At 42.7% G+C, this 118,306-nt stretch overlaps 1 protein-coding gene across 4 annotated transcripts; it reads right to left on the bottom strand.

Annotated features, from left to right (window-relative positions):
* Positions 1 to 43,450: 43,450 nt before the first annotated feature.
* Positions 43,451 to 117,938, bottom strand: LOC110500282 (GRAM domain-containing protein 4). 4 transcript variants are annotated; one of them, XM_021577574.3, is made up of 20 exons: positions 117,533 to 117,938; positions 113,720 to 113,936; positions 96,427 to 96,547; positions 64,724 to 64,844; positions 63,864 to 63,937; positions 59,241 to 59,385; positions 58,060 to 58,085; positions 57,850 to 57,941; positions 57,211 to 57,302; positions 52,213 to 52,261; positions 52,048 to 52,119; positions 51,898 to 51,941; positions 51,660 to 51,769; positions 51,103 to 51,257; positions 50,535 to 50,552; positions 47,361 to 47,505; positions 47,169 to 47,262; positions 46,831 to 46,921; positions 46,601 to 46,669; positions 43,451 to 46,509 (listed from the first exon to the last, which is right to left on the bottom strand). In XM_021577574.3, exons 1-20 carry the CDS (start codon positions 117,634 to 117,636, stop codon positions 46,396 to 46,398), a joined length of 1,953 nt encoding a protein of 650 aa, XP_021433249.2. In that variant the 5' UTR covers positions 117,637 to 117,938; the 3' UTR covers positions 43,451 to 46,395. The 4 variants fall into 4 exon arrangements, with proteins under 4 accessions (XP_021433249.2, XP_021433250.2, XP_021433252.1 ...); XM_021577575.3 differs by lacking the exon at positions 50,535 to 50,552; XM_021577577.3 differs by lacking the exons at positions 113,720 to 113,936; positions 117,533 to 117,938 and adding an exon at positions 96,839 to 97,590.
* Positions 117,939 to 118,306: the final 368 nt, after the last annotated feature.

Genomic DNA, 118,306 nt, shown 5'->3' with positions numbered 1-118,306 from the left:
GAACTTGATGAGCGCCGAAGTCGGGACAGACTCTCGACCAGATACAATTGACCATTTTGGAGGCTGAAAGAAAGAGATGGTGAGATGTCTTTACACGTTTAATACGTATCACCCAGTCTCTGGCTGAAAGAAGCCTAGCATTCAGGGGTTCATCAGACAAACTCTTCCAATCAGATAATGGAAACTTCCTAAAAGAGGTTGAATTGCTAGCAAATTTGACCCCATTATGGAAAATCTTCTCAGCAAAATTAAAGATGGAGAGACACATGCTCATTACCTTGGGAAGCGCACACAGAATGAGCTGATATAGATTGTGAGTGACAAGATTCTGGAAGCAATAGTGACTCAAGTAAGAGACTCAAAGTACTTCTTCATCATCTTGGACTGTACACCTGACATTGGTCACCAGGAGAAAATGTAAATTATTCTGAGAAGTGTGGCTTTAAAGGGAAAGCCAGAGATCAAGGAGCACTTCCTCGGCTTTGTGAATGTTGAGGTTTACAACAGGCTTGAACCTGTCCACTGTCATCTTAGATAAGCTGAACGAGCTGAAGATTCCATTTGAAGATTGCAGAGGGCAAGCTTATGATAATGGGGCCAAACATGAAGGGCAAGCACCAAGGAGTACAAGCCAGACTGCTCAAAGAAATCGTCCCATGTGGAGCACATACTCTAAACCTTATCATTACAGATGCTGCCAAATCTTCAAAAGATGCAGAAGCCTAGCATTCAGAGATTCACACTTAAGAGTGTTTTTAAGGAACACGTGAACATCACTGTGAAGTCATGGAGTGACACAAGATGGGAGAGTAGGCTACAAAGTGTTCATGCAATCAGGTATCAGGCTTCTGAGGTTCGGGAGGCATTACTGGAAGCCAGACAGATGATCAACGATCCTGTGGCCAAAGTGGAAGCACAAGCACTTGCAGAGGAAGTTGGGTCCTACCGCTTATTGATTTGCTGTGTCGTATGGTGTGAGATACTGACAATGACAAACAAGGTGAACAAGCTCCTCCAATATGTCTCAATTCAGTAAATTCGCAGTGAATTTAATCTCAAATGCAAAGGCCTCCCCCAATACATACCGGGAAACTAGATTCACTGTGACCCAGACAACAGCCAAAAGCATTTTTGAAGAAATGAATGTGGAGGATGTTCTGAAACAGAAGAGACTGAGAAACAGCAAGAGGCATTTCATCTATGAGGTCGCTGATGAACCAGTGACTGATGCACTGAAAAACCTTCAAGTCAACTACTTCATGTCACTGCTGTGATATTCATGGATGAGAGTTTTGAAACACTCAACCAGGTGAAAACCAAATATGGAGTGCTGCTGAACTTCCGCACTGCCTCTCAGATGTCCAGTGAATCTTTAAAGGTTCACTGCATGGAAGCTGAAAACACTCTAACCTTCAGAGACAACTGTGACATCAGTGGAATGGATCTGGCACACGAGATTCAGAATTTACCTGATCTTCCATCAGATAAGATGACTGCCTTGAGCTGCTTTCCTTTCTCTGTGAGAAAAACCTGGAGGAACTCTAGTCTAACCTTTGGATAGCCCTAAGAATTGCAGTCACCCTACCAGTAACAGTTGCATCAGCAGAGAGGAGCATTTCAAAATTAAAGCTCATCAAAAGCTACCTGTGACACGTCTGTTCCCGTCGGGCCTCAGCCGGATTGTCAGTTCTTGTTCGCCCGGCCGGTCCAGGAGTCTTTTTTGTTTTGTTGGTGACGTCGGGGTGGATTCCGCAGTCGATGGACCCGGGGGTGCCTAAGCCGGCACGTCGGGCTTTCACGCCCTGGCTGGCTCGAGCGGTTTCCTTGCCTCGGTTGGCTCAGCGGCTTCCCATCAAACTTCACACTCCACCGGATCTTCGGGCTCCCCCTCTGCAGCGGGGTTGACAGGCGTCTTGCTTTAGCCGGATTATCGGGCTTCCATGCCTCACACGGCTCGCCAGACTCTCACGCTTCCAAGCCCCAACTGTCTTGCCCAGCGCCCATGCTTCGGCCGGTTCGCCCAGGTGGGACACCGGGTGGCGCCCTTAGAGGGGGGGATACTGTCACGTCTGCTCCCGCTCCCCCCTCTTTTCCCCGCTTCTGCATTAATTGTTTTTTTTGTCTGTATTATTAGTTTGCTGACGCTGTTACTGTCTCGTTCCATGTCCATTCTTTATTAAAAGTTTTACTCCCCATACATGCTTCGTCTCTCCAGCGTCATTCAATGTGACAACCTGAGGTATTCCATGTCACAGGAACGTTTGAGTGGTCTGGCCATCATGAGCATAAACCACGACGTGGGGAAACACATGTCCTATGATGACATCATTGATGATTTTTCTCAAAGTGCAGAAGAGGAATATTTTAATGGTAAGATTTTAATTCAAACATTGAAATGTTTACATTCTTCGTGACATTTAAGATTGTATGGCAGAAGTGCATTTGTGTAAATGACTGCTTAACTAACTATGTGACATACTTTCTCAATTTCTTCCAGACAGTCCAGATAGACTGGTGCTGAGGCTGGAAATGCCCAGACTGCAGAGGGAACCAAAGTTAATCACACAGCTGTATAGGTTTTATTTTACTATTTTAAGACATACAGATGCAGCCAGAGCCTATAGGCTTATGTTTACATTGTATAGACAAAGCTAATTGTATAATACTGTGAGGACTGGACTAATTACCAGGCAGCAGAGCCAAAGCTCAGTGTTATATTTGATTATTTTCTACGTTTGATATTTTCTACAATTTCTTATTTATGTTCACGTTAACATTCACTTATCTTAAGATTCTATAGAAAATATTCTATTCATTAAAATGGTTTGTTTATACCTTTGTCTGTATAGGTCTACTTATTCTTAGATTGACAGGTGGAAACTATTTTAAAGGAGGGGGGATTGTAGTGGGAGCACTGGGGGGGGGGGGGGGGGGGGGGGGGGGTCAGGTGTGACTGTGTGGCAATGGCAAATGGTTGACATGGCTCACGGTTCAGGTAGGAGGGCCCTTTAGCAGAATTTTTGTTTAAGGCCCAAGGGAGGCCAGGACCGGCTCTGCCTGTTGCCCTGCACCACGGACCTCATCCTCTGCACCACGGACCTCATCCTAGTACGCGAGGCTTCCCGCCTCGACTTCCTCCGACACCTTATACGACACACCAACAAGGATGACCATGTAGGGAACTCTTTGAGTTGTTAATGATAATTATTTTGCTATTATTTATTGATTTTGACATAGGCAATCATAAAATATAATTAGATGTAAGATGATTCAATCAGAGGGGGATATCACCCCCCCCCCCCCCCCCCCAAAAGTTAGAAGATTTAGCAAAGTTACTTGCTAAGTAAGTACACATTTTTTCCAAACCATATTAATCTCAGGTAATGTATTATGGATCAAGCCAGTAAAACTTTTGAAAGTCACAAGGAGTTCAGGAGGAGATGGAGAATGCCTCAGTCACTTACTCACTCAGTCACTCCCATGTACTGCATGTCATGGGTTACTCAGCTTTCACAGAGAGATGGAGATTGAGTGGGAGAGAGTTTCCCTGTACTTTGCTTGCACACCTCATGGTTTAGTTTGCTGACACAGCTCCTTCTAAATCGGGGTATACCTCAAATCAGACATGCTCTTGCTTCCCACTCTTGCGCTCTCACTTTTCGTAAATATCCCAATTCTACTAAGTGATATCCCAATTCTACAAAGTGCTCTGGATAGCTTGCATCATCCTCCTACACGCACACGCACACGCGGGATGGTAGGATGTTCATTGCATAATACCTCTGTAATATCTGCATAGCCCATCCACCAAGGAGAGAAACAAGGAGTGAGAGGCCACTAAGTGTGTTCATCGTTTTGACAGAAAACTTTTTAGGGGAAACTTGGTAGAAATACTAACCAGGTCCAGTCATAAAGTAAGTCTGATGGAGAATAAATCGCTCCTCTCCTCTCAGACAGTCTGTGGAGTAGAACTGAGTAGTGATGGGGGGGATAAAGAGATTGTTTTCTGGGGCAGTGAAAGATTGAGATCTTTGGTACTGTTGATTGACCCCTTCTTTTCTGCCTCTTTTCCCTACTCTCTATCCATCCCCTCTTGTCTTTACTCCCTTCTCCTTATTCCTACCTCTATCCATCCCTCCCTCTCTCCATTCCTCCCTGCCCTAACTTCCCTCCATCCCTCCCTCTCTGCCTCCACAGTTTGTCCTTCATGTAGGTGCACCGTGTGCGGGAGTTCTGGTTTGTTCCGAAGCACAGCCATGTGATCTCAGAAGTGGACCCGAGTGAGACCAGCGGGAAGAAGATCTGTAACCAGGTCTGTATGGCCCATCCCAGCTACGACACAGGCCATAACAACTGGAACTCTGATGGAGAGATCATGCCTCATGCGGCTATACATGTCAGGTACGCTATTCGTAATTTGAATCTGTTGGTTTTGTTAAGAGATTTAGGAGTTTGAGGTTTACCCACGCGCAAACACACACACACACAGTGGTCCCATATCTTCCACCACAACATCAGTAGAGATATTTTTTTATAGCATGATGGTGGCCCTCCCTCCACCACCACAACATCAGTAGAGATCTTTTTATAGCATGATGGTGGCTCTCCCTCCACCACCACAACATCAGTAGAGATCTCTTTATAGCATGATGGTGGCTCTCCCTCCACCACCACCATTTCAGTAGAGGTCTTTATATAGTACAACAGTGGCTTTCCTCCTGAACACATCATTTACTTTATGCTCCATTATACTTTGCCAATGAGGCATGGCTGTGTAATTCTAGTTTATCTAATTTAATATCCCTTCCACTGTTAAGAGCCTACTCCCTTTTAATTAAAATACAAGTCCATTCATTTATTGCTTTTTCCTCTCTAGTAATTGTTATTGGAATGAGTCAGCAAATGAGCGGCTGAGATAATTGATGGTGATAACCCCGATCTCCCCCCAAAAAACGAAGAAAAAAAGAAGACGGAGAGAAGTTGGCTGCTTTCTTTCACTGCTAGACACAATATTAGTAGGTGACTTCAATAGTATATTTGTTTAAGTAAATATGGTTAAGTGTTTGGTTGCGTCTGTCTGGATTGCCTGATGGGCAGTGCATGCACAGTTGGGCCTGTTCAAATATTATTTGAATCAACAGTGTGACTGACTGGAAACTAAAATCTGTATGGTCCTTGCAGCATCATCTGAGTTTAGTTTTTATTAAAGTCGGGGTCTCCATACTGCATTAACAACTGTCTCACTACTAACGGACCATTCCAAGTCCCATCACCAGTGTTTCTGTCACCAAACCACGTGAAATCTAAATACCAATCTCCATTTTTACTCTAAAATGGGCAATAAAGTTTCTGAACTTAGAACTTGATCTGCATTCCATTAGTTTTACATCTGTGATATGGACCGTAAAGACAGACTGGAAACGAACACTCATTATGTTGATAAATGTGTAGCTGTCCTTTTGTGTGTCTCTCCACAGTGTTCACTGCCTGCTGATCAGACTATTTGCCCGAGGTGTTGAAAGAGGGACCATAATAGGATCAAATCTCTCGTGGCAAGCAACTGTCCCGAATTGTGCTAGATAGTCCTGCATTTGGGCCCTTTAGCCCTCATCCTTTAACCACACATGCATGTCCTGCATTTAATTCATTTTTTTAAGTATAACATAAAAAAAATTAAAGTCAATTTGTCACGTATTTGACTTCCCATTTATTTGATGAGAATTAGCATCAGGTTGCGGTTTTGACAAGATATATAGGCTATCACATGGTGCTTTCCCTTCTCAGTCAAGTATCTTGCTTGATGCATCTCCCCCCAGAACTTACTGTTTGCGAGTATCTGATTTCTGACACAATTATGCAATATTTTAGTTCAGGTTTCCGAGATTATGGAGACCCATACCCACAATGAGATGAAAGAAAAGAAGGAATCTGTTCTATATTTCTCAATCAAGTACGTGACTGATATTCTGTGTGGACATCCGAAGACAATGTGAGGAAGTAGAAATCACCTAGCTAGACTGTCAGTATTGCATTACTGTTTCCGCATATCACTGTGATACGATGTGAGGGCAGAGAGACTCATGGGCAATCAGAGGTTGAGTGATTTTGCTTCCCCAGGAAGTGTCACACCTGTGGCACAAAGCAACAGTTTGTCTATTTAGAAGTTATTTAGTTAAGACTAGTAGCCCCCCTCACTAGCGGGGTGGGATGCTGCCAGTGGGTTGTCCTTTGTGTGTAGGGTAATGTCTTTGTGAGAGTGCCATCATAATGAGTTAGCTCCGTTACAATTATGCACCAGACTGCCATCAGACAGATGCTGCTTCCTACAGCCAAAACATCAGCCAACTCTAGGACACACACACAATCCATGCACACACACACACACACACACACACACACACACACACACACACACACACACACACACACACACTCACTCATCCATCATCTGCCACTGTGAAACCACACACACACCTAAACTCTCAACACCGTGGGAGGCTCTGCCTTTTCTTTTAGAAACCTCTCCAAGATCATTAGTGGTTGCTGTGAATGGCCATGATTATATTTCAACTCTGAGCTGTGAGTGAATCAGGTAGTGCTATAATGTTCCCTGTGGGTGTAAGGTGTCTGTGGCTGTCAGATTCTGATGAACTGGCTGAGGTTAGTCTCTTTGCTGTATAATACATATATCTGTGTGGAACCAAAAGGTGCTATGTCAGTACCACCCTGACTCACTAAGCCAGCTGACTAGGGGGAACGTTTTGACTAGCACATGGGTCTTGTATGGATATGAGTTTATAATGACTGAATATTATGTAATCCATTTCAGGTCTCAAGATGTGTGTAACTAACCTGTGATGTGGATTAGGAATTGATAAACATTGAATATGTATGAATGTTTGGATATAGTGGTTTTAAACTAATATTAGCTTGTTAGCATGATTTCTTTTTTCTAGAAATGGGGGGAGGGCATTTTGAAGATTGTGATTTTGGTGTCAAGTGCAAGTGAGATATTTTATAGTAGTCTTTGAGACTTTGAAGAAACGTAAAGCCTTCATCAACCCTGTGAAGGTTTTGGAGTGGGTTTATGTATGTTGCTTGTTCATTTATTCTCAATGTGTCTTCTCTTGTTATTCCTTTAACAGGGAAGGACATTTTCCACACACAAAAGCACAGTCCGAAAAAACAGGCCCCAGACTCAGCCCTGTCTGTGGCAGGCAACCCTATCCTCTCTTGGCATTGTTTACAGGATGTAATTACAAATATACCACATGAAACCAATACATGTTTCCCTGTTTTCTCTAAGGGTATTCCATAATGCCGGATGCGCCGCAAAGCCCATTCCGCTGACAAATGTGCGTCACTGGGGCAAGGGACGAATGAGACGCCCACAGCATTTAATAGGCTTATTACATAAAAATGACTGCAGGTGAGATAAAAAAAAATTGTCTCTGGCTCCTCTCTTCTCCCCTGGCATCCGATGGAGAGATATTTTGCCTCGACCACATTTGTTCATCCACCCAGTCTCGCTCACTGTTTTGATATGGCCCATACATTATGGTGCTATCTGGACCGGCATGGCAATGAAGCAAGGTAATTGTCCGATTTTCCAACCCGCAGAGTACGTTCGGTTTCCTCCCTTCTCTCCCGTTTTTCAGGCTTAACTGTGTCTTCATTGAAGGCGGTTGCGGGTCGCCTTCCGTGGGGACCCACTGTCCCATTCTCCTTATTAAGAACCTGTTCTGAGACACCACAATAAACACACACACAGCCAGCTCCTGTCCTCGGCTCACACCTAAACTGGATGGAGATTGGTGACAACTCTTTGTGAGTGTGATTACACTTGCATTTTTTATCAAGTCGATGAGCTACTTTTCCCATCCACCTTGAGACCGCTCCGCTCTGTCAGATCCCAGGATAGTACCTGTCTACACTGATCCCTGGTCTCGGGTCTTAAAGAGCCACAGCTGGGATCAGGTAATGCATTCTAATGGGCAAGAGAAACAGCCACTCTGGGTAAGGAGCCAATGCAGCGATGTGGAAGGAATCATAAGGCCATGTGACGCAGAACTGGGTAAGCAAACCTGCATTCAACCAAAATGAGTCTTCCACATTTAACCCAGTCCCTCTGAATCAGAGAGGTGCGGCTGCCTTAATCAACATCATCAGCACCAGGGGAGTACTTGTTGGGGGTTAACAGCCTTGCTCTGCACGTGGATTTGAACCAGCAACCTTTCAGTTACAGGGCCAACTGCCACCGCCTCTGAGTGGGAGAGATGGAGAAAGAGTGTTTTGTATTTCCTGAGGTGGTGGCTGTGAGCAGAGGAGAGAGAACCGGGATCAGAAGAGTGAACCCAAACTGTTGCTGGCTGCCACAGGGCTCTATCTGTCTATTGATTGTAGCAGTCCTCCCGTTTCCATGTCTCAGCAATGAACTCCTGTGAGACTGCCACAGATCAATGAGTCTATAACACTCTCACTTCAAACACCATGATACCTTGCCCCCATCACAGCAGACCATGAGAGGACTGACCACACATACAAGACACACACGCACAAACAAAAACGCATCCACACACACAGACGGACACACAAGTACATACACACACAAAAACCACTGTGCCAGTCTAGGCAGCCTGCTATGAGAGCCGTGTAAACCCAATTACCCCAACCCCTAGCTCTCAGTGCCTGCTGGGCCTACACCGGCCCTCACAGTGTAACCCTTCATAGCCTCTCAGTGGGACACTAATAAAAGCTTCACAGGACTGGCTGGGGAGAATGTTACCTACTGGGAGGTCACAGACAGGAGTGAACACTGTAGAGAGTGTGGTGAGTAAATGACTGTATTGGTAAAGAACCGGTCTCTGTCTACGATTGGAGCCATGCTTCATTGCAGTCGAATGATTTGTCATCCACAATAATCAGCTGTCAGATGTAATTCCCAAAACACTGATATTTGCTGCTGTCATTTACTTCCTATTTAGTTCGAAACAGAAGATGATGCATGACATGGCAAGGTGAGCAGAGACCTTTCTGCCTGTAGCAATTTACCCTCAGGTGTAGTAACAGGCTACTGCAGGTACCAGGGTTTAGGTAAATGTTTTATTGAAAGCAGTCAATTCAGGAAGTAAACTGAAGACAGTTAGTCAGTTGATTAGGACTGTGTGTATACTGAAACAACGTAGCTTTTTCTCCGTCCAATTCAGACCAGCCTAGCTGAACTTGTAGCGAGACACTCCAAGTTATTGCATTCCTAATGGTGCTTAAAGTAATTACACTTCGTAATGTTCCTCCTTTTTCCCCTTCACCGAGCCCCATCAGATCAGCCCAATCCAATGGGAACAATGTATACATCCCAAATGGCACGCTATTCCCTACCTAGTGCACTACTTTTGACCAGGGCCCATAAGGCTCTGGTCAAAAGTTGAATAGGGTGCCATTTGAGACACACTCAATGTCTTCCATTCCCCTCTAAATGACGCTATTAACCATGTTGCATTTGCTGACTCTCAGGCAACTGAACTCAAATGAGGCTCGGTTCACTGAGAGTTTAATTGACCGGATACAAGGTTTATCTAAAAGATTCCATGGTTGGATAGAAAACAACTACAGCATAACAATTGGTTAGAAGGGATTTATGTCATTAGGCAGTTGATATAAGATCTGTTGTGCATTGTTATACATTCATCACCACAACCTTAGAGGCTACCTTGGAGGAAATAGAGACATTTTCAGCCCCAGACCATTATTCCTCTTCCACCAAACTTTACAGTTGGCACTATGTATTCGGGCAGGTAGCGTTGTCCTGGTGTATGCCAAATACAGATTCGTCCACCAGACTGCCAGATGGTGAAGCGTGAGAACGTGTTTCTACTACTCCAGAGTCCATTTGGCGGCGAGCTTTACGCCACTCAAGCCGACACTTGGCATTGCGTATGGTGATCTTAGGCTTGTGTGCGACTGCTCGGCCATGCAAAACCCATTTCATGAAGCTCTCGATGAACAGTTGAGCTGATGTTGCTTCTAGAGGCAGTTTGGTAGTGAGTGTTGCAACCGAGGACAGACGATTTTTATGTGCTGCGCCCTTCAGCACTAGGCACTCCCGTTCTGTGAGCTTGTGTGGCTTACCACTTTGAGGTTGAGCCATTGTTGCACCTAGACGTTTCCACTTCACAATAACAGCACTTACAGTTGACCGGGGCAGCTCCAGCAAGGCAAACATTTTACGAATTGACTTGTTCGAAGGGTGGCATGGTATGACGGTGCCACATTGAAAGTCACTGAGCTCTTCAGTAAGGACACTCTACTGCCAATGTGTGTGTATGGAGATTGCATGTGTGTGTATGGTGTGCTTGATTGAAATACCCGAATCCAATCATTTGAAGGGGTGTCCACATCAAATCAAAATCATATCTAATCGAATTTATTTATATAGCCCTTTGTACATCAGCTGATATCTCAAAGTGCTGTACAGAAACCCAGCCTAAAACCCCAAACAGCAAGCAATGCAGGTGTTGAAGCACGTTGGCTAGGAAAAACTACCTAGAAAGGCCAAAACCTAGGAAGAAACCTAGAGAGGAACCAGGCTATGAGGGGTGGCGGGTGGAGATTATAACAGAACATGGCCAAGATGTTCAAATGTTCATAAATGACCAACCAGCATGGTCAAATAATAGATCTGGGACAGGTACCACGTCCGATGAACAGGTCAGGATTCCATAGCCGCAGGCAGGACAGTTGAAACTGGAGCAGCAGCACGGCCAGGTGGACTGGGGACAGCAAGGAGTCATCATGCCAGGTAGTCCTGAGGCATGGTCCAAGGGCTCAGGTCCTCCGAGAGAGAGAAAGAAAGAGAGAATTAGAGAGAGCACACTTAAATTCACACAGGACACCGGATAAGACAGGAGAAGTACTCCAGATATAACAAACTGACCCTAGCCCCCCGACACATAAACTACTGCAGCATAAATACTGGAGGCTGAGTCAGGAGTCAGGAGACACTGTGGCCCCATCCGATGATACCCCCGGACAGGGCCAAACAGGAAGGATATAACCCCACCCACTTTGCCAAAGCACAGCCCCCACACCACTAGAGGGATATCTTCAACCACCAACTTACCATCCTGAGACAAGGCCGAGTATAGCCCACAAAGATCTCCGCCACGGCAAAACCAAAGGGGGGGGGGGGGGGGGGCGCCAACCCAGACAGGAAGATCACATCAGTGATTCAACCCACTCAAGTGACGCACCCCTCCTAGGGACGGCATGAAAGAGCACCAGTAAGCCAGTGACTCAGCCCCTGTAATAGGGTTAGAGGCAGAGAATCCACATCCTTTTGTATGTATAGTGTACTTCTTCCCCTGCCTCAATTTCTGTCTCTCCATTGGTCTCATAGAGCTTGGGGATGTTTGACTAGAAGTTTACAATACATTAGTTTCTTCCCCCCTCCTGTGTCACTTTATTTCACATGACTCTCTTCCTGTTTGTCATTGATGGGGATCATGGGCCATTGCGTCAGTGGAAAGGTCCCTGTTGGAAGCACAGCATGACAATGACAAACAAATATTGTCATTATCTGATGGGGTTAAACTGACGTTACCTCCAGGACGGAGACATTTTTATCTGTGTCGGGGAGGAAAACACACACACACAAGCACGCACACACACACAAGCAAGGGCACACACACTCAAACACACACATTGTCTGTGGGAAGGGAAGAAGCGTTGTTGTGAGAGAGCAGCCACATCCTATTCCTCTTTACGGCACAATAAATCATCCCAACCTGGCTCTCCAAGAGATGGAGAGAGAGAGAGAGAGAGAGAGAGAGAGAGGACATGTCCCTGAGTCTGCCGTCCCCATTTGTTAAACTGTCTGTGCAAAGAAGAGGAGAGAGGAGGAGAGAAGAGGAAAGAGGATAGATGGTCCTACAGTGCCCCCCTCAGGTTGTCCTGTCACTTTCTCTTTTCTCTCTTCTCTCTCGACACTCGTCTCTCTCTCTCTCTCTCTCTCTCTCTCGTGTATCTCCCCCTTCTACTCTCTACCCTCTCTCAATCCCGTTCTTTTCTCATTCTTTCTTACCCTGCCTATTTCCCTCTCATTCTCCTACGTCTCACTCCCTCCTTCCCTGTCTCTCTACAGTCTTTCCCCCTTTATCATGCACCTGGAGCCGTGCCTTTGAACCCATTAAAATGAGCAAAGAGAACATCCAGATCCACAAATACTGTGCGGCTGTTGGAGTGTGAACACACAGAATGGAATGATAACACTAGCTAGGTGTGTTGGAGTGTGAACACAGCACGGAATGATAACACTAGCTAGGTTTCCAATCCAATTGGCGACAGACTTTCATGTGAATATTCTAAAATCTGCACATTTTCCTGCCAGTGTTGTGTTTTTCACCGAACAGACTTGTTGCGGATGAAAATCAGTGCATGATGATGTAGTGCACACAAATGTACTTTTTTCACTTAAGATTCCGTGTACCGAATAAAAAAATCTAAAGTTCAATGTGTTTCCATCGCATTTTCAACTAGTTTGGTCACAAAAACGGTTGCGTTAAATAGCTAAATGTACCTATACAGTGCAGGTAGGGTGCGCGCTCAGGCAAGTCTACATAATCATATTATTATGGATAAGAATGTTTCAATTCGTCAAACATAGTGCTGAACGAGTAACTGACCTTTTTTTTTTGTTGTTAAACAACTAATTGACCAATGTCAGTTCAATGATTTAAATTCCATTTCTTTAGGGTTTTTTCTGTGAGCTAGATGTGGAGTTTCTGTAGAGATAAATCAGATGAAGCCTGAACTGTGTGATGTAGTAGGGAGTTGTAGTTTGCAACAGGTTCAACATTCAATATAGTTTAGCGCAAAACACGTCAAGAATCGACCATCATGTCACCAGGAAAAGACCCTCAATATTTATTGGAAAATAAGAGGGAAAGGAGCATCAAGATCACACTGCACTTTCGAAGTTCACCATAAGTTGTTTCGTCTGTAGCATAAACTGCATGGTTTCCTGAGTCGTAGTGGGAGGACCACACACCATATCATTGCGTGACTCCAAGTTTACTTCAATATGATGGTTAATATTAGCCATTTCTCACATAATTCAATTTACCACACAAAAAGATCCCACCATGTCGAACTAACAAATGATCTGTTGGCATTTCTAAAATTGTACCGAAACTTCCTGTTTCCATCACAGCCGTTGTGTTTTTTTTTTAAATACGGTATGACTTTACTCGCATAAAAACTGTGAATGGATACGTGGTTAGTGACACACACACACACACAGTGTTGGAATGATAACACTTCTGTCAGGTCACTGCGTACCATCTGGGACGGTAAACAGGTAGGTTTGTTGGAACAGTAGACTATTTCTACACCTGCTGGGGTGCTAATATTTGACCTTACTCCTGCATGCATGTCTGTAATGATGTCTACAGGGAATCATAGTGCCATTCTCTGTTGGATTCCCTTTGTAAAATAGTAAATCTCTCTCTCTCCCTCTCTCCCTCCCTCCCTCCCTCCCTCCCTCCCTCCCTCCGTGTGTTCAGATGTCAACACCTTCTGCAGCCTGGTTAATGGATGAGATCCCGGTTGGCATATACTATATCATACAGCACTGACCTACTTATTTCATAGACCATTGACCACACTCATGTATTCCCTAAGTGTGTGTGGGGGGGTTGAGATGGACTAGAGGTGTACTGGTCCGGAGAGGCTGCTGAGGACAGGTAATGGCATCATTGATCACAGTGGTCCCCAAAGGGTGGTCGCTCTGACCGTCGTCAAGGCCCAGTCAATCAATCAAATGTATTAATAAAGCCCTTTTTACGTCCGCAGATGTCAAAAAGTGCTATACAACCCCAAACAGCAGCAAGAAAGTACACCTGCACTTCGCTGATCCTCAACACTAGGGCCTCACAAAGATACATAATTGAGAGCATCCTGTCAGGCTATATCACCGCCTGGTACGGGAACTGCACTGCTCGCAACAGCAGGGGCTCTCCAGAGGGTGGCGCGGTCTGCCTAACGTTAGGGGCATGCCCTCCAGGACACCTACAGCACCCAATGTCACAGGAAGGCCAAAAAGATCATCAAGGACAACAACCACCCGAGCCACTGCCTGCTCACCCCGCTATTATCCAGAAGCAATAATACTGGGACCAAGTGACTGAAAAGGCCACCAGACTGTTAAATACCCATCACTAGCACATTAGAGGCTGCTGCCCTATACATAGAATTGAAATCACAATCAAGCCTGTCCACGACCATTCTCTTGCCTATTCCCTTTGGATTTATTAAACATCGTAAACTCCAACCATCTGCCTCCTGTGTCTGCATTTGTGTCTCGCCTAGTGTCATGACAAACACGTGTATGTGACAAATAACATTTGATTTGATTTGAATGCAGATGACTCTGTGTGCCACCTCCTTCACTGCAGATACCCTCATACCTTGGGTGCATTCATGTGGTTGAAATGTTAAAGACCACTGCAGACAGAAACAGTTTGTGCAGAACAGACATAATTCTCTAACCTGCTCTTATTTCAGTTACAGCCAGCAAGATGGTTCCCCCTGTAACTCATCCACCTATGAAACACATCCATTCTCCACCATCTAACCCCAGCCCATAGATATGGAAAGAGGTCTAAACTTGTATCTGTGCCATTATGGCGTCTGTGATGGCATGGGCAGTGCCATTGAGGCTTTCTCCATTTAAAGTAGTATATTTTCTTCTTCTGTGTTTGAAAAAAAGTGTAAAGCTAATATTGGTGATATACTGCCATCTGCAGTGCTGGAGTTCTGTACCAAATCATTATTCATTCATTTATTGTGGCCACTAGACGGCGGTGATATATCTTAAAGCCATTTACAAACCATAGCATCCAATTTGAAGAAGACAATGCTCTACTCATTGACTGATTGCTTCCAACCCATAGGAATCCCCACCCAGTCGACTACTTTAAAATGGTGGAAGCCCTCAATGGTAAGGTCCATTAAAAAAACGGGTTATATCCACATTGAGTCCTATAACTATCTCTTTAAGCCCCAGCCCAACCTCAAGTCCTCCTTTCATTTAGGCCCTAACTTAACAGAATCATTGAAATGAACAAAGCAATAAATATTCAACAGGTCCAGCCTTCCATTAAGATTCTCTTAAATATATGATTGAACCTAAACAGCAAAAACATTTTGGCCCACAGAAGCAGAGCAATCATTCACCTCACTTCTCCAACATGGCATGCTAAAAAAAAAACTCCTTCCGAGTGTCGGCCGTGTGTGTGTGGTGTATGTTGCGTGTGTGTGGTGTATGTTGTGTGTGAGTGTGTGGCGCATGTTGCGTGTGTGCGTCTGTGTTCAGGGCAGTGTCTGCGGTGAAGCAAGCATGGCTGTGCTGATGATTTCTCGCTGCTGACAGTTGGATTCTCACATTCCCGGGCTGTGAAGTCAAATATGGCCCGCTGTGTCAGGATCCATCATCTCAAAGGTTACATTGTGCGTCAGGCAAACAGGAGGCTGCAATGTGTCCCAAATGCCATCCTATTCCCTATTTAGTGCACCACTTTTGACCAGGGTATACTACACTAAAAATGGTGCCATTTGGGACGCAAGCCTGCCTGTTACAGTCTGGTTACACCCACTCCTCATGAGGGCAAACCACCAGTCAATCTAGGCAGCACTGGCCCAGGAGACACATGCATATGTATGATCACGCAAACACATAAACAGCTGCCATCTACAGCAGCATTTGTTTGAGTAAGCACTATATTTGCCATGTGACATTCAGATAGATTGGATGCTAATGATTTCCCCCCCTGTCACCGACAGCATAGGTTGCGGATTGCTGAAAGGATGGAAAATGGCAGCACTGACCATGAGAAGGAAGAGAGTACACAAGGCCATCGTCTCTAACTATAACCCTACCTAGCCCTTAGCCCTGACCCTAGCTTTATGTCCACATCTCAGTTCAGCTGCTACCCTAGCCTCAAACATAACCCTAATCCTATTTTCTTTTCATATCTTTTGTTGACGTTTTTCTTGTTTTGTTTGTGTAAGACCATTCCACCTGGTGGGGGACAAACAACAGATTCATGCAATAAAAGACAAAACAACATGAACAAACAATTGACAATAGCGCAAAGAGTAAAAACAGTGGCATAGTTTGGGTCCTTTAAGACACTAACGAAGTTGTGATGTGAGCTTGGAACCCTAACCCTTACCCTAGCTTCATGTCCACATCCTGGCCCCACCCCTGTACGCTCTGAACACACGAGCACACACAAATGGCTAGGCCGTTGTCTATTCCAGTGTTTCAGTCCGAAACTCGATCCGGCTTCAAACTTATTCTTGACTGTTGTAATGGTAAAATGCACAAGCTGCAATTTCGAAATTGGGTAGTTATCCTCTTTTCATGTCAGTCATTGCATACCGTAGAGAGCTATTTATAACTTGTCAGAAATGTCTAGCTCAACTAGCCCATGTCAGCTAACGTTTCATTATTTTGTTTTTGTTGTAATTTGTTTGTCACTCAAATCACATGAATACACATTAGACATGTAAAATCGTATAGAATTGCAAGAAACTTTGCTTTAAACTGCAACATTTTCTTTGCACCCGATGAACACAAATGTGTAGAATTGCAGGAAACAAGCTTAAACCTGCAAAATTCTCTCCACCAACAAGAGGGGTGTGAACAGTTTGTGTCATGAGCGGTGCTTGTGCCCAAGGAAATAGACGTTGTGCATGTGTGCGCACGCCGGTGGGGGCGCGGGATGTTCCCCATTGCTGGAAGTTGGGCCCTAAGTGAAAAAGTTTGGGAACCCTTAGTCTATACCTGCGATTTTCTGACAGGCACTCCAATGGTCAACCAGGTAATGAGGTCAATTTGTTAAGGTCCAGTCAGAGTGGAGGAGGAGAAACCCGTCGCTACCGTCAAGATCTGTCCTCGATAAGCAGACCGTCTGCCTTTGCACCTTAGGGACAACGAAAGGCAGTGAAAAGAAAGTAAATGTCAGCCTCAAATAACATTTTTTTAATCGAGGTTAGGGAGACAGGAACGTTGATTTGAATATGAGTGGATGTTGATTTCTGTATCGAGGTTAGGGAGACAGGAATGTTGATTTGAATATGAGTAGATGTTGATTTTTGTATCGAGGTTAGGGAGACATGAATGTTGATTTTAATATGACTGGATGTTGATTTCTGTATCGAGGTTAGGGAGACAGAAATGTTGATTTGAATATGAGTAGATGTTGATTTCTATATCGAGGTTAGGGAGACAGAAATGTTGATTTGAATATGAGTAGATGTTGATTTCTGTATCGAGGTTAGGGACACAGGAATGTTGATTTGAACATGACTAGATGTTGATTTTTGAGAGTAATGTAAGGGGCTCTATTCAACCCGTACGGGGGAAGTTCAACGTTACAGCGTGATTGACATTTAAAAGGAATGTTCCTGCGTTTAGCGGAGACTCTCACGGCAAATGCTGCCTACGCAGGCTCAATTGGAAATGACCTTAACGTTTCTATCACACAATCTGTAATGCTTCAGCGATTAAATAGAGCTCTAAGACAAAGTTTCATCCACACTGCTGTTCCGCTCTGCGGGGAATACCCAGGGTATGAAAAGCACACACAATAAATACCCTGTTATTAAAACACAGAGGAACAAAACTGAAAATCCATTGTTCAATTATACTTAATTGAATTGAGCGTAATAAAAGAAGCTAAAGAAAACTGGGAATATAATATAAAGCCACTCAGCTCTCTAAGAGATTTGACATATTCTACAGCCTTACACAAACATACTATGAAGGTTGCTTGTAAATTCAGAATGTATCAAAACCGTTATGGCTAATGGATTAGGTCCCCATTTTTCAGTTGGAGTGCAGAGTAATGAACTGACTCAGAGAGATTTGCACCTTTTTGATTTTTATTATGGAATCCCGCTAAGGCAGACAAAAGACTCTCCGTATCAGCACAGTACAGTCTGTCTACTGGAGTCCCCTAATGGGCTCTGGACACATTGCGAAGCACGCATACACACACACACACACACTCGCACAAGCAGTCACACGTGTACGCAGGCATGCACACACACACAAAACAATGTGGGAATGAATGTGGCTCACACAAAGGCATGGTAATGAGAGCAAGGATCTATTCAGACAAGGGTCGTCAACAGAGACCTACTGTGTGTGTGTGTGTGTGTATGCTTCCGTGCAAGTGTGTGTGTGTTTGAGTGTGTCTGTGTATGTGTATGTATGTATGTATGTATGTATTATGTATGTGTGCGTGCGTGCGTGTATGCATGCATGTATGCTTCCATGCAAGTGTGTATGCTTGTGCGCTCAGGGCTGTGCATGCGTGCGTTCCTGAATGTGTGTGTGCGTGCATGTGTGAGACTATCAGTAGGGATCTGCGTCTCTCTCTGCCCCACTGACATGGTACAGGGTCCAGGACCAGCAAGATTAGAACATAACAGTGGTGGAAAAAGTACCCAATTGTCATACTTGAGTAAAAGTAAAGATACCTTAACAGAAAATGAGTAAAAGTAAAAGTGAAAGTCACCCAGTAAAGTATTGGTTTTTAAATACAGTTAAGTATCAAAAGTAAATGTAATTGTTAATTGTTAAAAGTAGAAGTTTAAATCATTTCAAATACCTTATATTTAAGCAAACCAGATGTCACAATTATTATTTATTGACGGATAGCCAGGGTCACACTCCAGCACTCAGACATAATTTACAAATGAAGCACTTGTGTTTAGTGAGTCCACCTGATGACCAGGGATGTTCTCTTGATAAGTGTGTGAATGGACCATTTTCCTGTCCTGCTATGCATTCAAAATGTAACGAGTACTTTTGGGTGTCAGGGGAAATGTATGGAGTAAAACGTACAGTATTTTGTGTGGGGGGAGAGAGGGGAGAGAGTACATTATGCGTGTGTGTGCATTTGAGGCGCATGTGTGCGTGTTTTCGTATGTGTGTGTGCCTATTTATTTCTATTGTATGTATGCATCTTCAGAAACCTTGAGCACTAGCTAAAGAGGCTCAGAAACCTTGAGCACTAGCTAAAGAGGCTCAGAAACCTTGAGCACTAGCTAAAGAGGCTCAGAAACCTTGAGCACTAGCTAAAGAGGCTCAGAAACCTTGAGCACTAGCTAAAGAGGCTCAGAAACCTTGAGCACTAGCTAAATAGGCTCAGAAACCTTGGGCACTAGCTAAATAGGCTCAGAAACCTTGAGCACTAGCTAAATAGGCTCAGAAACCTTGAGCACTAGCTAAGAGGCTCAGAAACCTTGAGCACTAGCTAAAGAGGCTCAGAAACCTTGAGCACTAGCTAAATAGACTCAGAAACCTTGAGCACTAGCTAAATAGGCTCAGAAACCTTGGGCACTAGCTAAAGAGGCTCAGAAACCTTGAGCACTAGCTAAAGAGGCTCAGAAACCTTGAGCACTAGCTAAGAGGCTCAGAAACATTGAGCACTAGCTAAAGAGACTCAGAAACCTTGAGCACTAGCTAAATAGACTCAGAAACCTTGAGCACTAGCTAAATAGGCTCAGAAACCTTGGGCACTAGCTAAAGAGGCTCAGATGTACACAATGCCCTGAAGTCATGTTTCATTACACAGGTCTGTTATAACCAGACAGACATTTCCCTTTGTCTCCTTGGCTGAGATGAGAATATAAGTTGAGTCTATTCAATAGACTGGCCATGGCTTTGAGAACAGAGAGGGAGGTCTGTACAGCACTCCGACAGCAGCACCTTGGGTTGTTAACACCGCTATCAGACTTTTTTTTCCCAACAATGTAAAAAATCTGCAGAGCTGGGATTCTTGTATCCCCCATATATATATATATATATAACATTATATTGGTTGCAAGAATTTTGTCAAATCATTTAAATTGAAAAACTTTAAGTTCATAAACCAAGTGCCATGGAATTGGTACATCGAAAACCTCTTTCCAACTATTTAGCAATCTACATGGCACAGCTGTCAATTTTATGGTCCTTAAATGGAAGTGGTATACTTTTCAATTTTTCACAATTGTCTTTAACCAATTCTGGTCTTTAATGCAGGGTCGACAGACAAGTTCCTCTTGCCTCTTCCATTTTTGCTGTAATACTGCAATCAGTTAGTTGTCATTTTGAGTAGAGCAGACATTTCCATATATTTTCGCTAGCATCATGTGTGACATACCTACCTAGTCCTATGTATGTTAGAATTTACAAAGATTATACAGTCACATTTTTTTTCTAAAAATATCTATTACTATATTTTAGTTGAACCATTTGTTTAAATAGTTGTTCTGTCTTTTCTGGTGGATTAAACTGACATTGCAACAACCTTTCTACGGCTTTTTTTTTAAATAGCAATATTTTTAAGAATATTTCATTTTCAAATAACCAAAAGTGAGAGGTTGTAATCTTAATAAAGGCAAAAAGGCCATTCTTGAACATGGGGTGAGTCATTCTTAATAATCTGCTAGAGAACCCGTTTGGATTTAAGTATAACTTGTGTATGACTGAAGCCTTTAGTCAGAGGTCTAATGCTTTAATATTTCATCATTTCTACCTTCTGAATTCATATTCATTATATAAATAGGCCCATTTAATTTTGTCTGGCTTGCCATTCCAAATAAAATGTAATATTTTCTGCTCATGTAAAAAAAAACAAGTCGAAAGGTATAGGCAAGAAGATGAGCAAACAGGTAAACTGGGATTTGACTAAAGAGTTAATCAGGGTGATTTCTTTCCCACAAATAGACAGGTATTATCCTTTTCATAGTAGCAAAATTGTATCTATTTTTGCTAACTTTCTATTCAAATGTATTGTAGTGAGAGCATTTTTTTTTTTTTTTCGGGATATGAATACATAGTATGTTCACTTCAGATGATGTTATTGGTCAACTACACGGTAATGTAAAAGCTGTATTTTTTTGTGATCCAATACGTAATATAGTACAATTATCATGATTTGGTTGTAATCCAGAGAGGTTAGGAAGTATCTAGATCCTCTATGAGGTTGTGGAGGGATCCAAATTGTGGATTTAAAAGAAAACATGATTCCTCAGAGTACAATGACACCTTCGTTTTTAAACCCCACATTTCTAGGCCCTTGATATTATTGTTGATTTAGATAGATATGCTCATAGTGGACAACCTTGTTTTACATCTCTTGACAGTTTAATACTTTTGATGAGTAGCCATTATTTCATATTTTACACCTAGGGTTAATATACATAACTTTAAACCATTGTATAAGAGATTCTCCAAAATTGAAATATTCCCGGCATTTATATATAAACTCCAGTCGTACTTTATTAAAGACCTTTTCAAAGTCAGCTATGAATACCAGGCCTGGCGTCTCAGATTTTTCATAGTGTTCTATTGTTTCCAATACTTGTCTTATCTCCAATGTATCATCCATGTAAAAACAAACCTGTCTGATTAGGATGAATAACATCCAACAATATCTTTTTAATACTGTGCGCTATGCATTTTGGTAGAATTTTTGCGTCACAACACTGAACTGTAACTTTTTTTGATGGACTGGATCTTTATATTTACCACTTCGGTCCTAATTATGAAATTATTGTTGCGTATCTGATAATCTACCATTTTTGTAGGAGTGGTTAAAACATGCTAATAACGGTCCTCTGAGCACATCAAAACATGTTTGGTATACCTCAACTGGTATGTCATCCAGCCCTGGAGTTTTCCCGGACTTAAAGGCTTTAATTGCAGCAAGAAATTCCTCCTCTGTAATTTGGCCTTCAAATTACAGAGGAGTCTTTCTGTTCAGCTGTTGGCACCCTATTCCCGATGTAGATTTTGTCAAAAGTTGTGCACTATACAAGGAATAGGGTCCCACATATACCTGCACCCTCCACTATCACAGCCAGAAGGCCACCAGATGTCTTCTTTCAAATCAAATCAAACTACTCATGTGGTCTGTGTGTCACTAAAGTACTGGGGCAGCCCGGAGCGAAAATAAATATGGAATGGCATATCTGGGAGCTGGGAGACTCGTTTGCTGGGTAGATCTGAGTGACCTCTGTCTGTCTGTCTGCGTGCGTGCGTGTGTGTGTGTGTGGGGGGGGGGAGGCCTAAAATTGAGTGGTACATTGCAGTGAGATGCAACTGCCATGATAATCTTCTTTTTTATTCAATTCCATTTATTGACCTACGATTACACAATACAACAGCAGTAGTGTTGTACCTGCATACATGATTATATGTACTGTTATTATTACTGCTATTATCCTCATTGCATTCTACTGTATTTATGCTGTACCACTATACTGCTTTGGCAATATCCACAAATTGCATTTCATGCCAATAAAGCAATCTGAATTTGAATTTGAGAGAGATAGAGAGATAGAGACGGGGAGCGGGAGACAGAAAGAGGGTTTAATAGGTAAAACCACAGGAGGTTGGAGCACAATGTAGGACTCATACGGAGTCAGCTAATAACCCGTGACCACAGCGTAATTATAAACAATTTTGTAATAATGAATTGCTTTCGTAGCGGTGTTATGACCGCGACACGCTAAGCTGCTCTTAGCTGCCTGCGGCGAAGATAACGAACAACAACGGAGAGCAAGCGAGAGCCTTGGTGTTGAGCTTTACTATTTTACAAAGGAAATCCAAAAGAGAAAGTCACTGTGATTCCCTGTAGACAAAATCATTACACTCTTAGCCCTAAATCCTGTCTCATTTGGGGGCTCTGGGTGTAACAAACAATATCTAGTGTAAAGAAGAAATGGTGGATGGCTGGTGGTGGGTGGTGGAGAAGGAGGCCTACTGAGTGTGTCCCAGTCGAAGTGCCTGAATCTGGGCTTAGAGCAGAGCGGTGGCAGCCTCTCCCTGGCTCTGGTGGAATGAGATCTGACTGGGGCTGGATGGTTATTAATGTGCCGCTGAGTTTGGGGGTGCGGGGCGCATGCACGTGTGCGTTTTAGGCTAGCAAGAGAAGATAAATCCAGAGGCAGACTGCGGGAGACAATCTGATTACAGTTCCCCTCAAGCTTTTCATCTTCATACTGCTCAGAGCTCACCATGGCAACCGGGAGAAAGACCTAACTGCCACCAACAGTTAGACAGTCACCCTATAGCCGCATGTCCTTGCAGGATCCAAAGGAGGGTGACAACACAACCACACAACCTACAGTACACCTAGCATCTAACTAGCCTCTATCTTTTGCTCATCCTTTTCAGAATTTGGCCAAATATTTGTCTCTTCTTATACCATTGTGTGGTGATTACAGGGGACAGAGGGGAGTATTACAACCAAAGACATAGACATAAAAAGGACCATCCTGACAATCCTGGACTATGGCGATATACAGTACCAGTCAAAAGTTTGGACACACCTACTCATTCAATGGGTTTTCATTCTTTTTTTAAAACTATTTTCTACATTGTAGAATAATAGTGAAGACATCAAAACTATGAAAAACACATATGGAATCGTGTAGTATTTTGATTTGTTTAACATTTTTTTGACTACTACATGATCCCATATGTGTTATTTAATAGTTTCGATGTCTTCACTATTACTCTACAATGTAGAAATTAGTAGAAATAAAGAAAAACCCTTGAATGAGTAGCTGTGTCCAGACTTTTGACTGGTACTGTAGTTTACAGGCTTGCCCCGTAAACCTCCCTCAATAAACTCAATGTAATTTATCACACAGCTATCCTCCTTGTTACCAGTGCCCCCTGCAACATTCATCACTGGGACCTTTACACCCTGGTCAACTGGCCCTTGTTACATACACAACGTCAGACCCACTGGTACCAATTTACTTACAAGTCCCTCATAAGCAAGTCTCCCCTCTACCTCAGCTCACTCTTCAACATCTCCACTACCGATAGCAACCTGCGCTCGGGTAAATGTATCACACTGGTCATTCCCAAAGCCTGCACTTCCTTTGGCCATCATTCATTCCAGTTTTCCACCACCAACGACTGCACCAACGCTGCAAAAGACCCTCAAACTTGACACATTCATCCCACTAGACTCCTTCAAAAACATTAACTGAGCTGCTACCTGATCAATGTATCTGCTGATCATTAAGTCTGTTGTGTTGCCTTGGACTTTTCTGCTCTAACCAACCCACTGTGAATATTTCTTATTGTTGTATATTTGATACATTTGTCCTCTGTATATTGTGTTTTATTTATTTTTAGTGGTATCGTGTGTTGTCCTGTTCACTGTTGCAATGTTATTTAAATGAGTATTGGTTCTCAATGGACTTATCTGGGTCAATAAAGGTGAAATAAAACCAATAAATAAACATAGCAAGGTGGAGCCAAGTCTAGACACCAACCATACTCCATTCCTTACTCGTGAGAAAAGTTGGCTGGGGTTCAGGGATTTAGTTGTGTGTGGGAGTTATCAAATCAAATTTGATTTGTCACATGCTCCGAATACAACAGGTGAAATGCTTACTTACTACAAGCCCTTAACCAACAATGCAGTTTTAAGAAAAATACGTGTTAAGTAAAAAATAAGAAATAAAAGTAACAAATAATTACAGAGCAGCAGTAAAATAACAATAGCGAGGCTATATACAGGGGGCACCGGTACAGGGTCAATGTGCTGGGGCACCGATTATTTGAGGAAATTGAGGTAATATGTACATGTAGGTAAAGTTAAAGTGACTATGCATAGATAATAAATAGAGAATAGCAGCAGCATAAAAGCGGGGGTGGGGGGGGGGGGGGGCAATGCAAATAGTCTAGGTAGCCATTTGATTAGCTGTTCAGGAGTGTTATGGCTTGGGGGTAGAAGCTGTTGAGAAGCCTTTTGGATCTATACTTGGCGCTCCGGTACTGCTTGCCATGCAGTAGCAGAGAGACCAGTCTATGACAAGGGTGGCTGGAGTCTTTGGCAATTTTTAGGGCCTTCCTCTGACACCGCCTGGTATAGAAGTCCTGGATGGCAGGAAGCTTGGCCCCAGTGATATACTGGGCCATACGCATTACCCTCTGTAGTGCCTTTTGGTTGGAGGCCGAGCAGTTGCCATACCAGGCAGTGATGCAACCAGTCAGGATGCTCTCGATGGTGCAGCTGTACAACTTTTTGAGGATCTGAGGACCAATGCCAAATCTTTTTCAGTCTCCTGAGGGGGAATAGGTTTTGTTGTGCCCTCTTCACGACTGTCTTGGTGTGCTTGGACCATGATAGTTTGTTTGTGATGTGGACACCAAGGAATTTAAAGCTCTCATCATTGTCGGTGATCAGGCCTACCACTGTTGTGTCATCAGCAAACTTAATGATTGTGTTGGAGTTGAGTCTGGCTATGCAGTCATGAGTGAACAGGGAGTACAGGAGGGGACTGAGCACGCACCACTGAGGGGTCCCTGTGTTGAGGATCAGCGTGCGGATGTGTAGTTACCTACCCTTACCACCTGGGGGGCGGCCCGTCAGGAAGTCCAGGATCCAGTTGCAGAGGGACGTGTTTAGTCCCAGGGTCCTTAGCTGAGTGATAAGCTTTGGGGGCACTATGGTGTTGAACTCTGAGCATTCTCACATAGGTGTTCCTTTTTTCCAGTTGTGAAAGGGCAGTGTGGAGTGCAATAGAGATTGCACCATCTGTGGATCTGTTGGAGCAGTATGCAAATTGGAGTGGATCTAGGGTTTCTGGAATAATGGTGTTGATGTTGGCCATGGCCAGCCTTTCGAAGTACTTCATGGCTACAGGTGTAAGTGCTACGTGTTGGTAGTCATTTAGGCAGGTTACCTTAGTGTTCTTGGGCACAGGGACTATGGTGGTCTGCTTGAAACATGTTGGTATTACACTCAGACAGGGAGAGGTTGAAAATGTCAGTGAAGACACTTGTCGGTTGGTCAGCGCATGCTCAGAGTACACATCCTGGTAATCCATCTGGCCCTGCGGTCTTGTGAATGTCGACCTGTTTAAAGGTCTTACCCACATCGGCTACGGAGAGCGTGATCACATAGTCATCCGGAACAGCAGATGCTCTCATGCATGTTTCAGTGTTACGAAGCAAGCATAGAAGTAATTTAGCTTGTCTGGTAGGCTCACTGGGCAGCTCGCGGCTGTGCTGCCATTTGTAGTCTGTAATAGTTTGCAAGCCCTGCCACATCCGACAAGCATCGGAGCCGGTGTAGTACGATTCGATCTTAGTCCTGTATCGATGCTTTGCCTGTTTGATGGTTCATAAGAGGGCATAGCGAGATTTCTTATAATCTTCCGGGTTAGAGTCCTGCTCCTTGAAAGCGGCAGCTCTACCCTTTAGCTCTGTGCGGATGTTGCCTGTAACCTATGGCTTCTGGTTGGGGTATGTACGTACAGTCCCCTGTGGAGACAATGTCATCGATGCACTTATTGATAAATCCAGTGACTGATGTGGTGTACTTCTCAATGCCATCGGAAAAATCCCGGAACATATTTCAGTCTGTGCTAGCAAAACTGTCCTGTAGCTTAGCATCTGCTTCATGTGACCACTTTTTTATTGACCAAGTAACGGCTGCTTCCTGCTTTAATTGTTGCTTGTAAGAAGGAATCAGGAGGATAGAATTATGGTCAGATTTGCCAAATGGAGGGCGAGGGAGAGCTTTGTATGCGTCTCTGTGTGTGGAGTAAAGGTGGTCTAGAGTTTTTTCCCTCTGGTTGCACATTTAACATGCTGGTAGAAATGAGGTAAAATGGATTTAAGTCCCCGGCTACTAGGAGCGTCGCATCTGGATGAGCATTTTCCAGTTTGCTTATGGCCGTACACAGCTCATTGAGTGCGGTCTTAGTGCCAGCATTGGTTTGTGGTGGTAAATAGACAGCTACGACGAATATAGATAAACTCTCTTGGTAAATAGTGTGGACAACAGCTTATCATGAGATACTCTACCACAGGCGAACAAAACCTTGAGACTTAGATATCGTGCATCAGCTGTTGTTTACAAATATACATAGACCGCCACCCCTTGTCTTAACAGAGTTTACTGTTCTATCCTGCCGATACAGTGTATAACCCGCCAGCTATATGTTATTCATGTCGTCGTTTAGTCACGAAACATAAGATATCACAATTTTTAATGTCCCGTTGTATGATATACATGCTTGGAGTTAGTCTATTTTATTATCCAATTATTGTAGCTTGGCTAATAGGACCGATGGTAATGTCAAATGACCCACTCTCCTCAGGAACCTCACAAGGTACCCCGACCTTCATCCTCAATATCTCTGTCTCTTTCTCCTGCGAATGATGGGGATGAGGGCCTTGTCGGGTGTCTGGACTAAATCCCTCTCGTCCGACACGTTAAAAAGTAATTGCTGTCCTGATTTCTAGAAGCTCCCTTCGGTCATAAGAGACCGTGGCAGAAACATTATGTACAAAATAAGTTACAAATAACACGAAAAAACACCCACAATAGCCCTATTGGTTAGGAGACTGTATAAGGGCAGCCATTCTCTCCAGTGCCATTCACTGTAGTTAGTGGACAGACCAGAGAGAAGATGGTAGGAGGTAGGTAGGAGAGTGGGATGAGAAGAATATCACTTGTCTTTTTTAGTGAACAATTATAGATGACAGGACTGAAATGTTGGTCTTTTAATAGCTTAGCCCAACAAAGGGACCAGTTCTTAATTGAAGATAATTCGTTATGCTTCTTTGATACTTTAAACCACGTTGTAAGTGTTTGAAAGCTCTGACTGTAGACCTCCAAAGCTGATTTGCCTTTATAACATACTGTCAGGTTGTTAATTGCTTCTAAAATGAGAACATTAAGCATTTTGTGAACTTGTCTTGAGGAGAGAGGAGAGATTTGGTAGAATTAACACACTTACCACCACACATAACTAATCACTGTGTTTTGATTGGTCTATTTTCAAACCATTTAAAGAACCATGCCCAGAGAACATAGCAGAACCAAACCTTTCAGACCTAGAAACCACCAAAGGTGAGGGAACATGTGAGTAGCAGGTACACACTTAGGTACATAATCACACACAGGTACACACAGCAGGTAGACATTCACTTATGGACCAGCCAAAGCACTGAACAGAGCGGGGTGTCGACCACAGTAAACTAAATCACCAGTGTTGTTTGCTTCTCTCACTTGTTGAAGACGAAAGCTTTTGCTTGACAGAGCAATAAAGAGAGAGAGAGAGAGAGAGAGAGAGAGAGAGAGAGAGGTACACTCATGTAGTCACTCAGCAGTTTATTAAGTCTGGTACAGCGCAGTGAGATACAACTGCCATTAGACGGAAAGCGTTTTAGAAGGGTAACCTTGGTAACTGCAACTGCTCTCAGGATAACAAGAACCTTTACAGTGTTAGCGCTCCCATGAGCCTCAGTATGGGTGTGAGACCAGACAAACAGGCATCCATTGACAGTCCTTACACACATGCACACACACTCATAAGAGCACACACACACACACACACGCTCTCTCTCTCGCACACACACTCTTGTAGTGCAACATGAGAGCGCTGCACTAACACAGGATGCTTTTCGTCCTCTGTTACTATGTGGACAGCAGTCAAGGATCAGGGACCTCCCTGTTTTTACTGGCCTCAGTACAGTACTCACTACCATGTTCAGAGACTGCCACACAGTGGTCACCTGGGGTATTACAGATAGTACAGCACCCACAGAGTTCGAGCTAAACAGCATGCACTTACAAACATATTAACATACAGATATAACACCATATCTATTACATAGGTAAATTGTGTGAAATCACACCGCAAAGCATAATTGTGAGCACAAAGAGTTGTTGTTATTGATATCATCATCACATCATACTTTCTCACCTAAATCAGGTCTCACTGGGCACACACTGGTTGAACCCAATGTTATTTCAACTAAATTACGTGGAATAGATGTTGAATTGATGTTTGTGCCCAGTAGGGTGTGATAGAGTAAGACTCTTCAACACCAGTGTGATTTATACATTTAATTACTTGTGAATCAAGTACATAGAAAAATATTGTAAAATATGATTTAGTCTTATATTCAAGTAAACCCATACACAGTTCACCATTTTCAACAGTTTCTTCTAAATCAAAAGGAGATGATGGTAATTGCACAGGACGTCAGACTTATTGTCGTTATTATCACACATCAAATGTCTAGACTTTGTTGTTTCCACCATCTTAGCTTCACAGCAAGCACCAGTCTGTCCAACTAAACAGACCACTTAAAGTGCTGTTAGAGGCTTCAAAATACCTCATAACCACTTTCTCCTTTCCATCCTAGTGTTTCCTCTGCTCCCTGCAGGATGTACAGTATCCTACATCCCAAATTGCACCCTATTCCTTTCAAAAAGTGTGCTACTTTTGAGCAGGGCCCATAGCGTAGTGCACTTTGTAGCCAGGGAATAGGGTGCTATTTGGGCCGTTACTTTAGCCTCAGCCCCCTTCGGCTCTCTACAGCTCCAGTCAGCAGCCTAAGTAAAGTAAAGGGCCTGATCTTCCATCACCTGCTGTTCAGAACATCTCCTTCTCTCCTCTCTCTCCTCCTCCAGCACAGTGTCTGCCTGTCTGCTACAACCCTCTGAATGGGGTAAAAAAAGAATCCTTTTAAAGCCAGTAAACAAAGTGACCTTAACACAACTCTTTTTGAAATGGCCATAACCAGTGGTGTAAAGTACTTAAGTAAAATACTACTGTACTTTACTATTTATATATATTTTTAAAACTTTTACTTCCCTACATTCCTAAAGAAAATGATGTACTTTTTGCTCCATACAATTTTCCCTGACACCCAAAAGTACTCGTTACATTTTGAATGCTTAACAGGACAGAAAATGGTCCAATCCGCACACAAGAGAACTGGTCATCCCTACTGCCTCTGATCTGTCAGACTCACTAAAAACAAATGCTTTGATTTTAAATGATGTCTGAGTGTTGGAGTGTGACCCTGGCTATCCGTAAATAAAAAAGGAAAAAAGGAAATTGTGTCGTCTGGTTTATTTAACATAAGGAATTTTTAATTATTCGTATTTTCACTTTTACTTTTGATACTTAAGTATATTTTAGCAACTAAATTTACTTTGATATTTAAGTATATTTAAAAACAAATACTTTTAGACTTTTACTCAAGTAGTTTTTAATGTGTGACTTTCACTTTCACTTGAGTCATTTTTATTAAGGTAACTTTACTTTTACTCAAGTATGAGAATTGAGTACTTTTTCCTACCATTGGCCATAACTAAACGCAGTGGTCCACAAATGGTGGGTCGAGAATCAACATGGGTTGGTGAAAATAGAAAGGTCTTGGTGGGCCACTGCACAAAAAGGTTTGGTAACCATTGGAGGATAAGGAGAGAATATTTGACATGGGGAAGGGGAGAGTGGAGAAAGTAGAGAAGTGAAGAGAGGCTTGAGGTTTTAGAGAGAACATCAGCTCAGTGTCACACCTTGATCTGTTTCACCTGTCTTGTGATTGTATCCATCCCCCACCAGGTGTCTCCCATTATCTTTTGTATTTATACCTGCGTTTTCTGTTTGTCTGTTGCCAGTTCGTCTTGTCTCACTCATCAAGTCCTACCAGCATGTTCCTGTATTTCCTGTGCTCTAGTTTTTGCTTTTCCTCGTCTTCCCAGTTCTGACCTTTCTGCCTGTCCTGATCCTGCTTGCCGTCCTGTACCTGCCTGACTCTGATTACGACTCTTTGCCTGCCTTGACCTACCGATTGCCTGCCCCTTGTACTGTAATACACTCATATCTCTCCAGACTTGGAAGTGCCTTGGCTACAGCTCTCTACCACCTCCATACAGCATTAAAATATCCCTAATTAGCATAACCTAACTGGGGAGCATGTCCACATTTACAGCAAATACATTCCTTTAGTATCTTAGCTACCGCTACCGTCCGAATCACCACGTATGATTAGCCAGCGCTGTGTGCATCACACAGAAGCGTATGCCACAAAGGTAATTTAATCTGCCAGTGTAGTGTGGACAGTGGTTACATCCCAAATGGCACCCTAGTCACTACACAGTAGTGTACTATGTAGGGGATCAGGTGCCATTTGGGACCTGGATGAGAAGGAAATTAAAGAGTGATTGTAGGAAGGCAACGTCATCAGGCTTTATTATGATAAGAGAGGGGTATTAAAGGAGAGTTAGATTGGATTTACCGCTCACAGTTTGGTGAACCACGCTTACACGATAAGGAACCTTGCCTGAGACCTGACGTCTTGTGTTAGGCCTATATAAATCACTAGGCGCTATGGTAAAATCTACATCTGCATGGTCTGCATGTTTGCAGGCCATTGAGCAGCAGACCCGTGGTGGGGAAATGCACTGAAGTGCTTAATACCAAACTATCTGTCCATTATTAGTCAGTGTTATGCAGGGAGGGGATGGGTGGGAAGCTGGGAATCTCACATAGTTTAGTTCATGTTGGTAGGCTAAGGCCTACATTCAATCAGATCAAGCATTAACAGGTGAAAGCCGATACCTGCATAGCTGATGTTTTGGTGGTGTGGGAGGAATAAGTGCATTGGAGCTGTCAAATCGGTGAGCAGCTGCTCTTGTGATCATTGTCAAGCCGCACCTGTCCCGACAAGTTAGAAGTTCAGAACGGGAAAGTGTAGGCTATATCGAAATAATCACACTCAAATTGAAAATCATTGAACTAAATAATGAGGATTTCTATCAGCCTAATCGAGGTGTAGATAACATCTCACATGTCAGTGTTCCAAATTGTAAAATCAAATCAAATTGTATTTGTCACATGCCTCATCAAAAACAGGTGTAGACTAACAGTGAATTGTTTACTTACAGGCCCTTCCCTACAATGCAGAGGGAAAGAAAATAGAGAAATAATAGAAAAGGAATAACAAAAGGAATAATAAATACACAATGAGTAACTAACTTAGTTGTATATACGGGGTACCAGTATATAAGTCGATGTGCAGGGGTACAAGGTAGTTGAGGCAGACATGTATTGTACATATAACTACAGTGACTTGGAAACAGGATAGATAATTAACAGTAGCAGCAGCATATGTTATGAATCAGAAAAGTTAGTGTAAAAGGCTCAATGCAGAGAGTCCAGGTAGCTATTTGGTTAACTATTTAACAAACTACTTAGCAGTCTTGCACTTGAGTTGGAAGCTGTTCAGGGTCCTGCTGGTTCCATAGTTGGTGCATAGGTACCACTTGCTGTGCGGTAGCAGAGAGAACAGTCATTTTGAGGACAGACCTTTTGAGGATCTGAGGGCCCATGCAAAATCTTTTCAGCATCCTAGGCGGGAGGAGGCGTTGTCGTGCCGTCTTCACGACTGCATTGGTGTGTGGACCATGATAGATCCTTAGTGATGTGGACACCGAGGAACTTGAAGATCTCGACCTGCTCCACCACAATGTAGAAAATAGTACACATTTTTGACTGGTACTGTGTGTGTATGTATATATATATATATATATATATATATATATATATATATATATATATATATATATATATATATATATATATATATATATATATATATATATATGGTGTCTACATCACTAAGGATCACCACATCACTAAGGATGTATCATGGTCCACACACACCAATATACTGTAAACATACAGTTGAAGTCAGAAGTCTACATACACTTAGGTTGGAGTCATTAAAATTTGTTTTCAACCACTCCACAATTTCTCGTTAACAAACTATAGTCTGGCAAGTCAGTTAGGACATCTACTTTGTTCATGCACAAGTAATTTGTCCAACAATTGTTTAAAGACAGATTATTTAACTTATAAATCACTGTATCACAATTCCAGTGGGTCAGAAGTTTACATACAGTAAGTTGACTGTGCCTTTAAACAGATTGAAAAATTCCAGAAAATGATGTCATAGAAGCTTCTGATAGGCTAATTGACATAATTTGAGTCAATTGGAGGTGTACCTGTGGATGTATTTCAAGGCCTACCTTCAAACTCAGTGCCTATTTAATTGACATCATGGGAAAATCAAAAGAAACCAGCCAAAAATTGTAGACCTCCACAAGTCTGGTTCATCCTTGGGTCCAATTTCCAAATGCCTGAAGGTACCATGTTCATCTGTACAAACAATAGTATGCAAATATAAACACCAGGGGACCACGAAGCCGTCATACCGCTCAGGAAGGAGACGCTTTCTGTCTCCTCAAGATGAACCTTCTTTGGAGCGAAAAGTGCAAATGAATCCCAGAACAACAGCAAAGGACTGTGTGAAAATGCTGGAGGAAACAGGTACAAAAGTAACTAAATCCACAGTAAAACGAGTCCTATAATCGACATAACCTGAAAGGCCGCTCAGCAAGAAAGAAGCCACTGCTCCAAAATCGCCATAAAAAAAGCCAGACTACTGTTTGCAACTGCACATGGGGACAAAGGTTGTACTTTTTGGAGAAATGTCGTCATGTTTGATGAAACAATAATAGAACTGTTTGGCCATAATGACCATCGTTATGTTTGGAGAAAAAAGGGGGAGGCTTGTAAGCCGAAGAACACCATCCCAACCTTAAAGTACAGGGGTGGCAGCATCATGTTGTGGGGATGCTTTGCTGCAGGAGTGACTGGTGCACTTCACAAAATAGATGGCATCATGAGGCAGGACAATTATGTGGATATATTGAAGCAACATCTCAAGACATCAGTCAGGAAGTTAAAGCTTGTGGGCAGAACTGAAAAAGCGTGTGCGAGCAAGGAGAACGACAAACCTGACTCCAGCTCTGTCAGGAGGAATGGGCCAAAATTCAGCCAACATATTGTGGGAAGCTTATGGAAGGCTACCCGAAACGTTTGACCCAAGTTAAACAATTTAAAGGCAATGCCACCAAATACTTATTGAGTGTATGTAAACCAAATACTAATTGAGTGTATGTAAATGTGATGAAAGAAATAAAAGCTTAAATAATTCTCTATAGTATTATTGTGACATTTCACATTCTTAAAATAAAGTGGTGATCCTAACTGATCCTAATCTTTACTAGGATTAAATGTCAGGAATTGTGAAAAACTGAGTTTAAATGTATTTGGCTAAGGTGTATGTAAACATCCGACTTCAACTGTATGTATGTATGTATGCATTAATATACAGTGGGGCAAAAAAGTATTTAGTCAGCCACCAATTGTGCAAGTTCTCCCACTTAAAAAGATGAGGCCTGTAATTTTCATGATAGGTACACTTCAGCTATGACAGACAAAATGAGGAAAACAAATCCAGAAAATCACATTGTAGGATTTTTTATTAATTTATTTGCAAATTATGGTGGAAAATAAGTGTTTGGTCAATAACAAAAGTTTCTCAATACTTTGTTATATACCCTTTGTTGGCAAACGTTTTCTGTAAGTCTTCACAAGGTTTTCACACACTGTTGCTGGTATTTTGGCCCATTCCTCCATGCAGATCTCCTCTAGAGCAGTGATGTTTTGGGGCTGTGCTGGGCAACACAGACTTCCAACTCCCTCCAAAGATTTTCTATGGGGTTGAGATCTGGAGACTGGCTAGGCCACTCCAGGACCTTGAAATGCTTCTTACGAAGCCACTCCTTCGTTGCCCGGGCGGTGTGTTTGGGATCATTGTCATGCTGAAAGACCCAGCCACGTTTCATCTTCAATGCCCTTGCTGATGGAAGGAGGTTTTCACTCAAAATCTCACGATACATGGCCCCATTCATTCTTTCCTTTACACGGATCAGTCGTCCTGGTCCCTTTGCAGAAAAACAGCCCCAAGCATGATGTTTCCACCCACATGCTTCACAGTAGGTATGGTGTTCTTTGGATGCAACTCAGCATTCTTTGTCCTCCAAACACGACGAGTTGAGTTTTTACCAAAAAGTTATATTTTGGTTTCATCTGACCATAGGACATTTTCCCAATCTTCTTCTGGATCATCCAAATGCTCTCTAGCAAACTTCAGACGGGCCTGGACATGAACTGGCTTAAGCAGGGGGACACGTCTGGCACTGCAGGATTTGAGTCCCTGGCGGCGTAGTGTGTTACTGATGGTAGGCTTTGTTACTTTGGTCCCAGCTCTCTGCAGGTCATTCACTAGGTCCCCCCGTGTGCTTCTGGGATTTTTGCTCACCGTTCTTGTAATCATTTTGACCCCACGGGATCAAGGGAGATTATCAGTGGTCTTGTATGTCTTCCATTTCCTAATAATTGCTCCCACAGTTGATTTCTTCAAACCAAGCTGCTTACCTATTGCAGATTCAGTCTTCCCAGCCTGGTGCAGGTCTACAATTTTGTTTCTGGTGTCCTTTGACAGCTCTTTGGTCTTGGCCATAGTGGAGTTTGGAGTGTGACTGTTTGAGGTTGTGGACAAGTGTCTTTTATACTGATAACAAGTTCAAACAGGTGCCATTAAGAGGAAAGTAATCTCAAAGTAACAGAATGTAATCAGATTATATTACTAAATTTGGGTAATCCAAAAGTTACATTACTGATAACCATTTTGGACAGGTAACTAGTAACTGTAACAGATTACATTTAGAAAGTAACATACCCAACCCTAGTCATCAGTGATCAGGCCTACCACCGTCGTGTCGTCAGCAAACTTAATGATGGTGTTTGAGTCATGCGCGGCCACGCGGTTGTGGGTGAACAGGGAGTACAGTAAGGGACTGAGCATGCACCCCTGAGGGCCCCCCATGTTGAGTATCATCGTAGTAGATGTGTCGGTGCCTACCCTCACCACCTGGGAAAGGCGCGTCAGGATGTCCAGAATCCAGTTGCAGAGGGAGGTGTTCAGTCCCAGGGTCCTTAGTTAGTGATGAATTTGGTCAATTTGGTCAATTAACAGCATTCTCACATAGGTGTTCCTCTTGTCCAAGTTGGAGAGGCCAGCGTGGAGTGCAATAGACATTGTGTCATCTGTGGATCTGTAGGGGTGGTATGCAAATTTGAGTGGGTCCTGGGTGTCTGGGATGAGGGTGTTGATGTGATCCATGACCAGCCTTTAAATAATTGAATGGCTAATTAGGAAGATTGTTATGGGGCGATAGTAATTTAGACAGGTTACCTTGGCGTTCTTGGGCACAGGGACTATGGTGGTCCACTTGAAACATGAAGTTATTACAGACTGGGTCAGGGAAAGGTTGAAAATGTCAGTGAAAACTCTTGCCAGCTGGTCACCGCATGCTCTGATTACACATCCTGGTAATCCGTCTGGCCCTGTGGCCTTGTGAATGTTAACCTGTTTAAAAGGTCTTACTTACATCGGCTATGGAGAGTGGGATCACACAGTCATCCGGAACAGCTAGTGCTATAATGCATGGTTCAGTGTTGCTTGCCTCAAACTGAGCATAGAAGGAATTTAGCTTGTCTGGTAGGCTCACGTCACTGGGCATTTAGCGGCTGGGTTTCCCTTTGTAATCGCTTCTAATTTGCAAGCCCTGCCACATCCGTTGAACGTCAAAGCCGGCGTAGTAGGATTTGATTTTAGTCCTGTTGCCTGTTTGAAGGCTCGTCAGAGGTCGTAGTGGGAGCTACCGGATTAGTCTCCCACTCCTTGAAAGCCGCAGCTCTAGCTTTGTCGCAGTGCGGATGTTGCCTGTAATCAATGGCTTCTGGTTGGGATATGTACCATGTACAGTGACTGTGGGGATGACATTATCAAACTTATTAATGAAGCCGGTGACTGATGTGGTAAACTCCTCAATGCCATCGGATGGGTCCCAAAACATATTCCAGTCTTTGTTAGCGAAACAGTCCTGTGATTTAGCATCCGCTACATCGGACCACTTCCATATTAAGCGCTTCACTGGTACTTCCTGTTTGAGGTTTTACCTGTAAGCAATAATCAGGAGGATAGAGTTATGGTCAGATTTTCAAAAAGGAGAGTGAGGGAGAGCTTTGTATGTGTTTCTGTGTGTGGAGTAAAGGTGATCTAGAGTCGTCTCCACTAGCTGCACAGGTGAGATGTTTGCGTATGGCACTACATAGCTTTGTGAGTGCGTCCTTAGTGCCAGCATCTGTTTCTGGGGGTAAATAGACAACTACAAAAAATATAGAGGAAAATTCTCTTGGTAAATAGTATGGTCTACAGCTTATCATTAAGTATTTTAACTCAGGCGAGCAGAACCTCAAGCCTTCTTTAATATTAGAGATAGCACTGCAGCTGTTGATAACAAAGAGACACACACCTCCCCCGTCAGCTTACCAAATGCTGCCGTTCAATCCTGCCGATGCATAGAAAAACCAGCTAGATGTACACTAAGTAGACCAAACATTAGGAACACCTTCCGGGAAACTGTTGAGCTTGAAAAACCCAGCAGCGTTGTAGTTCTTGACACAAACTGGTGCACCTGGCACCTCTACTACCATACCCCGCTCAAAGGCACTTCAATCTGTTGTCTTGCCCATTCACCCTCTGCATGGCACACATACACAAGTCTTAAAAATAATTATTTAACCTGTCTTCCTCCCCTTACTCTACATTGATTGAAGTGGATTTAACAAGTGACATCAATAAGGGATCATAGGTTTCACCTGGATTGACCTGGTCAGCCTATGTCATGGAAAGAGCAGGTGTTATTAATGTTCTGTATAATCAGTGTATATTGTCCATGTCCTTGTTCATCCACAACTCAGAGAAACATAGGGTATTATAGTTCTTCAGGTCCCTTAGGTAGGATAGTCTCGAACGGAGCCTGTCCCGTTTGTTTCCCACTGATTGTATGTTCGCCAATAGAACGGAGGGTTGAGGCGGATTATACATTCACCAACATAGTTTCATTAGGGTGCCCGCGCTGCTGACTCTATGAAGTAGAAATCTTCCTCCAAGTTGAGGTTTGTGATCGCTGTTCTGATGTTTGGAAGCGCTTTTCGGTCATAGGAAACGATGGCGGAAACATTATGTACAAAAAAAGTTATGACCAGAGCAAAAAAACACAAAATAGCATAATTGGTCATGAGCCCGTAAAATGGCGCAAAGCAACCAACAAGGCTGCATGGGACTACTTTTAATGCAACTCCGGGCAGCCAATGGCAATGTCCTCTTTAGGTATAAATTGCCGGGAGCCGCTTGTAGATCTGACAGCTCTAATGCCTCATTCACATCACATATGAGCAGTCCGTTGCATTGCATTGCGGCAGATGTCATTCATTTCAGTGGAGACCGTTCGCAACGAACTGGTATCGCAGCAACCCCTTGCCTGTTGAAGGCGCCATTGCGAAATGGATACCGCACACTTAAAATATTCCCAAATGTTGCAATGTCTATATGGACTGAGGTTACTACATGCCGCGCCCACTACACGTCAATACAAGCAGTGCCCACTGCCATTGATGTTGCTAGTGCTGTCTCTGGCCCACACTCCAGCACAGTAGGTGGCGGTAATGCACCAATAACATTGACAATTGCCAAAATCCCCCACTGTTTTTTGAATGATAGCACAGTGAAACTAAAAAAGATTGGTAGCTAGCTGGAGTAAGTTATTTATTTATTTCCAAATTAATTTGGTGATCAAGCTAAAGCTGGTAGTTCAGTCGGTGCTCTGCTTATTCAGGCGGTACGAGCTAGCTAAACAGAAGGATTTGAGGAGCATCTGTGTGACGTCGCGCACCCAAGACGGGTCAACCAATCACCCGACGGGACTCGTGAATATTTATGACGCCGTCCCCAGTCATCCTTTGCCAGGGAATTTTGCGTCCAGGTGCGGAACGAGATTCTGTGAAGGTGACGTAGGTCATAATAAATATGTCACAATGTGTATGGGCATAACAGGGTTCCACTTCTGACACCGCCAAAACAAACACAATGCGGATGTCAGCAAGCAGAGATCTGATAATGTAGCCGTAAACTCCCTAATACTTCATCACCAAAGCCTCCTCACCCAAATCTCCGTTGTCAAAGTTATCTGACTTCTTATGAATATTTAATATTTGAATATGAAGTTTCCTATCAGAGGATTTAGTGGTTCTCCCTGCATGAAAACCCTTCATTAATTAAGGGGATAATCTCCTGTTGTTTCTCTTTCTCTCGCTCTCTCTCATCCTTAATGTTGGCGTAGAGCCCAAACTGTTAGATGATTGTGGATGGTAATGAGCTGGTGCAGTGTTTACCCGAGACGCATGGTCTGCGACACGCGGGGGAGGTGGGAAGAATTGTTTTAATGATGTTGATTTGCCTTATATTTGAGGAGAGGGAGCGTTTTGACTGATCAGCAGATGCTTAAGTTTAAGGGGGCACACCACAGATGTTTGCTCAACGTTGCACAGAGAAACACCGCTATTTCCCCCACACATATTTGAAAGGGTCTTGGCCTCTCAGATAAATTCAACAAGTGTACCGGAGAGATAACATTTCTTGGGTTTGTTTTAGTTGTCTCTTCATCAGTAAATTTTCAAGCAACATGTTTTGTGTTTTCTTATTTTTCCCTCCTGAACAACAGTAAACAAAAACGTGCTCACTGGTTGCCAGAGGCAAAGTCCATAGACTATCCATTACGTTACTGCAGACCTTGTGCCCTATTCAATCTGTACCATGGAAGTTCAGCATTACAGCATGATTGTTTAAATTTCAATGTTCCCAAGTCAGTGGAGACTGCATACACGTTGGCTCAGTCGAAAAAAATCCTTTAAATTTCAATTGTGGAATCTGGAACACTTCGTCGACACAGATCGAATAGAGCCCCTCGTCTCAAATCACTCTAATGACAGAGGATCAATAGCCCTGCCTTTCATAACAGTAAACAACAGTAACGGTAATTGCTTTCTCTGAGGCTCTGAGCATATAATCTGTGTATTGTGGGCAAACACTAGCCAAAATGGAAAACACCGCGAATGAGTCTTGACGGTGGCTTGACCCCAACTAGCCTCCCCTCATTCCGCAGAGTTTGGCAGCTTAGTATGAGCAAGGGGAGGATGGATAATAAAAAGTGACACTGTCACTTGCTGTCACCACATTGCCTTAATTTCTGCTTTTCACCAAGAGAGAGAGAACATTGTGTGTGCGTGTACGGTCCATGACAGTGGAGGGATGTGATTGGTCTAGAGCTCTTTAATACATATACCTTTTCTATACAGATAGATAGATAGATAGATAGATAGATAGATAGATAGATAGATAGATAGATAGATAGATAGATAGATAGATAGATAGATAGATAGATAGATAGATAGATAGATAGATAGATAGATAGATAGATAGATAGATAGATAGATAGATAGATAGATAGATAGATAGATAGATAGATAGATAGATAGATAGATAGATAGATAGATAGATAGATAGATAGATAGATAGATAGATAGATAGATAGATAGATAGATAGATAGATAGATAGATAGATAGATAGATAGATAGATAGATAGATAGATAGATAGATAGATAGATAGATAGATAGATAGATAGATAGATAGATAGATAGATAGATAGATAGATAGATAGATAGATAGATAGATAGATAGATAGATAGATAGATAGATAGATAGATAGATAGATAGATAGATAGATAGATAGATAGATAGATAGATAGATAGATAGATAGATAGATAGATAGATAGATAGATAGATAGATAGATAGATAGATAGATAGATAGATAGATAGATAGATAGATAGATAGATAGATAGATAGATAGATAGATAGATAGATAGATAGATAGATAGATAGATAGATAGATAGATAGATAGATAGATAGATAGATAGATAGATAGATAGATAGATAGATAGATAGATAGATAGATAGATAGATAGATAGATAGATAGATAGATAGATAGATAGATAGATAGATAGATAGATAGATAGATAGATAGATAGATAGATAGATAGATAGATAGATAGATAGATAGATAGATAGATAGATAGATAGATAGATAGATAGATAGATAGATAGATAGATAGATAGATAGATAGATAGATAGATAGATAGATAGATAGATAGATAGATAGATAGATAGATAGATAGATAGATAGATAGATAGATAGATAGATAGATAGATAGATAGATAGATAGATAGATAGATAGATAGATAGATAGATAGATAGATAGATAGATAGATAGATAGATAGATAGATAGATAGATAGATAGATAGATAGATAGATAGATAGATAGATAGATAGATAGATAGATAGATAGATAGATAGATAGATAGATAGATAGATAGATAGATAGATAGATAGATAGATAGATAGATAGATAGATAGATAGATAGATAGATAGATAGATAGATAGATAGATAGATAGATAGATAGATAGATAGATAGATAGATAGATAGATAGATAGATAGATAGATAGATAGATAGATAGATAGATAGATAGATAGATAGATAGATAGATAGATAGATAGATAGATAGATAGATAGATAGATAGATAGATAGATAGATAGATAGATAGATAGATAGATAGATAGATAGATAGATAGATAGATAGATAGATATATCACACACACACAGTTGAAGTCGGAAGTTTACATACACTTAGGTTGGAGTCATTAAAACTCGTTTTTCAACCACTCCACAAATTTCTTGTTCACAAACTATAGTTTTGGCAAGTCAGTTAGGACATCTACTTTGTGCATGACAAGTAATTTTTCCAACAATTTTTTACAGACAGATTATTTCACTTATAATTCACTGTATCCAAAATCCAGTGGGTCAGAAGTTTACATACACTAAGTTGACTGTGCCTTTAAACAGCTTGGAAAATAATGTCATTGCTTTAGAAGCTTCTGATAGGCTAATTGACATCATTGGGGTCAATTGGAGGTGTACCTGTAGATGTATTTCAAGGCCTACCTTCAAACTCAGTGGCACTTTGCTTGACATCATGGGAAAGTCAAAAGAAATCAGCCAAGACCTCAAAAATAAATTGTAGACCACAAGTCAGGTTCATCCTTGGGAGCAATTTCCAAAACGCCTGAAGGTACCACGTTCATCTGTACAAACAATAGTACGCCAGTATAAACACCGTGAGACCACGCAGCCGTCATACCGCTCAGGAAGGAGACGTGTTCTGTCTCCTAGAGATGAACGTACTATGGTGCAAAAAGTGCAAATCAATCCCGGAACATCAGCAAAGGACCTTGTGAAGATGCTGGAGGAAACAGGTCCAAAAGTATCTTTATCCACAGTAAAATGATTCCTATAATCGACATAACCTGAAAGGCCACTCAGCAAGGAAGAAGCCACTGCTCAAAAACCACCATAAAAAAGCCACAGTTTGCAACTGCACATGGGTACAAAGATCAAACTTTTGGGAGAAATGTCCTCCGGGCTGATGAAACAAAAATACAACTGTTTGGCCATAATGACCACCGTTATGTTAGGAGGGAAAAGGGGGAGGCTTGCAAGCCGAAGAACACCATCCCAACCGTGAAGGACGTGGGTGGCAGCATCATGTTGTGGGGGTGCTTTGCTGCAGGAGGGACTGCTGCACTTCACAAAATAGACGCCATCATAAGGATGGAAAAGTATGTGGATATATTGAAGCAACATCAAGACATCAGTCAGGAAGTAAAGCTTGGTCACAAATGGGTCTTCCAAATGGACAATGACCCCAAGCAGACTTCCAAAGTTGTGGCAAAATGCCTTAAGGACATCAAAGTCAAGGTATTGCAGTGGCCATCCCAAAGCCCTGACCTCAATCCTATAGAAAATTTGTGGGCAGAACTGAAAAAGCGTGTGCGAGCAAGGAGGCCGACAAACCTGACTCAGTAACACCAGCTCTGTCAGGAGGAATGGGCCAAAATTCACAATTGGTACCTTCAGGCGTTTGGAAATTGCTCCCAAGGATGAACCTGACTTGTGGAGGTCTACAATTTTTTTCCTGATGTCTTTTGATTTTCCCATGTCAAGCATAGAGGCACTGAGTCTGATGGTAGGCCTTGAAATACATCCACAGGTACAACTACATCCACAGGTACAACTCCGATTGACTCCAATTGACTTCTAAAGCCATGACATTTTCTGGAATTTTTCAAGCTGTTTAAAGTCAACTTAGTGTATGTAAACTTCTGACCCACTGGAATTGGGATAGTGAGTTATAAGTGAAATAAGTAATTTGTTCAGCAATTGTTTGTGTCATGCACTAAGTAGATATCCTAACCGACTTGCCAAAACTATAGTTTGTTATCAAGATATTTGTGGAGTGGTTGAAAAATTAGTTTTAAATGACTCCAACCTAAAGTGTACGTAAACTTCCGACTTCAACGGTGTGTGTGTGTGTGTGTATATAAATATATTTATATAAAACACACACGCTGAATTGTGTATACAACCAGGCAGGCTCTAAAAGGTTTTGGGAGTTCTTCACCTTATGCCACTGCCCCTCTAGTGTCTAAAGGGTCATTATCAGCCTCCATCCATCTGTCCTGCAGTGACATCAAGTTGCCGAATGTGGGAATTGCAGTCAGCACTCGACCACACCATCTCCTACTACAGTACCTTCGTGTTAATTTGGAATGTCTAACATTATTCTTATAATTATCTATAGGTGTACTACAAATGATAACAATACAGAGAAGGGCAAATACTTAATTCATTTTATTTAAATAAAAAAAATGGACACCACATATTTTACAATGGACATTGTTCTCTTTAAAAATCAATAGATTACGTTATTGTATATAAATTCCTTTTTTGTCATTTTAGTCCTCGGACCCACAGATGACAAATAATTACCCACAACTGACAGATGATTACAGTATATTGAACTTTGCAGTGATATACTGTATGGGAATATCATGAAAGTAATTGACTAATGTTTACATTTGCGTTACAACTAATACTTGGTTAACACAACGAGAGCCACAGAAGTGGAAACCAATAGAAACCAGTGGACAGAAGCTCTCGGAGTCGCCATGACGACCTCTGCCTGTCTGTAAGGAAGGCCTGTGAGTGATCCAAAAAGCTAAAAGATGATGATTGAAGCATGTACTGCACGCCACTACCATTAGAACGATCACTGACAGTTGTTTTTGCAGCGTGATTGACGTACAATATAATCTGACTAGAATGTTCTCTGATGTCACCATCTATCTACTTTTAGCCTGATCCCAGATCTGTTACTATATGCTTGATCCAACTCCTGACTTTCATTACCACGCTATGCAGTACATGTATAGTATTTGCCATGACAACAAACTCAACAGAAGAGCTAAACTTTAGCTTTAGCTATTAAAGCATTATAAAACAGATCAAAGATCAGGCTTACGTTTGCTGTTGGGATGAAGGTGCGCAGCAGAGGTTGTCCTGAGACCAGTCCGAGCAGATTTAAAAGCTGACACAGTGATTCAAACGCAAAAGGAAGATATCTGTCCAGTCTTCATGACTCCACCTGTGGCTAGGAGCTCAAACCGACATTCCAAACAAAAGAAAAACAAATCAATTAAGGTTTTTAACCCAACCTTCAGTAAACATCAGTGTAGGCAGAGTATGGCGGGCAGTAAAAGAAAGAAAGAAAAATTACATTTTGGCAGCAAAAAAAAATGTAACTAAGCGTTTACAGCAGTAACACAATACATTCAGTGTGCTTCTTTTAGGACAGACCCTGATTGCAGATTTCAAAGTTAGTTGTTACTAATCGACTAAGAAAGGTTCCAGGTAAGCATTAAGACTACAGTAAAGTACAGTCAGACAATCATTCAAAATCAACACACCAACAGCATGAGTTCCTTAGACAATAGACCATCTCCAGAAATGAAATTTCATATCCAGCTGTCACACAACTGGAGATTGGGTTTTGTAAGACAATAACTGACTAAGTCTATATGGGCTTGTTAACAGTGTGGGAAGATGAATGCGTTTTAGGGGACTAGCTTGTTGTGCGGAGGCAAAAAAAGATCTGAGAGCATGGTATAACCTCCCCTCTCATTTGCAGTAAACGATAAACGAGAAATATGTACCCACAATAACTCTTCCAGCCATCTTACAAAACTACAGAAAGTGTGCACATCCACTTGGTTTGGCATTCGTTACAATTCTACATATCAAACCTATCTGAGAAATAAAAGACCAGCTTTTAATCTAGAATGGTGACAATAAAGTGACATTAAAATATTCCTTTCAAACTTCTACTTCCTCCTGCTGTCAATGAATACTACAGAACTAGACCAGTTGACTGACTCGATTTTGCATTGAAATACTGAGATAAGTCATCCAGGAGTTAACTAGTTACTGGTCAAGTTAACCAAGTTAAGAAGTAATTTAACAGGACAGCACATTGTACACATCTGACCACTCCAGTGTTAATACTACAGGTTGGTATTACCGTAGGACTACTATAGTACTACTATACCATAACATGTCACTAAAGACTGAAGTAAACACAGGTTTTGGGCCTTAGTATGTTTATGTGACCTACAGTATGCACCTTAAGAATGTGTTAGCCTACGAGGCTAAAGCCAAGGCATTAACTCATCTTTAGGTCTTAGGCCTCGGGGTTACTCAGCACACAGGTTTAGTTCACTGAACCAGTTATGTTACATTTAAACCATGTACCTTCAGTTTAGACACAGTATTCAGGGTTTAGGTCTGTTATGACTCTCTCTAACAGCGAGTGTGCTTTAGTTTTATAACACAATCCACAGATCCAGGACATACTTTAACAAAGTCCAGATCCTCATCATTCCATTGGTTATTACAAAAATAAGCAGAATTCAAAAAGAAAGGCATTTGAAAACATTTCACAATGAACATCATCGCCAAGGTCCCCACTACTGTACGTGACACAGTACAGTTCAGTAGTGAGTGTTGAAAGTATAACACATACCACACGTCATATGCAAAAAGACACCTGAAAGCAAACGGTTTGTTGCTGAAACGTGCTTGTCTCCACAGAAAATCCACAGCAACGATGTAAACTAATGGAAAAAGGCTTCGTGTCATGTTGAACGTTGTTCAGATGTTGGCTCGACTTTCTCACAGCTTTCTGTTTTCTACACAAACATCTAGCTACCGTACGGCATACTGTCTGTACGGTTCCGTGCAAGACCAGCAGTAACAGTTACACTGACTCAGACTTTGCGAGAAAGACAGAAAGAAGACAGGTGAGTAGAGACGCACGCTGTCTGGGCAGGCACACACACACACACACACACACACACCTCTGAAGCGAATTAAAGCTGTCAGTCAGGCAAGCAGGCAGGAGAGCCAGCTCCTTCTCCTATGATGAGATGTGTGTTAAAAATGTCTCCCCCCCATCCCCTCTTCTTCATCCCCCTCATCCACGGTCCGACATAGAAAGAGTGCAGGAATGTGTGCACCATCCCTATTGGACTACAAGTCCCACCTCCAGACAGACGCGCGCACAGACACCTCTCAGTCATAAAAGAGAAGATTGTCCAGTCACTGTAAATAAGAGAGGGAGGAGAAGAGGTGTGTGTCCTGTCACTTTCCTCCAGCCAGGGAGGGTTCAGGGGAAGGTGGCCCAGCCCTGACCCCAGCCTAGCCCTCTGTCCATGGGGATGGCAGGGCTACAGCTCAGGGCTGCCCGAGGGTGGCCTGGAGGTGGTAATGATCTTCATGTACTGGGTGAAGATCGCCTCGAAGGCCTCGTCTCGATGGATCATGGCACCAAACACCAGAGGCTGAGGAGGAGACAAAGAAATCCACAAATTAATTGCATTTGTTTGCAAATCTGTGAAGGATAAATGGTCAAAGGAGTCTTTATTTCCAAACCTTCTGTGTGGAGGGAGTGGCTATGGAGATTCCCATTCCAGATCCAGGTAAGACAGACAGCACTTTGTACTGGGAACAGAGAAGAGATGGTATCAGATGCATACAACTATGATAGCTTCATTTCAAAATAACCTATCAGTTGTTGGAAGATGCATTTCAGGATGTGATATCACAGAAAACATAGAAACGATATGATAAAAATATTGAATTAGCTGAGTGTAGATAGACACCTTCTGGATATCTGTGATGTCCACCAGCTTAATAACCTTATTCTTCTTGGAGGAGGCCGATTTGGAACTGGAGCTCTCGAAGCACAGATAACTGAGAGACAAAGAGACAGATGGCGAGAGAGGAGAGATGGAAAGACGAGTCAGCACAAAGCAGCCGCTCTTGGATTTAGCTCTGAGAATCTGCAACATAATGGCACTATTTCGTGGCATTGTTGTACACACCCACATTAGAGAGTAAAGATAGCACACCAAAAGGGAATAGCAGACCACGAGGTGAAAAGCTATTGTGATTAAGTACTTGAAGAGACAAGCTAGTGTGATGAGGTAGGTCTACTTACTTCTCTGTAACGTAGAGCATGCCGTTTCGAATGTAGTCGGTTGGCATCTTCCGGTCTCTGTTGATGAGGCAGCACCTCCACCCATTCTCACACACTGTAGAAACACACAACAATAGTTATTACAAGCGTCTGGACAGCAGAGGGAAATGTTTTTTTGAATAAAAATATTTTAGGTGCAGTAAGTACTCTGACCTGGTAGAGGGCGCTCATTCTCTGAGACATTGAATATCTCATGAAAGGCTCCCTTCTTGGTGCTATGAATCCTGGCGCTGTCACCATCCAGGTTTACACCGCATGGGACGGTTGCTAAGCTACCTCTTGCCACCACAGGCTGAATCTAGACGGGAGGAGGAGGGGAAGTGGGAGGAGGGGGGACGAGGAGAAGGAGGATTTGGGGAGCGGGTGGAGGAGGAGGAAGAGGAAGAATTATACTACAGAGCACTACTGTAGCCATCTTCCACTATGGATTCTCTCGGAGACTAAACTGGTAGACAGCCTCTCACATAGAGGAAACATAAGATGGAGGCCATTCATCTGTACACAGGAGGAGTACGTGCTCCTCGTAACATAGCCTTGCAAACAACTTGCGGCTTATCTAACATCAGCCTCAGGGTGAGGGTCTCGTGCAAAGCGCAGAGCAGTTCCGACCCCCCCCCCAGTACACTTACAGTACATGTAGGTAGTCAGTCATCTCCGTTAGTTTCATTTCTAAGTGAGGACATTTTTATTTCACTTAATTTATTTAATTGTCTGTGTTCTAAGGGTATCCTCTACCCTTCTGCCCTGAAGTGTTCACTGGTTCACTACCCCTCACTAGTGTATATAATTATGGTGGAACATTGCCCACCTGTCTTTTGCCTATGCATCCTTACACCCACCAATCCAATGTTTTAGTGAAGACTAAATCCCTGAAGGGGGGTGAGCGAGTGCACACTTCAGGCAGAGGGGTGGGGGGTGGGGGGGGGGGTCAGATGTCAGTGTACAGTATAGACAGGATGGTATAGTAGTGGATTAGTTAGTGTTTGTAATGCTGGGAGTGAGAGTAGGGAGCTCTGCAGATAAATGGCCATGCCATTTACAGCTACAGTACAATATACTCCCTCATGCTGCAGGCAGGCAGGCCCCTAGCTATACCAGCAGGTAGACGGGATTATTTGTAATGTTACGTAGAAGTAGAATAGAGTAGAAGTCTTCGAATAGCTGTAGAATAAGTCTTAGTTACATGGTTGGGAAATTCAGACACTAGTTGGCTCTGTTTTTCAAGGGTTACCTGGTAAATTATTCTAATTGAGTGATTGTTATACAAAGCCTACTACTAATTGGAATCACAAGAAAGTTTTTACCTTACCTGATTGTCTTACCATCGATATGAAGGAATAAACATTTTAGTGTTCTAGATGTAAACTATGGGGGAAATAAAAGTGCTACTGAAAACCAGACAATAGTGTATCCTACTCTAGTCACACTAAAGTTGCTTTTGACAGTGCTGGTTTGGAGTTGTGTCATTACACTGAACACCTGGTTACTACAGAGTATGTCTGTGAAAATGGATAAAAAAAAAGAAAAAAAAAGTCAAATGAATTCATAATTGTATCAATTAAGACGGGTTCAATTAAAAGCTTAGAAAGTGTCTCTTTTGGACTGAGTTTAACGTTATGTCATTATGGCCCACTAAAAATGGATACATGCATTGATATTTTTGATCCATTTATTCACAAACACTCAGTTAATGTTGGGAGGTTTGTCGTGAACCACACGCACACACTCAGTGCGCACACACACATACAGACAGACTAACCGGTCAAAAGTTTTAGAACACATACTCATTCGAGGGTTTTTCTTTATTTGTACTATTTTCTACATTGTAGAATAATAGTAAAGACATCAAAACTATGAAATACCACATAAGGAGATATGTAGTAACCCCCCCCCCCCCAAAAAAAGTGTTAAATAAAAAATATATTTTATATTTGAGATTCTTCAAATAGCCACCCTTTGCCTTGATGACAGCTTTGCACACTCTTGACATTCTCTCAACCAGCTTCACCTGGAATGCTTTTCCAACAGTCTTCTTGAAGGAGTTCCCACATATGCTGAGCACCTGTTGGCTGCTTTTCCTTCACTCTGAGGCCCAACTCGTCCCAAACCATCTCAATTGGGTTGAGGTCGAGGGATCACTCTCCATCTTGGTCAAATAGCCCTTACACAGCCTGGAGGTGTGTTGGGTCATTGTCCTGTTGAAAAACAGATGATAGTCCAACTAAGCACAAACCAGATGGGATGGCGTATCGCAGCAGAATGCTGTGGTAGCCATACCGGTTAAGTGTGCCTTGAATTCTAAATAAAATCACAGACAGTGTCACCAGCAAAGCACCTCCACACCATAACACCTCCTGGGGAAATACACATGCGGAGATCATCCGTTCACCCAGACAGACCACGTCTCACAAAGACACGGCGGTTGGAACCAAAAATCTCAGTTGGACTCATCAGACCAAAGGTCAAATTTCCACCAGTCTAATACCCATTGTTTGTGTTTCTTGGTCCAAGCAAGTCTCTTCTTCTTATTGGGATCCTTTAGTAATGGTTCCTTTGCAGCAATTTGACCATTAAGGGCCTGATTCACACAGTCTCCTCTGAACAGTTGATGTTGAGATGTGTCTGTTACTTGAACCGTGAAGCATTTATTTGCACTGCAATTTATGAGGCTGGTAACTCCACTGAACTTGTCCTCTGCAGCAGAGGTAACTCTGGGTCTTCCATTCCTGTAGCGGTCCTCATGAGAGTTTCATCATAGCGCTTGATGGTTTTTGCAACTGCACTTGAAGAAACTTTCAAACTTCTTGAAATTTTCCATATTGACTGACCTTCATGTCTTAAAGTAACGGACCGTCGTTTTGCTTTTCTAATTTGAGCTGTTCTTGCCATAATAATGCTTTGGTCTTTGACCAAATAGGGCTATCTTCTGTATACCCCCCTACCTTGTCACAACACAACTGATTGGCTTAAGGAGGAAAGAAATTCCACAAATTAACATTTAAGAAGGCACACCTTTTATTTTAAATGCATTTCAGGTGACTACTTCATGAAGTTGGTTGAGAGAACACCAAGTGTGCAAAGCTGTCACCAAGGCAAAGGGTGATTAAGACTTTTTTGGGTTACTACATGATTCCATATGTGGTATTTCATAGTTTTGATGTCGTCACTATTATTCTACAATGTTGAAAATAGTAAAAACAAAATAAAAACCCTTGAATGAGTAGATGTTCTAAAACTTTGGACCGGTAGTGTATATACATGTTTTAGCTGGTGGCACACACAGGCACTACATAACGTAAGGGGACAGAGGCACACCAGAGTCCCTACCTTCTCAGACCCAGACAGCTGAGAGAGAGAAACAAAACACAACGTATAGTGACAGTCACTAAAGCAAAGCCCATCTGCCAATTGGCTGAGGAAACAAACCAAGATAGCCATTGCAAAACACTCAACAGTCTCGCGCACACACACACACACCACACCCACACACACACCACACCCACACACACGACAGATCATGACATTCAGGTGACAGTGTCGAGGTAAATTAAGTAAGGGCTCAACATAAAAAAAGGGTTAAGGCTCCTCATAAGATAAAATAATTACAATGTTTGTTTGACAGTAGTTACGACAATTATAAAAAAATATATATATATATATATATATATCCTTCAGTTGTAATAGAAACTTTGGGGTTTAGTTATTTAGCATTTGGATATAGGCCAGTGTTAGGGAAGTTTGGGTTGGATAAAGAATTGGTTCCTTTCTCTATGGGGCCAAGTTATTTTTTTAAGTTGTCAGATGACAGCCTGTGTGTTATTGTATACCGTATATGCTGTGTACGTGTGTGTGGATATGTATACATATGTATGCATTCATAAGTGCGTGTCCTCACCCGTCGGGACATTGTAGCGTTGGTCCTCTCCTTCAGCTGTGGATCAGTTGGTAGGTTGTTCCAGTCGATGTGAGGTGTGTCATATTTGTCCCTCAGCTTGGGACAGCTCTTAAACAAGAAGTCTATGATGAAGAATTTGATCCCTGCATACAGTCCTGAGAGCGAGAGAAAAAAAAAGTAAAATTATTCTAAAACAAAAAAAAGTTGACAGTAATTTTGTAAAGTACAATGATTGTACCAAAACATATATGTTGGTATACTTTTTTAATTACACGTTTTATGTATTTCTAAAAACATGTGTCTGCTGTCAACTAAATGGCTCAGTCAGTCTCCTTCCTCTTAAAGCCTCCACAGCCACCAACAGGGAACACACAGGAGAAGACCATTTGCTTTAGAGAGGAACAAAAATTGTGCCAAGAGACAATGCCCCCGAGCAGCAAAGAGAATAAAATGGTGTTTTTATATTGAATGTTACGTAACCATAGCATTTCACTCAGTGTGTGTGTGTGTGTGAGGGCTACAGCAGCGTGTGTATGATTGTGTGTGCGTGTACTCACCAATCATGAAGCCCACAAGTTTAAAGGGCAGTATGCAGGAGGAGAGAAAGGCAACCCACAGGCTTATGTAGAGCTTCTGAGTGATCTCAGGCTGCACCCACATGAACAGGCTGAACACACACACACAGAGAGAGAGAGAGGGCGATAGTGAGAGGGAAACCGTTTGATCAACTATTCAGACCAACTTAGAGAAGAAGTACAGAACGGTAAGACAGTGAAACAGCCATTTCTTACTTACTTCTTTATTTTCTCCAAAACATCCGCCATCTTACCAAAAAGGTTCTGTGAAGAAAGGCAAAAAAAATGACTTTTCCGAAACATACAATGTCTGAATGTGGTGTGTTTGCGTGTATGTACGCATGCTTGTGTATGTTCACTACTACTGTACCTGGGCTTTTTGTGCAACGTCAAGCACTAACTGGAACTTTTCAGACACAGTCAAGTCATCCTTTGACGGTTCCTACATGAAACAAACCCAAAAATTTAAAAATCAGCTCATTCCATTTCAAAAAGGTAGGAAATACGACACATGTGAAAATGGGAGGTCTCTTACTATAGGATCCGTAATATCCGGCACAATGCTCCACTGAATCCTCCAACCTCTGAAAAGGGAAAAAAAAAGGGAAGAGATCAAAATAACTGTAAAGACGTCAAAACTCTGAAGCAGGGATGGACAACTGGTGGCCCGCACCTGCGGATCAATTTCAATTCCTTTTTTTAGAACTCAGTCGGGGTCTCAACTTACTGTTGAGAGTTAGAATAATAGAATACACAACATTTGGTTGTGCATCAGAAGTTTCTCTTATGTCAGTCACTCAATTAGCCCATGTCAGCTAAATTTCTTTAGATTGGTAAGTTAGTCTAGCGGCCAGCTATCTACACTTGTAGTAATCGTTGTTGAATTACTGACCCATTGATTTTATAAGTCACTCAGAATTCATGCAATTCTCTCTCTCCAGCCAATGGCAAAATGAGTAGAATTGCAGGAAATTAAATCTGCAACTTCAAATTTTCACTCTGCTGTCAAGAGGGCCGCTAAAAATGTTTTGTTCGCAAGGCGGGGTGGGTTACAAGGTTTTGCTTAGGGTCCCCTTAAAGAGATGGCTCTGACTGCATGTGTGGGTATGGATGAGGGTACAGAGACCTGCGAGCCACTGCAGTGAGTTCAGATTTTGTGGCCCCCACCCCCATCAAAGTTGCCCATCCCTGCTCTAAAGGACTCAGTGAAAATGAGTTGCCCCACATTAAAATAGGTAGGTTCAGTGTAATTACATGTAATTGAGAGCAGAGTATGGATTTATTGATCCCAGCTTGGTAAATATGATCAAAAATAATGAACATAAATAAATGTAAGTGTTGGTCCCTTGTTTCATGAGCTGAAATAATGTCCCCGAAATGGTCCTTATGCAAAAAAAAAAATCTAATTTCTTTAAAATTTTGTACATCCTTGTTAGTGAGCACTTCTCCTTTGCCAAGATAATCTATATACCTGACAGGTCGGCATATCAAGACACAGATTAAACAGTATGATAATTACACAGGTGCACCTTGTGCTGGTGACAATAAAAAAGCCACTCTAATATGTGCAGTTTTGTCACAACACAATGCCACAGATGTCTCAAGTTGAGCGAGCATGCAATTGGCAAACTGACTGCAGGAATGTCCAAGCTGTTGCCAGAGAATTTCATCTTAATTCATTTCTCTACCATAAGCCGCCCCCAACGTCATTTTGGAGAATTTGGTAGTACGTCTAACCGGCCTTACAACCGCAGATCACGTGTAACCACACCAGACCAGGACCTCCACATCACCTGCAGGATCGTCTGAGACCAGCCACCTGGACAGCTGATGAAAGAATTACTGCAAACTGTCAGACACCTTCTCAGGGAAGCTCATCTGCGTGCTCGTCGTCCTCACCAGGGTCTTGACCTGGCTACAGTTCTGCGTCGTAACAGACTCAAATGCTCACCTTCGATGGCCACTGGAGAAGTGTGCTCTTCGCGGACGAATCCTGATTTCAACTGTACCGGGCAGACAGCGTGTATGGCGTTGTGTTGACGAGCGGTTTGCTGATGTCAACATTGTGGACTGAGTGCGCCAGGGTGGCGGTGGGGTTATGGTAGGGGCAGGCATAAGCTACGGACAACGAACACAACTGCATTTTTTCGTTAGCAATTTGAATGCACAGAGATAACGTGACGAGTTCCCGAGGCCCATTGTTGAGCCATTCAACTGCCACCATCACCTAATTTCAGCATGATAATGCACTGGAAGCTGAAAATATCCCGGTTTCTTCCATGGCCTGCATACTCAGACATGTAACCCATTGAGCATGTTTGGGATGTTCGTGAAATTGTTGCATGTTGCGTTTATATTTTGTTCAGTGCAGAGCATGTGAGCCAAGTTGAGCGGTTGGAAATCCTGCTCTGTCCTTTCCTATCGCTCTGCTAAAAAACGCTCCAAATAAGCTCCATTCATTAAAATAAGTTTAACCAACACCCACCCATTTTTGTGACTACCTGGACCTACCAATTGGTTGTACAGTATTGAAACCAGCGGAGAATATTCTCTCCACACTTGCAGAGCCACTGGGGATTCTAAACACCCTTTTGGCCACTCGCCAGGCTGGGCAGAGATGCAGAGTTGTTTTTTTATTTTACTTTCTATATGTAGGCCTAAAGGTTTTTAGGCTAAATAACCCAATCAAAACAAAAAGCTGCTTGAATGTGGGAATATTCCAGGCCTATTGGGTGTCACTACAGTCCCTGGTTCGAATCCAGGCTGTATCACATTCGGCCGTGATTGGGAGCCACATAGGGCGGCGCACAATTGGCCCAGCATCGTCCGGGTTTGGCCACCATTGTAAATAAGAATTTACAATGAAGAACTGACTTGCCTAGTTAAATAAATGTTAAATAAAATAAAAATAATATTGGGCCATAATCAATGATGGCCTATTGTATAGATAATAGAGGTCGACCGATTAATCGGAATGGTAATTAGGGCCGATTTCAAGTTTTCATAACAATTGGAAATCGGTATTTTTTGGACACTGATTTGGCCAATTATTATTTTTTTTACACCTTTATTTAACTAGGCAAGTCAGTTAAGAACACATTCTTATTTTCAATGACGGCCTAGGAACGGTGGGTTAACTGCCTCGTTCAGGGGCAGAATGACAGATTTTTACCTTGTCAGCTCAGGGATTCAATCTTGCAACCTTACAGTTAAACTAGTCCAACGCTCTAACCACCTGATTACATTGCACTCCACGAGGAGACTGCCTGTTACGCGAATGCAGTAAGAAGCCAAGGTAAGTTGCAAGCTAGCATTAAACTTGTAATAAACAATCAATCATAATCACTAGTTAACTACACATGGTTGATGATATTACTAGTTAATCCAGCGTGTCCTGCGTTGCATATAATCGATGTGATGCGCATTTGCGAATAAGGACTGCCGTTGCTCCAACGTGTACCTAACCATAAACATCAATGCCTTTCTTAAAATCAATACACAGAAGTATATATTTTTAAACCTGCATATTTAGTTAAAAGAAATCCAGGTTAGCAGGCAATATTAACCAGGTGAAATTGTGTCACTTCTCTTGCGTTCATTGCACGCAGAGTCAGGGTATATGCAACAGTTTTGCCCGCCTGGCTCGTTGCAAAATAATTTGCCAGAATTTTACGTAATTATGACATAACATAGAAGGTTGTGCAATGTAACAGGAATATTTAGACTTATGGATGCCACCTGTTAGATAAAATACGGAATGGTTTCGTGTTTCACTGAAAGAATAAACATTTTGTTTTCGAGATGATAGTTTCCGGATTCGACCATGTTAATGACCTAAGGCTCGTATTTCTCTGTGTGTTATGTTATAATTAAGTCAATGATTTGATAGAGCAGTCTGACTGAGCGATGGTAGGCACCAGCAGGCTCGTAAGCATTCGTTCAAACAGCACTTTTGTGCGTTTTGCCAGCAGCTCTTCGCTGTGCTTTTTATGACTTCAAGCCTATCGACTCCCGAGATTAGGCTGGTGTAACCGATGTGAAATGGCTAGCTAGTTAGCGGGGTGCGCACTAATAGCGTTTCAAACGTCACTTGCTCTGAGACTTGGAGTAGTTGTTCCCCTTGCTCTGCATGGGTAACGCTGCTTCGAGGGTGGCTGTTGTCGATGTGTTCCTGGTTCGAGCCCAGGGAGGAGCGAGGAGAGGGACGGAAGCTATACTCTTACACTGGCAATACTAAAGTGCCTATAAGAACATCCAATAGTCAAAGGTATATGAACACAAATGGTATAGAGAGAAATAGTCCCATAATTCCTATAATAACTACAACCTAAAACTTCTTACCTGGGAATATTAAAGACTCATGTTTAAAAGGAACCACCAGCTTTCATTTGTTCTCATGTTCTGAGAAAGGAACTTAAACGTTAGCTTTCTTACAAGGCACATATTGCACTTGTGCTTTCTTCTCCAACACTTTGTTTTTGCATTATTTAAACCAAACTGAACATGTTTAATAATTTATTTGAGGCTAAATTGATTTTATTGATGTATTATATTAAGTGTTCATTCAGTATTGTTGTAATTGTCATTATTACAAATACATTAAATCGGCTGATTATTCGGTATCAGCTTTTTTTGGTCCTCCAATAATCGGTATCGGCGTTGAAAAATCATAATCGGTCAACCTCTAATAGATAATAGAATGAAAATGAACGAAAGTTTAACAGCTCAAATGTTTTGTTTATAAATACTTTGCTACAATGACACACGATGTTTAACACACACACACACAGTAACGGATGTGAAACGGCTAGCTTAGTTAGCGGTGGTGCGCGCTAAATAGCGTTTCAAATCGGTGACGTCACTTGCTCCGAGACCTTGAAGTAGTGGATCCCCGCGGCTTTTGTGGAGCGATGGGTAACGATGTTTCGTGGGTGTCAGTTGTTGATGTGTGCAGAGGGTCCCTGGTTCGCGCCCGGGTATGGGCGAGGGGACGGTCTAAAGTTATACTGTTACACACACACACACACACACACACCACTCCCTTCTTTTAGCATGTGCACGTTGTAAGTACACCATCATGCTTTTTGGATACATGTCTTTTCAGACTCCACAATGATTCTTTAGTTGTGGACACTATCACCGCACTCCCTCTCTCGGTCCTCATCTTTGTAAGTCACCTTGATTTAGCACCTGTGTGTTTTATCAGTTTCTTTATGAAAATATTTAGGGAACACCATTTCAGTAGCTAAAGCAAGGGGCTATATCAGCACACAAGTAAACTACAAATGCATGCTAGGGTGGGCATGCTCGGAGCTCGTGAAGTGAACGTTGCTGGAGCAAAATTGGAGCGGGTGAGGAGGCCGACGCTCCAGCCTTTGGGAATTTCGCTCCACGCTCCCGTCAAATTGGGCACGCTCCGCTACTCGCTCCAGCTCCGCTCATATACTCTGGTTCAGTGTAGCTGCATCACTCATTATCATCAATAAATGTAATATATATAAATGTGTGTGTGTGTGTGGTATGCTTGTCTTACTTAGCAATGAGGTAATTCAAGGAGAGCCTCAGGATGGCCAAGAAGAGGAACATGGGGATGGCCCAGCCATGCCACGCAGCATTCATGTAGATCTGAGCCCGGAGGAAACACAAACGACATTCATAATTTATATACAGTACTTAGCCTACATCCTATTTCTCACAATCAGATTTAATATATAAGTCTTCCAAATGACAAGCACTACTGAATAGAGTGGGAAATTTGGGATATTGAATGAGAGGAACTTGAAGAGACAAGCATTATAGCATGTGTCAAAGCCGTGAGATAATGTTTACAGTAGTAAAAAAAAAACTTTATTTAACTGGTCAAACTTATACAGGACAGCTCACTAAAGGGATAGTTCTCCCAAGTTATATATTAGTTTCCTTACCCAGTAAGCAGTCTATGGACACGGTATGACAGAAATCCATGCTTTGGTTTTGTTTGCCTGGCCATGTTTCCAAATGCTAACTTATTATTATTACATCCAAGGCAAGTCAATGGTACCGATATTAGCATTTTTCACACTTCATGTCCAAATCATCCTAAAGTTCCTCAAATGAATTGTGTAGCTCAGATGGATTTGGACATGACTCGCATATCCCTTTAAAAAAGACAGATAGGAGAAGTTGTACTCACTATGAAGGAAATAGCTGAGGTGTATACTGAGTGCCAGTTGGATAAGGCTGAGAGGTTCCTCATGAAGTTAGTTACCGGTCTGGCTCCTCGCTCTGAAAAAAAATTATAATAATCAGTCGTCGTCAACCCATTGTCACACTACAACAATATCTGACAACAGTAGCTCAATGGCAGAAAGTTCTGAGTGGGTATTAATCTATAAACACTCACTGAGTCGCCTCATGTTTTCTGTTAGCCTGGAGAGAGAGAGAGGGGGGACATACAATGGTAGATGAAACAACATGAACTTTAGCAAGCACTTCACACACAGACACCACACCGTGGGGGAACAGAATTCTCAAACATCTACTACAAAGAGCGAAATGTTTCCTGCTAGCGGAGGTGGCTACACCTCAACCCACTGATCATTCTGTTTATGAGTCACGCAGAGGCGAGGAGGAGGAGGAAAGAATGAAGAGCTCAATCTATTTCTCTGTCCTCTCCATTCTCCCCTCTCCACAAGGTCAGCTACAATACAGCACATCCTTTATTCCTAGAGCTTTCTACCTGCACTGACAACTTTAATCCAATCCGTGGGCGCTTCAAACTGTGTATGTATTTGTGTGTTTACAGTAGCTTCCTGCCTAAGGTCACAATCGGATGTGTGCTTAGCAGGAAAATGAGCCAAGTCCTAGACTGAACCCAGCCAGCTTAAAGTGGAGTAAAGAGGAGCATGACATATGAGTTGCATCTCATATGTCACCATTAGGAGTTTACCCCCTAATGGTAAAGGTTAGAATTTCGGGATAGTGAAGCTGATCCTAAATCAGTACGCCGAGGGCAATGTCTATAGCCTCAGTCAATGGCTGCAGGGAGTCGTAGTGTGGTCAAGCCACCACCAGAGGGCACAGACATTGTATTCACTCCCTGTGGCCAATATGCCTTACATGACCTCATATTAAACCCAGACAGGAAGGGCCTACCAGCCAATCAAATGTCTGAACAAACACTAATGTTTCTGTGAGTGTTACATGGTTTCACACCGTTTTAAAATAGCTTACTTCCTACTGAAAACCACCCTGGTCATGTTGCTCATGCAGTGATGTGCAACATATTCAGAATGTCCAGAGGTCTTCTGTCTGTATAGAATTCACATCACTACCATTAAGGTTAGGGTAGAAGACTACTACTGTTTCTGTGAGTGGTAGCGTACTGGCCATGAGGGGTGCAACAAATACACAACGTTCAGATAATGACTACTACAACACAGCCTCTCAATGTGACTGCTGTTTTCACCACCTAGTCCAGTACATAGAAATAAGATTACAAGAATAGACATTGCCATTCAAAACAAATATTCCATGATGGGTGGACCCATTCATTCAGCACATCGTAGGAACACAACAATGTACCTTTTAGCACTTAGCGGTTCCTCAGCCTCCACAGTGTTCTCCTCCGGGACGAAGCGGAAGTCTTCTATGTAGACCCCCACCCTGTCGTAGAGCCATCTCCACGCCCGCAAGTACAGGGTCTCCCCCTGTGGCGGCTTCTCTTTGTCTGGAGGGGCCGAGTTGAAGATCATGTTGTCATTAGGCTTCTTTTTTTGTGTGTGGGTGTTTTATGTTATTGTATACTTGGAAGAGGACTCATGTATGCTCTTTCGTCTTTTATCTTGTTACTGAATATAAATAAACATACATTCAAAAGACAGAAAGAGGGAGAGCGAGAACAAGAGAGAGACAGGAAGAGAGGTTACAGGCAGCACAGGTTTATAATTAGTACAATGAAGTTGCCTCCCTGTCGGTTTGGCATTTCTGTTCCTAGATCTGTGCCTAGGGGCAACTTCTATAACTACCTGGAGCTGTTTATTGAAATGAAGACAGGTACAGAAGGAGATACAGGTCTGTAGATCTCCCAGTTCAGAAGCTGCTTTAATTTAGAAGTTAAGACCCATTAACCTAAATTACACACTGAGCTCCTTGTGTCTCTCTTACAGAAACAAATTCATGTACGCACACATACACACACTCTACATTTGGTGAGGCTGCTCTAACACTGTGGGCCTGTCTGGCCTAGATTAAAAACTTAGCCCATTTCCTAAAATAAAAAAACACCCTTGCCAGTGTCACCAGCACCTGAAGCTACAAGACGAACAACTGGTTCTGGAACCCTAAAATAATTTATTTTCAAGAGATACTTCTACAGCGCCTCTCCCCCAACCCACGCACACAAACAGTGTATTATTCCAGCCTGCTGACGGATAGGCTGCCTGGCACGCACACTAAAATATCTCTGCTAATGAGGATGTTCAGCACCCAGAAAGTGTTTTGCACTAAACACTGCTATTAAAGCTGCCTGTCCTTACTGCTGGGTTATAGTTTTAAAGTTAATGTGTGTGTGTGTGTGTGTGTGTGTGTGTGTGTGTGTGTGTGTGTGTGTGTGTGTGTGTGTGTGTGTGTGTGTGTGTGTGTGTGTGTGTGTGTGTGTGTGTGTGTGAGAATATGTGATCCGTTTCAGGAATCTATGCGTATGTCACAAGTCACAACTTAACATGAGAGCCATTCATTTTTCTTGTTGGCAGAAAAAAATGCCTTCTGGAACATGTGATCTTTCATGTGCCTTAAAGTTGTATGTTTAATCTGTAAATACCAATAAAATTGTTAAAATTACAAGCCTTGATTGGCTGAGATAATGAGTGGGCTAGACATGCAGAGAGAGGAGTTCAGATTGATCTGCCATATAGAACGCTGTCTATTTGGGCTGGTCAGTCTGTTGGTAATCCTGTCGAATACGGCTTTAAAGAAATATATGTATTGTGTAGTGGAGCTACATAAGTGTTGCTCTCCACTTTCTGGAGGATCGAGTTTTAAAATCGGTGGAATTAGAGTATGATAGAGAAAACACCTATTTCCAGATTACATCTTCAAACTTAGGGCAACAGTGGCATGGCATCCGTGACAGGGAGACGCCTCCATCATGCACGATAGTGTGACCTTACACGTTTACCTAGCTAGCTAGCTAGCTACATGTCTTAAGCTAAAGTGTAATGTTAGCTAGCTAACGTTAGCTGGCTGGCTCCCTAGCTGACGTTATTATTCATATCCCAGAGCTATTTGCTTTGCTAGTTAGAGCCTAATGTTAGCTAGCCAACATTGAACCTGGTTGGTTAGTGCCCAGCAGATTCATGCAGGGTAACATTAATACAGTGGTTCTTCCGTAAAAAATTTGAGCTTATGCTGCGGTCATTCGTGATAGATGGTGGCATATTGTGGTAAATTGCATCATTCTGGCAACAATGGCTGAGACTTAAATAACATGCCATAGAATTCTGCAGCACCCTGCAAGCTGTGCTGCAGTACACAGCAACTTTTAAAGGAAGAACCACTATGTTCATTGCTGTTTAACTAGCGTTAGCTGGCTGGGTCGTTCGTAGTGTGATCTTACACATTGTTGACCTAGCTAGGTTCATTGTTTACCTACCTAACTAGCTAGCTAAGTCGGAAGTTTACATACACTTAGGTTGGAGTCATTGAAATTCGTTTTTTCAACCACTCCACAAATTTCTTGTTAACAAACTATAGTTTTGGCAAGTCGGTTAGGATATCTACTTCGTGCATGACACAAGTAACCTTTTCCAACAATTGTTTACAGACAGATTATTTCACTTATAACTCACTGTATCACAATTCCAGTGGGTCAGAAGTTTACATACACTAAGTTGACTGTGCCTTTAAACAGCTTGGAAAATTCCATAAAACGATGTCATGACTTTAGAAGCATCTGATAGGCTAATTGACACCATTTGGGTCAATTGGAGGTGTACCTGTGGATGTATTTCAAGGCTTACCTTCAAACTCAAGGCCTCTTTGCTTGATGGGAAAATCATGGGAAAATAAAAATAAATCAGCCAAGACCTCAGAAAACAAATTGTAGACCTCCACAATTCTGGTACATCCTTGGGAGCAATTTCCAAATGCCTGAAGGTAGCACGTTCAACTGGACAAACAATAGTATGCAAGTATAAACACCATTTGACCACACAGCCGTCATACCGCTCAAGAAGGAGACGCGTTCTGTCTCCTAGAGATGAACGTACTATGGTGCGAAAAGTGTAAATCAATCCCAGAAGAACAGCAAAGGACCTTGTGAAAATGCTGGAGGAAATAGGTACAAAAGTATCTATATCCACAGTAAAACGAGTCCTATAACCTGAAAGGCCGCTCAGCAAGGAAGAAGCCACTGCTCCAAAACCACACTACAGTTTGCAACTGCACATGGGGACAAAGATCATATTTTTTTGGAGAAATGTCCTCTGGTCTGATGAAACAAAAATAGAACTGTATGGCCATAATGATCATTGTTATGTTTGGAGGAAAAAGGGGGAGGCTTGCAAGCCAAAGAACACCATCCCGACCGTGAAGCACAGGGGTGGCAGCATCATGTTGTGGGGGTGCTTTGCTGCAGGAGGGACTGGTGCACTTCACAAAATAGATGGCTTCATGAGGGAGGAAAATGATGTGGATATATTGAAGCAACATCTCAACACATCAGTCAAGAAGTTAAAGCTTGATTGCAAATGGGTCATGACCCCAAGCATACTTCCAAAGTTGTAGCAAAATGGCTTAAGGACAAAGTCAAGGTATTGGAGTGGCCATCACAAAGCCCTGACCTCAATCCTATAGAAAATGTGTGGGCAGAACTGAAGAAGCACGTGTGAGCAAGGAGGCCTACAAACCTGACTCCGTTACACCAGCTCTGTCAGGAGGAATGGGTCAAAATTCACCCAATTTATTGTGGGAGGCTACCCAAAACGTTTCACCCAAGTTAAACAATTTAAGTTAAACAATTTAAAGGCAATGCTACCAAATACTAATTGAGTGTAAAATATTCTGTAATATTATTCTGACATTTCACATTCTTAAAATAAAGTGGTGATCCTAACTGACCTAAAACAGGGATTTTTTACTAGGATTAAATGTCAGGAATTGTGAAAAACTGAGTTTAATTGTATTTGGCTAAGGCGTATGTAAACTTCCGACTTCAACTGTACATGTCTTATTAAGCTAAAGTGTACAACACCCATTGAACATGGCCGGTGTCAGTAAACAAATCATTGGACAGAGTGTCAATTGTACGCTCAGAAAGCAAAACGAGATGGGCGGGGACAAAGCTTAAGAGGGTGTGAACAATGCTGAATGGGCGTAGACAAAGAAGAGCTCTTCAAATCGATACGAAAACATTCATCGGACATTTTCTCAAAAGTGAGTTTACAAGTTTATTAACTTTCAACGCAGAATTACTTTCTCATTGTTCCTCAAAAATGCAGTGTATGACATACCGTTTTGTAGTGCTGAGTCTCTACTTTTATTCAATGTAAAAAACACCATTTCAAATTTTGCTACATAAGATCGAATCCTGGTGGTGAGTCACATATGTGAAATCCCCCATGGAGAAAATAGATACCCCACCATCCTAACCCCCCCCCCCCCCCACACACAGGGTTATTACAGTCTTCCAAGAATAGTCATCACTACACACTCCCAATGTAAAACACACACATCCACATATCCCAGTCCCTAAAGTGTCAGAGCAAACGTCGGTTCCTCCCCCTGTTCTGTCTCCTGTCCTTTTCCCTTCAGCTCTACAGTCCCACCAGACTCCCACTGGCTTCAACCTAACTCCTGAATGCCTTCCCACAGTCTCTCAGTCCCTAGCTGCCCTGTGGCCCTACAAACCCTTTTATTTCAGTGATCTATGAGAGTTACTGCAATTTCTAACAAAGGTTTCTTCTGACCCAAAGCTTGAAAGCTTAGCTCGTTAAAATACCGAAACTAGCATCTGATTTAAGTGACTTTTCTACATGATGATTCCCTTATCCTTTTCAGTCTTTGCAGATCTGAAGGACTGGGATAGGTGTGAGCAGTATCAATCCGGTCTCTTCAATTCCATAAACAGTAAAGGTAGGGGCAGTTTTTGGTGTATACTAATCAGCAGTCATAGGTGTTACGCCACAGTCCACTTTCTGCCTTGCTTACCTGTGTCTTTGCCATTGGCAGCAGGCGTTGGAGACGGGGGTTTACGGGCAGGCTGTGGCGGCGAGTCTTCCAAACTGATAGAAGTATAGAAAAAGAGGAGAGGAGAAAGAGTGAGTCTTTGCAACACTATGTAAACAAACATTCATGGGCTTTATGCACCCCAAGATTTTGGTTATTTGATGTGTAATGTGTCTTCATGCCCCCACTATGGCCTTGTGGACCTTACTGTACGGCCAAGGAGACATTCCACATGGTGTCCTTTTGGCAGGAGCTAAAATGCCACTGAAATCCATTCTGAGTAGACAGGGTGAACCCGAAGCTTTACTTAAAAGGAAAATTCCACCCCAAAAAAACAGCTATTTTGGTATTTGCAGCATTTCTGTATTTTGAAAGTTATACGTGTTAAACTTGATTGTTGACATGCAAAACATGTTTGGGACTAAATCAACAATGGACTAATGAAACAAATACCAAAAGATAGTTTTGGGACACAGAAGTGAACGTCCCAAGACTAACATAACTGCTGCGTCATGCTCTGTGCTCTGATATAGAAGCGCGTGATTTGATTATGACACATACAAACACTACAGTGAGCACACACACACACGGTCCTTGAGGACTTCCCTGCCATGTGCCAACCAAGCTGCAGCTATTTATACCCGCTGCAGCCCAGGGTGATCCACCCCACCAAAGGACCCCTCACTGGGATAGGCAGGATGGTAGGCAGGGAGTAGAGTGTTGCAGCACTGAAGGCAGCACAGACAGACAGAGTGAAGTGACTAACTAAGTTTTCTCTAAGCAAGCAACACTTTGAGAATGAGACGACACACATTGTTCCCCTCACTCTCTCCATCACACACCTGGATTTTAGCACCTCGTTCATCCTCAGTTCAAGGTCGAGCCTCTTCCCTCGCTCTCTCTCCAGCTCTTCCTTCATCTTCTCCACATTGGTTTCCTCTCGTAGCTTCCTCAACTCCTCTTCTGAAAAACACACATACACACACACGACTGGTATCATCGCAATTCAACGGCTCAAGCACGAGACGCATGTGGCAGGGTCTACAGTCAATCACGGATTACAAAAAGAAAACCAGCCCAGTCGTGGACATTGACGTCTTGCTCCCAGACAAATTAAACAACTTCTTTGCTCGCGTTGAGGACAATACAGTGCCACGGCCCGCTACCAAAGCCTGTGGGCTCTCCTTCTCCATGGCCAACGTGAGTAAAACATTTAAACGTGTTAACCTTCGCAAGGCTGCCGGCCCAGAAGGCATGCCTAGCCGTGTCCTCAGAGCATGTGCAGACCAGCTGGCTCGTGTGTTCACAGACAAAATCAACCAATCCCTATCCCAGTCTGTTGTCCCCACATGCTTCAAGATGGCCACCATTGTTCCTGTTCCCAAGAAAGCGAAGGTAACTGAACTAAATGACTATCGCCCCGTACCACTCACTTGTCATCATGAAGTGCTTTGAGAGACTATTCAAGGATCATATCACCTCCACCGCACCTGACACCCTAGACCCACTCAAATTTGCTTACCGCCCCAATAGGTCCACTAACGATTCAATCGCCATCACACTGCACTATCCCATCTGGACAAGAAGAATACCTATGTAAGAATGCTGTTCACTGACTACAGCTCAGTTTAACACCATAATACCCTCCAAACTCGTCCTTAAGCTCGAGACCCTGGGTCTGAGGGGCCACCCCCAGGTGGTGAAGGTAGGAAACAACATCTCCAACCTGCTGAACCGCAACACTGGGGCCCCACAGGGGTGCATTCTCAGCCCTCTCCTGTAATCCCTGTTCACCCATGACTGCATGGCCATGCACGCCTCCAACTCAATCATAAAGTTTTGCAGACGACAAAACAGTGGTAGGCCTGATTACCAACAATGACGAGACCACCTACAGGGAGGAGGTGAGGGCCCTCGGAGTGTGATTTCAGGAAAATAACCTCTCACTCAACATCAACAAAAAGGAGATGATCGTGGACTACAGGAAACAGCAGGGTGAGCACCCCCCAATCCACGGGACAGTAATGGAAAAGGTGTCAAGTTAAAGTTCCTCGGCGTACACATCACGGACAAACTGAAATGGTCCACCCACACCGTTACACAGATATCACCAACATAGAGAGACTGCTGCGAACCCAGACTCAAATCTCTGGCCACTTAAATAAATTAACTTAATAAAAGATATCACCAGTCACTTTAAATAACACCACTTAAATAATGTTTACATATCCTACATTACTCATCTCATATGTACATACTGTATTCTACACCATCTACTGCATCTTGCCTATAGGGCACGCCATCACTCATCCATACATTTATATGTACATATTCTATTCATCCCTTTACGTGTGTGTATAAGGTAGTCGTGAATTTTTTTGATTATTTGTTAGATATTACTGCATAGTCGGAACTAGAAGCACAAGCATTTCGCTCCACTCGCATTAACATCTGCTAACCATGTGACCAATAAAATTTGATGATTATCATCATCAGATTTCTTTAACCCCTTTGTTAATGCACATAGATTCCAGAAGACACATCAGTCTGTGTGTCTTTGTTCAAGATCTGGTAAAAAAAAAAAAACGAAAACCCAAAACCTTTGAGATGTTCCAGATCACATTGTAACATCTTTACAAGGGGCCGTTTCAGAATAATAACTGTGTTATTCTGGTAGCTTCTGTGCTGTGATACAATTTCAACCCCTGCAGACTGCAGTACAGAATGATAATCACAGGATGAGATCGTGATCCTCTTACATTGTCCCACTTGGCTCCTTTCACTGCTCTGCCCTGTACAGAGCCACAAAGGTTACAGAGTGATCGAGGTGCTAAGAGGCTGGTCACTAGTCGATACACACCTGACAGACGAGAGGAGACACTGGTAATTGTTTCACTAAACGTCTCGTTTCTTTCTCGTTTCCTCACTTCTCTCGCTCATCCTCTTCTTTTCTTACTGACCACTTTCCCCTCCTTCCCCCTCTCCTCGCCTGGCTGACTCCAGTAGTGTCAGGTGTCATCGGGTGACTGGGCAGACCATGCCTCCTCTTAGCCACACACCGGAGCTCAACACAGTGTTCCTGCTCACCTTTTGTCCCTGCACACACAACCACAGAGTCTCATGAATACTGGAAGAGAGAGAGGGCAGCTCCTCTCACAACCTCACACAGACTGGAGGCACATGGTAAATGAACAGCTACACAAAACGACGCCGGATTCAAATCATAAGAGTTTATCAATTTCAATTATACAAAATTACACTGGACAGAGGAAGATGGGGGGGGGGGGGGGGGGGGGAGAGTGTTATGGACAGACAAATCTAAGTTTGAGGTGTTCGGATCACAAAGAAGAACATTTTGTGAGACGCAGAAAAAATGCTGGAGGAGTGCGTGACGCCCTCTGTCAAGCATGGTGGAGGCAATGTGATAGTTTGGGGGTGCTTTGGTGGTGGTAAAATGGGAGATTTGTACAGGGTAAAAGGGATATTGAAGAAGGAAGGCTATCACTCCATTTTGCAACGCCCTGTGGACGGTGCTTAATTGGACCCAATTTCCTGACCCAAAGCACAGCTCCAAACTCTGCAATAACTATTTAGGGAAGAAGCAGTCAGCTGGTATTCTGTCTATAATGGTGGCCAGCACAATCACTGGATCTCAATACTATCGAGCTGTTGTGGGAGCAGCTTGACTGTATGGTACGTAAGAAGTGCCCATCAAGCCAATCCAACTTGTGGGAGGTGCTTCAGGAAGCATAGGGTGAATCTCTTCAGATTACCTCAACAAATTGACAACTAGAATGCCAAAGGTCTGCAAGGCTGTAATTGCTGCAAATGGATGATTCTTTGACAAAAGCAAAGTTCGAATGACACAATTCTTTCAATTAAAAATCATTATAACCTTGTCAATGTCTTGACTATATTTCCTATTCATTTTGCAACTCATTTCATGTATGTTTTCACGGAAAACAAGGACATTTCTAAGTGACCCCAAACTTTTGAACGGTAGTGTGTGTGCATATATATATATATATATATATATATATATATATATATATATATATATATATATATATATATATATATATATCTCAATTTGCAATATAAAAAATAAAAATAAATAAAAAAGGACTGGAGGAGAGGACGAGATGAGCAAGATCCAGTCCATCTGGGAATCAGAGTTGTCAGTTGAAAACAATAGAAGCCATACTCTTTGTTCGGGAGCAACAGAGCTAAGTGAGGGGATCCACAGCCCTTATACAAATGGTAAGGAATGGTAGGGTAAACACTGCCATACTGTAGATCAATGCTGAGGTGACTGTTGTCAAAATGAATATCAGTGATAAAAATAGGTGGCCAAACGCTGATCGGCATTCGCGGTGAGTCAAGTAACGCTCCCCATATTTTCAATGCAATTTTATTTTTCGGCAAAAAAAGGTGTAGAAACAGTGTTTACCCCTCACTACACCACTGTGTTGTCGTGCGTAGGCTCACCCCTCATGGTACTTATTGTCTATGGGAATGTCAATTACAGTAAAGAAACACAGCTCAACAGCCTGTGGAACTAACATCCAATATAAATGACTATTCCCCCCCCCCCCCCGATATAGATATTGGTATTACTTTACTCCACAGCCTTTGATCAGTCTTTCTCTTAATAGTGCTGCGCCAAAAAAAACATGCCGATACTAACGTACCATCTTATTCTGAGTCGACTATGTACTGAAGCAACCTTCCATGGCAATCATGCTAGCCTGTACAGTGTGATTAGACACCGTCACCAGGATCACTCTCAGATCCCAAAACAGCACTGCGACACTAGGGGTCAAAAATCAAACAGAACAAAATCAGAGGATGAGAAGAAAAAAAAAAGAAGTAGTAAGTACACCAATCAGTAGATGTCCACCCGGTGAGTGCATGTTGAGAGAAGAGAAGGGGGGTGGGGGGGGTGGAGAAAGGTTGACAAAGAACAAAAGAGAGCAGCTACTCCCACCTGTAGGGCTACATGTATAATTCAGTTCTCTACCACCATCTCCTTAATTATCTACCATAGGAGATTTATACTACCGCAGTGTCACTCTTCTCTCTCTCCATCACTCTCATTTCTACCTGTTACCCCTCAAACATAATAACCTTTGTTTAGAGCAAAGATTTTGCTCCAAACAAACAATTGGAAACATGATTGTCATCTTACAAAAATATGTTTTTTAAAGGCACAATTTCGAAGATTTTACAGAGTTACAGTTCATGTAAGAAAAATAAATTGAAATGACTAGGAATACAGATACTACGGATCTGTTGGTCATAGATATCTTAAAAACAAAACGTAGAGGCATGGATCAGAAAACAAGAGAGCATCTGTTGTGACCACCATTTGCCTAACGCAGCGCGACAGCTCTCCTTCGCATAGAGTTGATCAGGCTGTTGATTGTAGCTTGTGGAATGTTGTCCCACTCCTCTTCAATGGCCATGCGAAGTTGCTGAACATTGGTGGGAACTGGAGCACGCTGTTGCACATGTCGACCCAGAGCATCCCAAACATGCTCAACGGGTGACATGTCTGGCCATGGAATAACTAGGAAATGTTCCGTTTCAGGAATTGTGTACAGATCCTTGTGACACGGGGCCGTGCATTATCATGCTGAAACATGAGGTGATGGCGGCGGATGAATGGCACAACAATGGGCCTCAGAATCTCATCACGACATTCAAATTGCGGGTTACGACATCTATTGCAGTCAGGTCAATTCCCTGGTGAGGATGACGAGCATGCAGATGAGCTTCCCTGAGACGATTGACAGTTTGTGCATAAATTCTTCGGTTGTGCAAAACCACAGTTTCATCAGCTGCCCGGGTGGCTGGTCTCAGACGACCCCACAGGTCCTGGGCTGGCATAGTTACACAAGGTCTGCGGTTGTAAGGCAGGTTGGACATACTGCCAAATTCTCTAAAACAGTATTGGACCCAGTTTATGGTAAAGAAATTAACATTACATTCTCTGACAACAGCTCCGATGGACATTCCTGCAGTCAGCATGCCAATTGCACGCTCCCTCAAAACTTAAGACATCTGTGGCATTGTGCTGTGTGACAAAAATGCACATTTTAGAGTGGCCTTTTAATGTCCCCAGCACATGCTGTTTAATCAGCTTCTTGATATGCCACACCGGTCAGGTGTATGGATTATCTTGGCAAAAAGGATAAATGCTCAATAACAGGGACGTAAACACATTAGTGCACCAAATTTGAGAGAAATAACCTTTTCGTGCATTTGGAACATTTCTGGGATCTTTCATTTCAGCTCATGAAACAAGGGACCAACACTTTACATGTCACGTTTATATTTTTGTTCAGTGTAAGTATGTGTGGATGGAGGGTAGGTCACGATAGGGTCGGCAGGTAGCGTACCGGTTAAGCATGTTGGGACATTAACAGAAAAGTTGCTGGATAGTAACCCAGAGCCGACGTTAAGGGACACCGGTCCGGTAAAAATTACTGCAACCAAATCATGTGATGTGGTCATCAACTGAAAGTTAGTTGCACCAGTGCCACCCGTGGAAAAAGTTAGTCTCGACTAGAGCCCTGTGTGGTATAAGTAGCTTAGTTGTGACCTCGTGCTAAGTGCCAGAGAATGCCTGTAACCCTATTAGACACCAGCTGACAGGACAGAGAGACAGGCTAGGTAATAAGAGAGAAGCATGCTAGGTAATGTAACAGAAAGGCCTCCGTCCCTCTCCCCATGCTTGTGTAATGGGTATTGAATGATTGGAGTAATCAGGCAGAGCCAGTTACACTGTCACTCTTCATCCCGTCATCGAGGTGGACCCGACACTGGGCCTGCCTGCCCTAAGCCCCCACCCACTCTACCCCCCTAAACATCTAAGGTTGCTCATCAACCGAGGATGCTTTTACATCCACTCTCCCCATTCCACCCCTTCCTTGTGGGCCGGAAACAAGTTAAAAAATAAAATGTAAAAATATGTTGGGCTTTATTGTCTATTTGTATAGGTTGGACTTTAAGATTCTTTACAGAGTCAAGTATATTTGGGGGGCTCGGGGGGTGCCCGAGTGGCGCAGCGGTCTAAGGCACTGCATCTCAGTGCAAGCGCCGTCACTGTAGTCCCTGGTTTGAATCCAAGCTGCATCACATCCGGACGTGATTGGGAGCACAATTGGCCCAGCATCTTCCAGGTTTGGCCGGGGTGGGCCGTCACACTAAATAAGAATTTGTTCTTAACTGACTTGCCAAGTTAAATAAAAAGGTTACATTTTGGTTTTTTTTATATCTATATATAAAAAAAATCACAACTGTCCAGGCCTCAATTGCTACTTGACTAGCATCATTCGCTCTCACTGTCAATAATTCTAAATGTTCTAACAGTGACTGGGGCGATTGCCATCTACAGTGGGGCAAAAAAGTATTTAGTCAGCCACCAATTGTGCAAGTTCTCCAACTTAAAAAGATGAGAGGCCTGGCGAATTTTCATCATAGGTACACTTCAACTATGACAGACAAAATGAGAAAAAAAATCCAGAAAATCACATTGTAGGATTTTTTATGAATTTATTTGCAAATTATGGTGGAAAATAAGTATTTGGTCACCTACAAACAAGCAAGATTTCTGGCTCTCACAGACCTGTAACTTCTTCTTTAAGAGGCTCCTCTGTCCTCCACTCGTTACCTGTATTAATGGCACCTGTTTGAACTTGTTATCAGTATAAAAGACACCTGTCAACAACCTCAAACAGTCACACTCCAAACTCCACTATGGCCAAGACCAAAGAGCTGTCAAAGGACATCAGAAACAAAATTGTAGACCTGCACCAGACTGGGAAGACTGAATCTGCAATAGGTAAGCAGCTTGGTTTGAAGAAATCAACTGTGGGAGCAATTGTCATAGTTGAAGTGTACCTATGATGAAAATTACAGGCCTCTCTCATCTTTTTAAGTGGGAGAACTTGCACAATTGGTGGCTGACTAAATATTTTTTTGCCCCACTAAGTGCCAAAAAAATTTGAGGCAGTGCTGCCTGCCAGTAGTAAGTCTGATTGATTGAGAGATTCATGGAGCTACTGAAGTGTAGTAACATAGTAGATGCAACGCATTGAATATTTATGTTCATGCACCTCAATGAATTTTGTAACTTTGTCCCAGAAGCATTTAACTGCAGGGCACTCCCACATTATATGAAGGAATGTGCCTACCTGATCTAGGGGGGGGGGACAGTAAACAGTTGGGTCAAATTAAAATGTTTAAATTGATGGTTTGGATTACGGGATGTCAAGACTATAATTTTTCCATATTCTGTTCCAGTTAAAGTGTTGTTCAGATTCACTTAGATCTGTGGACCATACTTTAAAAAAAATGGCTAGCTCAGAATATAAGCTTTCCAGAAGTTGTTTATATATTAGAGATCAATCCTTTCGGGAGGACCGAGAATTTATTTATAAATCCCATCATTGGATGGTTCTGTAGTTGGGTTTCCCCAAGGGATTCTATAGGCCAGCATAGCTGCCCTAAATTGTAAAAATAGGAGAGAGAGAAAAAAAAAAAGAGTTGCCCGTTAACGTACACTGAGAAACATTAACACCTGCTCTTTCCATGACAGACTGACCAGGTAAAACCTATGATCCCTTACTGAGCTCACTAGTTAAATCCACTTCAATCAGTGTAGATGAAGGGGAGGAGACCGATTAAAGTCTCAAGACAATTGAGACATGGATTGTGCATGTGTGCCATTCAGAGGGTGAATGGACAAGACAAAATATTTAACTGCCCTTGAACGGGGTATGGTAAGTGCCAGGCTCACCGGCTTGTCAAGAACTGCAACAATGCTTGGTTTTTCACACTCAACACAGTTGCCCGTGTGTATCAAAAAATGGTCCACCACCCAAAGGACATCCAGCCAACTTGACAACTGTAGGAAGCACTGGAGTCAACATGGGCCAGCATCCCTGTGGAACACTTTTGACACATTTTCCATGCACGAAGTGAGGCCTTTGAGGGCAAAAGGAGAGGAGGTACAATGCAATATTAGGAAAGTGTTCCTAATGTTTGGTATACTCCGTGTATATGGGTCTTTAAAATATTGGAATGTTTTCAAATCATTATGTCCATGATTTCGGCATGGGTACAGATTCCAACTGGAGGCTTCCCTCCAGTTCGCAAGGCATTATTGTGAAATATTGGAGCATAGCATGCCATTTTGATTCCCAGTTACATAATTTTTCAATTTTACGCCAAATAGAAATTGTGAGAGCAATAATTGGACCAAGGCGTAGTTTACATTGTTTAAGGGATATACAGTGGGGAGAACAAGTATTTGATAACCTGCAAAATCGGCAGTGTTTCCTACTTACAGAGCATGTAGAGGTCTGTAATTTTTATCATCCAGAAAATCACATTATATGATTTTTAAGTAATTAATTAGCATTTTATTGCATGACATAAGTATTTGATCACCTACCAACCAGTAAGAATTCCAGCTCTCAGACCTGTTAGTTTTTCTTTAAGAAGCACTCCTGTTCTCCACTCATCACCTGTATTAACTGCACCTGTTTAAACTCGTTATCTGTATAAAAGACACCTGTCCACACACTCAATCAAACAGACTCCAACCTCTCCACAATGGCCAAGACCAGAGAGCTGTGTAAGGACATCAGGGATAAAATTGTAGACCTGCACAAGGCTGGGATGGGCTACAGGACAATAGGCAAGCAGCTTGGTGAGAAGGCAACAACCTTTGGAGCAATTATTTGAAAATGGAAGAAGTTCAAGATGACGGTCAATCACCCTCGGTCTGGGGCTCCATGCAAGATCTCACCTCGTGGGGCATCAATGATCATGAGGGAGGTGAGGGATCAGCCCAGAACTACACGGCAGGACCTGGTCAATGACCTGAAGAGAGCTGGGACCACAGTCTCAAAGAAAACCATTAGTAACACACTACGCCGTCATGGATTAAAATCCTGCAGCGCACGCAAGGTCCCCCTGCTCAAGCCAGCGCATATCCAGGCCCGTCTGAAGTTTGCCAATGACCATCTGGATGATCCAGAGGAGGAATGGGAGAAGGTCATGTGGTTTGATGAGACAAAAATAGAGCTTTTTGGTCTAAACTCCACTCGCCGTGTTTGGAGGAAGAAGGATGAGTACAACCCCAAGAACACCATCCCAACCGTGAAGCATGGAGGTGGAAACATAATTCTTTGGGGATGCTTTTCTGCAAAGGGGGACAGGACGACTGCACCGTATTGAGGGGAGGATGGATGGGGCCATGTATCGCGAGATCTTGGCCAACAACCTCCTTCCCTCAGTAAGAGCATTGAAGATGGGTCGTGGCTGGGTCTTCCAGCATGACAATGACCCGAAACACACAGCCATGGCAACTAAGGAGTGGCTCCATAAGAAGCATCTCAAGGTCCTGGAGTGGCCTAGCCAGTCTCCAGACCTGAACCCAATAGAAAATATTTGGAGGGAGCTGAAAGTCCGTATTGCCCAGCGACAGCCCCGAAACCTGAAGGATCTGGAGAAGGTCTGTATGGAGGAGTGGGCCAAAATCCCTGCTGCAGTGTGTGCAAACCTGGTCAAGAACTACAGGAAACATGATCTCTGTAATTGCAAACAAAGGTTTCTGTACCAAATATTAAGTTCTGCTTTATCAAATACTTATGTCATGCAATAAAATGCAAATTAATTACTCAAAAATCATGTGATTTTCTGGATTTTTGTTTTAGATTCTGTCTCTCACAGTTGAAGTGTACCTATGATAAAAAATTACAGACCTCTACATGTTTTGTAAGTAGGAAAACCTGCAAAATCGGCAGTGTATCAAATACTTGTTCTCCTCACTGTATCAGTAAAGACCACCTCTTCCAGGGTAATAGGAGACACCATATTTCTTTATACCCAGCCAGGGAGCGGAAGAATCATGTCTAAAACAATTTAGGATGGGACAAAATGCTAGTGCCTGGAAATACTCATTAAAATAGCATTTATACAGAAGTGATAATTAAATAGAACTATGAAAACAATGGAAAGCACACCTGTGCTCCCAAGCAGAGAGAACAGATGCACTAGTGTGCTTCACAAACACGTAAGCTTTAAAATCACGAGTGCAGTTTACCCTGGGTCACCAAGGCACAGTAACAGAGCGTGTCTTTCACTTCCTTCTCTGGCCACAATGAACCCCAGTACAATGACTCTGTCCCTGGGTTTAAGGCATGCACAAATGTCATGTTTGTGGTTCAAGTGTCCTTAAATAGGTAAGACAATCTGTCACATGCCAGAGTGTCTCTCCTGTTCTCTTCACTAACCAGCTGAGAATAAACTGATTTGCTGTTCGAGTGCAATCTCCTATGAATCCATATCCCATTTATCCACACACAGTGGGGAGGCTGAGCCCTCCAGTTAGAGTGCTGTGCCTCACAACCCAGAGCTGCTGGTCTAACCAATGAACTGACATCTAGAGGTACAGAGACAGGTCAGATAGCTAGGAGACGGTTACCCAGAAAAGACAGGTCAAATATTCTGGGGCTATCGAGACAGACAGACAAATGGGTCATATGAACCTACTGACGTTGAGGGAGACAGAGGTCTTATAAACAGATAGGTCATGTTAACTTACTTAGGTTGCGCTTGCAAGATTTAATCTAGGCCACTGCAGTCCTCCATCTCCTCTGAACCCCCCCCCACCAGACCCACTGAACCAACCCACTCACCTCACATACATAGCCAGCACCCTGCTGTGTTCGGATATTGACTGACACCACAGGATCCCACTCTCCAACCGGACAATGGTATTGACCAAAACCAGAAGCAACCCAACTCGCCACACCTCAGAAAATACCCGCCAGCACTCTGATTCTAGAGGTCGACCGATTAATTAGGGCTGATTTCAAGTTCTCTTAACAAATCTGAAATCAGTATTTTTGGGGCGCCGATTTAAAAAAAAATGGTATACAGAGGGGCAAAAAAGTATTTAGTCAGCCACCAATTGTGCAAGTTCTCCCACTTAGAAAGATGAGGCCTGTAATTTTCATCATAGGTACACTTCAACTATGACAGACAAAATGAGAAAAAAAATCCAGAAAAATCACATTGTAGGATTTTTAATGAATTTATTTGCAAATTATGGTGGAAAATAGGTATTTGGTCAATAACAAAAGTTTCTCAATACTTTGTTATATACCCTTTGTTGGCAATGACAGAGGTCAAACGTTTTCTGTAAGTCTTCACAAGGTTTTCACACACTGTTGCTGGTATTTTGGCCCATTCCTCCATGCAGATCTCCTCTAGAGCAGTGATGTTTTGGGGCTGTTGCTAGGCAACACGGACTTTCAACTCCCTCCAAAGATTTTCTATGGGGTTGAGATCTGGAGACTGGCTAGGCCACTCCAGGACCTTGAAATGCTTCTTACGAAGCCACTCCTTCGTTGCCCGGGCTGTGTGTTTGGGATCATTGTCATGCTGAAAGACCCAGCCACATTTCATCTTCAATGCCCTTGCTGATGGAAGGAGGTTCACTCAAAATCTCACAATACATGGCCCCATTCATTCTTTCCTTTACACGGATCAGTCGTCCTGGTCCCTTTGCAGAAAAACAGCCCCAAAGCATGATGTTTCCACCCCCATGCTTCACAGTAGGTATGGTGTTCTTTGGATGCAACTCAGCATTCTTTGTCCTCCAAACACGACGAGTTGAGTTTTTACCAAAAAGTTATATTTTGGTTTCATCTGACCATATGACATTCTCCCAATCTTCTTCTGGATCATCCAAATGCTCTCTAGCAAACTTCAGACGGGCCTGGACATGTACTAGCTTAAGCAGGGGGACACGTCTGGCACTGCAGGATTTGAGTCCCTGGCGGCATAGTGTGTTACTGATGGTAGGCTTTGTTACTTTGGTCCCAGCTCTCTGCAGGTAATTCACTAGGTCCCCCCGTGTGGTTCTGGGATTTTTGCTCACCGTTCTTCTGATCATTTTGACCCCACGGGGTGAGATCTTGCGTGGAGCCCCAGATCGAGGGAGATTATCAGTGGTCTTGTATGTCTTCCATTTCCTAATAATTGCTCCCACAGTTGATTTCTTCAAACCAAGCTGCTTACCTATTGCATATTCAGTCTTCCCAGCCTGTTGCAGGTCTACAATTTTGTTTCTGGTGTCCTTTGACAGCTCTTTGGTGTTGGCCATAGTGGAGTTTGGAGTGTGACTGTTTGAGGTTGTGGACAGGTGTCTTTTATACTGATAAGTTCAAACAGGTGCCATTAATACAGGTAACGAGTGGAGGACAGAGAGCGGCAGGTCGTTATTGAGTTGGACTAGTTAACTGTAAGGTTGCAAGAAGTTACAGGTCTGTGAGAGCCAGAAATCTTGCTTGTTTGTAGGTGACCAAATACTTATTTTCCACCATAATTTGCAATTGGTGGCTGACTAAATACTTTCTTGCCCCACTGTATATATTTTTTTGATATTATACACCTTTATTTATTTATTCATTTTATTTTTAATTTTTACCCCTTTTTCTCCACAATTTCGTGGTATCCAATTGTTGTAGTAGCTACTATCTTGTCTCATCGCTACAATTCCCGTACGGGTTCGGGAGAGACGAAGGTTGAAAGACATGCGTTCTCCGATACACAACCCAACCAAGCCGCACTGCTTCTTAACACAGCGCACATCCAACCCGGAAGCCAGCCGCACCAATGCGCCGGAGGAAACACCGTGCACCCGGCCACCTTGGTTAGCGTACACTTGCGCCCAGCCCGCCACAGGAGTCGCTGGTGCGCGATGAGACAAGGACACCCCTACCGACCAAGCCCTCTCTAACCCGGGCGACGCTAGGCCAATTGTGCGTCGCCCCACGGACCTCCCGGTCGCGGCCGGTAACCACATAGCCTGGGCGCGAACCCAGGGACTCTGATGGCACAGCTGGCGCTGCAGTACAGCGCCCTTAACCACTGCACCACCCGGGAGGCCCTTATACACCTTTATTTAACTAGGCAAGACAGTTAAGAACACATTCTTATTTTCAATGACAGCCTAGGAACGAGTGGGTTAACTGCTTTGTTCAGGGGCAGAACGACAGATTTTCACCTTGTCAGCTCGGGGGATCCAATCTTGCAACCTTACAGTTAACTAGTCCAACGCAATAACGACCTGCCTCTCTCTCGTTGCACTCCACAAGGAGACTGCCTGTTACGCAAATGCAGTAAGCCAAGTTAAGTTGCTAGCTAGCATTAAACATATCTTATAAAAAAAACAATCATAATCACTAGTTAACTACACATGGTTGATGATATTACTAGATATTATCTAGCGTGTCCTGCGTAGCATATAATCTGACTGAGCATACAAGTATCTGAGCGGTGGTAGGCAGAAGCAGGCGCGTAAACATTCATTCAAACAGCACTTTCATGCGCTTTGCCAGCAGCTCTTCGTTGTGTGTCAAGCATTGCGCTGTTTATGACTTCAAGCCTATCAACTCCCGAGATGAGGCTGGAGTAACCGAAGTGAAATGGCTAGCTAGTTAGTGCGCGCTAACTAGAGGGACGGAAGCTATACTGTTACACTGGCAATACTAAAGTGTATATAAGAACATCCAATAGTCAAAGGTTAATGAAATACAAATGGTAAAGGAGGGAAAGTGTCCTATAATTCCTATAATAACTACAACCTAAAACTTCTTACCTGGGAATATTGAAGACTCATGTTAAAAGGACCCACCAGCTTTCATACGTTCTCATGTTCTGACCAAGGAACTGAAACGTTAGCTTTCTTACATAGCACATATTGCACTTTTACTTTCTTCTCCAACACTTTGTTTTTGCATTATTTCATTATTTACATGAGGTTAAATAGATTTTATTGATGTATTATATAAAAGTTAAAATAAGTGTTCATTCAGTATTGTTGTAATTGTCGTTATCACAAATAAAATAAAAATTGGCCGATTAAATCGGTATCGGCTTTTTTGGTCCTCCAATAAATCCGTATCGGCGTTGAAAAATCATAAAATCGGTCGACCTATCTGATACAGGCCCAAACTTCGCTGAAGCCGGGATTCAGTGGAAGTTTACTGCCTAACGGGCCTGACCCCAATCAACTCCGAATCTCCCTGCACTCAAATACAGCTCCCAGTCAGCCCGTCTAGGTGTCAAGTTTATAGCCTAGCTTCACACAGCGACATGGTGTACCAAACAAACAAACAAACCTCACAGCTGATCAAAACTCCAGAGGAGAGAATGAGGGAATGTGGGTCTGGTCTGCTTTGAACTGGTCACAGTTGGATCCTACAGCATAAATACAAGAGGCTTTGCAGTCTGCAGAGTTAGAGATGGAGCCTTGTAGAGTCCCTAAAAAAGCCTGGAATCTACCAACCAAGTACGTTGAAGCCATACACCACTCCCCTCCCATGGTGTCTTTCCCTACAGAACCCCAGGACCCCTGTCCTAGTCCCGAGGCAGTGTCCAGTGTGTATGCAAGCAGATAAATACATTCCCTCTCATCGAGGCTTAAAGAGCCGGGAGAAGGAAAAGTAATGCATGAGATTATACCAGCAGAACAATGGGTCCATTCACACACAGAGACCTGTTGCTGGTGTACGGCTGTTTATTGTTCACATTCTGTACAGTACTTAACACGCCGACGACTGACTGACGAGGATCAGTAGTTAGTGCAAGACGGCGCTATGCAATGCATACATGTTCACATCATTAAAAATAAAACACATGGTAGCGTTACGTACTGTATAGTATGTAGTCTTCGGTTTAAAACACACAAGAAAAGCTGATTTGACCATCGGTAGGTGAGGACATTCAGAGATTGTGATTGGCTGATCTATTAACCCCGGCAGACATGGAAAGCCCATGTACTCATATATACACACACACCTGTTTAACATCAACACCGACCCTACAGGTCACAGGGACACTGCACTATTGACCCCAACTCTACCCTACTGTGACCCTGATGTCACCATGCCTCATGCTACTGTTGATTTCCCTGCTGTCCTGACACAACCCAAATGCATTCCATACAGAGCCAGAGGGGGGAAGATTACAGTTTATTCTGTTTTTTACTGTATGCATTCAGGTTGTGGAACAGTTAGTTCTGTTTGTGACTGATCAATATTCTCCTCTAGCTGCCCTACTTCCCACTGGGTTAGATCGACACACACACACACAGTTTAGAACTAAACAAGGTTATGACAGGAACATTATGGCAGGAAATGGTGATAATAAAGGAAACATTGTTCAGAAGTAAACACATTCTCCAAGCGTTGTGGACTAATGGATGTGAGCATGTACTGACAGGCTGGTAAGTCAACATCTCGTTTCGACGGGGCCTCCCGAGTGGCGCAGCAGTCTAAGCCAGTGCTAGCCATGTCACTACAGATCCTGGTTCGAATCCAGGCTGTGTCACAGCCGGCCGTGACCGGGAGATCCATGAGGCGGCGCACAATTGGTCTAGCATGGTCCGGGTTAGGGGAGGGCTTGGCCAGCTGGGAAGTCCTTGTCCCATCGAGTGACTCCTGTGGCGGGCCAGGCGCATGCACGCTGACACGGTAGCCAGGTGTACGGTGTTTCCTCCGACACATTGGTGCGGATGGCTTCCGGGTTAAGTGGGCATTATGTCATGCAGCAGTGCGGCTTGGTAGGGTCATGTTTGGAGGATGCGCGGCTCTCGAACCTTCACCTCTCCCGAGTCCGTACGGGAGTTGCAGCGATGGGACAAGACTAACTTCCAATTGGATACTACGAAATTGGCGAGGTAAAAAAAAGTATTTTTTAAAGACGAAAGCAAATGGAATAATCGTGGGGATAGCTAGCTACTCAACACCCTGCTACTACAACGCAAAGTTGTGAGAGACACAGGGTAACATGCGCTTGAGCCAGGTAAGCAGAAACAGACAGCTTTATTTACGAGTGGTGGGAAATAAATGCAGTCTTTATACTTTCAGTGTAGTGAAAGTAGAGCTAACAAGGATGCTAGCTAGCCATCGCGTCAAATACAGAGTAGTGACTCGGTTTGTAAACCAAGAACGAGGTAGAAACACACAGCTAGGTCATCTTTAACAGGATAATTTAAAAAGGGATGGTGCTTCAATGGTGGTGTAACGCTAGGAAAAAAACAGCACCGCTCGTGTTAACCAAACAAACTGAATGGGGGTTGACAGCTAAAACCCCTGTGGTGCCGTTAGTCCACTAGCTAGCGAAGACATGGGAATGTTCAGCGAACTCTGAACGATGGGAACCGATGGGGAGATAGAGACCACAGGTAAAAGTAGCTAAAACTATTGGAAACCTGCGGGATGCTAAAGCAGTGGCTAGCGAGCTATCAATGCTAATTGCTTGTAGGCCAGGCAACAGGTGAACTGTAGCTAGCCGACTACAAAAAGCGCTCTTAACAAGCTCACTTCAAAATCGGTAAAGTGATGCTGAAGTTAACAGAATTCCTGAAAATGGAAAAGAAGCCACTCAAAGCTCCGTGGTGGGTGGAATCCCCCAGGAAGGGTAGCTGGTGCTTTCACAACAGCGAATGGTGATCCTAGTGAAATATCAAATCCACACCAAAATGAACAGTTAAGAGCTAGTTTTCTGAAGGAAGCTACTTAACGAGCCAGTAACCAAACAGACTTGTGAAGAGGCAAAGAATGTAGAAACCAGGGCATTATATAGATTGGCCTGTTAGAAGTGCTTGAATAAGGCTTAACCAATGACACATAGTGAGATCTGAGTTGACTGAAAGAACTACAATTATATTCTATATAAATTAAACTACTTGATGGTATATGCCCATGTTGTCATCATATAACTCATTCATATAACTCATTGAATATAGTTTAACTGCTGTGTGTCCTTAGCAGCATTATTACAGTATTAGCCTGCTGACAACCAGGGAGATGCTGGAGGAGGATGCTGCTAGTTTGCTGCTGCTTACTGTTTTATATATTGAGCTAAACTCCTTATATAATTTAAGCATCCATTGTGCAATGTCGTGATATCTGCAGTACTTTATGCTAAAAGGAGGCATCTGCCTGCAGAACGCAGGCTGCAGAGTCAAGAAGTACAGACACACCCCCGACAACCACACATAACAGGCTGCAGCAATAGAAACCAAACCAATGACTGTGCAGAAGCGGAATATGCAGAACAGGGAGGTAGAACAATTAAGCAACCCACCTACCTGCTATGATCGTCTTTAAAAAAAAATCGACTAGTAAGCACAAAACACAGTTTGTGCCTCCAACAATGACTCAGGCCCTATCAGATAAAACCCTGATAAAAGGCAGCATAGCTATCAAAACGATACCTGGAATCTATTACATGTATTGCAACTGAGCCCCGGAGTGTTCCAGTTCTCATTTCTACATTTTCCTATTTACCAAAAAGATCAAGCGGCCTAGTAGACATCTGATGTCTGATCCTATTCACATAGTTACCTCACACGTATTTTTTAATGACTTATCAGCTACAGTGCTTATCAACCATTAGCACACAGGGCTAATACTGTTAATAGACTCAATAGACACCCTCTGGGCCAGTTCCATAATAGGGTCTTGAACCTTCCTGTAGTCTAGCTGTGGTCTGGTAGGGGCTTTGGCCTAGCTATGGTCTGTTATTTTTAAGAGTCTCTTACGGACTTATAAACACAAGGCTAATACTGTTCCATGTTCAATAGCCACACCGAAGCCATTTGGGCTCTCCTGTGATAGAGGCAGAGGCGCTGGTAGGACAGGGTGCCAGGTAGCCAGGTACCCTAGCGGTTGGGACAGTAACCAAAATATTGCTTGTTTGACTAGGTGAGAAATCTGTCGATGTGCCCTTGAGCAAGGCACTTAACCCTAATGGCTCCTGTAACTCGGTCTGTATAAGAGCGTCTGATAAATTACTAAAATGTAAATATAGTTTGTGTATGGTATGGGCTTTAGCCTAAGTATGCTATGATATAGGCTTTAGTTAAGCCTAGCAATGGTATGGACTTTGAGTTCCTTCACACAACCAAGTGTTAACCCGCCAACTGGATCCCAGTGTTTTTTCTGCGATGCAGTCTGGCTTCAAACTGAAGGTTCTAAATCATATCTGCTTTTGACAACAAGGAGTGTTTTGCGTCTTTTTATTGATCTGGCTAAAGCCTTGGAATCAGTTAGGCACTGCATCCTGCTCAATAGACTCGTCGATCTAGGGTTCTCAGAAAATTGTCTAGCCTGGTTTGAAAACTATTACAACGTGTCAAATCCAATGTTGCGCATGCTGCTGGAAACTCCCTCATCCACCTTTATGCCGACGACAACACTATCCTGTACACAACTGGCCCCTCCCTGAACACTGTGCTGACCATCCCACAACATAGCTTTAACATCCAGCGTGCCTTCTCTGACCTTCACCTACTCTTCAATAACACAAAAAAAAGTATGCTCTTCAACCAGAATCTACCTCAACCTGCATGCCATCTTAACATTCTCACCACGAATGGGTCAGAGCTAGAGTATGTCGACACATACCTTGGTATATGGCTGGACTGCTCACTCCCAATCCACACACACGTCACCCACCTTCAGTTGAAAGTTAGAACCAATTCTGGATTTGTACTGTGACAAAACATCCTTTACCCACTTTGCCAAGCACACCATCCAGCCAATTGGCGATGTGGTTTTACAGGCTTGCCCCCTAAACCTCCCTCAAACTAGATGTAATTTATCACACTGCTATCCGCTTTGTTACCAGTGGTCCCTGCAACACACATCACTGGCCCTCGTTACATATACACGTCAGACCCACTGGTACCAATTTATTAAAGTCCCTCATAGGCAAGTCTCCCCTATACCTCAGCTCACTCCTCAACATCTCCGCTACCAATAGCAACCTAAATCAAATTTTATTTGTCACATACACATGGTTAGCAGATGTTAATGTGAGTGTAGCGAAATGCTTGTGCTTCTAGTTCCGACAATGCAGTAATAACCAACAAGTAATCTAGCTAACAATTCCAAAACTACTACCTTATAGACAAGTGTAAGGGGATAAAGAATATGTACATAGAGATATATGAATGAGTGATGGTACAGAGCGGCATAGGCAAGATACAGTAGATGGTATTGAGTACAGTATATACATATGAGATGAGTATGTAAACAAAGTGGCATAGTTAAAGTGGCTAGTGATACATGTATTACATAAAGATGCAGTAGATGATATAGAGTACAGTATATACGTATACATATGAGATGAATAATGTAGGGTATGTAAACATTATATTAGGTAGCATTGTTTAAAGTGGCTAGTGATATATTTTACATCATTTCCCATCAATTCCAATTATTAAAGTGGCTGGAGTTGAGTCAGTGTGTTGGCAGCAGCCACTCAATGTTAGTGGTGGCTGTTTAACAGTCTGATGGCCTTGAGAAAGAAGCTGTTTTTCAGTCTCTCGGTCCCAGCTTTGATGCACCTGTACTGACCTCGCCTTCTGGATGATAGCGGGGTGAACAGGCAGTGGCTCGGGAGGTTGTTGTCCTTGATCTTTATGGCCTTCCTGTGACATCGGGTGGTGTAGGTGTCCTGGAGGGCAGGTAGTTTGCCCCCGGTGACGCGTTGTGCAGACCTCACTACCCTCTGGAGAGCCTTACGGTTGAGGGCGGAGCAGTTGCCGTACCAGGCGGTGATACAGCCCGACATGATGCTCTCGATTGTGCATCTGTAGAAGTTTGTGAGTGCTTTTGGTGACAAGCCGAATTTCTTCAGCCTCCTGAGGTTGAAGAGGCGCTGCTGCACCTTCTTCACGATGCTGTCTGTGTGGGTGGACCAATTCAGTTTGTCTGTGATGTGTACGCCGAGGAACTTAAAACTTACTACCCTCTCCACTACGGTTCCATCGATGTGGATAGGGGGGTGTTCCCTCTGCTGTTTCCTGAAGTCCACAATCATCTCCTTAGTTTTGTTGACGTTGAGTGTGAGGTTATTTTCCTGACACCACACTCCGAGGGCCCTCACCTCCTCCCTGTAGGCCGTCTCGTCGTTGTTGGTAATCAAGCCTACCACTGTTGTGTCGTCCGCAAACTTGATGATTGAGTTGGAGGCGTGCGTGGCCACGCAGTCGTGGGTGAACAGGGAGTACAGGAGAGGGCTCAGAACGCACCCTTGTGGGGCCCCAGTGTTGAGGATCAGCGGGGTGGAGATGTTGTTTCCTACCCTCACCACCTGGGGGCGGCCCGTCAGGAAGTCCAGTACCCAGTTGCACAGGGCGGGGTCGAGACCCAGGGTCTCGAGCTTGATGACGAGCTTGGAGGGCACTATGATGTTAAATGCCGAGCTGTAGTCGATGAACAGCATTCTCACATAGGTATTCTTCTTGTCCAGATGGGTTAGGGCAGTGTGCAGTGTGATTGAGATTGCATCGTCTGTGGACCTATTTGGGCGGTAAGCAAATTGGAGTGGGTCTAGGGTGTCAGGTAGGGTGGAGGTGATATGGTCATTGACTAGTCTCTCAAAGCACTTCATGATGACGGGAGTGAGTGCTACGGGGCGGTAGTCGTTTAGCTCAGTTACCTTAGCTTTCTTGGGAACAGGAACAATGGTGGCCCTCTTGAAGCATGTGGGAACAACAGACTGGGATAAGGATTGATTGTATATGTCCGTAAACACACCAGCCAGCTGGTCTGCGCACGCTCTGAGGGCGCGGTTGGGGATGCCGTCTGGGCCTGCAGCCTTGCTTGTTTGATTGCCTTGCGGAGGGAATAGCTACACTGTTTGTATTCGGTCATGTTTCCGGTCACCTTGCCCTGATTAAAAGCAGTGGTTCGCGCTTTCTGTTTCACACAAATGCTGCCATCAATCCACGGTTTCTGGTTTGGGAATGTTTTAATCGTGGCTATGGGAACGACATCTTCAACGCACGTTCTAATGAACTCGCTCACCGAATCAGCGTATTCGTCAATGTTGTTGTTTGATGCAATACGAAACATATCCCAGTCCACGTGATGGAAGCAGTCTTGGAGTGTGGAATCAGATTGGTTGGACCAGCGTTGAACAGACCTCAGCGCGGGAGCTTCTTGTTTTAGTTTCTGTCTGTAGGCAGGGATCAACAAAATGGAGTCGTGGTCAGCTTTTCCGAAAGGAGAGCGGGGCAGGGCCTTATATGCATCGCGGAAGTTAGAATAGCAATGATCCTGCGCTCTGGTAAATGTATCACACTGGTCATTCCCAAAGCCTGCACTTCCTTTGGCCATCATTCATTACAGTTTTCCTCCGCCAATGACTGGAACGAGCTGCAAAAGACCCTCAAAACTTGACACACTCATCCCACTACACTCCTTCAAAAACATTAACTGAACTGCAATCTGATCAAGATTCCTGCTGATCATTAAGTATTTTATTTAACTAAGCAAGTCAGTTAAGAACACATTCTTATTTACAATGACGGCCTACCCCGGCCAAACCCTCCCCTAACCCGGACTAGGCTGGGTCAATTGTGCGGTGCCATATGGGACACCCGGTCAAGGACGGTTGTGATATAGCCCGGAATCGAACCAGGGTCTGTAGTGACGCCTTTAGCACAGATGCAGTGCCTTAGGCCACTGCGCCACCCAGGAGCCCTGCTGTGTTGCCTTGTACCCACTGTACATTTCTTATTGTTGTATATTTGATGTATATATATTTTTCCTCTGTAAAGCATTTTATGTATTTTTAGTGGCATTGTGAGTTGCCCTGTTCACTGGTTTTGGTTCTCAATTGACTTACCTGGTTAAATAAGGTGAAATAAAATCTTGAATGAACTCCGCTGTTCCTCTATTTTGTCACATACTTACTTAATTGTCCCCATGGGGAGATTTTGTTGCAGTGTCATGTACACATTTAAAGTGGCGTTTAAATACAAAACAAAATTTACAATACAGCTTTCATAACAGTTACGCACCAATAAAAATAATAGTAAGAAATAAAACATTAAATAAAAAAAGAAAAAGACTAGCCTGCTGGCCTTACGGAGTCAATAGGAACAGTCGCCCGAGCTATTTAGGAGGGATATCACACCTGGCACAAATGATTGTCTCGTTCTGTTTTTCCTGCTGAGGGGTGCCCTATACCTGCGCCCAGAGGGGAGTAATTCAAACTCCAGGTACAGGTGGTGACTTGGGTCTAAAATCATTTTGAGAGCCTTATGGAGGGCCCTGACCTTAAAGATCTCATCCAGAACTATCTACATACATGGTTAGCAGATGTTAATGCGAATGTAGCGAAATGCTTGTGCTTCTAGTTCCGAAAATGCAGTAATAACCAACGAGTAATCTAACCTAACAATTCCACAACTACTACCTTATACACACACAAGTGTAAAGGGATAAATAATATGTACATAAAGATATGAGTGATGGTACAGAACGGCATAGGCAAGATGCAGTAGATGGTATAGAGTACAATATATACATATGAGATGAATAATGTAGGGTATGTAAACATTATATTAAGTGGCATTGTTTAAAGTGGCTAGTGATACATTTTTACATCCATTTCCATTATTAAAGTGGCTGGAGTTGAGTCAGTGTGTTGGCAGCAGCCACTCAATGTTAGTGGTGGCTGTTTAACAGTCTGATGGCCTTGAGATAGAAACTGTTTTTCAGTCTCTCGGTCCCCGCGTTGATGCACCTGTGTCCTTGATGATCTTTATGGCCTTCCTGTGACATCGGGTGTAGGTGTCCTGGAGGGCAGGTAGTTTGCCCCCTGTGATGCGTTGTGCAGACCTCACTACCCTCTGGAGAGCCTTGCGGTTATGGGCGGAGCAGTTGCCGTACCAGGTGGTGATACAGCCCGACAGGATGCTCTCGATTGTGCATCTGTAGAAGTTTGTGAGTGCTTTTGGTGACAAGCAGAATTTCTTCAGCCTCCTGAGGTAAGTGGCCAGAGATTTGAGTCTAGGTTGGCAGCAGTCTCTATGTTAGTGATGTCTGTGTAACAGTGTGGGTGGACCAATTCAGTTTGTCCGTGATGTGTACACCGAGGAACTTAAAACTTACTACCCTTTCATTGTCGAAACAAAAAGCGCTAAATACATTGAGAATCGGTGAACCGTTCACACACAGTACATGCCTCTGCTCAATGGTGTCTAAGTAGTAGCATAGTGCGCCTTAGTCAACAGCATCCAAGTTCTGCACTGTACAAACCTACACTGTGTCAATGACTCTGGTTAGTCCGACAACGGCACTTGCTAAAATGGTCCCTGTAGAACTGAATTGAAAGTAGTGATTGAGTATTGATATTGTCAACTAATGTGATAAAGGTGATCAGGCAACACAAGAACAAACAGGATCCCCACAACACAGACAATCCAGTTGTTCCCTCACTGGCTCGCCATCTCACATAGCAACACTGTATGCATTCCAAATGGCACCCTATTCCCTACATAGCGCACAACTTTTGGGCCCTGGCCTAAACAAACAAAGTGGGCTTGGATTATCATCCAGGTACTGGTGAAGACCACAATGCCTTCCTGCAACCTCCAGAGACTGCTCTACTCTGCCATATCTGCATCCTCTGCTGCAGAGGTCACCAGAGAAAGAGATGGGTGATGAGAGACCATGGGTGAGGGGGAAGCACTCACAGGGATTACGATTACGATTACGGCACTCACAGGGAATCGATGAAAAGTGAATTCATGAAAGGCGTAGATGGGAAAGAAGCCCATAAAGGCAGATCAGGGGGTGAGTTGAGCGCTTACAGCGAGTGACTTCAGAGGACTGATTGACTGTACTATTAGCACATCACCTCTGACTGCACAGAGATTAGACGTCTTCCGCTTTAATCTGCTAGCCTCAAAACAGTAAAACATATAGAACTAGCACTGCAAAAGCTACTTGTCAATTACGGTTGCATCCCAAATGGCATCCAATTCCCTACATAGTGCACTACTAGAGCCTTATGAGGGCTGGTAAACTGTAGTGCACTACATAGAGAATACGGTGCCATTTGGGACACACCTTGGTTGACCGAGCGCAACCATTTCATCAGTATTATGTATTATGAACCTTCATGGGTTCTATCAAATCCATGCTGCCATGTCTAATAGATGTGGTAAAAAGGTCAATGGACTGCAGACCGCGGGGGATAGAAGGATGCCAGATTGTTAGACCAGATTTGTTGAATGTGCGCCAGTGGCTATTCGTCACATCAATCATGATTTACTTATTGTAACAGGCCCACAATGTGTCTACTATAGTCCGATTTTATATACATTTGGCTGTTATCGCAGCAAAACATTTAGAAGTTGCCCCTTTCCAGGTTTAGAAGTAAGTGCTAAATGCTAGCTCCTGTTCGTATAAGCTGGTAGCATAGCTAGCATACAGTAATCGGTGGTCGTTTTGAAGTGTAATGCAGTTTATTGGTGATGACATGAACATGTACTGGGGTTGACATCCATACAAGCATTATACTCTGATTTTTTTCTCAACATAGTGTAAAATACACAACCAAGAGACGAAATGTATAGTTTTTGGTCGATTGATCTCTATCGCATGTATACAGATTGTTTCAGAGTTCTAGTAGAATATTAGCCTGTCTAGTAGCTTAAGGTTGTTTCAGCTGTTCAGAGTGGGGCATCAGATGGACTATAGGTAATGCTATAGTCTAACCACTAGCCAGTCAAGTCTCAGCCACTCAGACCCCACATGCCCATCTCTTTCTCAATTCACCCTGCTCCACTACACACACACACACACAACTGTGCAGAGATGAACACAAAAGAAAGCAGAGATTAACAGAAGAAAGCAAGGATGAACAGAGCAAAGTCCATTTAGCTGCTAATGGATTCTCCTGCTTCACCGCTCCAATTACACTGGGAGGAAGAGGGGTAGAGGACGGGAGAAAGAGAGCAGAGGGGCCTGGTCAGGACCTGTATTACCCAGAAACAGATTCACTCTAGTTCACGAATACAACAGGCACCTACTGCCATTCAGTATGAAGTGTGCAGATATGTTTAGTCCCTGGCCTGACATCTCTATTCTGACCTTCAGCAAGGCAAAGCTGCCATGTTGTGACAGTATTTTATAGCATGCTAAACGCTAACTCAAACATCAGCTATGGAAGACTGTCATTGATAGCAAAGCAGAGTTTAATAATGCATGAGTATGTCCAGTATATATGCAGATTATTATACAACAGTCCACCTTCCCTCTCCATAAAGATCCTACACAAAACAGGAGTGAACTTGAAAACGGCAAATTACCCTGAGAAAAGAGTGTGCTCAGTACTAATGACACAATGGTACTCAACTCTGTAGACAACATTCATCAGGACATATTTGTCCGTCTAGATGAGTAGTGGTGATGAGACCCTATTGTTATTAGATGCTGAGTCTCTCATCCATCTGTGTGTGTGTGTGTGAGACAGGCTCTTCATAAGGACCCTCTACAGGGCTGAGATGGACTACGCCTGATTAGTTGAATTCATGTCAGGAGAACAATAGCCGAGGGGATAAGAACAGACCGACAGAGAGAGACACACACACTGAGCGACACAGGCCGAGCAATCAAGGAATATTGAGACTGGTAGCAGTAGTCCTAGCTTTAGCTAAAAATGTGTAATCTGACGTCATGTTGGATTTGAGATCAAAATGTTTGGAGGCAACAGTACAAAATGTCACCTTATATTTTGAGGTATTCTCATACATATCCATTTTACCACTTAGAAATTAAAGCATTTTGTGTCAAATCAAATTTTATTGGTCACATACACATGGTTAGCAGATGTTAATATAAGTGTAGCGAAATGCTTGTGCTTCTAGTTCCAACAGTGCAGTATTATCTAACAATTCCCCAACAACTACCTAATACACACAAATCTAAAGGGGTGAATGAGAATATGTACATAAGTATATGGCCGAGGGGCATAGGCAAAGTGCAATAGATGGTATAAAACAGTATATACATTTGATATGAATAATAAGATATGTAAAGATATGTAAACATTATTTAAGTGGCATTATTTAAAGTGACTCGTGATCTATTTATTAAAGTGGCCAGAGAATGGGTCTCAATGTAGGCAGCAGCCTCTGAGTTAGTGCGCTGTTGAGCAGTCTGATAGCCTTGAGATTGAAAAACAGCTTCTGTCTCTCGGTCCCAGCTTTGATGCACCTGTACTGACCTAGTCTTCTGGATGGTAGCAGTGTGAACAGGCAGTGGTTGTTGTTCTTCTTCTTCTTAAACCTTTTGGCCTTACTGTGACAAGGGGTGCTGTAGGTGTCATGGAGGGCAGGTAGTTTGCCGTAGCAGGCGGTGATACAGCCCGACAGGGTGCGCTCGTTTGTTCATCTGTAAATGTTTGTCAGGGTTTTGGGTGTCAAGCCAAATTTCTTCAGCCTCCTGAGGTTGAAGAGGTGCTGTAGCCCCTTCTTCACCACACTGTCTTATGTGGGTGGACCTTTTCAGTTTGCCCGTGATGTGTACGCCGAAGAACTTAACTTTCCACCTTCTCCACTGCTGTCCCTTCGATGTGGATAGGGGGGGGGGGGGGGGGAGGGGGGTAAGAATTGAGTAAGAATTCTCTTGGTAGGTAAAATGGCCAGCATTTAATTGTAAGGAATTTTAGATCGGGTGAGCAGAACTTTAGCTCCTGTATGTTGTTATGATTACACCATTAGCCGTTAATCATGAAGCATACACCCCCGCCCTTCCTCTTCCCAGAGAGGGGTTTTGCTGTCAGCACGATGCATGGAGAAGCCAGGTGGCTGAACCGATTCCGACAACATATCCCGAGAGAGTCAGGTTTCCGTGAAACAGAGAATGTTACAAGCTGATGTCTCTCTGGAAGGCAACCCTTGCTCAAATTTCATCTACCTTGTTGTCAAGAGACTGGACATTGGCGAGTAGTATACTCTGGAGCAGTGGGTGATGTGCACGTCTACGGAGCCTGACCAGGTGGCCCCTCCGTCTGCGGCGCCGTTGTTTTGGGTCAGCTACTGGGATTAGATCCATTGTCCTGGGTCGTGATTCCGAACAGAGGATCCGCTTCGGGAAAGTTGTATTCCTGGTTGTAATGTTGGTTGACGTTGCTCTTATATCCAATAGTTCTTGTTAGTTTATGTTATAAGATTTCCTGGGGTAACAATGTAATAATAATACATTAAAATGTTTTTATAATACTGTATAGTTTCCTAAGAACTCAAAGCGAGGCGACCCTCTCCGTCAGCACCATCTTGAAGTCCACCCAAAACATGCTAACCTCTCACCATTACCAATAACAGGGAGGTTAGAATTTTTTGGGGGGGTATGATATTTATGCTTCTGTAACTTTGTCACTCATTATTCACAATTCATTCATGATTGTCACATCGCCAGTTTACTAACCACAGCTCCTGGCAACCCATCATTACACACACCTGCGCTTCATTAGGCACACCTGGACTTAATCACTTCCCTGATTACTTGCCCTTTATTTAGCCCTCTGTGTTAATCAGTCTTTAGATGTTATCATCTCTCGTTCAGTAGACTTCTCATGTTGGTTCTTTTGCATCTGTTCCATATTAAAAACTCACCATCTGCACCTGCTTTCGGACTCCCGGCGTATATGTAACAGATTATCCGTAATCATGTGTCATGACGCTAGCCCTTTCAGTGAATTGCCTAGCAGAGATGTGAACAACCCCGTCCCCTATTGGGAAGGTCAGGTTTACAATTTAACCCCCACATCATAAATTGGGTAAAGAGGCTTTCCCTGGCCATGCAGTGAGTTTCACAGTAGAACTTCTACTACATCACAGAATTTGAGAACTGAACAATATCCATATTTTGGAGAATGTGTAAACGGTCGGTGGAGAATCCAGCTACGACCCGGTCCGTTTTGTTTCATGTTTGTGACCTCATGAAAGACAATACAGCCATATTACCTTAACTCGGTTTATACAGGTGCCTCCATTATGAGGTTTGCATCTAATTATTGTATAAAATGAAACTATAAGTGAAAAGTGATGTTAAACCTTTAATGTGAGAGAATTGTATTCCCTTTAAAGTTTAACTAAGTCATTGGCCCGCCCCCATGAGCACAGACATGATCTGGCGTCATGGAACCACCTTTTCTACTGTTATGAATAAAAACCCCTCCTGAGAAAATCCTCTTCAGACCACGCATGCTGAGGTGGCACAGGTTTGAGTACCAAGACTAAGCAAAGCCACAGCGTGAGCTGTGATTGCGAATAGTTATTGAATTCCTAACCATACCACGTGGAGCATTGGCTACACGGCTGGAAATAGTTCAACTCAGAGACTATCGATCCCCACAGAATAAGAGCAAATCTTGGATACTAGTCTGCAGCTAGAAATTATGTAAACCTGGGACGAGAATACCGACAGCCGCCGAAACATTATTCTATGAGAACATTTCTGAATGGTACTCTGAAGAATCCATTCTAACCACGAAATACTGATCTTCAGGGAAACCGACTCGGATGAACTCTCCAGCAGACGGATCAGATTCCAACAGAGAAGATCACAACACATGGGGCGTAAATATACATTGAATGCAATTATTCCCGAATGAATGAGCATTTAAGCACAAAGGATTAGCATTTCAATTAATATAATTTAACTGTGTAATGATCCCTTTTGTCTTTCCCGCTTCTTTCTCAGTCCACACCCACTTCCCTTTGTCCACCAAGCCGTCATATCGGCTCAGCCCACTAGGGGATCTTCCTTATCATTGTTAGTAACCAATAGCTACTGTTTGTTTAAACATTTCTGTGATTAGTTAGTTAGTAAATAAATGATTAAGCCAATTGGTGAATGGATGATTTATGGTTTAGGCTGGGTTCATGCAGATAACCAAGAATCCTACAATGTTTGAAATGACACTAACGTAAGGTAAAGAATAATTCATTAATAGACTAATTGATCAGAAATATATTCTAATTTACAATTAAAAAGTGACTCCAAAATGACACAAATCATTATTTACCATTCATTTCTATTTGACACAACATAATCCGAAACACAAAAAACTGCATATGCATCCAACAAGTTTGTTGAGTGCCAAGCTTGAAGTAGTCATTGCATGCTAGGAATATGGAACCAAAATAGTAAAATTCTGACTACAGACATGTAGATAGGAATCAACCAGTGCCCGAGCACCTGCCCTTCTAAGAGAAAGTGCCCTCACTGGATTTTTTTAATTTTATTAATTATTTTGAGTGAGTATCCACATGTGATTGGCTCAGTGTTCTGTTACTCATGGGGACACCAAGTCACCGCAAAATATATGGGGAGAGCTCAAAAATTTGAGCCCCTTGGACGCTACCATAGATTTACATTAGAAGTGCCCATCCAAGAAGGCTCAATGTCATTGGCCACAGATAAAATCACATCTACCATAGCATTGATTGGAGTGATCATGTCAACATCTAACTTTCAAAGTCTTAGTTAGCAGTCATCATGAATCAAGTCGATCTACTGGTAAACCCTTTTCTATCCTTGTCATAATGAAGAGAAATTATAGATAACATATTGGTGCTCATTGGCCATAAACATTACCCAACAAGTTGGAAATCTCAAACTCAACAATGAGTGGTTTGGAAGGAATCAGTGGTTTGTAAAGCAATCACTTGCCTTCTATTCAGTGGAGTGGGTGTATGGTCCAAGTCTGGGTTTATGGTCTCTTTTCCAAGCTTAAAAGGTAATAGACATTCACATGTCAGAAAGGGTTGAATATATTGCCCACGCTGCCAATCCAGCATGACTTCTACCACGTTCAAAAGAACTGGAAACTCGGAAATCTCAGACTTCAGTGAGTTCAAGACAATTGGGAACTCAAGTGCTTCACCCTAACAATTTAGTCCCTTCCCCCCTCATAACTTAGCCTACTGTTCTGAATTGTTGGTGCACATGTAGCCTATAGCCTGTTTTAGAGAAATGTAATCATTGAACATTGTAAGAGCTTTCATTGTCTGCTTATATGCCCCTCTTATTTATCCTACGGTTCCGACTTGGTGTACAGGGAGAATACTGTCACCTCTTTCCCCTGTCGCTGTATATTTCAAGTGCTGAACAAAGTTATATTCACTACGTCCGTCCGAGCTTGCTCATTAAATGTCTTAAATCGAAATTACAGATTGCCTCTTATTTGCTTGTACAAACTATGGCATGAGGGACAACATCTCAATTGTCAGTAGAAACCACATTTGTTTAAGCAAGTCAGCAATATCAGCTATGTTTTTTTTAAAGGCAGTAAAATATTCCAGACAAGGCTCCGCTGACAGCCAGGTGAAGCAGTGGTAAGGATTCACTCCACGGTGCTATAATGTAGGCCCTAACAGTTTGTGGGCACCGTTTGTCACCGCTATAGTGAAATTAATGTAAGTGTTCCGTTGTGGCATGCATTAACAAAAAGATTTACATGCCAAAATTGCCACTGGTAAGGGGCACATCAGCATCAGAAAAAAAATATATATAATAATTGGGGGACAGCATAGCTAACTAACTAGCAGATTTACATAATCAACTTCCCGATGTCAATCATGTCTTTAGGAGGCATTGTCATTAGCTTGCTTACAAAGTCTGATGAGCGAGTGTTGCAAAAAATTACAATTAAAAATTTCACTACAGAGGCAGTTGGTATGTTAAGAATTATGGAAGTTTATTTCTGTGTGCTGTTTTTATTTATTGATTTTTTTTTAAATATTTTATTTTATTTTTTTACACCTGCTGCCTCCCCCCCCCGACACACTAAATGAGTTATCCAAATACTTGACACCTTCAAAATGTGGGGATAGTGCTTTCATTTCTAAATGATAAAACAGATAGATATGTATGAAAATACCCTAAAATAAAAATGTGATATTCTGTACTATCGCCACATAAAACAAAATGCTGGAGTAGAGAGCTAAAGTAAACATTTTAGCTTCACTGTCCAAATAAATACTAGAGAGTGTATATTAAGCACTGCAACTTTAGCCATAGCTTTAACCATATAGCTTTAGCTTCACTGTAGCACTATAGCTTTGGACATATAGCTTTAGCCTTGGAAATTAGCAATAACCTATAGCTTTAGCCATATAGCCTTAGCAATAGGCTTTAGTCATACAGCTTCAGCAATGCAAGCTCACACTCTCGGATGGAGAGGTACACTGGCAGACCTGTGGATGGAAAAACTGCGCGCATGCACGTACGTCAGCTACACGTGGGGTAGCACACCCACACAAACAGCACAGGCCACTACACCGTAGTGAAGGCTTGGTACAGTGTGTACCCATCCCTGAGTGGGGTTAAATGGGGCAGGGCAGCCACATTGGCCAGAGGCATTAGTGGCTGACCCAGCGCAGAGGTGTGTGTGAAAGAATAAACATGAGTTAGCACAATTGAATGTGCTCCCCCTCAGGCTACGGCGCATCCCAACTCCCTCGTCCATTCCTCTCCGCCACCCATCCCTCCACCATCCTCTTTCCCCGTTAACAGCCAATCCTCCAGCCCCTCCCATTCTCACACTGACTCACCAATTAATGTGCACAAGCAGATAGCTACTACAGCAATGGAGGATGAATAAACAGCTAAAAATGTGTGCTAGAGTTGTTAAGGTTACTTACGTAGGAAGTGCTTCTCCAGTAAGGCAATCTCTAGATGACCCTTCATCTCATTTAGCCGGTCTGACTCGCTCCTCTGGAAGTCTTGAAATGCTGCAGCCATGGTGAGAGCCCCCGAACCCGCCTGCACAGAGGAGATACGCACGTTCATACAGAAGTAATATCAACGCACACAGACTGGAAGAACTGAAAGGCGGCCTCCATGGCAAGAGCCCCAGAACCGGTCAAAGCAAGAACAACAAAGAGAGGCGAAACTGACATTAATACAGGCATGACAGCAACACACAGGTACACACGCACGCCAAAACATGCATGAGAGCGACTTTCAACAAAACATGCATGAATTAAAAATTGACACACGCATCACACACACACACCATGGCGGAGTAGCTATATCTCCAGTATGATGACTCACAGGCAGTGCGTTTCCCTCCCGTTTGGAAACGCGTTGCAAAGGAGATCCCTACCGACTGTCTGTCCTCTAGTCTAAACACTACACTGATGACTCAACCACTCTCCCTAACTGACTGACTCAGATCTTTAGACCACGTAACCGCATTACTCCATAGATTACCAGACTAATACCAGGTGAGCGAGATGGTGAGAGGGGAAGAGTGGAGGAGCAGATGAAAAGAAGTGTCAAGAGAAAGCAACAGAAATAGGAGTGTTAAAGAAAGCGACAGACTGAAACGAGGGAGGAGAGTGTGGAAGCTACCGTGCTGTGTTGCTATTCTGAGCCACTGCAGGTTTACCAGCCACCAACTGACCAACGCAGGCAGGGTGTCCCTTTAAGAGGCTCCCGCCACAGACAAAGACACACACGGACCAACACATACACTGCAGCAGCTTCTTCTCCCTGCAGCAGTCCTGACTGCAGCGTGTCTTAATCTATTATGCTGCCTGTCAAGTCCACGAGAGACACACACACACACACACCGCATGAGAAAGCGAGAACAAGGGATGAGTAGAGAGAAAGGAATGAAGGAAAGATGCCCTACTTAGGATGCAGCCAGTGATCAACAAGGGATGAAGAATAAAGGCAGTGAGACAAATGAAAGACTAAACAGACAGCCTTCGCTCTGTAGCTCAAATGTCAGAGAGAGATGGCGAGAAGGAGGATCGAGAGGAGATGGGGAGAGGACAACAATAGAGAGGGATGATGAGAGTGAGGAGAGAAAGAGCGAGCTGGAGAGGGGAGGGGCTAGACTGGGTGGGTCTGAAACAGGAAGAGGATTTGGAAGTAAACACCTAAGTCATGTGACCTGGTCCTGAGGGGCAAAGAAGAAGCAGTGCAGAACTAGCACTGAGGAAGGAGCAGTGTGTGTGTATTTGATTAATTCAACCTTTATTCTTATTTACAATGATGGCCTACCAAAAGGCCTCCTGCGGGTGCTGGGATTAAAAATTTAGGACAAAAAACACACAGCATGATAGAGACACCACAACATTATATAGAGACCAAATACAACACAGCATGGTGTGTGTGTGTTTGTTGGGGATCGTTGCAGCAGAGCCCAGGATCTTAAAGAACTAGGACCCTGCATAGAGAGAGAACCTTTGTTGGGCTAACTCTTTGAATTACTGGGAGAGGCATATTACTGGCATCTTCATTTACAAAACCACTGTTCTGTTCTACTCCCCTCAGTTCTATGCTTCTACGATTGCGAAAGTAGTTTTTCAGACAATGACTAGAAAGTCAGCAGCAACCTCACACATACAGGTGGCACAGAGCTGGTCTCATGACTGTTCCTGGGCAGAAAATATATATAATTATTAGGCTTGGGCCACATACCGTTTATCTGGTTATTTTGAAATATCGACAGTATGACTTTCGATACCGGTTTTGTGGGTACCCATAAACCCCCCCCCCTCCTTAGTTATAAGTGCCACTGCTTAAACTTAAATATAACTATAAGAAATCTAAGATTACAAATAATTTCCCTAGCTCAGTGCTCTAGCTATCCTTTCATTTGCTAACTAAATGTTAAGATGAATGTATTTGGTGTAACCAAAAAGCTTCATCTTAACATTTAGTTAGCAAATGAAAGGATAGCTAGAGCACTGAGCTAGGGAAATTATTTGTTAATCCCCTCCTGGATCAAGATCCCTGTAGCCTAAATAGGTGTGTGTACATTTTTTTAAATAAATCATACAAGTATTGTTTTGTACAAAAGATTGTGAAAGACCAGGCGTTCTTAATGTTTTGTACACACTTGGCAATCTCTCGCCCAGCTTCATGAGGAATGCTTTTCCAACAGTCTTGAAGGAGTTCCCACATATGCCAAGCACTTGTTGGCTGCTTTTCCTTCACTCTGTGGTCCAACTCATCCCAAACCATCTCAATTGGGTTGAGGTCTGGTGATTCTGGAGGCTAGGTCATCTGATGCAGCACTCCTTCTCTCGTTCTCGGTCAAATAGCTCTTACAGTCTGGAGGTGTGTTGGGTCATTGTCCTGTTGAAAAACAAATGATAGTCGGACTAAGCACAAACCAGATGGGATGGCGTATCGCTGCAGAATGCTGTGGTAGCCATGCTGGTTAAGTGTGCCTTGAATTCTAAATAAAATCAGTGTCAACAGCAAAACACCCCCGTGCTTCATGGAGGGAACCATCTGTTCACCTACTCTGTTTCACAAAGACACGGCGGTTGGAACCAAAATTCTCAAATTTGGACTCATCAGACCAAAGGACAGATTCCCACCAGTCTAACGGCCATTGCTTGTGTTTCTTGGCCCAAGCAAGTTCTTATTGGAGTCCATTTATAGTGGTTTCTTTGCAGCAATTCGACCATGAAGGCCTGATTCACGCAGGCTCTTCTGAACTCTTCTGAGATGTCTGTTAAGTGTTTGGGCTGCAATCGGAGGTGCAATTAACTCTAATTAACTTATCCTCTGCAGCATTGGTAACTCTGGGTCTTCCATTCCTGTGGCGGTCCTCATGAGAGTTTCATCACAGCGCTTGGTTTTAGCGACTGCACTTGAAGCTTTCCAGATTGACTGACCTTCATGTCTTAAAATGAACAGACTGTCCTTTCTCTTTGCTTATTTGAGCCGTTCTTGCAATAATATGGACTTGGTCTTTTACCAAATAGGGCTATCTTCTGTATACCACCCTTCCAATTAAGTCAGTTAAGAACAAATTCTTATTTACAATGACAGCCTACCGAGGAACAGTGCCTTGTTCAGGGGCAGAACAGATTTTTACCTTGTTGCTGGATCGAATCCCCGAGCTGACCTTTCGGTTACTTGTCCAATGCTCTAACCACTAAGCTAACTGCCACCCCTTTTAACTAGCAATACCTGTTAACTGAAATGCATTCCAGTTGACTACCTCATGAAGCTGGTTGAGAGAATGCTAAGAGTGTGCAAAGCGGTCATGAAGGCAAAGGGTGGCTACTTTAAATCTAAAATATATTTTGATTTGTTTAACCCTTTTTTGGTTGCTACATGATTCCATACGTATTATTTCATAGTTTTGATGTTCACTATTATTCTACAAAGTAGAAAATAGTCAAAATAAAGAAAAATCCTTGAATGAGTAGGTGTCCAAACTTTTGATTGTATCCATCCATCCACACTTATTCTGTTTAATGGCGCCCCTTAAGAAAAGTTTCAGTAATACAGTACAGAAACGGTATGATAAAACTGGATACCGCCCAACCCTAATAATTATATCTGTGGCAGGAAATTAAATCTTCAATCAAACCACAAGCTGGCTACATAAATGGTACATTTGATGTTTGATTAAAGGGGAAAACAATTAGCCATAAATATCCACGATTAAAATCTAGCTGTGCGTTTCAGCCCAACAGGAGAGCGTTTCCTGATCATGACTCATCGGTGCTGTAGCAGGTGTCGTATCATCAGGGGATTGGCATAAAAATGGTTTTGTCCAATTGAAGACCAATAACAGACACCAACAGCACAGAGGCAGACCACTCACAATCAGACCCTGTGGGACATAATCAGAGAGATAACAGAAAGATATCATCCCTATTAGAGCATTCTAGCAAAGATCAATGACCGATCAACCCACCTGGGCTGCTGTGATGGGAGGGAGTGAGGGGAAAAAGGATGGATGTTTTATCGCAGAAAACATTGAGGACACACACACACACATACTTTTTTTCCAGCTCTAGTGCCCAGTTGGATGTGTGCAAAACAGTCTGTTCATATAGGGAGCAATAAGGGCTCCATTAGCAAGCTGTAGGCTGTACATCTCAGGCGTGGCCTGATGAAGAGCAGAGTAGCTGGACTGGACTGCTATACAGTCTGCCAGACAGACTACTAAGGCCTGTTCGCAGTGATATAATTCCTTCCATCTTAGAAGGTTAAGCAAACAGACAGCGCCTTAGCAAAGGTCTGGAGTTTAAAAAGCAAGTCTTACCTCTGTCTGACAGAAAAGACCGGTGTTTCTACTGCTTCTATTCCTCTTGGTTCGGTTACAGGCCATGCAAATGACTTGCAAAACACTCCTGCTGAGATTTGCTCTACTTAGAAGGGGATTAAAATGGGCAAAACCATAACATTACAGAAGCATGGAATAGATTCATGGATTGATCCGAGATCGAGTCATCAGATGTTACAGTATTCATGCTCAATACAACCAATCCGGACAGTTCCATAGTTAAGCTAAATATGGATTAGAATGCATCTGTGACTTGTACCTTTGCAGAAAGACTTAAAAATCAGGAATGAGGACAGTGGATTGACATGTGGATAATCACTTGCACCTACAATCTGTGTGGTATGAGATATTGAATGAGAGCTAGATAGGCCGTTCTAGAACGGCCTGAATATCTCAGCTGAGGAATTGCCTCCCGTCATGTTATTCGTTTTGGCTTATTCTCCCTTAAGCTACAGACCGGCTGAGACATCTTATTGAGCTGAAAATAAACATTTACTCCACTTCTCATCCATCAATAGCGTTCTCCTGTCATCATCTAACCCACAGAGACAAGACAGAAAGGAGAGACAGAAAAATGGAGGAAAACAACTATTTTTGTATCCTCTGATGCCAGAGGCCATCAGGCATAAGGTGATGTAACGCTAACACCACAGTAACCTGAAGCAGCAGCAGTACTCTAGGCAACTGGGAAGCTGGCGTGGCAATGGTTGGTCATCCAGTATCTCTGGCACTGGTCCTAGTGCAGCCTTAATCACAGAGGGAGGACATTTTGAGTGTGCAGTGGCCAGGGGATTAATACTCGTGACCAGGGCCTCTGTGCCAGTTAACCAGTAAGAGTAGGGGTGTGAAACTCATTTCCCCAGGGGCCGCACTCAGTCTTCACCAAGGTCTGCAGGGCCACACTTCATTTATTATACTTCCTTGCCCTCAAAATTAGCAAAAAATATATTTTTCCATCACTTTTGGAACTTTCAATGCTTTCCCAAAATGTAGTTGTCTAGATTTAGTTTTGATGACTGTTAGCAAGCAGCACAAAGTAAACCAACCACAAATGTAGGTCCATTAAGTCTACACAGTTTTGATGTGGTTTTAGTCATTTCAAAGTCAACAGAAGCTTTCCCCCAGAAAAGCCACCCGCGGACCAGATTGAAAGGGCTAGAGGTCCGGGCCACAGGGGAATGGGAGACTCAATAGTCTAGAGTCCTACTCTCCTTGTTTCACCTTCCTAGTCTGTATATGTATCCAAATGCCCCTGTCGGACTCATCTGCTCTGACAGGCGCAATAAGGGGAGGAACAGGAAGAATACAGCGGAGGGTAAAGTATGTGTATACAAAGCCTTCTGAAAGTATTCAGACCCCTTCCCTTTTTCAGTCAATCTACATACAATACCCCATAACAAAACAAAAACTGTTCATTTAAAAAAATATATATAAATTAGCAAACATTTCTGAAATATTACATTTAAAAAGCCACCTGCGTACTTTGTTGAAGCGCCTTTGGCAGTGATTACGGTCTCAAGTCTTCTTGGGTATGAAGCTACAAGCTTGATACACCTATATTTGGGGAGTTTCTCCCATTCTTCTCTGCAGATCCCCTCAAGCTCTGTTAGGTTGGATGGGGAGCGTTGCAAAGGGTCGGAAACGTTCAGGTTAAATTTCCAGAATTTTCCCAGAAATTTTCCATGGGAAGTTAAGCCTGGGAATTTTGCTTAAATTCATCAAAAAAAGTTAGCTTATAACAGTGAACATTTTTTGCTTATAACAGTGAACCTTTGAGAATCACATGTACATGTGATTCTCAAGATCTTGCATAGTAATGAGATGCTATTGAGCCCAGACTACTACACTGTCTGAGCCAAGGACTACATGCTTTCTGGTAAGTTTTGATTACAATACTGGGTGGGGTGAATATATTTGATTACATACAGTGGGGAGAACAAGTATTTGATAACCTGCAAAATCGGCAGTGTTTCCTACTTACAAAGCATGTAGAGGTCAGTAATTTTTATCATAGGTACACTTCAACTGTGAGAGACAGAATCTAAAACAAAAATCCAGAAAATCACATTGTATGATTAAGTAATTCATTTGCATTTTATTGCATGACATAAGTATTTGATACATCAGAAAAGCAGAGCTTAATAATTGGTACAGAAACATTTGTTTGCAATTACAGAGATCATACGTTTCCTGTAGTTCTTGACCAGGTTTGCACACAATTGCAGCAGGGATTTTGGCCCACTCCTCCATACAGACCTTCTCCAGATCCTTCAGGTTTCGGGGCTGTCGCTGGGCAATACAGACTTTCAGCTCCCTCCAAATATTTTCTATTGGTTTCAGGCCACTCCAGGACCTTGAGATGCTTCTTACGGAGTCACTCCTTAGTTGCCCTGGCTGTGTGTTTCGGTTCGTTGACATGCTGGAAGACCCAGCCACGACCCATCTTCAATGCTCTTACTGAGGGAAGGAGGTTGTTTGCCAAGATCTCGCGATACATGGCCCCATCCATCCTCCCCTCAATACGGTGCAGTCGTCCTGTCCCCTTTGTAGAAAAGCATCCCCAAAGAATGTTTCCACCTCCATGCTTCACGGTTGGGATGGTGTTCTTGTGGTTGTACTCATCCTTCTTCTTCCTCCAAACACGGCGAGTGGAGTTTAGACCAAAAAGCTATATTTTTGTCTCATCAGACCACATGACCTTCCTCCTCTGGATCATCCAGATGGTCATTGGTAAACTTCAGATGGGCCTGGACATGCGCTGGCTTGGGCAGGGGGACCTTGCGTGCGCTGCAGGATTTAATCCATGACGCCGTAGTGTGTTACTAATGGTTTTCTTTGAGACTGTGGTCCCAGCTCTCTTCAGGTCATTGACCAGGTCCTGCCGTGTACTTCTGGGCTGATCCCTCACCTTCCTCATGATCATTGATTCCCCACGAGGTGAGATCTTGCATGGAGCCCCAGACCGAGGGTGATTGACCGTCATCTTGAACTTCTTCCATTTTCGAATAATTGTGCAAACAGTTGTTGCCTTCTCACCAAGCTGCTTGCCTATTGTCCTGTAGCCCATCCCAGCCTTGTAAGGACATCAGGGATAAAATTGTAGACCTGCACACAGCTCTCTGGTCTTGGCCACTGTGGAGAGGTTGGAGTCTGTTTGAGTGTGTGGACAGGTGTCTTTTATACAGGTAACGAGTTTAAACAGGTGCATTTAATACAGGTAATGAGTGGGGAACAGGAGGGCTTCTTAAAGAAAAACTAACAGGTCTGTGAGAGCCGGAATTCTTACTGGTTGGTAGGTGATCAAATACTTATGTGATGCAATAAAATGCTAATTAATTACTTAAAAATCATACAATGTGATTTTCTGGATTTTTGTTTTAGATTCAGTCTCTCACAGTTGAAGTGTACCTATGATACAAATTACAGACCTCTACATGCTTTGTAAGTGGGAAAACCTGCAAAATCGGCAGTGTATCAAATACTTCTTCTCCCCACTGTACATGATTTTTTGTTAACTAGTAAATAGTAGCCTACAGCAAGTGTTACATGCCATGCCCTTCTCCCCCGATTGCTCAGTTTGGACAGGCTGCCGGCTCTAGGAAGAGTCTTGGTGGTTTCAAACTCCTTCCATTTAATGGAGGCCACTGTGATCTTGGGGAAGTTCAACGTTGCAGACATTTTTTTGGTACCCTTCCCCAGATCTGTGCCGACACAATCCTGTCTCGGAGCTCTACGGACAATTCCTTCGACCTCATGGCTTGGTTTTTGCTGACATGCACTGTCAACTTTGGGACCTAATATAGACAGGTGTGTGCGCCTTACCAAATCATGTGCGATCATTTGAATGCACCAGAGCTCAATTTCAAGTCTCATAGCTATGGGTCTGAATACTTAGGTAAATAAGGTATCTTATTTTTCTACATTTGAAAAACATTTTCCGCTTTGTCATTATGGAGTATTGTGTGTTGATTGCTGAGGATTTGTATTTATTTAATCCATTTTAGAATTAGGCTGTAAAGTACTAAAATGTGGAAAAAGTCAAGGGGACTGTGTACGCAACGACTGACTGTCTTTTCCTGAGGCCTCCTCCAGTCAGTGGCATAGAAACACACAGGGCGGGCAGCTTGCGACATCCACACACACAAAATGTACACACACACACTCAAAATGTGTACACTAAAGTCCTAACTCTGCAAAGGCCTCAGTTTATATTAGAAAATCAGCAGATGAGCACAGGAAACTGACCTCTGAGGAAATTAGACAATCAAGTGACCAATCTATTGTTTCAATATGGGGGAAAACACTGACTGGCTGATGGTACATGAAGCATGAAAAAGTCAAGATGACAGTGCAGTTTAAAATATCCCGTTGAGAAAGTCCAAACACTGAGATCATCAGCAGTAATGATATATTAAATTGGCAAGCAGGGGACGATAAATTCAGAGTAACCATGGTGGCTGAAAGCCTATAAGAGGTCGTGTGTGTGTGTACTCTGTATCCCTCCCTCCATCCAACCCTCCCTCTGAGGAATGAGTAGAGTAAACAGGAAGAATGCCTATCAAACCACCCTGTGCTTCCTTTTCTCTTTCCCTCCCACTCTTGCTGAAGTACGTTCTCCATTAAGTCTCCCTGAGGGATAAGTAATCAACTTCACTGGAACCTGTCTCTCACACACACACACACACACGTCTGTAGCAACATTAAAACAGTCTCTTTGCTTTCCCCAGGAGGTGCTGGAGATGTTAAGCTAAGATCAAACTTCGGTCTGCAAAGTAGGCTAGATGTAGGCTAGATAAAACACGTCTGCCAGTAGGAGCTTTTCGGGGAAACATCAAACGGAGGACAAGCGGAACATTTCAGTGGGAAAAAAAATAGAAAATGTTCTGTAGGCTACAGTCAGATGGAATGATTTTGTGCCCGATTTACACTACCGTTCAAAAGTTTGGGGTGACTTAGAAATGTCCTTTGTTTTTTAAAGAAAAGCTATTTTTTAATTCATTAAAAATAACATAAAATTGATCAGAAATACAGTGTAGACATTGTTAATGTTGTAAATGACTATTGTAGCTGGAAACGGCAAATATTTTGATGGAATATCTACATAGGCGTAGAGGCCCATTATCAGCAACCATCACTCCTGTGTTCCAATGGCACGTTGTGTTAGCTAATCCAAGTTTATCATTTTAAAAAGGCTAATTGATAATTAGAAAACCCTTTTGCAATTATGTTAGCACAGCTGAAAACTGTTGTACTGCTTAACCTCTTAGAGCTCTAGGGGCGCTATTTCATTTTTGGATAAAAAACGTTCCCGTTTTAAGCGCGATATTTTGTCACGAAAAGATGCTCGACTATGCATATTCTTGACAGTTTTGGAAAGAAAACACTCTGAAGTTTCAGAATCTGCAAAGATTTTGTCTGTAAGTGCCCCAGAACTCATTCTACAGGCGAAACCAAGATGATGCATCACCCAGGAATTAGCAGAATTTCTGAAGCTCTGTTTTCCATTCTCTCCTTATATGGCTGTGATTGCGCAAGGAATGAGCCTACACTTTCTGTCGTTCGCCCAAGGTCTTAGCAGCATTGTGACGTATTTGTAGGCATATCATTGGAAGATTGGCCATAAGAGACTACATTTTCCAGAGGTCCGCCCGGTGTCCTTTGTCTAAATTTGTGCGTAATCTTCAGGTGCGGTCATTTTCTCCTGGGATTCAGGAGAGAAAGCATGTGTCCAAGAACGATGTATCAATGAAGAGATATGTGAAAAACACCTTGAGGATTGATTCTAAACAACGTTTGCCATGTTTTCAGTCGATATTATGGAGTTAATTTGGAAAAAAGTTTGCGTTTTGAGGACTGAATTTATGGATTTTTTTTGGTAGCCAAATGTGATGTATAAAACGGAGCTATTTCTAATACACAAGGAATCTTTTTGGAAAAACTGAGCATCTGCTATCTAACTGAGAGTATCCTCATTGAAAACATCAGAAGTTCTTCAAAGGTAAATGATTTTATTTGAAGGCTTTTATGTTTTTGTTAATGTTGCGTGCTGGATGCTAACGCTAATGCTAACGCGAAATGCTAACGCGAAATGCTAACTCTAGCTAGCTACTTTTACACAAATGATTGTTTTCCTATGGTTGAGAAGCATATTTTGAAAATCTGAGATGACAGTGTTGTTTACAAAAGGCTAAGCTTGAGAGATGGCATATTTATTTCATTTCATTTGCGATTTTCATAAATAGTTAACGTTGTGTTATGCTAATGAGCTTGCTGATAGATTTACACAATCCTGGATACAGGGGTTTTTTCATAGCTAAACGTGACGCAGAAAACGGAGCGATTTGTCCTAAACAAATAATCTTTCAGGAAAAACTGAACATTTGCTATCTGAGAGTCTCCTCATTGAAAACATCTGAAGTTCTTCAAAGGTAAATGATTTTTTTGAATGCTTTTCTGTTTTTTTGTGTAAATGTTGCCAGCTGAATGCTAATGCTAAATGCTACGTTAGCCATCAATACTGTTACACAAATGCTTGTTTTGCAATGGTTGAGAAGCATATTTTGAAAATCTGAGATGACAGTGTTGTTAACAAAAGGCTAAGCTTGAGAGCTAGCATATTTATTTCATTTCATTTGCGATTTTCATGAATAGTTAACGTTGCGTTATGGTAATGAGCTTGAGTCTGTATTCACGAACCCGGATCCGGGATGGGGAGATCAGAAAGGTTAAAGAAGCAATAAAAAAATAAAAAAAACGGGCCTTCTTTAGACTAGTTGAGTATCTGGAGCATCAGCATTAGTGGGTTCGATTACAGGCTCAAAATGGCCAGAAACAAAGGCCTTTCTTCTGAAAAACATCAGTCTATTCTTGTTCTGAGAAATTAAGGCTATTCCATACGAGAAATTGCGAAGAAACTGAAGATCTTGTACAACGCTGTGTACGACTCCCTTCACAGAACAGTGCAAACTGGCTATAACCAGAATAGAAAAAGGAGTGGGAGGCCCCGGTGCACAACTGAGCAAGAGAACAAGTACATGAGTGTCTAGTTTGAGAAACAGACGCCTCACACGTCCTCAACTGGCAGCTTCATTAAATAGTACCCGCAAAACACCAGTCTCAACGTCAGCAGTGAAGAGGCGACCCCGGGATGCTGGGCTTCTAGGCAGAGTTCCTGTCCAGTGTGTGTACTTTAGCCCATCTTAATCCTTTTCTTTTTATTGGCCCGTCAGATGTGGCTCTTTAAACTCTTAAAACAGGTTTAGACATTTTTGAAAGTCTATTAAAAAAAAAATAGAAACACACTACCAGTCAGAATTTTTTGAAAACCCTTTATTTTTACTATTTTCTACATTGTAGAATAGTAGGGAAGACATCAAAACTATGAAATACCACACATGGAAACATGTAGTAACCAAAAAAAAGTGTTTAAAATCAAAATATATCTTATATTTGAGATGCTTCAAAAGCCACCCTTTGCCTTGATAACAGCTTTGCACCCTCTTGGCATTCTCTCAACCAGCTTCATGAGGTAGTCACCTGGAATGAATTTCCATTAATAGGTGTGCCTTCTTAAAAGTTAATTTGTGGAAAAAAAATTTCTTAATGCATTTATGCCAATCAGTTGTGTTGTGACAAGTTAGGGTGGTATACAGAAGATAGCCCTATTTGGTAAAAAAAAACAAGTCCATATTATGGCAAGAATAGATCAAATAAGCAAAGAGAAAAGACAGTCCATCATTACTTTAAGACATGAAGTTCAGTCAAACTGGAAAATGTCAAGAACTTTGAAAGGTTCTTCAAGTGCAGTCGCAAAAACCATCAAGCACTATGACAAAACTGGCTCTCATGAGGACCGCCACAGAAAAAAGACCCAGAGTTACCTTTGCTGCAGAGGTTAAGTTAGAGTTGCCAGCCTCAGAAATTGCAGCCCAAATAAATGCTGCAGAGTTCAAGTAACAGACATCTCAACATCCACTGTTCAGAGGAGACTGCGAGTCAGGCCTTCATGGTTGATTGCTGCAAAGAAACCACTACTAAACAGACACCAATAAGACAAAAACTTGCTTGAGCCAAGAAACACGAGCAATGGACATTAGACTGGTGGAAATTTGTCCAAATTGGAGATTTTTGATTCCAACCGCAGTGTCTTTGTGAAACGCTGTGTGGGTGAACGGATGATCTCCACATGTATATTTCCCACCGTAAAGCATGGAGCAGGTGGTGTTATGGTGTGGGGGTTCTTTGCTGGTGACACGGTCTTGAATTTATTTAGAATTCAAGGCACACCAGCATGGCTATCACAGAATTCTGCAGCAATTCTCCATCCAATGGATTGTGCTTATTGGGACTATCATTTGTTTTTCAACAGGACAATGACCCAACACACCTGCAGGCTGTGTAAGGGCTATTTGACCAAGAAGGAGAGTGATTGAGCGCTGCATCAGATGACCTGGCCTCCACAATCACGCGACCTCAACCCAATTGAGAGGAGTTGGACTGCAGAGTGAAGGAAAAGAAGCCAACAAGTGCTCAGCATATGTGGGAACTCCTTCAAGAGTGTTGGATAAGCATTCCAGGTGAATCTGGTTGAGAGAATGCCAACAGTGTGCAAAGCTGTCATCAAGGCAAAGGGTGGCTATTTAAACAAATCAAAATATATTTGAGATCCTTCAACACTTTTGGTTACTACATGAATCCATAAGTGTTATTTCATAGTTTTGAGGTCCTCACTTTTATTCTACAATGTAGAAAATAGAAATAAAACTCTTGAATAAGTCGGTGTTCTAAAAATTGATCGTTAGTGTACCTTATTTACATAAGTATTTAGACCATTTGGTATGAGACTCAAAATTGAGCTCAATTGCATCCTGTTCCCATTGATCATCCTTGAGATGTTTCTACAACTTGATTAGAGTCCACCTGTGGTAAATTCAACTGATTGGACATGATTTGGAAAGGCACACACACCTGTTTAAACACCCCAGTTGACAGTGAATGTCAGAGCAAAAACCAAGCCATGAGGTCGAAGCAATTGTTCGTAGAGCTCCAAGACATGATTGTGTCGAGGCACAGATGTGGGGAAGGGTACCAAAACATTTCTGCAGCATTGAAAGTCCAAGAACACAGTGGCCTCCATCATTCTTAAATTGAAGAAGTGTAACCCCAAAGACTCTTTCCTAGATCTGGCCGCCGGGCCAAACTGAGAAATCGGGGGAGAAGGCCCTTGGTCAGGGAGGAGACCAAGAACCCGATGGTCACTTTGACAGAGCTCCTCTGTTGAGATGGGGAGAACCTTCCAGAAGGACAACCATCTCTGCAGTACTACACCAATCAGGCCTTTATGGTAGAGTGGCCAGATTGAAGCCACTCCTCAGTAAAAAGGCACAAGAGAAACAAGATTCTCTGGTCTGATGAAACCAAGATTGAACTCTTTGGCCTGAATGCCAAGTGTCACGTTTGGAGGAAACCTGGAACCATCCCTACAGTGAAGCATGGTGGTGGCAGCTTCATGATGTGGGGATGTTTTTCAGCAGCAGGAACTGGGAGACTAATCAGGATCGAGGGAAAGCTGAACGGAGCAAAGTACAGAGAGATCCTTGATGAAAAGCACTCTGGAGCAGGTTAGGACCTCAGACTGGGGTGAAAGTTCATCTTCCAACAGGACAACGACTCTAAGCCAAGACAACACAGGCATGGTTTCGGGACAAGTCTCTGAATGTCCTTGAGTGTCCCAGCCAGAGCCCAGACTTGAACCCGATCTACATCTCTGGAGAGTCCTGAAAATAGCTGTGCAGCGACACTCCACATCCAATATGACAGGGCCTGAGAGGATCTGCAGAGAGGAATGGAAGAAATTCCCCAAATACAGGTGTGCCATGCTTGTAACATCATACACAAGAAGACTAGAGGCTGTAATCTCTGCCAAAGATGCTTCAACAAAGCACTGATTAAAGGGGTTGAATATTAAGTGGTTGCTCCACTAAAAGTTATGTGATTATGCTGCGGTACTGAGAGGTAATTTGTGGTTCAGTACAGTACCCTGTGTCACCACTTCATTGCTCCAGACCACCACAAGGGTGAGCTAGAGCACCGATTATGCTTTTGGGACCTACTGAGTCTAACTGACAATGAACATGCAACATAAACCTAAATAGAAACTGAGTTGTGCACACCTTCAGTAATATTTACTAAAACTGTTGTTACACTAAGGTTTAAATTATTTTACTCTTACTGTAGTAGTGTAGCGCACTCCCGAATGGTCACGTTGTACAGCAACTGAGTGGCACAACGGTCTAAGACACTGTATAGCAGTGCCAGCTGTGTTACAGATGCTGGTTGAATACCCATGCCGGCCTCTACTGGGAGGCCCATGAGATGACAGAAATAAATAACAAAACTGGCTTTATTTACAAATTAGTAACAATGTCTCACTCCATGTTCAAGAATGGCCTTTTTCCTCAGGCATTTTACTTTATTTGAATTTTTTTTAAAATAATAATCACTTTGTTTAATTTACAATGATATAAAAAGCCCTCTGGATATTCTCAGATATTATTAACCCTATTAGCAGGACAATATATATTGGTCATGGCTCCCGAGTGGCGCACAATGGGATTTCCTTGCAGTTCTACAGGTGTATCCACTGAAAGCGCGCGAGGTTCAAGGCACGAGGGCAGGGGGCACGGGATGGGCCGCAGAGCTGCGCACAGAAGGGGCATTGCACTAATGATGGCCCCAACTAGGGAAACGTTCCCGCTGTTCTTAGTGCCAGTCTGCACGTTCAAACTAAGACAACATAACTAATAATGGCATTTTTATGCTTTCGTTGATAAACTTTCAAAATGCCAATGTTTACTTAGTTAAGGATCCATAGCTAATTACTATGGGAATAAATATCACTGAATTACAGAAATATTGGAACAAAGTTTTCTAATGAAGGTAAACAAATTGTTGCTTACTGGAAAATACTATTTCCAACACACATGGTCATGTTGTACAGCGCCATTATGGCTATTAGCAGGTAGCTGGACAATAGACTTGCCTAGGAGGGGGGTGGCGGGAGAATTATATTGTCAAATTAGTTAGGTTGGCTGTATCATAACCGGCCCATGATTGGTTGCAATTTCAGTTTAATCCACCAGAAAAGACTAAACAAATAATACATCAAAAGGTATTATGTATCACATCCGACTTCCGAGTCCAATAGGACGGTGCACAATTGGTCCAGTGTTTCTCTCCTCTTAAAACAGAAATGTTTTGGTCAATACTAATATTATTTTGGTCTATATTCACTTTACAATCACTGACTTTCGATTATTTATTTATTTAATAAATAACCTCAAATATTTTTAGATATCAAGTTGATGGCACAGTCATGTAGCAGCACCTACATAAAGCTGAGTGACTAACTCATTCATGGCTTTGGATCAAAATAAATAAGTACCAACATTCTTTCTGATAGTCTTTAATAAAGAAATGCTTTGGTTATCCTGACCTGGACACCATGTACAGTATTATAATAGCCCGTTATGGTCTATTAGCAGGATAATATACCTTTACCAACACCTCTCTGTATTTTGATACTTTGTGGATGGGGCCTCCCCAGTGACGCAGCGGTCTAAGTCACCACATCGCAATGTAAAATGAGTTGCTACAGATACCCGTGCCGGCCGCCACCGGGAGCCCCATGAGGCGGCTTTTGGTTTTAATTTAGAATCATCCAATCCTCTATGTAATTATTGGCAGAGAGTCGCGTCATATTTTTCGATATACTGTAGGCGACATGTCTCATGTCGCCTACTGGTGTTGAGTAATGTGCTGTTAAAAAAGAGCATATTGAAGTTAGAAGCAATAGGATTTGAAGCAGTAGCCTACAACTATTTTAGCACCGTTTCGCGTTCCTGTGAGACAATCATGGGGACTAGCATTAATGGTACCAGTGGTTGCCACTTAAATAACGTGCCATAGAATTCTGCGGCACCACGCAAGCTGTGCTGCAATATGCTGCAACTTTTAAAGGACGAACCACTATGTAAATGTCATATTTAATTTTTTTTAAATTAGCAAACATTACTACAAACCTGTTTATGCTTTGTCATTGAGGATTTGTGTGTTGATTGAGGGAATAAACAGTTCAATCAATTTTAGAACAAGGCTGTAACAAAATGTGGAAGAAGTCAAGGGGTCTGAATACTTTTCAAATGCACTGTAGTCTGTGTCCAGATTTCAGTTTACATTTAACCCATCTGAACAGTAGGCTACCGTTCCTTTGACGTGCCATAGGCCTATTTGAAGTCCTTTTGTATAGCGCCTCACAGATCATCACACAACATCCACTATTACCACGTCATCAAATGTTTTACCAAACATTACATTTCTGGCCCTCACTTCTTTATTTTTAACTCTCCATTTTGCAGCTTTTCTCTTGAATAATGTTTTTTTTTTTTAAACAGACATTGTTCTTTTTGCCTCAGTGGATTGAAGATAATTTTTTCTGACCATTCCCAAGAGCTTGGCAATTGGTGTGTAGGCTGTCACGCGTAAAGCCTAAGATTTAGGGCCTACACACTAATTCCATAGCGTAAACATTATATAGAAAAAAAAACTCAAATGTAGCCTATAGATCTAAATTGCTCAAGAATTATACCATTTATTTTGTATGGTTTTCTGTTGATGCAACCTGACTGCCACCCACCCGCCCTTCATCCACACAATATTTCAAGACCTGTTAGGAAACACTGACGTAGAGTTTTTCCAGACCACCTGATACGGCCTATAACTATGACCCAGAGTTTTTCCTGGTCGGGTCCCGTTGAAAGGAAAAACTGCTGTCCCTGCTCATGGTCTCTCATTTGAGTCAAAGAACACAGCTAAGTAGAATGAATACTTACAGGGTCTCCTAATTCCTCCGTGTCTTGTGTCTTGAGTGAAGGCTTCGTCCTCAGCAGGATGTCATCGCTACATTCATTGTCGGATCCATTGGGGGACTCTGCTAGATCCAGGAAGTCGTCTCGCTTCTGACCTCTGAACCTGATTTTGTCCAGCCGCTTTAGCATGTTCAACACCCCTCTCGTCGGCGGCTTTACCTTAGCATGGTGTACAGCATTTCTGAAAAGACAAAACAGAGAAGGGTCAAAGGTTCCCCTTTGAAACACAGTGAAAATGAAAGGGACAAATTTATTTGCATTAGAAGTTGCTTTTGTAAATAAGTACCTAAACACTACAGAACACAGATGCACAAGTTAAGACAATTGTTGAGTGTGGCCAATACAAGCCTTTTTTTAAATAAGATGCATAAATAGACACCATACAGACAAACTAAAATATAGGCCAGCTAGGAGCCACAGTATCCTAATAATGTAGCAGATCACTCCATTTAAGATGTCATCTCTGCCCCAGTATCCAGTTAAAGACTATCACCTTTCATAATTGTGTTTGTCATCTCTGTCTATGACTCAGACAGCCTAATGACAGAGACTGTGTCCCAAATGGTGCCCTATTCCCTATATAGTGCACTTTTGACCAGAGCTCTATAGGTCCTGGTCAAAAGTAGTGAGCTATGAAGGGAATAGGGTGCCATTTGGAACATATAGATCTAGCGGTAGATCCATCGAAGGCTCAGTGTTTGAGTCATCCGCCATCATCCAGGGCCTCTTACTGCTTAGGAAATTATCACAACGAGGTGTGGAGCGAGATGGAGACAAGAGGCGATCACCCTCTCACTTCAAACACTGTCACCAAAAATATATATGACTTAACGACTTGATTCATGTGAATCCTTTTGACCTAGATCTACACTCCCCTGCGTATTTATTTAGGCATTGAAGCTAAAACATTTAATTTGGCTCTATAGCCTACTCCAGTATTTTGAATTTGAGATCAAATGTTTTATGAGGCAACAGCACAGAATGTCACATTTTATTTGAGGGTATTTTCATACATAGCTGTTCTACCATTTAGAAATAAAAGTACTTTATGCATCTAGTCCCCCCATTTGAAAGGGCCATAATATCAAAACATGCTAATCGCTCACCATTACCAATAACAGGAGAAGTTAGCATTTTAATGCCTCCAACTTTCTCACTCTGTATCTAATCCCCCCCATTTTGAAGGTATCATACATATTTGGTGGACTACATTTTGTCAAAAGTTTAGAATCTTGTCCCATATTCCTAGCTAATGATGCTCAAGGTAGAAGTTACCCCTAACCACAGATCTAGAATCAGATTACCCCTGCCCCAATCCTAACCATGACCATTTAGGAGGTTGATTAACCTCTGACATTAGATCAGTCCTTAGGTAACATTCTCTATGTTAATGCACCCATAGCCCAGAGCTCACCACCATCAGCTTAGCTTAGTGAAGCATCTAGACAGTTGCAGGAGCAAGGTGAGGTGAGAGGGTACCATAGGGTAAAGCTGTAATGTTGTTCAGAGAAGAGTGAGTTTTTCTCAATGGGATATACCTAGAGAGCTCTTAAGTACTGCTTAATCATACTCACAGTCACACATATACAAGGTTAGACTACACAGACTCAAGACACTCACCCAAACCTCAAATATTCAGGCGAATTGACACTGTACTCTTGACACAGTAGACTGCACATCAGTCTATACGCCTATGAGAGCCATTGCAATGGCAGCCATGAGTGCTGTCGTGTCTCACTTCAATGAGATTACCACCTCTGATGTGAATCTTCTGAATAAAAGAGAAGGGGCCACAGAGACTTGACTATGCTCCCCTCAGTGCCTAGTGTGTGTTTGATTGAGCACTTTGAGATTAAGAAAACCGCATTCTAGGAACTGGATAGTCAATGGCATCGTTTAGTAGTGATGGAAGGCCCCACACTTGCATAGAAAATAGGACATTGTTGAATTAAACAAAGACATTAATCAGACATTGTTAGGTTTAGGGTGAGAGATAAATGAACAGATCTTTCTGAGCATAATACAAACTAAAAACTCCCACCCGGAACCCCCTCCTGAGACCCCCATTGGCAAGTGCTTTACACCTCTCACACCCACCTGTAGGCATCACATTTATTTTAGGCACAGTCACCTCACAGGTTTTGTTTCACATGAAATACACCAAACCCCCTGTCAATGTCATTCCTGGTTACAGACCCATTGAACCTGTAGTCGACATGCGATTGTTCATTCAGAGACTGAATTCTGAATGAATGTCAACGTTAGGCTAAATGTTTTAGTGTTTGGTCATTTTTATTAAAAATTCAGTTAAATAGGAACAAAAACAACCTGATTTCAACAACTATTATTATTTAGAAAATATGAAATAATATTGATATATTTTATCTGAGGACACCAGAAAGCTATTGGACTTTTGTCTGAATGGCCAAATCTGATATTTTTTTTACCCTTGTGGTTTTTAGACTGTTATTTGGCATTTCTTGTTGCTTACTACCTACTATCACAGTGACAATAACATGTGGTAGCCAATTAGCTTGTTAATGGTTTCCAAACAAATTAATGAATGTGATAACAAGCTAGATAGCTGTATAGTTTTCTAACTAAGTTGACTGCCTCGACTAGCCAAAATTGACAATTGACTTGTTTTGAAAGTTGGATGATCTTATCCTTTGAGGCTTTAAACGCGTTCTTACTGGGAAATATCCATGGCAGGCATTGTTGTCACCTTAGCGCACCACAGAACTTCTGAACATTAACACGCATCGCTTGGAAGGACCTTATCTTTCATATCAGGAAAAAAAAAAGATTTAAAGAAACAATGTTAAATTGAGACACACCTTTTTTTAATAGGGTTGGGGTTAGTGTTCCCACATGGCCATATCTCCATGTTAGTGTGTGCTTACAGAAGACATGGACCACCTGTGCTAAGTAGCTATCTAGCATGCCCCCGAACACCTGTGTGTAACAGAAGGCCGCCAGAAACATGTCTGCAACTGGGATAAATCAAAGCCTTGTACATAATGAAGGCCTTAATGCCCATTTCAGTTTTGTTTTTCAAATCAGTTTTGTAACACTGACTGTCCATAGACAAGTGACCTAATTGGATTTGTGTGTGTTCAGACAGCAGTCATTTGCTGACATGGTTGTCATAATAATGACACGCGTGTGTACAGTGGTGTAGGCTGATTGGTGTTGGTGCTCAGGCTTCCGATCACTCAGAAAGAGCTTCGGGGTTCTTTTAACAAACCTTCCCCTTACAGAAGACGCCTTCGTCCAATTACTTGTGTGACGTAATGGAACAGAGTTATGATCAAAGGCTAAAGGCACTGTGAGCGGTCATAGCTTCGCAGCAAACACAAATAAAACGGCTTATAAAATGAGCCTAACACAGGGTGATAATTTACGGGGTACGAAGGACCAAGAACGTATGGCTTCACTGTACCCGCGACGATTTGTAACAATCCGCGTGAGCAACAGTAGGTGTTGGCCCGTGGTGACAACGTGACAAGTCCGTTATGTTCGTCTTCGCTTCATTATTGAAACTATGGCGATGCAACATTTCATTTGTAATACTTTAATTTACTTGTAGTTCCCATTTCTCAATTAAAATTGTAATCTTCGTAGATGACAGACTATGCACAGTAGCCCTTGCGCTCTATTAAATACATTAATTACCCAACTAAAAGCCAGACGTTTACATAAACATCACACGCAAAGACTTGAGCTAGGCTACTTTACATGATATTATTTATATAAAAAAAATACGTTTTTTCTTACCCAGCCCGTAAATCGTAGCAAAGTTTCATTAACACAGAGAATTGCCTTTGAATGTATCCAGTAGCGTCCACCTGCTCAGATCCGCCAAGCCACAAGCTGTTCATTGAGCCTCAGCCCCGCCATCGCAATCCGCTCTTTTGTAAACCAAAGAAACGAGTTTACATCCCGCTGCAGCCTTGATTAGTTTTGCAGGAATGCCAGTTCCCCCCCGATAGATAATAGTATAGGCGATCTCCGTCAGTACCGTTTGAAACCAGTCACTCTCTCTCTCTTAATTCCATAGCTCTCGCAAGCCAGATCAGGGAATTCCGTCAATGTCAGCAGACTTCCTTTCTTAAAGGGGCCGTTTATGGAGTTTCAAAGTTATCAACAAGCCTTCCCTTTCTGTTATTGTACCGCCCACTCTGTATTCGTCTGCCTTCATAATGCCCATCAGCATCCTCTGTTGGATGACAATATTATAACAATGCAGGCCTACCAACAGTATTGCATGTACACAGTTGATTTCATATATTATTCGACAGTTCTTTCATGTAATACAGGTGATAAATAAATAATACATTTAATGAATTGACATTTGCACGTATAAACATTTATATATAAAACAGCAATGAAACAATGTTTTAATAAAATCACCAAACAGTTGCCAAGTGTTTTTGAAATGCAAACCTTTGCATGTTTCCACTCAGATTAGCAAGGTAAACATCTAAACTTCCATCATCTACAGAAATGAGCTCCAAAACAATGTACAGTCATGGCCAAAGGTTTTGAGAA

Source organism: Oncorhynchus mykiss, chromosome 21, assembly GCF_057628025.1.
Source record: "Oncorhynchus mykiss isolate SJ-2025 chromosome 21, ASM5762802v1, whole genome shotgun sequence".
Lineage (NCBI taxonomy): Eukaryota > Metazoa > Chordata > Actinopteri > Salmoniformes > Salmonidae > Oncorhynchus > Oncorhynchus mykiss.
Note: the sequence above shows the minus strand (reverse complement) of the source record. Positions and strands in the feature narration are given on the sequence as shown.

Bases quoted from the DNA above. Each gene is read 5' to 3' on its own strand.
- LOC110500282 (XM_021577574.3), bottom strand. From the start codon at position 117,636: ATGAACAGCTTGTGGCTTGGCGGATCTGAGCAGGTGGACGCTACTGGA. The intron at 52,120-52,212 runs GTAAGAGACCTC...TGTTTCATGTAG, and splicing joins CGGATATTACGGATCCTATA to GAACCGTCAAAGGATGACTT. The intron at 46,510-46,600 runs GTTTGGAAATAA...TCTCCTCCTCAG, and splicing joins CCACTCCCTCCACACAGAAG to CCTCTGGTGTTTGGTGCCAT.